This window comes from Rattus rattus, chromosome 7 (genome assembly GCF_011064425.1).
Source record: "Rattus rattus isolate New Zealand chromosome 7, Rrattus_CSIRO_v1, whole genome shotgun sequence".
Lineage (NCBI taxonomy): Eukaryota > Metazoa > Chordata > Mammalia > Rodentia > Muridae > Rattus > Rattus rattus.
The window spans coordinates 24,777,968-24,901,372 of NC_046160.1; the positions used below are offsets into that span (position 1 = coordinate 24,777,968).

The following is a 123,405-nucleotide window of genomic DNA, read 5'->3' on the forward strand; positions in this document are numbered from 1 at the left end:
TGTTAACTCAAAGGTGTAGCTCAGTGGGAAGTGTGTGTTTAGTGTAGATGGTGCTTTTGGTTTGATGTCCAGCAACACCCATGCCCTCCAAAATAGTAGTGCTGATTGACTAATGCAGTTAACCAAACCCTTAAGCTAACGGATTGCATCAGTGTGGTGTTGGGGGACCTGTAGGACCAATGCACAGGAAGCAGCCTGTCTCTGAAGGCTGCAAGTCAGAATTTTGCTTTTCATTCTCACGTAGACCCTGGTCTGCCTAGTACTCCGAGAACCCAGAAAATGGCCTGATTCACTCTCCTCTAACTGCACATCTTGCTGACATGTTCCAAGTGTCTCAGTTCTCACAGGGCCCATAGAGGTAAGTCCAGGGGACAGGAATGTAACCCCAAATCAGCCAGTCAGCAGGCTCTATTGCTATCCGTGTGTGTGTGTGTGTGTGTGTGTGTGTGTGTGTGTGTGTGTGTGTGGTGTATGATTGTGTGTGTTTATGTGTGCATGGTGCACATAAGTATGGATGGGCACATGTATGTTGAAGCTAGAGGACATTGCCAGGCACCCTCTTGATCACTTTCTTCTGTGAGACGGGGTTTCTCATTGAACCTGGAGCTCCCTGATGAGTCTGCACTGGCAAGCCAGCAAGGTTCTGGGGTTCTCCTGTCTCCCCAGCACTAGGATTTCAGGCACCTACTACCATCCCTGGATTTATCTTTTTTAATGTGAGTGCTGGGGGTTGAACTCAACTTTTGTGGCAAATACGTTACCAATTGAGCCATGTCCTCAGCTCTGTTGCCTGCTTTAACAGATGAGAGAAACGGACTCAGGTTGATTCTCCCAAGGTTATACAGAAAGCCATTCAAACCAAAGGCTGCTCAGTTGTAGAATCCACACTCTGCGAGATCAGCCTGGTCTTCAGAGTGATTTCCAGGACAGCCAAGGCTACATAAAGAAGCTCTGCCTTGAAAAACAAAAGCAAAACGAAAGGATTCACACTTTGACTCTTTAGCTATGGACTCCTTAATTTTCAAGGTTATATTCTGATCTTTAAGAATACCTTAAGTTGGCTGGGGACGTGGCTCATGGTGTAAAGTGTTTAATGTTACGAACGTGAAGACCAGAGTTCAGATTGCCAGAACCCTTTGTCGTGGTTTGAATGGGAACGGCCCCCATGGGCTCATAGATTTGAGGGCTTACTCATCAGGAAGTGGTGCTACTTGAGAGAGATTAGGAGGTGTTACCTTGTTGGAGGAAGTGTGTCACAAAGGGGGACGGGCCTTTAAGACTTCAAAAGCTCAAGCCAGGCCCATGTCTGTTTTCCTGCTGCCTGCAGATCAGGATGTAGGTCTCAGTTCCTCCTCCAGCACTGACATAGTCTACTTGCTGGCATGTTCCCTGCCAATGCTGACAATGGACTAAGCCTCTGAGCCTTTCAGCCAGCCCCAATTAAATGTTGTCCTTTATAAGAGTTGCCATGGTCATAATACCTCTTCACAGCGGTAAAACAGTAGCTAAGACACCATGTGAAACCTGGGTGAGTAGCACAAGCATCGAATCTAAGCTACTGTTACAGTGAGATGAGAGGTAGAAACGAGGATCCCCAGAAGTTTGTGGGTCAGCTAGCCTGACAGCCCCAGACAGACCCTGCCCCAGGCTGTAGATGAGGACTGTGGGGTGAGGTTGTCTTCTGACCTGCACATGTGCATCATGGGTATGCACACGCCCACATTCCATGTGCATACACACAGACTACCTAAAGCAAATGCACCTGACTTGCGGACCACAGCCCACCAGCGGGATCGGTCTCCCGTGATCACAGGCTGCTTGTGGGTGATCCTCCCAGCTGCCTCCTGGTTTCATGAATGAATGGGGCAGCAGGACTGCCGCCTAGGACAGGTTCAAAGTTGAAAAATTTGATGAAGTGATATTTTTTTGGTACCATCAGGGTTGGGGTGCAGAATCACAGCAAACCCTTTGAAGCTGAGGACGGTCCGTGTTCTTGACTCATCCATTGATAACACTAGCTGTTCACCCAGGTGACTTTACTGGAGAAAGAACCTATATTAAAAAGGAAAAAGTAAAAACAAAAACACAAACACCCCCCCCACACACACACACACAAACAGCACTGGAACCAACAGCTTTTGTTTTTGTTTTTCAGCAATGGCCTAAATTCAGGTTCTTCATAGATGTAGAGCAATGACATGAACTGGTACTAAATAAAGGCATTTGGCTTCCCCATCACATGCCAATCACAGAAACCAGTTGTGTAGGAATAACTTTTATTCAAAGCTTCCAGGCTTATGGAGACAGGAAAGCTAGTCTCACCCCCCCCCCAGTGCAACGTTTAGGAGTAGTTATAGACCAAGGTGTGTGGGAAGATGATCCAATTAAACCCTGTTACCATGGTTACTCTCAGGCTGGAGGGGTTACCTGTAGTTAATTGAGAGCAGGTGACTTGGGAGTAGACTGCATGGGTTAAGCCTGGAGAAGCAAGTGACAGAGCGGAGAAGTCTTGGGTTAGTTAAGCACCAGAATGAAGCAGCCATTGTAGTAAACTTTTCCCCTCAGCTCAACACCATGTGTGGTGTACCCAAGCCAAGGGGAGTCACTGTGATGGCTTCAGTGACCGTGTTAAAATACAGATCACAAAACATCTGGATAGTTGTGTTTCTTCTGTTTGTAAATGAAATTTTGGACAAGCTCACAGGGTTTCTGATGCTTCCCAATTGTCTAGAGGATTACATTGTATAGGTTCTGTCCAAGCCAGCAACTGAGGCACGAGTCCTCTTAAGAATGGCCGTAAAGACTTTACTTCTTGGTGACTTTCATGTCCCCAGTGTATTCTTTTGTCACGAGAAGCCATAAAAGGGTTGTTTCCCTTCCCACCTCTATCCTCAAAACCGGCCTGGTGCTATGTGTTAGAAACACTAGCACTTTATAAGGAAGGAAGGAACACAAATGATCCCTAACCTGAACCTTCAGGAGCATGATGGAGACTATAGGAGGGCTTTGTCTTTGCCCTCTGTCTGTTTGTCTATTCTGTTTCAGTTTCCCCCCTTAATGTGGACTCCTTAATCCTCTAAATAAACCATGAGAAACCAAAAGCTGTTTAGAACAGTGGTTTTTAGGTTTTTATTTTTAAAGGTTGTCTATAGGACCTGTGTCATGCAGTGGCTCCAGGCTGTAATTAAATCTTTAATCTTGAGGAAACTTCAGACTGAATGGAAGAGGCTTTTAGCCACTTAGATGTTGTTGTTGTTGTTGTTTTTATTGTTGTTGTGGTAGTGGTTGTTGTTTTGGTTTTGTTTTGTTTTATTTGGAAAAGATAACATTGATCAGTGCTCTGTGGCCAGAATTTCAAATCCACTTAATGCAATTAGAATCCACAGACAGAGTAATACGGTAGTACAGAAGCAGGAAGAACGAAGCAGGAGGCTTGGCAGTGTCTTTTCTCCTGCTCATTAACCGTGGTCCTGAGCAGGTTGAAGGGAACTCCCTCCTTTACTGACAAGCTATCCAGTTCTATAGCACTAGAGGCTTATAATGCTGGGTCTGGTGCCACAAGCTGATAATTGCTCCACTCCAGAGATTACATCAGAGGATCTCAAGTTCAAGGCCTTGCTTGGACAATTTAGTGAGACCCTGTCTTAAAAAAAAAAAAAATCTGTGGCACAAGCCTTTAATCTCAGCACTCAGGAGGTAACAGTAGATCGACCTCTCTAAGTTTAAGGCTAGCCTGCTCTACAGAGTGAGTTTCAGGATAGCTAGAACCAAATACGGTAAGACACTGTCTCCAAAACCTTTTTAAAAAAATAGAAAAGATGATTTTAATAAAATAGTGAACTAGACTTCTCCGGCATTGTTGATTTTGGCCTTGTCTTCATTAAATAGAAACCCCAAACTCCTTAATGTAACTGTGACTACATCTGGTCCCACAGAGGCACATGGTGACCAGGCACCGAGCTTCCCAGGAGCCAGTACAGTGGACTGCGAGGTCAGGGCCGGGTTTCTGTAAATCCGGCGTTGTCTGGATTCCGTGTTCACGTTTCCCCCAGGACGGGAAAGTCTGCCAGCCTCAGCTTCTTGCTCCAGCTGTGACCATGATGGGTGGGAGATTAAGGTGCAGTCAGGACAGGATGCCCCTGCCCAGACTCTGCTCGTCCCCTTACCTGAACATGCAAGAGTTGGGACTGGTACTGACCTCCTGACCCAAAGAAGCATCTTCTGGTCCTTGTTTCCTGCCCTAGCCCCTCCATGGCTCTCCAGCCGTCTGTGAGGTTCATGCCCACTGGCCCCTTCTCAGTTGTTATTACTTTAAAGTCATATCAGATCAAGTGCATGCCAAGCTTTCTCTAGAACGGCACCTCTCATGCTCTTGCAAGCCTGCACATGTTATCCTCCAGGCCCCAGTAGTCACTGCATAGCGTCAGTCCTGAGAGAGTGGGAGGTGAGCATTTGAGACGCGGTCTCTCACTGACCCTGGAGCTCACTGTTTTGGTTGGCTGCTCAGTAGACCTTAGGGTTCCTCCTTGTCTCCATCCTCTCAGCACTGGGATTATAGGTGTACTCCACCACCCCACCTGGCTTTTCCATGGGTGCCGTGGACCCCAAGCTCTGTTTCTTAGGGTTCTTCTTCACCCTTATTCTCCCAGGGGATCAGTGGCTCACAGTCTCTTGTCCCAAGAGCACTGCATGGGGCATGGCCTGGTTCATCCTCGCTGTACAAGGGGCACATTTGGGAATTGGCTCCGTCTTACCCTTCCATAAGCACCTCCTTTGTGAAGCTTCTCTTGATCATGTGGTGGAATCCATGTTTTGTGGAGTTGAAGCCGTAGTGTCCTCGAGTACCTACCACACACCGAGAGCTTTCTCAGCCATGAAGCAGCTTTTCAGGTTAGAGATGCGACTCAGTCAGAGCGCTTGCCAGCCACAGGGACAGGATGTGTAGTATTAATTCCCAGCATGTGACCAAGACAGAAAAAGGAAGGGAGGAGGAAGAAAGGTGGGAGTGAAGACAGAGAGGCAGTTTGTTCCTTTTCTGGTGCTGTGGTAGAATACGCTGTGGAGACTGGGTGAGTTTATTTCTGCCTCCCCGAGAGAGACAGTCCATGCTGGTAGGGAGGGCATGGCAGGAGCATGAGGCTGGTGGGTCACATTTCTGTAGCACATAGGGAAGACGGAGAGATAACAAGTGTGGCCAGGCTCTCAGAGCTCAGAGCCAGTTCCCAGTGATGTATTTCCTCCAGATGTATTTCCACTTACCTACAGGTTCCATAGTCTTCCCAAACAGCACCAACTGGAGGCCAAGCGTTCAAACACAATGCCTGTGTGTGTGGTGGCCAGGGTGGGGAGTAGGAGGTGGATGGGCTCCCCGGGGTGTGGGGGAGGGAGATTTTTCATTTATGCCACAACAGTCAGGCAGGTAGGCAGGCGGGCTGGATCTCACTGGGCTCTTGGGATGTTTTGTCTCTATCCATGGCTATCTCATCCATAGATAAGAAGAGGGGTCTGTCCTCATTAGGCAAAGTACCCAGCCACTGTAGTTATCACATGATGGTCCTGCATACATGTGATCAGGTGACCTCAGTGTGATCTCATCTGGGTTAGGGTCTACACCAGATGACGTTAGTTATACCAGAGGTTCTCAAACTGTGGGATGCCACCCCTGGAAGGGACGTTGAATGACCTTTTCACAGGGGTCAGACGTAAGATACCCTGAACATCAGATGTTTACATTACAACTTATAACAGTAGCAAAATTATAGTTTTGAAGTAGCAACAGAAATAATTCTATGGTTGGGGTTATTATAACAGAAGAAACTATATTAAAGGGCCACAGCACTGGGACCACTGTTTTATAAGACAGATGTCATTAAGGTGAGAGATTGTGGCATGAGATCATCCTGGAGAAGGTAGGCCTTAAATCCAATGACAAACCTTTAGAAGAAAAGGAAAAAAGGCAGGGAGGAGACTCCCAGAAGAAAGAAGTCTAGGTAAAAACAGGGCTCAAAGCTTTCTATGCTTTGAACCCCAGTTTTTTTGAGTATTAGTAATGATACTCAAAAAGTTTCCCATTTTACAGCATCCCAACCTAGGGCTTTTTTGATTGTGGTCAGTGTGTAATGATTCAGTAAACAAGCACAGCCTGGAGCTTTGGGAGGGATGGGGGCTGGCCAAAGCCTGCATCTGCATCCAGGGCCTGGATGTCACAGCACCTTGCTGTCAGAGCCTGAAGGAGCCAGCCCTGCATTCTCTGGCCTCGACCTTAAACTTTCATCTTCCCTGTATTCTGAACACAGTGAGCTTAGTATCCCTTGATCGTGCTTGCTCATGCTCTCGATGCCCCACCCAACACAGCCACCTCCCTCTCCCCCCTTACTTGGCAAGTTAGTGGATTCTTTTTTTTTTTTTTTTTGAAACAGGATTTCTCTGTGTAGCCCAGGCTGTTCTGGAACTTGATTAATAGACCAGGCTGCCCTTGAACTCAGAGATCCGTCTGCCTCTGCCTCTGGGATGCTGGGACTAAAGGTGTGCACCTCCACTGCCTGGCAATTTAGTGGATTATTTTTAATACCTAGCTCGACGGCCACTCCCTGGGAAACTTCTTAGACTTAGCTTTGTTGCCTGGGCCTGCAGGAGACTTCCTGCTCAGCAGGGCTTCTCTGGTCCAGGACCTTCTTGTCAGAACATCATCTCGCATTTCTCTTGTGACTGCAGTGCGTGATGAGGGCCAGTGAGCACCTGGTGACTTACACCACAGTCCTGTTGCTGAGCCGTGAGATGCACTGTGGGGCCCTCAACAGTGCAATTCCCTGAGCCACGGCGATGAGAGGAGTTACAGAACACAGCTGGCTGTTTGTAAAAAGGAGCCCGAGAGGGATGAAATAACTGTGTGGGTGCCCTTAGCGCTCCGATACTGTGCTCATTAACCAGTCAGACTGTGTTAGCGTGTACTCAGCGAGGTTAGCCTGAGTATCTGCTGAGTGTATAAAGCCTCCTAAGGGACTTGGCTTCATCCTGGAGTCTTGTCCAGCCTTTGAGGAGTGCCAGAGCCACACTGTCTGTCAAAGCTCATTCAGGAGCCCTTCCTCCAGCTTCCCGATACACGCATCTCTCTACTGCACAGCCCAGAAGCTAAGTGTAAGTGGTGGAAGCCATTCACATTGGTCCCAGTTCTGTCGTCAGGGGTTAGTTTGGAAGTGAGCATCTGCCCTTACTCATAGGAAAGGTATGAGTGGATTCTCCTGGGCAGCTCCCAGGAAAGAACTCTACTCCTGAAAGGAAGGCACAGGAAGAAAGTAGTTCTCTTCTGCCAGATAATGTCCTATCATCATATGAAGCTCATGTTTCAGCAGTCAGCTTACAGCCCTGGGGAGCCATAGGCACTAACTGCTGAAGCCAGTTGTCTGAAGGTGGCAGGGGAGAAAACGCAAAGCACTTGGATTGTAGTTTTTAAATTATATTATTTTGTGTGCACATGTGGTGTGTGTATGTGCAGGTATGTGCATACTGGTGTGTGTATGTGCAGGTATGTGTGCGTGTGTGTGCATGTGAAGGTGTGTGTACCGGTGTGTATATGTGCAGATGTGTGCAGGTGTGTGTATGTACCGGTGTGTATATGTGCAGATGTGTGCAGGTGTGTGTATGTACAGGTGTGTGCATGTACAGGTGTGTGTGCAGATGTGTATATGTGCAGGTGTATGTACAGGTGTGCATGTGCAGGTGTGTGTATGTGCAGGTGTATTTACAGGTGTGTGTATGTTCAGGTATGTGTGCAGGTGTGTGTATATACAGGTGTGTGTGCAAGTGTGTGTGCAGGTGTGTGTGTAGGTGTGTGTGCAGGTGTGTGTGCAGGCATGTTTGTGCAGATGTGTGGCAGGTGTGTGTATGTACAGGTGTGTGGTGTGGAGGTCAGATCAGAGGACCACGTTCAGGAGTCAGTTTTCTTCCTCCCAGGGCTCAAACTCCTGGTGTTGTTTTCATGACAGGTGCCTTTACCTGCTGAGCCATCTTGGGAGCATACACATGGATTTTAAAGATATTTTTGGGGCTGTGGTGTGGCTCAGCAGTGGAGCGCATGCAAGGATTGATTGCTACTACTTAATATAAAAAACAAAAAACCCAAAGCTGCAGGAATGCTAGCCTCAGCCTCCCCCAGCTGTTTTACAGGTTACAGTTCTTCTCTCCTGTATAAATCGCTAACACTTCAGCGTGTGTCCATGTCTTCCTGTCTCCGTCGGCTTACTAAGTCCTTTTTCTGTAGCAGTTGCCCGCTGCACTCTGAGGAAAGGGGGAGGGGGTGTGGCATGTGAGTATGAATTTATAGCTAGCATTGAATTTTTCCTTCACACCATTCTCTCTGAAGTTATTTAAATGTGATTATTTTCAGTCGTAAGGCATATTTGAATTTAGACATGGCTTTTAAAAAGAGTGTAGCATTTCCCTCTCAGAGTTCCTTAATGGAAACTGTGAACAAGCTGCACAGCTGGGAGGGAGGCTATTCTCCGAAGAAAAACATGCACTTAGGGACTTCTGGAAACCTGCGCCCGACCTGTGCACCTGGGCAAGGGACAAAGAGGGGACACAGACCTGACTCTGGTCAGGGATGGGGTAGGGTGGCCCACTCACCTCCTGAAGATTGGAGCCAGTGGTTCCTGCTGGAAATACAAGCTTGACAAAAAGCAGACAGAGCGTGCCCAGCCAGTGGAAAAACCGACTGAACCTAACAGCTGCTAAAATTAGCTGAGGTTCCCTCTGCAAACGGATCTAACACTGGTGGGTGGTGTGGGGTCCAGGGTGGGGGCTGTGAATGAATGGAAGCACCACGTGGATCAGGGAGCCCTGCGCTGGGTGCTGGATCCCCAGCCAGGCTGTGAGTCAGAGCACCCCACACCCCATCGGCAGGAGCTGGCGGCCTGCAGAGCTCACAGCATCAGAGAGGAGCTGGTGAGAGACAAGATTCCTGCAGCCTGCTCTGGGCTCACTGCACTGGGGTGAAACCGAGTGGGATGGGGGAAAGGAATGCACTTAAAAATAAAACTCTCTCTCTCCCTCCCCCTCCTTCCCTCCTTCCTTCCCTTCTCCCCTCCCTCTCCTTCTCCCCCTCCCTCCTTCCCTCCCTCCTCCCTTCCCTTTCCCTCTCCCTCTCCCCTCCCTCTCTCTCCCTCTCCCTCTACCCTCCCCCTCCCTCCCTCCTTCCCTCCAACCCTTCCTACCACCTCACTCTCCCTCCCCTCTCCCTCTCCCCTCCCCTCTTCTCCCCTCCCCTCCCTCCCTCTTTTCTTTCCTTCCCTCCATCCCTTCCCTCTCCCTCCCTCTCCCCTCTCCCTCCCCCTTCCTCTCCCTTCTCCCCTCATTCCTCTCCCCTCTCCCCCCACTATCTCTGGCATGGCTGAGCATCCTTACATGACTCAGTGGGATGGAGAGAGAGATGGCAGGAGAGGCAGCATGTTCGTCTTGCAGCCCCTTGCCGTACACCGTCTTTTTCTTTGAAAAGCGAGTCACTTCAGAATCACAGAAGTTGCCCTCTGCAAACGCAGGGATATGGTCAACAAAACTCTTAACGCGTCCACATGAGTGTAAGCCTAGCCATTGCCTGCTGGGTGAAGCCTGGGAACTCAGAGGAAGGAATTCAGGGGCTCCTTAGTCACCTTTGGACTCCTGTCTTCCGGTGGGTGCCACCTTGCTTTCTCTCTAGAGTGTCTTCCATGGCCAAACCATCTTGTATCCCTAGCGAATGCTCTGATAGGATGCAGTGAGCAGGACAGGTCATTTGCTCAAAAGAATCTTTGAAAGCTCCAGTAAATACCTGAGACACTTAAGCTCGGCATTCAAGCCCACCTGTGGTGTGGCTCTTTGTATCATACTCCTGTGTCCAAGTATGTGTACAGGTCCATGTCTGTGTCCGAGTGTGCACACACGTATGTGCAGTATGGATGCTGGAAGACAGCCTTGGATGCTATCCCTCAGGTACCATCAGCACCCCCTTTGTTTAGAGATAAGGACTCTCAGTGGCTGGGAACTCACCAAGAATAGCTGGGTGGCCAGGGAGCCCCAGGTATCTGCCTATCTCTGCCTCCCCTGTATAAACTCGCACAACCACTCCTTCCGACCATTTCTATATCCCCAGGCAGGCTCTGCACTTCCAGACACGTGTCTGGTCACCCCACATGCTGTGCCTGGGTATAGAATTGAAGTCCAGAGAGAATGATAGTTATCAAAGCCTATGTAAATTTGGGCTGCAGTTGCCAATTCCATTTTCAACCTATGTAGAGTAGCCATGCCACCTGCCTGGTTCCTGGACAGACTTTCTGAATGGTTATGAATTGTGACTAGATCTCAGCAGTAATATGCAGTCACACACACACACACACACACACACACACACACACACACACACACACACACACACACAGAGCACTGGGTCAGCAATATGTAAATCAGGCTACCTTGAGCCCCCCAGGCCTCGCTTTGTTGTTGTTCTGCTGTCATTCAACTATCTGGGTCTCTGCTTTCTGACTGGGACACTTTCCCCGATCCAGGGTGGGAAGGATGCATGGATTTATGCACACAGGGTCGCTAAGGTAAAGGCCCCACCACCTGCCATTCCTGCCAAGTGCTCTGCTCTGGCTTTTCCCATGACCCACAGGTTCAGTACCATCTTGGCTCCTGTCTAAGCAGATTAGACGGCATGAGTCCTTCATTCCTTCAGCAATGGCTGAGGATACTGAGCAGGTCTAAGTACCTAAAGAATAGATACATGGGCAGGAGATGGCTGCAAGACTTTGGGTGAGTGCAGAATCCAGCCTCAGTTTCTTCATCCAGAAAGTGGGTGTGGTCGTTGCACTTTCCACCTACAATTGCGGTGAAGGTTATGTGAGGTGAAAAGCCTGAGACCTTACCAAGGAACTGCATGGATACCGAAGCCTTTACCGTGTAGTCTGTGGTCAGAATGAAAACCGTAAACACTGGAGGAAGGGATACAGTCTGAACTATGCTTCAGGGAAACGACTCATAGCATCTAATAGGAACTTTAGAATGGATGGCATGTGTATATTGTAAGATAATACGATATATTAGATTTGGATCACATGATTCAACCTAGGCAGTCAACAGTGGCTGTCTCACAGTGGAGGGGCTGAGAAGATGGCGGCTGCTCAGTTCATGGACTAGATGTCTCTGCAGGCCTGATTTGGCTTTGAAGACCTGGAGAACTGCTGAGAGCCACTGGTCTTTAGTTAACATTAGAAGGCTGGAGAAGCTGGGTTCTGAGACGGCAACCGCAGCAGCAGAGTAGGTGAAGCTGCCAACAGAGTGCAGGCAAGGGGACGATGGCCCTGGTTGTGTCAGGGGCAGAACGCTGCTGGCTTTGAGAGCCTTCAAACAAATTCTTGAAGTCATCTGCACTGTCTGCCTGAGGAAAGATGGCCAACACCTTAAAAGAAGTGCGATCCTGCCACGAAGCAGTTCTTTCTCTACTTGGATGAGTCCAGTGCCTTGGGAAAGAAGTTCGTCATTCAAGACATTGATGACACACACATGCCTTTGTCATTGTGGAACTGGTTAATGTCCTCCAGGAGCAAGTAGGGGAACTGATGGACCAGAATGCCTCTTCTCTTACCCAGAAGCGAGAGCTCTAGGGTTAAGCACTTGGCAACCCCAACCAGACACGAGAGAGAGGCCTGCTTAGCGTCTCCTGGGGTTTAGACTTGTTACGAGCATTTGGTGGGAAAGGCTGCTGCAGGGTCATTCGCTCAGATGTAAGCTCCCAACTGATTTTGTTGGACCATTAAAAAAATCTTTGTAAAGAAGAAAAGAGAGAGAGGGAGAGAGAGAGAGAGAGAGAGAGAGAGAGAGAGAGAGAGAGAGAGCGAGAGAGAGCAGGCGCTCGCTGCAGAGAACATGGTTCTGCTCTCTGGTACCTGTGTGGTGGTTTGCAGCCATTCTCAACTCTTGTTCCAGGACACCCAACACCTCTTCTGGCCTCCCTGGCCACCAGGCATTTGTACACATTGTGCACATACATACGTGCAGGCAAAAGCGAAGGCAAACAGGCACGAAGCGAAGCTTCCTTCCGTACCCATTTATCTGAGCTGCCACCAGAAGGTGCCACCTACGTTAGGGTGACTCTTTCCACTCTATGGAACTTGGTGGAGAAAACTCCTCCCAGGAGTACCCTCCAGCTTGCCTTTTAGTTGCTTCCAGATCCAGTCAGGTTGACAACCAAGGCTTAACCGTCACAGAGGAGACTTACGGTCTCAGGTGTCCACTGAGCTCTCTGTGACCTCTCCCAACCAACGTTTGTAGACTGAGGTATGTGTCATCTGGGTACAGAGTAAGGGCACCTGGAAGGGGACATAAGGGAGAGCTATCAGGTGCATCCCATTCACAGTCTTCTCCTGTCCCGACCGTTTTACAGGGTCTTCCCTCTCAAGGGATGCCTTGCTGTGCTCAGATTTAACAGGCTAGCCCCCAGACTTACAGCACAGAATTGAGACATTTGGGGAAGATTTAAAATAGAACATTGTGTGTGTGTGTGCTTGAAGTGTGTGGTCATATGTGCCTTGACATGAATGTGGAAGTCAGAGGACAACTTTGTGGAGTCTTTTCTCTCCTTCTGCCTTTATGTGAGTCCAGGGAATCGAACCCACGTCACCAGGTTTGTGTGGCAAGCTCCTTTACCCACTGAGTCATTTCCCGAGCCCTGGGGAAGATTTTAATGGGAAGAATTAAGATGAGTCTTAGCTCAAATCTGTACCAACCGGATGTCATAGTATGAGCCAACCATACTAGACAGAATAGTGTCCAACCCCAGTGTTGTTATTACCCTGCTCTCCAGGGACTGTGATGATGTTGTTTTACATGGCAAAGGGGGTCTGTGAATGTGGTTAGGTTAAGGAACCTCAGAACCTTGAAAAATGTCAGGGTCCAGTGTATCTACCTGGAACCTTTGATCTGCCTGTTTGTTTTCTTTGAGGCAAGGTCTTGTGTAGTTTGGGCTGGCCTTAATCTAGATAAATAGTTGGGGTTGGCCTTAAATATCCTGTTCCCCTGCCTCTACTTCCAACCCTGAGAATGCTGAGGTCACAGGCGTGTGATAACAAACTCAGGGCCACTGAAACTGAGGAGACCCTCTGCTGCTGTGTCTGCAGAGACCAGGCTACTGACGGCATGTGAGGACTCCCCGGAGCCAGGGAAGGCAAGGGAGTCCCGCGTGCCTCCACAAGGGAAGGCAGCCCCAACACAGCTTAGCACTGGCTCAGGGAGGTCCGTGTGGCCTCTGATCTCCAGGAATGGTCAGGAAAGAGTCCCCGCTCAGGCACTAGGTCTGTGTGGTGTGTGAGGCAGTCATGGAAAATGAATACAGTGCCCAGGTGCTGATGAGGCCAAACACAGGGGACTTGCCACCATTTTCCACCTTGGAGAGCTCACCCAGTGAGGGAGACAGACAAGCGGACTCCTTGCCACCGCCACCGTGGGGCTCCTAAGGGGCCACATTGACTGGGGAGTCATCTCTGCCTGGGGACCAGAGAGACACGGAGCAGGTAAGCTAGGGTGTGTCTGTAGGATAGGTAGCAGGTGTTATTTGTGTTGTCGTTGTTGTTTTTATTTGCTTTAGGAGAAAGGGGGAAAGGGAAATCTAGGCTGAGCAGACAGTATGTGCAAAGACACAAAGGAAGGAGGAATATGATGTATTTCTGCGAAGACAGTCGCCGTGGAGCCAAGGACTGAGGAGGGGCTGTGTGCGTGTGCCCACCCATCCTCGAATGTCCTGGGGGAGAGGAGGAGGTGGGCAAGCTGGGCTCTCTGCAGAGAGGAGGATCTTCCTGGAGGTGTGAGTTCCGGTCACCAGACGCTCCCACCTGGCTCTCTCCTTGGAATCTTGTTTTGTGCTTCAGAAATGGACATGAAGGGACTGGGGATTGATTCAGACAGTAAAATACCAGCCACAGGAGCTAGGACCTGGATTCAGAGCTCCAGAAGTCATTTAGAAAGCCAAGCGTGGCAGTGCACCCCTGCAGTTCCTGTGTTCTCTGTGTGCCTGTATGTGTATGCCTGGTGAGAGATCCTGCCTCGGAAAATAAAGATGGAAGGGGATGGAGGTCACCTGATGCTGACCTCTGACCTCTGCGTGCATAGCATACGCTGTCTTCGGGCTATGATGAAACACCATGAACCAAGGCTTACAGAAGAAACTGTGTAACTGGGGGCTTCCTTACAGCTTCAGGGGGTTAGTCTATGATCATCATGGTGGCAGGCAGGCGGGGCAGTAGATGGGAACTTATATCATGATCAGCAGGCAGCAGAGAAAGAATGCAAAACTGAGTCTGGTGTGAGCTTTTGAAGACTCGAAGCCAACCCCCTGTGGCATACCTCCTCCAACGAGGCCACACCTCCTAGTCATTCCTAAACAGACTACCCACTGGGAACCAAATATTCAAATATGTGAATCTATAGGGGCCATTCTTATTAAACCACCAACACACACACACACACACACACACACACACACCACATAAATATGCACATAAACAGAATTTTTTAAAAAGTGGATATGTTTGTGCCTTGTAGTCCACAATGAATCCTTGATGACTTCAGAATAAAAATAGTGATTCGAGGCTGGTGAGCTGGCTCAGCCATGAGAGCGCTTGGCCCTCGCAGAGGACCCAGGTTTGATTCCCAGCACCACAAGGCAACTCACAACCAGCTAACTGTTCCAGAGGATCTGATGCCATCCTCTGGTGCCAGGCATGCACATGGTGTACAGACGTGCAGATAAACACTCAGATGCAAAAAAATAAAAGGAATAAATGACTCAACTTCCCTTCAAGATAAAAGAAAAACAAAACTACTTTCATTGTAAGCATTTCCTAAGAAGAAAATATCATGCAAACTTTGTGGGGTTTGCCTTCTTCTAGAACGCCCCAGTATGTCCTCGGGTATTTACATTGGGATTGAAAAGGGAGCTGACATAGCTTAACTTTTCTCCCGTCTCTCTGTGAGTGTATCCATGTGTGACTATGTGCAGTGTGTACATATGTACATGGAGGTCAGAGGTCGACATCCAGTGCCCTCCTCTATTGCTCTCCATTTTATCTATTGAGACAGCAGCTCTCATTGAACGTGGAGGTCCTCGATTGGCTAGACTGGCCCACAAGCTTTAGGATCCCCTTGTCCTCTCTCCCCTCTCAGGAATAGAGTCCTCAGCACATGCTGCCTTGACTGGCTTTTATATGGTGGCTGGAGATCCAAGCCAGGTCCTTATCCTTACACATTCAGCTATTGTGTGTGCACGTGTGCACACGAGCTCTCGCACAGGCAGGCGTGGCTGGTTCACTGTCAAGCTCCAGGGATCCACCTGCCTTCTGCCTCCCACCTCACCATCCCTGGCCCCTGCAAGATTTTATTTAACAAGGCATTGTTGAGTATCAGGGCTGTCGATCCATGTATAAAAGAGAAATCACGATCTTATTCCTGGGCTCAGAGTCTTGGAGTGGGGTGATAACCATTCTAATTCTAACAGACTCCAGCATGTGTTAAAATACAGGTGTGAAGAATGCAATTGGATCCTGCCTGGGTTCCCTGTGGCTGTCATAACAAGTTAGCACAAACAGGGTGGCACCAGACTAGAATTTTTTTGCCTCATATCTCTGGCGGCTAGCAGTTTGAAATCTGGGTTCCAGCAGAACTGTTACTTTCTAGGAGTCTTGATCAAGTTTGTTTTCTCTGCCAGTTAAGGAATCAAAAGGCAGGGAAACTGGAGGGCACCAGGTACTAACAGAAAACTCTCTGACCTCTTACACAGGAGCAGACAGACTCAGCAGTTAAGACACAGGTTTATCGGGGCGAGCACACACATTCAGCAGACTCCCAGGGGAGAGACCCCTGTGAAGCAGGGGGTGTGGGGAGGGGTGGCTCAGGAAGCCGGAAAATCCAGTCTCTTCTCAAGGGCTGGATTTTTAAAGCGTCTGAAGAGTTTTTCTCCCCTGATTTAGGGTTGGTCAGTTTGAAGAGAGGTGGATGGTTGATTGGCCCACAACTATTGTGCAATAGGCCCTGATCTGAAGGCCTGGAACTTACTGAGCCAGTCCATCAGCAGGGAGCCTCCTGATGGGAGGAAAATCTCCAAGGCCTGGGTTGTTGTTGTTGTTTTTTTTTGTTTGTTTGTTTTTTTTGTTTTTTGTTTTTTGTTTTTTGTTTTGTTTTTTTGTTTTTTTTTTTTTGGTGCTAGGCTTTTATCTCAGGTCAGGAGGGAAGAAGCTGGCCATCTAGGAAGTTCACCACTTTTATTACCTATCCATGCCTTCTCCCTGTCTGTCTGCCTTCCGGGGAGTCTGTCTAACTCCTAGCTTCTCAGAATCTTGTCCTTGCTGGCGGCCTGGGAGAAAATGCCTTCTTGCCTGCTCTAGAGTCTGGTGGCTCTGAGAGTCTCTGACTTGTAGCCATATCCCACCAATCTTGACCTTTGTCCCACACCCTCCTCCTTTGTAAGGACATCGTCACTACTTTGGAGCCTTTGCCAGTGATCCAGCGTGATCTTATATTAGACCTTTTACTTAATTACACCCGAAAAGATCCTTTCCCCAAGGTGGTTCAACCATGTGTTCCTGGGGTTTGGATGTGGGCATATTTAAGGGGCACCATTCAAACCACTACAGATTTCAAAGGAAAGTGACTAAGGGTACATTGAAGGTGACGTGAGCGTTCCATACGACCCTATAATAACTGGGGAGAAAGCTTGGAAGCGTGGAGACCTTAATTCACCCCCTAGAACCCACATCAAACACACACCCCCTCCTCCCCTCCCCCCCGCCCCCACCCCTTAGGCATTTACTCTCTCAGCTACAGGGAGGTGGAGGAGGAGGATCCCTGTGACCAGGAGGCTGGTCAGCCTAGCCCTCCTGAGGAGCCTCTGGCCAGTGAGAAATCCCGTCTCAAAAAACAAAGAGATCCTACTGTGGTGGCTCTGATCCCAGACCACAGGAGGCAGAGGCAGGCGGATCTCCATGTGTTCAAGACCAGCCTGCTCTCTACATAGTGTGTCCCAGCCCAGCCAGAGCTACACAGAGAGACCCTGACTCAGAAAACAAAAGCAAACACAACCCCCAAACTAACGCAACGAAACAAAAAGCAAATGTGGAGGGTGATGTCTTAGGAACAACACACAAACTTGACCTCCACCCTCCACACACATGAATGTCAAAATACAGAGAGATTTTAGAGGACTGAGGGAGGTGGGTGGTGCTGTCCCTGGAGAGAAGGGTCAGCCTTCTCCCTCTCTAAGTGGGACCTGCTGTAGACTTGGGAGGATCATCTTTGCTAGGATGTACAGCATGGGGCGGGAAGAGAGATGAAGTTCCGGTTCAAGGATGGTTCTTGGTTCCCGAAATGAGGCAGAATAGCTCTGTGTGTGTGTGTGTGTGTGTGTGTGTGTGTGTGTGTGTGTGTGTGTGAACTTGATTTTAGATTTTTTAAAGAATATTATGTGTATGGGTATTTTGCCTGCACGTATGTCTCTGCTCCACTGGTGTGTGTGCCTGCTGCCCGTAGAGGTCAGAAGAGGTCACAGAATCCCCTGGAACTGGAGTTGCAGATAGTTGTGAGCAGCCTTGTTGGTGCTGGGAATCAAACCTGGGTCCTCTGGAAGAGCAGCCCTTTTTTTGTTTTGTTTTGTTTTTAACCTCTGAGCCCTTTCTCCTGGCTGGATATTTAGATTCTTGTCACCCTCAGGAGATGCTTGGGACAGCCCTTCTTTACTGTCCCTGTCTGACCCGCCTCAGCTCTTAGCTTGGCCTTGGGAGAGGTGGCTTTCTACCCACAGAGGACTTCTAGGGTGACCCTTCGTCCGTTCTCAGCCAGGCTGTTCCCAGCCCCCTTTGCTGCCCTAGACTCCTCCTCTGCTCTCCCTTTCTCCCAGAAGGCCTGAGGAGCCTTGTTAGTCTGCACTTCTATGGAGGCTCTTCCCACGGGCCCTGGCTGGAGCGCTCTGGAAACGGTGACATTCCCACAGAGGCCACAGGATGACTCAGCATTCACAGTGGTTCGAGCTCCTGGGCCTGTTTCTTCCTCTCTGAAGTTCACCTCTCTGGTCTCCATTTGGGCTGAAGAATGGTGTTTGCTGTCTCTTTTGGCTCTCGCATCAGGAAGTCTCCAGCCCTCTTGGCTATCAGTGAGAAGCCAGGTCTTAGACCTCAGATACATGGGGACAAGGGAGCCTAACTGGGGAAGCTTTGCCAGAGCCTTTCTCCACTGTGGGGTCTGGAATAAATTACCTCACGTCTCTGAGTAGGGTTTCCATACCTGTAAAACAGGGTCCTTAGCAGTTCCACCCCACGTAGAGGGGAGAACACATACGCCTTCATACATGCTCACTCCCATATAACTCATCCTTAGTGACTTACATGCTCACCTCCTGGCCCACACAGTCCTGTGCTCACACACAGTCTCTCCCTGTCACACACATCCTCTCAGCCATGGTCTCTCCCTCTCACACATGCTCTCTCTCATGCTCACATATACCCTCACACATGCACACTTACATGCTCTCTAACACACATCAGACATACACCTGTTCACACACCTTAACTCATATGCGTGCTCACATGTACTCATCTGCAAACGCACACACACACACACACACACACACACACACACACACACACACACACACAGACACTCTTCTATTCATACATGGAAACACATGCTCGCTTTTCTTTCATTCTTCCACATCCAAGTGCCCCCGTGTATCCATAGTGGCCCAAGAATCAACACAGAAGCTAAAGTAACAAGACACAGAGGGGCACAGAGTGACAAGTGCGAACACACGCACCACAGGCTGCTGCCAGGGAGAAATGGCAGATGAATCAAGAGCCAGAAAGAGGACACAGTCTGATGGCGGCCTAGTCCAGCCTTGCACAGGGCAGAGATGCTCACCGTCTAGCTGAGAGGTGGATGGGCTCCCACTGACATGCTCTGTGAAGGTTTGTCAGCCACTCTGCCCCCTCCCCGCCCCCGTACCCTGTCATAGTCTTGTTGTGTTGCCCAGGCTGGCCTCAGTCTCCTGGGTTCAAGCTCTTCTTCCGCCTTGACCTCCATGAAGAGAGGCCATGAGCTACCAAGCATGGCTTGCCGGCAGACTCATTTTACATTTTCCTGTCTGTAGTGATCCCGTCTGGGGATTGATGGCTGCTTTTATGTCAACTTGACACAAACTAGAGTCATTTTGGAAGAGGGGACCTCAATGGAGAGATTACTGTTGTGGGTGGGCCCAGCTCGCCGTGGTGGCTCCAACCCTGGACAGGCGGCCACAGTAGGATGAGAAGGGAGGCTGAGCAAACCAAGTTGGCGAGCATGGGTCCTGCACGGCCCTCCGCAGCAGCCGCTGCCTCCAGGTCCCGGCCCTGTTTGAGTTCCCAGACTGACTTCCCTCAGCAGCAGAGTGAGCTAAACCCCACCAGAAGCTCCATTGCTTTGGTCTTGCTATTTTATCACAGCAATAGAAACCCTAACCAAGACACAGACTTCGCACCACAGGAACACTAATGCATGGGAGGCAGAGACGCTTTTAGATATCTTTTTGTTTTAAAGGTATACAGTCTCATTTTTTATTGTATTTTTTTTATTTACATTTCAAATGTTATCCCCTTTCCTGGTTTCCCATCCATAAACCCCCATCCCATCCCCGTCCCCTGCTTCTATGAGGGTGATCCCTCACCCAACCACCTCCCTTCCCCCCTCCCCACCCTGACATTCCCCTACACCGGGGTCCAGCCTTGGCAGGACCAAGGGCTTCTCCTCCCATTGGTGCCCATCAAGGCCATCCTCTGCTGCATATGCAGCTGGAGACATGTGCCTGTCCATGTGGACTCTTTGGATGGTGGTTTAGTCCCTGGAAGCTCTGGTTGGTTGGTATTGTTGTTCTACCTATAGGATGGCGAACCCCGTCAGCTCCTTCAATCCTTTCTCTAACTCCTCCAATGGGGATCCCGTTCTCAGTTCAATGGTTGGCTGCTAGCATTCGCCTCTGTATTTGACATGCTCTGGCAGAGCCTCTCAGGAGACGGCTATTTCAGGCTCCTGTCAGCATGCACTTCTTGGCATCCCCAATAGTAAATGGTTTTGGTGGCTGTATGTATATAGGCTGGATCCACAGGTGGGGCAGGCTCAGATTGGCCATTCCTTCAGTCTCTGCTCCAAACTTTGTCTCCATATCCCCTCCTATGAATAGTTTTGCTCCCCCTTCTAAGAAGGACTGAAGCATCTGCACTTTGGTCATCCTTCTTGAGCTTCATGTGGTCTGTGGATTGTATCTTGGGTAATCTGAGCTTTTGGGCTAATATCCACTTATCAGTGAGTGCACACTATGTGTGTTTTTCCTGTGATTGGGTTACCTCACTCAGGATATTTTCTAGTTCCATCCATTTGCCTATGAATTTCATGAAGTCATTGTTTTTAATAGCTGAGTGATATTCATGGTGTAAATGTACCACTTTTTCTGGAAAGAACCCAGATGTCCTTCAACAGAGGAATGGATATAGATATTGTTAGCTAATGTAAAAGGGTAAGTGCTTCTCTCCTCCAGGTAGCAGGACACAAACCCGGGGGCTGCTGGCAGCTAAGCAGGGGTATGAGCCCTGCAGAGGACACTCTAGAGTCAGGCCCACCTCCTCCCTACCCAGTGCTCTGCACTTGCCAGGAGCCTGCTTGGGCTCTTTCAGATCCTGCCCAGGCCTCACTACTCAGCCTCATGCAAGCCTGGAAGAACTAGGAATGACCCCCCCGACCACACGTGCACACGCGCACGCGCGCGCACACACACACACACACACACACACACACACACACACACACACACACACACACACACACACGCAAACCCCTGTCCCCCTGAAATGGCTTCTCTAATTAAACCACCTGGCAGGCTCTGGCTGCCTGCTTTCAGGGCCCTCCTGGTGCCTGGTCCCAGAGGGATTCATGATCTTCTCCCCTCCCTCCACCTCCTGCCCAAGGGATACCAGAGTTCTGCTCTGGCCTATTGTTTGCTGCATTCAGAAGCCACCAGGTCCCCTGGGGGAGTGGGGCAACCTACTCTTGTTTATCCAATAACAATTAATTCTCAGTAATCATGCTGGTCCTGAACCAGGCAAACAAAATTCAGCAGAAACTACTCTATAGGCTGGGATGGTGTGGGGGTTGGGACTTCCTCCTGGCTTGAGCCCACACCCACAGTTCTGGTTTTCCTGTGGCTATGTGTGAGGGACAAGCCATCTAGGCATTTAAAAGTCAGGCTGACAGCCTTCGATGATGGGATTTAAGCCTGCCTGCCTGGTCCTGACCAGAAGACAGTGGACCCCACAAGCCCATCCTGGTCACTTGGCCTAGCGGTAGTGGGAATAGAACCCAGGGCCTCCCTCACATACCACATGCAGGATGAGCACTGTATCCACCCCCTCCTTGAGGGCAGTTACTATTTTATTGAAACAGCATCTCATGTTGCCCATGCTGGCCTCAAACTTGATTTGTAGCTGGGGACAACTTTGGGTTTCTGGTCCTCTGCCTCTGGAGCGCTGGGATTATAGGCGTGGGTCACCCTACCTGGTTTATACCATGCTGGGAATTGAACCTAGAGCCTCATGCATGCCGAGCACACATTCTACCCACTGAACTACATCCCCAGACCCGAGAGTGATTAGTCCTGAATGTCCTTTGACCTGAATGCTTGAGGTACCAGAGAAGAAGGCCAGGTGACTGCCTTGGGGGCAGCTGGTGCCTTTATATGTGGCACAGTCTCTTCCAGGGACTCAGCCATTCACTCTGCCACAGTGCCTAGCTATGCTAATGCAGGGACCCTGGAAGGCACTGTGGCTCACACAGGTGAGCTCCTGATCTCCTTCAGGGTGGGCTGGGGCAGTGAGCAGCTCCTCTGAGTTGGAATATTCACCCCATGCATTTAACTGCCAGGGAAGCCTCAGCTGACCTCCTGTAGTCTTCCAGGACCCACAGGAAAGAACACAGCCCTGACTGGGAATTTGGAGCAGGACTGGACTGTGCTGCAGGTTTTCCTGTTGTTAGGCATTGACCACGTGGCTCCAGGCACCATGCCCTGAGGCCCGATCTGATCCTCCATTGCGAACCTGATGGACCCTTGTCCAATTGTAAAGTAACTGGCAACTGTGAATGGTAGATACCTGAGGGTCTGTCGTGTTGGTAGACGTGGTGCCTGGCAGAGCTGGCCGCAGCCAGAGGACAAGGCCAGCGCTATGTCTTCCCTAATGTCTGCCTTGCTCTTAGAACATGCCAGGTAACGGGTTCCTGTAGCAATGGTAAGGTGCCCTGGGGGATTCTGGAAGGACAATGAGTGGACAGCAAGGGAGAGGTCAGCAGCGTCTCTATGTGGCCCCATTTCCTTCACAAGACTGGGCTGCGGGCTGGAGAGATGGCTCAGTGGTTAAGAGCACTGGCTGCTCTTGCAGAGGACTCGGGTTTGGCTCCTAGCACCCATGTGGTGGCTCACATCTGTCCCTAAGTCCTGTCCCCAGGGACCCAAATGCCTTCTTTTGGTTTCTTTGAGCACTGGTAATGCACACAGTACACAGGGGCAGAACACTCAGACACAGGAAATATAAACCTTTAAATATAAATATAAATATAAATCTTTAAACAGAACAGGGTGGGAAGTGGGGGCTGGGACGTAGGTAGTTTCAGAAGGCCTATGGAGGAACTCAGGGCAGGATCCAGGCATGTGGCCTGGCCTTGGCACGTGAAGGACTAGTGAGGACCCCAAGGGTTGGGGAGACTCAGAGATGTAATATGAGTGCCCTTGTGTCAAAATAAAACCTGTGAGTTGTGATAGTGTACACCTTTAATCCAAGAATTTAGGAGGCAGAGGCAGGCAAGTCTCTAAGTTTGAGGCTGGCCTGGTCTATGAAAGGAGTTCCAGGACAGCCAGAGCTACACGGAGAAATCATCTCAAAAAAAACTAAACTAACTAAACAAACAAACAAACAAACCCTACATGATATTTATGAATCCTTAAAATGTTTTCTTTTTAAAGATCTATTTATGTAATGTATGTAAGTACACTGTCACTGTCCTCATACACACCAGAAGAGGGCATCGGATCCCATTACAGATGGTTGTGAGCCACCATGTGGTTTCTGGAATTCGAACTCAGGACCTCTGGAAGAGCAGTCAGTGCTCTTAACCTCTGACTTGCCTATATGTATGTGCAGTGTGTGTGTGTGTGTGTGTGTGTGTGTGTGTGTGTGTGTGTGTGTGTGTGTGTATACACTTCTGGAGGGTCTGATGCTCTCAGAGACCAGGAAGGCCAGGAGAGAGCGCCAGAGCCCCTAGAAATAAAGTTACAGATTGTGAACCACCCAATGTGGGTGCTGGGAACCAAACATGGATCCTTTGCAAGAACAGCAAGTACCTTAACCACTGTAGTCAACTTGACCTTATACAAGGACTGTCCTCTACCACGGAGCTACATCCCGAGCAGTTCAGGCAGACCTCATCTAATGGTTTCCTTCCATGACACAAGGTCTCATGCGGCTATGGTGACCTTGAACTTTGTACTAGGATCACAGCATTTAATAGCCTGTGGACTGAATCCCAGGCCCTGGTGTGAATGCTGGTCAGAAACTCTATGAATTCATAGCCTAGCAGCTGTTTTTTCCCTCTCTTTCTCTTCTTCTCTTTTAATCAATCCATTCCTTTGTTAAAAGTAAAAGCCATGCCCTATACCGTCATGCAACAAGCTGAAATAAATTTCTGGACCCCAAACAACTTAAAACGATGGGACTGCGCTGTATTCAGATTACCCTCCTTCTCTATTTGAGTTATTATGCTCTGCCTTGCTAATCAAAGCCATAGGGAATGTGGACTGAGGCACGTGGGACGGGTGTGGGGAGGGTGCAGGGTCGGGGAAGATGATCTTTTCACATGGACACCTGTACACACAGCAGTGGCAGACCGACTCTCTGACGGACTATTCCCTGGATGTTGTGAATGTACGACTGAAGTTCTAAACAGACACGTATCCATGACCGACAGGGCATCTCTAATCAGCCCCCTCCCCCAGCCCCCATGGCTGTCCTTTCCTCATCTTGAGCTGCCTCCCAAAGTGATCCCTTGATGCTGAGGGCTCTTCCCAGTCTCCTGGGTACATTTTCTTCCGAAAACGACTTTTACTCCTAACAAGGTGTTCTGTCAAAATTGATACCACGGCTTAGGAGACTGATAGATTCAAAAGGAACATTTGCGTCTTTAAGGAAGAATCCAAACACATCTCAATTGGTAGGATGGAGATCTTCGCGAAGCAAGGCCTCTTTCGGGCCCACGTGCCAGGTACCAAGCAAGCTACTCCAGGCCTCTTTTGTCACCAGGTTAGGCTGTATATTCCCTTGAGGAGAGATCAAGCCCCACGCTTGACGTCTGGGCTGCCAGGGTGGGCGGAGACACTGAGATGGGGCGCGCCCATTCGGGGAGCGGTCCCCAAACCTCAGCCAGGGCCTCTCCTTTCCCCGGAAGGAAACCAGGGTAGAAGGGCGGCTGGGGTGCCCCAGCACGCCTCACCTGCAGGGAGGATACGTCCCGGGCTTTGATCTTCTGTAACACGGCCTGTTCGAGGCAAAGCGTGGAGTCGCCTCGTTCTTTTCTGTCTGCCACCTACTCGGCGTTTCCACGCAGCTATCTCCGGGCGCTGGCAAGTGGGGGGACACCGGGGACAGCGAGGGGCCCCTCCACCCGGCGTCCAGGAGGCGGCGACAAGGCGGGGAGGGGCCGCCCGCCTCCTGGGGCCTGCGGCGCGCGTGAATCAGTGTGCAGAGCGCGGCGCACGGACTCGGCTGGCTCGCCCTGCGTGCGGGGAGAGGATGCTGGCAGGCTGCCCCGGCCTGGGCCCGCCATCCGCAGCGTGAGCCACCGCCGTCCTCTGCGACCACGGATGCTGAACCACAGCCCCGCGCCTCTACCGGCCCGACCCGGGGCCTGACCGCAAGGGGACCCGCGCACAGGCTCGGGGCGGAGGAGCTGGCGCGGCGGCACTGCGGGAAGCAGCCTGCGGCTCGCTGAAGCCCGCTTGGCCCGGCTCCGCAGCCCTGGTCCGGAGCGCGCGGCTCCCGAGTTCCCGCACAGGTCAGCGCCAAACCAGGATCCAGGGCCGGGCTTCCACGAGGCTGCAGAGCCCGAGGTTGGGAAGGGGTTGGATTCTCCCAGGGGTGGGTGGGGGAAAGGAAGTAAACAGAAGGGAGATGAGGGAATCCCCAGGACCGCCCCGGCTCCTTCCAGGCACGTTTTATTTTCAGCTTGGAGGCACTGGGCCTGGAGGGAATTTAGGTGAGGAAGTCAGGGATAGAGCAGGGCATGTGAGGGATGGAGAGATGGCTAGGCCCCTCCAGAAACCCGACGCAGGAAACCGGGTGTCTGGTGTGGACCGGACTGAGTGTGTGTGGGCGTGCTTGGGAGGCTATGGTGTTGGAGGCTTGTATAGCATGGAGCTGTGTGAGGGGTAGGGTGGGTGGCGAGGAAGGAGGCGCTTCTACTTAGCCATGTCCTTTTAAGTTGCAGATGATCGGTGCCACCTGTGTCCTGGGAACCCACTAAACATTCCAGCTCCAGTTGGACGCCCTTCACCCACAACCAAGGGGAGCCTCCCCGCCTTCCCAGGCCTTAACGAAGCCCTGGTGAAGTGGCTTGACCTGGACTTCTCCCTCCCTCATTAGAAGCAGCCACCAGCCAACATGCCGAGGAACCAGGGCTTCTCGGATCCCGAGTACTCGGCAGAGTACTCAGCTGAGTACTCAGTCAGCTTGCCCTCTGACCCCGACCGCGGGGTCGGCCGGACCCATGAAATTTCTGTGCGGAACTCTGGGTCCTGCCTGTGCCTGCCTCGCTTTATGCGGCTGACCTTCGTGCCTGAGTCCTTGGAGAACCTCTACCAGACCTACTTTAAAAGGCAGCGCCATGAGACACTGCTGGTGCTGGTGGTCTTTGCGGCCCTCTTTGACTGCTACGTGGTAGTGATGTGCGCGGTGGTCTTTTCCAGCGACAAGCTGGCGCCCCTCATGGTGGCAGGCGTCGGTCTGGTGTTGGACATCATCCTTTTCGTGCTCTGCAAAAAGGGGCTGCTCCCGGATCGAGTGAGCCGCAAAGTGGTACCCTACCTGCTGTGGCTGCTCATCACAGCCCAGATCTTCTCCTACCTGGGCCTGAACTTTTCGCGTGCCCACGCAGCCAGTGACACTGTGGGTTGGCAGGCCTTCTTTGTCTTCTCCTTCTTCATAACGCTGCCACTCAGCCTCAGCCCCATCGTGATCATCTCCGTGGTCTCCTGTGTTGTGCACACGCTTGTCTTGGGGGTCACGGTGGCCCAGCAGCAGCAAGATGAGCTAGAAGGGATGCAGCTGCTGAGGGAGGTGAGTCCCACCCTCCTCCCTATCTATCGCGTGGTCTCACCCAACTGGGATTGCTTTTAAGCCAGGAGTCGAACATGTCCTGAGTGGCCTTGGGGTCCCAGTTGCCAGTTCAGAAGGACCACCTCTCAACCCCTGGGAGTGTACACCCCGATGCTTATCCTAGAGAAAGGGAACAGAACACTGGGCCTCGGGGCCACTCAGCCACCTGTGCCTAGTTGGAGTAGGCGACAGCACCTTGGAGTCTTGGTGTGGAAGAAGTCTTGTCCAGCCATTCCGTCAATGGCTCAGGTCAAGAGACAGATTGTGGCAAATTCTGATCACTAGCTGTCTTTGCTTAACTCCAGATGGTATTTGACTTGTGGGAGCTCAGTGCTCTCAGTCAAATGGAGATCCTGTCTGCCCTGAATCCAGAAATGGCTGTTATCAAGATCCGAAGGAACAGGGAGGAAAGCTTGTTAGGTTATGTGAAGAGACGTAAGGAGGGAAGACAGGATTATCAGATACCCTGCTTCTTCCTTAGAGCTCAGAGTGTCACCAGCAGATAGGCGATGTAAGGGGGGGTGGTCTCCCATAGAAGGCAGGAAGTGGGGACACAGCCAGGACAGTTGTCATAGCCATTGTGGTGTGGAGCGTGGTGCTGCGTCCTAGTGAGCTGTTTCTACTGAAGGAATGGAAAATTGAGACTCGGATTTACTGATTTGTGCTACGAGAGACAGCCAGGCTGTGATTCTGGCCGGAGTCTATCCATCCGGCCATCCCGTGAAGGGCTCCCGGAGTCATGATTCAATGTATTCCGTATCTTACGGCATGCTCCCGTTTTCCACACATGACCGGAGAACCGGGAAGTGGTCAGCGACAGCCGTCAGGTTTCTTCCCTCTGCTTCCAGAGTTCTTTCCCCCACTTCTCACTGCTGTCCTTCTGTCTTACCGAAGCCATTGTCGTTTTCTGCTTGGAATTGGGGCATAGCCTAGAGCGACCCCATCGATACCTCTGATGAGAGAACTTGTGGGGGCTATCCCATTGCCTCCCAGCTGTTTAGAGGAAAATATGGCTTCTGCTGCGTTTTTAAACTTTTTTTTTCCCAGGCCTTGGTACAACCTTCTTTCTATTTTCCCATTCTGGGTCAGGTAGGAACCTATTTCACAGATTCTTTTTTTTTTTTTTTTAAATTGATTTCTTATTTTGAAGCAGGGTTTCATGTAGCTCAAACTGGTCCAGCTGTAGCTGAGAATGGCTTTGAACACCTGATCCTTCTTGCTTCTACCTGCCATGTGTTAGGGTTACAGATGTGGGCTACCAAGCTCAGTTAAATTTCACAGAAGTTTTCTGCATGGTTCAGCACCAGTCTAGAACCTGTGGGATTATTTTTAAGGGGTTTTTTGTTGTTGTTGTTTTATTTTTGCTGTTTTGTTTTTTGAGACAATATTTCTCTGTGTAGCTCTGGCTGTCCTTGAACTCACATCGATCCAACTGCCTCTGCCTCCCCAGGGCTGGGATTAGTGTGCATCAGCACCACCCAGCTTTTGGCTTTTGTTTTCCTGGGTGCTTGGTGTTCTCTTGTAAACATCTGTTGCTGCTGTCCTGGATCCTTGGGTTGGTGGCTTCAGCTTATGTCTCTGCTTGTGGACAGTTTTCTTGGGATGTCCATGGTCATCACTATTGGGGATTGGTCAGGACGGGTAGGTCTGGCAGCATTTGGGGCTTGAGGACATAATTCTGAACCGTTACCTTCCAATAAACAAGTACTTCTTCCTTTTTCTTCTTGCCAGGGTCCCTGGCCTCGAGTACCTCTCCCCAGTGTGTTGTTCATTGAGGAGCAAATCAGAAACAAATCCCTCCCCCACTTCTGACCACACCTGGACTTGTTTGCTATCAAGAGACTTTGGGGGTCCATAAAGCCTCTTCTAGTGAAATTGAGCAGTCCTTCCCTAAGTCTGGGCCTGCCCAGAGTGCTGAGATGGGGCATGGCGGGGCCTTGTCATGGTAGAGATTCTAGGTTTATGGGGAGCAGACTTGACTGACTGTAGATAGTGTCCTCAGCAAACCAGTGACCAGATCATACAGGGAGCTGCCTCCTGGTTGTGGTCCAGGAAGGTTTGCCTGGAAGTCATTTGGTTGGTTGATGGAGGGACCTGATTCTTGATTCAGCTCTGTGTGGTAGAGGGTAAGGCTGGTGTGGTATCAACCTGAAGAGGTGACTGGCTAGGGGCCAGGATAGACCTGAAATTCATTCAGGCAGAAGCCACTGCCAGCCCGTGGAAACTGGCCAGCACTTGAGCCATGTCTGGTATATTCCACTCTTCTGCCAGATTCTCTACTTATGCCTTCTCAGCAAAGGCCTGGGATAGCATCAAGTCCAGAGCCCTCAGGTCATAGGGAAGGAATCACAGATAAGCAGCTGCTGACCATTGGCTGCAGAAATGAGTAGAGAGTCCAGGCGTGTGACTCACTGCTATGGCGGTGGGAATTTGTCTCCTTAGCCTGAAAATGGAATCCTGGCTTCTCTTTCTTGTCTCCCGGAGACAAGTACTCTCTCTGCCTGTCTGTGGTCATCACCCACATCTCAGTAGAAGGCATAGCTTGTAGAGTTTCTGGGTCTCTGTTAATCAAGCAGATGGGAACACTGTCATCTCATCTGAGGCCCCTTGCTCTGAGGTTTCAGTTGATACTTCAGGCCCACGTCACTCCGGGCCTCATCTTCTCCACTCAGCAAGAAACTTCATTTGGAGGCTGCTCTAGGAAAGGATCCAGATCAAATATAGCCACATGGCAGGTACCTGCAGATCAGTTTTGAACCCGAGATTGCTGGTCTTAAAAGAGACCAGGACTGCAAAGAAATAAGAGCCCTAATTGGAAATAGGAAAAAAGGTAAAAGTAGTAACTTAAGAGTAAAAATATTAAAGGCTGGGGGTATAATTCAGTGGTAGAATGCTTGCCTAGCGAGCTCTGGGCTCTCTTGAGTCCCCAGCCTTGCAATAAAAATAATACATATATACATGTTTATAAGATAAAAGTGTGTACTAAGAGTTTTTGCATCCCACGGGAACATGGTCTTGACATGAAATCGTGCCTAGAACTTGGCTTTGGGAATAGAAGGGAAAGAGGGGCCTCACAAGGTTAAATTGGGAGCCTGAGATAGGAAGCTGGAGGCCAAGCGTTTACAGTCCATGTTCCAGAAGTTTCTGAGTCACTCGTTTGGGACCAAAGTGACTTTAATTTTTTTTATTTTTAGCGACTTGTTTATTTTTATTTTATGTGCATTGGTGTTTTGCCTGCAGATGTGTCCATGTGAGGGTGCAGGATGTAGAGTTTCAAGCAGTTGTGAGCTAACATGTAGGGACTGGGAATTGAACACAGGGCCTTTGGAAGAGCTTAACCATTGAGCTATCTCTCCAGTCTCCCCTCCAGTCCCAAAATGTGACTTTTCCAAAGGTGCCTAGTTTCCCAGGTCCGCTCAATAAAGTCTCCCTTCACTTACGGCTTAAGTACATTTCATCTCTGAGTAGATGAGGTTCATACAGCGTTGCCGTGGGGACAGATACCAAGGACCCATCTCCCTTGGGCGTGAAGAAAAGCGTCATTCTTTCACCTTGGTGCTTGCTTCTCCAGCCTGTGGGATGGGAACCCCCTTGAGGATGAGGGGGGCAGGTGTCCAGGCCCTCCATCAGGCAAACTCCCAGGAGTCTCCTCAGACCCCCACCCGGGCCCAGCTTCCTTCTTTAATTCCTGCCCGTGTGTTTCTTTCCTTGCCTTTTGGGTCTGGCCAGGTCTCTCTCCTGGGTATTAGAGGTAGGCTCGGTTTCATAGCGAAGTCCGCCTGTAGTTCTGGGTGAGTTTCGTGGTTTTGGTTGCCTCTGTGAGTAGTATCAAGGAAGCATTTCCGGTGCCACAGTCTCCTTGCAGGTCCCACACACCCGTGTCTGCACACGGCTCTGTGGGGGAAGGACTAAAGGTAGCCGTGGTGTTTGTGGCAATCTGACATCTTGTCTTTGGCTCTCCTCAAGGGGCCAGAGAATGGGGTTCTAGTGAGGGGGCCAGGTGGTGTTGGGGCTTTGTAGATCTGTCGTGAGAGAATTTTACAGAGTCAAAAGTAGAGCCTCGCGGCCTTTGGGTCTGGGACAAAGAGGGTAAGACATGGGATTCTCAGGCTACGGTCAGAGGATCCTAGGCCTAGGGCTGCCTGGGGAGGAGGGATGAGTCGGGAGGAGCCGCAAGCTTCCTTATCCGGGTTCTGACATCCATACCTCTTCTAGCACAGCCTGTCCCTGACTGTCGTGACGACCCTTAAGGTGGGGTGAGGGAGCCAAGTAGGCAGGACCCAGAGCAGTAGCTCGTGGTTGGGATGAAGGGAGTGAGGCAGGGTGGAGGGTAGAAGACAGCAAATATGGCGGTGAGTATCCTCTGACCCAGACCTGCTCTAGAGACCCTTTACATACTCCCAGGCCTCTGCTGTGTGTCATTAAGGAGTGAGTCTGTGGTGAAGGAGGACCTAGGAATCCCTGATGAATAGTTTGTAGACTGACTTCACAGCGGGGAAGGCTATTTGGGGATGAGTGGCCTGCTGAGGCCTTTATTTGCAAGGTGAGCCACGGACTTGATCCTTCCATACTTACAAATGAGACAGCAAATCATTCACTTAGGGAGGGCTTGGCTCTGGGGGTCCTGGAGAGTTTGAGCGAGGAGGATGTGAGAGAGAATACGGCCTCCATAGACAGCCCTGTCCACAGCCAGAGCCAGTGTGTGTCCTCCATATCCCCTTGTGTTCTGAGGGCGAGGGCACGGAGACTTTAAAAAGGTCAGAGGAGGCAGGTAGGGCCGGATTGCCGGAGAGTCACCCGTAAGTGGAATGGAGGGTTTTAGAACCAGGCATCTGGGCCTCCTGCCCACTGCTTTGATCACCCAAATGCCTTTGTTGAGCATTGTCAAAGAACAGTGCCCAAGAGATGGGCGGCCCTGTGGTAGAAAGCATGCTGGCCCTGGGAAGTGAAGCCTGTACCGGGAGGTTCTGTGTGAAGCCATGGCCAGATGTTAGTGAGGAATGAAGAGGGATCAGAGCGAAGGATGGGAAGGTCAGCGAGGGGTGGGAAGGTCGGGAGGCAAGGCGGCCCCGAGGGGTCTGGGCTCAGGCCGGATGTGGGAGAGATGCTGGAGACAGATGCAGAAGGAGGTCCACTCAACCCGGGCTCTGCCACTGTCCCAGAATGAAAAAGTGGCAGCTGTCCCTCTTTGATGAACTTACTGAGGAGATGGGAGCAAGGGGCTGTGGGGCCATGGAATCCATCTGCATTGGCATAGTTGGAGGATAATGAATTCCCGAGCACATAAATGGTTCATAGACCACCCCCCACCCCACCCCCGCCCAGTCCCTTCTGCCTGCTCACATTTCCCTGTGGTCTTTCCCGATCCTTATCTCTGTGTAAACAGAGCTTTCCTACTGCATCATGAGGGTTCACGGGCAGTTTAGGGCCCACCGTTCACATTCTATTGACATTTTGTGGTTAGCATTGGCGTTCCTTTGCTTGTGATTTTTTTTTTTAAGATCAGCATTTTGTAGACAAACAGGTTTTTTTTTTTTTTTTGGGGGGGGGGGATCAGGGCTGGGCCAGCTGTGGGGACTGAGGCTGCTTTGTATGAACACACGTGTGCACACATGCACCCATACTCTCTCTCCAGAGCTTGGTAAATTCTCCATGAGAATCGCTAGGCTCCTCAGCTTCTTATTCTCCAGTCTCCCATCCAAGTACTAAGCCAGGCCTTGACCCTGCTTAGCTGTCAAGATGAAAAGAGATTGGGTGTTCAAGGCCGTGTGGACTTTGCGGTTTGCGTGTAACAACAGAGCTCACCCAGATGGTCCATCCTAAGATAATCGCTCAGTCACTTCCCACCTGTCTCCTCACCACCCATGCATTCCTGGTCCCATGCTTTTTCTTTTTCTTTCTTTCTTTTTTTTTTTTCTTTCTTTTTCAGAGCTGGGGACCGAACCCAGGGCCTTGCACTTGCTAGGCAAGCGCTCTACCACTGAGCTAAATCCCCAAGCCCCAGATGTGCATGCTTTAACAGGGTCAGGGTGAGACCCCGCCTATGTACGCAAGATGGCCACGTGGCCTCAATGCATGAGTATCCTATGCTGGTCTCAGTGCAAAGCTATCAGGATACCAACAACTGTCAGCCCTTGACCACTGATGTCTGTGCTGGTCAGACTACCTCATTCTCTTCACTGTGGTAAAAAGACATCGGGAGCATTTGATTCCTCAGAAATAAACATGTTTGGATGAGCAGTTCACTTCGGGCTTTCTAAGAACCTCACTAATGTGGGATGGCCCACTCCTACACAGCCTGCCTGAGGATGGAGTCTCCTGTGTAGTGTGTCTCAGTCACCCATTGTGGTCCGGCCTCTGAAACCTTTGGGGCTTCCGTGAGTAAGAGTTTGCCGTCTCTTCCCGACCTCAGCGTTGGCTCTGTTCTGATGGCAGATTTTCTGATTTATGTGGCTCTGTCTGGGGTTGCTTCCTCTGACTGCTGGGCCTGTTTCATTCAGGAGTCTGCGTTTGGCTGATGGCTCCCATGGCAGGCTCTTAGAGTGCTTTGCTCTGTGTCTGGTCTCCCCCTACCTCTGTCGTGTCTCCATGTGGATCCCAGGGCTCCCAGGACCACGGGAGAGTGGATGCTCCCGGGTTTTAATGACTGTAGTCTCAGTAATATTGGTCAGAGCGATAGAAGATTGACTCAGGTGCAAGGGGAAATTGATTTTACTCCTTGATTTGCGCGTGACATAGCAGTACGAGGCAGGGTTGTACTGGGAGCAGCTGTTACCTGAGGCTGTCCCAAGCTAGGAGGCACATGAATCTGCTAGGGAGGAGGGGCTCCGTTTTATTTTATTTTATTTTATTTAATTTTATTTATTTCGCATTTAATTTTTATTTTGTTAATTGTTTTCATCGTGCATATGCATGTGCATGATGTGTTTGTATGTGTGAGTGTGGGCACACGTGTACATACGATGGTTCATGTGTCAAAGTGGAAGTCGGTTCTCTTTGCTGTATATTTTGGGGATTGAACTCAGGTCCTCTGGCTTGAGTGGCAAACACTTTTGCCTGCTGAGCCATCTTGCCTGCCCGAGGCTCAGTTTTGAGGCTGTGGGATACAGGATGTTCAGTGGCCATGGGGTGCTTGAGAAAGCGGACTGTGGTCCAGAACAGGGCCACAGTTTTCATTAAGCGCTTGAGTCTCAACTGGGAGTGACGATGCAGACCTGGGATCCTGGCTCCTGGAGACTGAGGAGAAGGGTTTCAAGTTTGCGGCCAGCCTGAGCCTCACAGGGAGCTGTCAACACCTCCCTCCCCACTAAGATTCTCCATGAGATCCTCTGTGTGGTAGCTTAGGTTTTTGAAAAGTTTAAAAAACACACTTTAAGGCCGAGTAGTGGGAGCACAGGCCTTCTATCCCAGCACCTGGGAGGCAGAGGCAGACGGATCTCGTTGAGTTCAAGACCGGCCTGGTCTACAGATTGAGTTCCAGGACAGCCAGGGTTCTGTAGAGACCCTGTCTCGAAAAACAAAAAAAGCAGAAAAGAACTACTTTATTCTTGACCTGAAGATGCCTTGCAAACCCTTCTGCTTGGGCCCTGCTCTGCCTTCAATGCATCAGAAGAATCCCCCCCACCCCCGATTTTAAAAAAATGTTTTTTGAGACACTGCTCGTGGGCCCAGCTTAGCTTCATGGCGGGGTTGGCCTTGAATGTCTCATTTCCAGTCCCCTCCTCCTGACACTGGGGTTCTAGGTCGGTGCTACCATGCCCAGATTTCTTACCCTTTCAAACAGAAGCTAGCTCTTATTTCCAGGACACTGGGCAGTCCGTTCAGGGCTGTCCCTACACCCCCTAACGCCAGTCACATTCTGGGCAGCCTTCTGAGACTCCTGTTCGTCTCCATTTTGTCTCTGTGGGCTGTCACTTGTTAGGTGGACAAATGGCTGTGTGGAATGCTTCTCCACCTCACTGGGACTTTGAGGAAGTACTGTGTTGGCTTGAGAGTGATTGTATGTATGTGTGTGTGTATGTGTGTGTGTGTATATATGTATGTGTGTATATATGTATGTGTGTATGTATGTATGTGTATGTATGTATGTGTGTATGTGTGTGTGTGTGTGTGTGTGTGTGTGTATGTGTGTGTGTGTGTATGTGTGTGTATGTGTTTTTTTTTTGTGTGTGTGTTATGTATGTGTGTGTGTGTGTGTGTATGTGTGTCATGTTTGTGTGTATGTTTTTTTTTTATATTTATGTGGTGTATGCATGTGTATATATGGTGTGTGGGTATGTCTGTGTGTGTAGTATGTGGGGATATGAGGCTGTGTATGTATGTTTGTATGTGTGTGTGTGTAATGTGTGTGTGTGTATGTGTATGTATGTATGTTTTTTTGAGGCACACGTGTGCCTGGACACCATGCCTGCTTCTGCCTCCTGACCCATACTCCCAGCAAGAGTGATTTTTGTTAAAAGCAAAATTTAACTCTCTTTTCAAGATTTCTTTATTTTAAGCATCTTTGAGGTTTTTTTGTTGCCCACACGCGTGTATGTGCACCACATGTGTGCCTGGTGCCTTTGTGGCCAGAAGAGGGTGTAAGATCCCCTAGAATAGGTGTTATAGGTGGTTGTGAGCCACACTTGGGTGCTGAAAACCGAACTCTCCGAGTAACAAACACTATCTCTCCAGCCCCACTTTTTAACATATCCTCCACCGCTTGCCCCTAAACACCTTTCCAGGCCCAAGGGGAAAACATCAGCCAAGGAGGGAATTTAGGAGCCTAGAGATGAGTCATTAACTTTCCACTGGCCTAGTTTTCATTTGGTCCTCAGGCACAAGTGATTTGCATAAGATCTCTCAGAAGATCCAGCGAGCAGAGTTGGAGCAGTGACCATCTCCCCTCCCTTGTTCCTCCAGTCCAGGGAGAAATTTCCATTCCTTTCACTGCTTAACAAATCCTTTGTCAGAGCAGCAAGCATTCATTGTTCAGGGTGGGATGTGCACAGTGAGTGATCTCAAGGCCCATGCTCACAGATCCCACAGACTGGGGAACAGATCCTGTCTGCAGGAGAGTACCTGTCTGCAGAAACCCAGGAAAACGCTCCTGAGCTGCTTTTGAGTTTGGGTCCTGAGGGATCCATAGGAGTTTCCCAGGTAGAGCAATGGAAACAGGGTCATAAGAGGTTCACGATTGCTTGGGTCTGGTGAGAATCACCTTGTTCCACAAACACGACTGGGTGGTGGGAGCTAGAGGGACAGGTGCAGAACCAGGTAGTGGAAGGACTTTAGTCTTTGTCTGTCTGTCTGTCTCACTATCTTTCTGTCTCTTATATCACTGAGATGCAGCCACGGCCCTGTTTTTTTGTTTTTGTTTTATTTTATTTATTTATTTATTTATTTATTTATTTATTTATTTATTTATTTATTTTGTGGTACTGGGTCTCACTATGTAGCCTTGGCTATCCTGGAACTCTGTAGACCAGGTTGGCTCCACCTGCCTCTGACTCCCAAGCGCTGGGTTTAAAGGTCCGCACCACCGCTGCTGAGAATAACTTCGCACTTCTCCTGCTCCTACCTCCCAAGGGCTGGGATTCCTGGCATGTACCACCGTGCTTGGTTAACATGGTGCTGGGGCTTCCTCCACAGGAGGCAAACGCTTTACCAACCAAGCTACACCCCCAGCTAAGCAAGGGCTTTATGATGATGGAATTGTACCAAAGGAACTCAAGCAAGAGGCAGACAGGATCAGGTTTGCACGCATGTAGATTGTGCTGGTAGACGCGAGGGGACTCAAGGCAGCACAGGAGCCTGTTGGAGCAACCCAAGGAGGATGCCTACCAAGATGGAGGCCAGGAGGGATGGAGTGGATGAACTTTGTGTATGGGTCTATGGGACATCCATTCAGATCAGTCCTGTATCTATGTCCTCTGTATGCCATATACTGAGTCCTCGAGATCTGGAGCTTAGAGGAAACCTTCAGACATGGAGAACTGCAGCCACCAAATATTTAAGAAGACCTTAAAGGGTGCAGAGCTGCTCAGGAGAAAGAGGGCTTAAGACGATGTGCTGGGAAGAAGCCATTGTGTAGCGCCCTCGGTGACAAACTGTCCATGGCCCGTCTCTATGCCTGCTGGGGTCTGCATGGCACAGGTGGCCTGTGGCCACATTTCTGTCTGATAGCATTTTGTACCCTGACAGACAAGGACAGGAGTGAACCTTGATGCCTGGAGGAGGCAGGGGCTGACGTACACGTGCACACTTTATAAACTACAGAGCCTTACATGGCTGCCTGCTTTCCCTCCCTCTTCCCGCCCCCCTCCTTCCCTCCCTGTCCCTTTCCCTCCCTCCCCCCTCCCTTCTCTTCCTTCTCTTCCCTCTTGATCCTAGCCCAAGCTGGACTCCAACTCATCAGCCTCCTGCCTCCAACACTTAAGGGCTGAGATTACAGGCTTCTGTCACCGTGCCTGGCTAAGTTATTTCTCTATTCCGTCTGGTCCTGATAGCCACCTCTCACCTTTGATCTATAAATGAGTCAGGCCAAGTTTATTCATTCTTTTTCCAATCACCATTTCTCCTCCGGGAGAATTATCAAAAGTGTCTTGAGCCTTAATCCCCTGTATAATGTAGCAGAATATGACCATAGGGCCTGTGTTTATTCATTGATTTTTATTAATCGTCCCTATCTTTCCCCTTATGATTGTTATTTATATATTCCAGCTGCAGCCTGCTGCTTCTCTCCTGTCCCCTCCTGGCCCTTTTCTGTCTTGATGCCTTTTTCTCCCTTGGGTCATGTTTTTAGCTTTTTTTTCTTTTCTCCTCCTGATTCCCGAGGAAGACGCTTTAATGAGAAACAGCTCCTCCCCATTCTCAACACTTCCTGGAAACGGAGGAGTAAGGGGCACCTTTGAGAAGGACCCACCCTCACCCCCCTTACCTCTGTAGATTGGACTTGAACATCAAGGTTTCTGTTTGTGGTTTGTTGTTGACATGTCTCTTCAAGATTGGCTCTCGAGATACACAGCTGAATCAGATTGCGCAGTGCCTGTGGCGGCCACTGCTGGCAACATCGCGGCTGGCTCTAGGTGGGCCCCTGGCACATCCTTCAGGCCTGACTTTTACCCGTGAGGGCCATGCCAAGTTCTTACGTGACTGGCAGCCTGGCTGGGTAACTTCTAGTCTTTTTTCCATTCCTATAACAAAACGCCCAAGATCTGGTAATTTATGAAGAACAGTGGTATTAATAACTCATGAGTCTAGAGACTGGGAAGTTTAAGAACATGGCGTCTAGTCAACTTCCAGTGAGGAACTTGTGTGCCTTCAACTGCTGCCAGGAAGCCAGGACTGGGGAGGAAAAATAACCTGAGTTATCCATAATCTGCTCTCGAGAGAACCAACCCAGTCACATGAGAAAGACATTGATTTCTTAAGGACCCGGATAACTTTTAAAGACCATATGCTGTGGTAAACACCACAGTTAAAAGCAGTGTGGGGAGGAAAGGGTTTATTTCTTCTTGAAGATTACAGTTCATCATTGGGGGACTTCAGGGCAGGAACCTGAAGGCAGGAAAAGGTCACAAGGGAATGCTGCTTACTGGCTTGGGCCCCATGGCTTACTCAGCTGGTTTTCTTATACAAACCAGGACCACCTGCCCAGCACTGGCACCACCCACAGGAATGCTGGTCCTTCACCCATCAATCATTAACCAAGGAAGCGCTTCCCAGACTTGCCTACAGGCCAGTCTGATGGAGGTGTCTTCTCAATTGAAGTTCTCTCTTCCCTAACGACCCTGGCTTGTATCAAGTTGACAAAACAAACAAATAAACAAACAAAATATCATATGTCAACATGAATTTTGAAGGAAACTATATTCAAAATATAGCACCTGCAAACCTGATCATGGTAGGGGAACCTTCTTCGAAGGCAGTAGTGTGGAGGCAGGTTTAATACCTCCGTGTGTGTCCCTATGTGCCTTGCAAGTCTTTCTCAGTCCCCAACTGTGGTATTGGATCCTCAGTCCCTTCTAAGAAATAGCCACATGTTCTTTTTCTAGATACTTTGTCTACTTTGTTGTATTTGAGACCAGGTCTCTCACTAGCCCAGGTTGGCCTTGAAGTTGCCACCTAGCCAAGGATGACCTCGAGTTCATGATCTCCTTCTCCTATTTCCCAAGTGCCGAGATTACAGACTTACAACACCATACCTTGTTAATGTAATCTTTATTCTCCTGTAGAGTTGTCGTCTTGGAGGCTTTTTGCCTCTGTCTGTCACCCTAAGCCTAGTCCTGGAAGCTTCTAGCCTCCATACAATCTAATCTGGGCCTAGACTGTTTTCAGCCTCTGAGACTTAGTGCTGAATCAGCTCACCCTTTCTAGTTCCTTTTGAGCTGTAGCTGGCTGGTTCAACTCAGATGTTCTGGCTCCAACTCCTCTCCAAGCTGACTGATTCAGTCCGGCTTCTTTCTTTTGGCTGCTCCTGAATTGCTCTGCTTGGCCTCATACTAACTCTGGCAATATAATCTTCTGGCTTCTTCTCATTCTCTGGCTTATTCTGTCTTCACCTGTGTCTAGCTTGTTCTGTCCCTCTCTGCAGCCTCTCTCTACAACTGTCCCAGTAAAACGTCCACCACCTCCTCCTCTTTCTGCCCTGCTCTTAAGTAACTTTCCTTTTCTCTCTCCTCTTGTGAGAGTTGGGCGTATCTTAGTCTGTCAATTCTTTCTCTGATTCACGACTTTGTCTGCCACTCAATTAGACATCACTTTCAAACATGGTGCATCCTTCTACAGAGTAACTTTACCTTCATTATTTGGGATTAAAGGTGAAAACCAAGGGTGTGTCTGTGTTCCAGCCAGACGGATTAAAGTTGTGTGCTAAGGGCTGAGCCACACACCGACTAGAAAAAGATTGTTTTTGCTTGTTTGATTGTATTGCTTTGTTTTTTTCTCAGTACACGACACAATCCCAGGATTCACAGTGCGATCAAATGTCCTGCAGCAATACCTGCCTCCGAATGGTCTTTGAGTTTATGATTCCCACATCCGTGTAACAGGCCAGACATGGTCTTCAACATGGCTGTGGGGAGGGGAACACTGGATTGCTGGGGTCTTGTTGGCTTCCAGCCTAGCTCTAGGTTCAGTTAGAGATTCCACATCAAGGGACTATGTGGTTTGTGATAGAGTAGGACACCTGGTGTCCTCTGGCCTCTATGTGCACAGGTGTGTGTGCCTGAATACACACCTGTGCATTCACCCCACACACCTGTGCATTCACCCCACACACCTGTGCATTCACCCCACACACCTGTGCATTCACCCCACACACCTGTGCATTCACCCCACACCCTGTGCATTCACCCCACACACCTGTGCATTCACCCCACACACCTGTGCATTCACCCCACCCCTGTGCACTCACCTGTGCATTCACCCCACACACCTGTCCATTCACCCTGTGCACACACCCTGTGCATTCACCCCACACACCTGTGCATTTACACCTGTGCACACACAGAATCATAAACAAAACAGAAGAATAGCAACAACACCCAACACCCTCAGAATGGGCATCTTTACAGTTGTTGAACACTCCCAGTAGTAATTAGGAAAACTCAAACTCTAGTTGGAGCGATTGTGGTTTTGTTGGCTAGGCATGGCCTCTGGTGATTGCCTCTAACAGTCAGCTCAGATGTGAGCATAGGAAGCAAAAGGCAGCACATTGAGGCGGCCACTGGTTTGTTTTCTTTTTCTCCATAAAAAGGAGGCTCTTGCAGAGCTGCCCAGGAGGACAAAGGGCGGTGCACTTCTGATGCAGCCACCCCCCACGCTTTGCTATCGGTGTTCTCCCACTTTTTTCTTTTTTACCTATTTTAGAGCAGTGGAGTTGGAGGAGGCATAGAGAAGGTCTCTGGTTTGTTGTGGAGGAAGGCCAAGAAAACCCTTCTGTTAACTCTCTTGTTTCCTTGGTGTAAAATAGAAGTGGTCTGGCTGTGAATGGGACATCATTAGACAGGTAGGCAGGGGACATTCCCATGAGTTCTCATGGCCTTGCTGTGTTTCCCTGTGCTTGACCATCTGTCCTCTTCCCTGGGGATTTCTATGACAACCTCTAAAGCTTATCACTGAGCATAGGTGAGGAGAGGATCTCGAGGCTCACTGTTCAATTTGGAAACAGTCCCTGTACTCCTTCTGTGGTCTTCGCTTCTGTGTTTGCTCTAACGATGCTAAATGACTCTGGAATCACACTTAGTATGTAGACCAGGCTGGCCTCGAACTCAGAGATCCACCTACCTCTGCCTCTCCAGTGCTGCCCCTACGGTGCGTCTATCAGTTTTCCAGTCCCCTCTGGGAGGTGCTTGCCCTTGTCCATGGCATTTTATAGCCAAAAAAAAAAAAAAAAAAAAAAAGTGGAGGTGGGCAGTGATGGGGAACACTGCCCGGGGAAGCATGGTGTGTCTGCTCTCAAGGCCAAGTTTTCTAGATTCCAATGCCCAAAAGGATTCTTTCTGGAGGATGCACAACTTCTGAATGTGAAATTTTGAATTATTGTGGCAGACTGTGCATGTCGGAGCATGTAGCACCACATTTTAAAAAAGGCAATAGCAAGATAAGCACAGGCGGCATGGGTGGTGTCAAGGTGGTGTGGTAAGTGCTGTGGGAACTTTGTGGAGCTTGTGTTGGGGGAGTTGGCTGCCTGGGCTATGGTGGGATTCTTGTGGCCCTGGCAGAATTCTGTCTATGACTTTAACTGGGAATATAGACATATAACTTCTCATAGCTGTCAACACCTGTCACAGTGTATTTGTGTACATACACACATACACATATGTACATACACACACAAACACACACATGCACACACACATACAGATACAAACACACATACACATGCACACATACAGATACAAACACACATACACATACAGACACATACATGCACACACGCATACAGATACACATATATACACATAAATACACAAACACACATACACATACATGCACACACGCATATACACAAACATACACACATACATACATACATACACACATATACACAAATGAGTATGTGTGTAGAAGCCAGAGTTAACATCAAGATGTCTTCTGAATTACTTTTTATATTAGATAGGGTCTCTCACTGAACCCAGTACTCACCAGTTTAACTAGAGTGGCTGGTCAACAAGACCCTGGAACTCTCTTGGTTCCTTGATGTAAAAGAAAAGTGGTCTGGCCACTTTTGTGTCCAACAAACCCTGTGTCTGCAGTGCTGGGTTACAGCTTGTGCTCCCATAGTTAGCTTCTCCCGCTCTTCTTTCCAGCCCTGAGTGTACCTGGATAGGTGCTGATGGCTGCGGGATGCTATGTTCCCAATCAAAAACGTACAGAGAACTCTGCCATCACCATGCATGTACTACTGTGCCCTTGCATGCTCGGAATCTGAATTAGGTCCTCACTGTAACACTTAATTCACTGAGAGAGTTATAGCAGGAAGGTAATTCTTTCTTTCTTTCTTTTTTTTTTTTTTGTACAAGATTTTAACTAATTTCTGTCTGGAAAATATGTTGCATAATGTGGAATTTTCTATTTGGGCTATCGTGTGTGAATGAAAAGCTTTCAGGTTTGGGAGCATTTTGGAGTTCAGATTTTTTTGATTAGGGAAATTCAGTCCTGTGCTATAGAGCTTTCTGTGTGGCTTCTTGTGTATCTAGCACGTGTGACCTGTAATTTCTGATTTCATAAAGTTAAGTCATTTCCGGCTGGAGAATTGTTTCAGTTGTTTGAGAACACTTGCTTTTTGCAAAAGACCTGACTTCAATTCCCGGCACCCGTGTGGCAGCTCTCCACTGGCTGTAACCGCAGTTCCAGGAGCTCTGGAGCCCTCCTCTGGCCTCTCTTCCTCGGAGCTCCCATTCCTGTCCTAGAGGAGCCACAGGAGGTGGCGTGTATGTGGCCCTTGTTTATACCCCATGTTGAATTCGGCCATCTTGCTCTACTGAGGTTTCATCAGCCCAGCCCACCTTGCATCATAGAGCACTTAGGTGTTACCGTGGCGCTTTACACCTTGTGTGGCCCCTACCAGACCTGGGAGCACCTGCTGTTAGACATGCCTTTCCCACTTGCTCTAAAAGTCTGTCCTGCCTGTCAGGACTCGGCTACTTAGAGTCATCGATTCTAGAGCAATAGGTTTAAGATGAGGGTGCTTCCCATGATGGCAGGCTTTAAGAAAGGAATGTTTATCTGTGGAGAAGGTTCCATCAGCAGAAGCTTGGCTTTTCCTCCTAAGATGTTGTGCTTGCTGCATGAGGTAGAGAAACTGGGAGAGACCTCTCAGGGACCGAGTCCTCCTCAGGCCTGTGCCCCTCTGAGGAGCCTCCATTCCTGTTGCTTCCCTGTCCCCATCTTCCTGTGGGGACAGTAAAGGTCAGGATAATTGGTGCCTGACACATCCCCTTTCCAGATCCCCACTTCTGTTAGAGAGATGCTGTAGCTGATGTTAAATTTAGAACATGTAATTTCATTTGTATGTCTTGTGATGGACATTGGCTTTTCTATTCCCTTAAGGATCTTTTTCCTCTGCCAAACTCATGTGCTGTTGGACGCAGGCTTGCACAAGCTCTGGGCTGCTGGGAACATAGAGAGCTGGCGTCCCCGTCTACAGGAGAATCACTGCCTCCTATGATGACTTCTTTAAAGTTTATTGTGGCTGGGGACGCAGCTCAGTTAGAAGAGTGTTTGCCTAGCATGCACGAGGTCATGAGTTCAATTCCCAGCACCACAGAAGCCACACGTGGTAGTGTATGCCTGTAATCCCAGTACTCAGGGGTGGAGGCAGAAGTTCAGGGTTATCTTCAGGTATACAGTGAGTCAGAGTCTAGCCTGGACTATACGAGACCTTGCCTCTAAAAGAACAGTTTACTATTGTCTGCACACTGGCTTGGTACAGTGAAATCACTCCCTAAATAATTGGTTAAATGTCAGATAGGTTGACCTCCATGAAACCATCTATATCCAGTTGCTTTCAATTTGTCAAAAATGCAGACTTATTTTATGCGGTTCAGTTTGGTATAGGGGAAACATGGAAATCCTGGAAAATACTATATCATATTTCACATAGATTTTATATAACCATAATATTATCCTTTAAGGTTAGCTACTGTTAGCTACTGGACCCCCGTTAGTAATGGGAATACTTATTTTCTCCTATTTTATGTACACACTCATAGTGAGAAACCAATTTAACCTAGGCAAGGGCATAAAGAAAAACAACGAAATTCCTCCTTCCCTCCCAAGTCTGGAGAAGGGATCCTGGCCTGCCACGACCTCAGCGTCCCCAGGGACGAGACACAGTTTTAGTACTGAGTGAACAAGAGCAAAGTTTACTCTGCCACCAAGAGCAGCTCTCCCAGGCTAAAGCCCTGGCCTACAGTGGACACCGCAGTGCGGAGGACTGCAGAGCATCCCCTCCCAGCAGCGGTACCCAGACACCTGCTGTCACATGACCACACTCTCTCTGCCTCCTCCCTGGACAGATTCCTCCTAACCCTCCCCTGTCCTAGCAGTCACACTTGCCCTCCCCACTCCTCTACCCGCACCTCGCACCCCTCCATCCGCACCCCTCCACAGCCTGCCTCCCCCCTAGCACTACTATCCTGTCTCCACATCGACTCTCACATAAGAGCCACAGGACTCTCGGGCATAGGACCTGACAGCATACACAGGGTTTCCCACCTCCCCTTTGAGTCCTGAACCTGCTCCCAGGCCGGCGACCCACCAAACAGGCTGGCACCTTGCAGTAATCATTAGCTCCCTAGCTGGTGAAGAGCTGGGTAGATTGGACTGGGAATCAGGGCTTCTGACACCATCACGTCCACGGTCCTGCTCTCTAGAGGGCTCAGTGGTCTATCTCAGACCCTGCTCTCACACTTCCCCAGGCCAGGGCTCCAGGCAGCCGAGGCAGTAGACGCAAGATCCCCTCTGGCAGCCGCAGCACCCCCGCCCCTCTCATTGCAAATATTCTCAGACGAAATGCAGTTTAGTCCACGTCAGTGGACCTCTGTCTGTGGAGTTAGGAGTCATAAATAAGCATGCAGTGGTAATGCTGAGGCTGGAACTGGCACTTGGGTGAGGTTTCTGGTTTACCAGAACTTTACTCACTGGCATTATGCGGTCTTTACCACAACCTCTGAGACCTGACACAGTCAACACTGTCAAAGTTCTGGCCATTGTCACTCTGCCCATGATCACAGCACTGGTAACAGCAGATCTAGCTTTGGAGTCAGATGGTCTAGCCTCAGGTTACTCGGGCTGTCCCATATTCTTCTACCCTTCACCGTGAAGGTGGGGCATAAGCTCAGAAAGGTCAAATGGGTTATCCCGGACTCTGGCCCCCATGGAGGGGCAGAGTGTGCAGTCAGCTCCCATCCCCTGACAAAACAGCTGAGAAACATTAAAAACAAAACAAAACAAAACAAAAAAAACCAAAAACATTCTGGCCAGGTGTGGTGGTGCACACCTTTAATCCCAGCCCTCGGGAAGCAGAGGCAGGCAGAGCTCTGAGTTTGAGACCAGCCTGGTCTACAGAGTGAGTTCCAGGGCAACCAGAGTTACACAGAGAAACCTGTCTTGGAAAACAAAAACCAAATAATTTTGAGGCCAATTCTGCCACCATGCCTGCTCTGTCACAGTGGGCAGTGGCCTTATTCTGTGGGCTAGAATTAATTCTTCCTTCCCCATTTTGGTTCTTGTCAGGGGTTTAGTTAAAACAAAGACAACAACAACAACAACAAAATAACCAATAAACTCTGTCTCAAATAAAAGGTAGGGACTGGGAAGATGGCTCAGCGTTCACATGCAAACATGGCTATGACAGCGTGTGAGTGTAACCCCAATGCTGTGGGGGTGGAGACAAGAAGGTCCTCTGAGGTCACTGGCCAGCCAGTCTAGCGTTAATGGCAAGCCTCCGGTTCAACGAGAGCCTCTGTCCCCTGTTTGCACACACATGGCCATGCACACCCACACACATACAGGAAAACAAAACAAAACAACGACACGGCCTGATCTAGTTTATCAAAAAGTGACGAAACTAAAAGAATGGGTGAGTCCGTAATTGTGTTTGGAGATTTCCGCACTCCTCAGTTACTGACGGAACAAACTGAAATTAGTGTCTGTCTGTTACGCACATGGAACACTTGAGTGAACTGAAGTCAGCTGGACTGACAGCACAGTCCTAGAAGCTTCTGCCTAACAACTGCCACACACAGGGTTTCTGACGTGCTCTCGGCGTGTATGTGTGCACTAAAGCATCGTGTCCTATCTACTTATACATTTAAAAACAATACAGTTAGGGCTAGAGAGACGGCCCAGTGGTTAAGAGCACCGGCTGCACTTCCAGAGGCCCTGGGTTCAATTCCCAGCACCCACATGGAGGTGCACAACTGTCTGTAGCTCCAGTTCCAGGGGATTCAACACTCTTTTACAGCTTCTGAGAGTACTGCACACTTGTGGTGCGCAGACATACGCGCAGGCAAAACACCCATACACATAATAAAAATAAATCTTTTGAAAGATCCATAACATTAAAAAAATACAATTCTATAAATGATGTCTCAGGACAAGATGTGGGCGAGGTACCATGCATAGATGTGGAGGGAACACACAAGCACTTCAGTCCTTGTCACTCATTTGCATATAATATTCGAGCTGCCCCCGTGACAGTGAATTCTGCTGAACCCATGATGTCTGGGATAGCGCAAGACACGGAACAAACCCCCAAATAAATATCCTCATCTGTGGCTAGGCAGGGTGTGCATAGTCCCTCGAGGCTGTCCTTCTCAACGTACTAGGATGTCTTTAAATGCAAAGAGGTGGGGGAGTCCTCAAACACACACAGGCAAAGAATTCCCTCTTCTCTCTCTGGTTGCCTCCCTGAACTAGCCAGCCACTCGGTGCTGAAGTTGATGGCCCCCAAGGAAAGGGAAGATGGGACAAATCCTGCATCTTGGCTTTCTTTCCTTCCTCACCGGTTAGTGAGCAGGAGGTACAGGCGTTACTAGACCGTGTATGTTTCAGAGTGAAGAGCACGTTAATGCCGTAGAGCGTCCCCGCCACTGTGCTGAGAATGAAGGGTGTGTTCAATGCATCATTGCCGTGGTCCCAAGCATGAATCACATGCTCTCAACCGGCATCGATGATTCAAGGACAGATGTCAAACTTCTGCTAACTAAAAATGTTAAGTAGTGAACCCACCCTGGCATGTCCAAGGATCATGGAAGAGAAGGCAAAAGTTTTAATTTATTTTAATTTTTGTATATGTATGTGGTTTTTTGTTTTGTTGTTTTTTGTTCTTTAGAGACAGGGTTTCTCTGTGTAGACCTGGCTTTCCTGGAATTTGCTCTGAAGACCAGGCTGGCTTCAAACTTGGAGATCTGCTGCCTCCCAAGTGCTGGGATTAAAGGTGTGCACCACCACCACCTAGCCTCACGTGTGTGTATTTTTTAAATCAAGTTTAAAGGTAAATGATTAGGTGGGTTGGAGAGATGGCTCAGTGATTAAGAGCACTGACTGCTCTTCCAGAGGTCCTGAGTTCAATTCCCAGCAACACTGGCAGCTCACAACTGTCTGTAATTCCCTCTAGTTCTAGAGGATCTGACACCCTAACACAAACACACACACACACACACACAGACAGACACACACACATGCAAAACACCCATGCACATAAACAAATAAATAAAAATTTAAAAAGGAAGGCATGTGATTAATATAAAAGACCCAAGTTTATTTTTATGTGCTAACAAAATCTAATGGAGATTTTTAAAAATCCACCTTAAGAAACATCCCAAACTATACTTAAAAGCTATAGGTGGCAGGATGTGTGTAAGAATTCTATAGAAAGTCCCTTGGAAGCTAGGCGCCTTGTTCTCCCTGAAGTTGGAGTTGTATGTGGTTGTAAACTACCCAGCATGGGTCCTCTGCAAGAGCAGTGTATGCTTTTAGCCATGGAGCCATATCTTAATTTTATTTTAACATCTGTATGTATCTGTACATGTATGGAGGTCAGAGGACTGCCAAGTGTCTGTTCTTCCTTCCCACCATGTGGATTCTTCTAGAAATCAAACTCAGGTGTCAGGCTGTTAGCAATCGGGCTAACACTAAGCTATCACACCAACAACCTTAAAAAAAAACGATTAATTTATTTTACATTACTCCTATTTTATATTAATCCTATCAAAATAATCCCTACCAAAAGGATTTATACTCAAATAGGTAAAATTATACATGTATGTTGACTTATCGTCACATAAAAAAAATCTTTAGAACTTCCTTGTTTTTCCCCAATTCTAGGGTTTCTAACTACAAAGCCAATTTTGAGTGTGTGGTTTTATTTCTGAGTTTAGATCTGCATGATTTAAGTAGATCTCTCAGTTTATAGATCACCACTGATTGTTGCATCTGTCTGTCTGTCTACCAGCTATCGATCGTCATTTGAATTTTATTAATTTGCATAGTGAAGGGAACACCAGCCTGTTGTGATCCATTAGGAACTCACTGACTTCATACATGTTTCCTCCCCAGCTTTGGAACTGATAAAACAGTTCCCAGAATTCCACTGTTCACTGCAGTCCTGCACATCACTGGGACCCTCATTTGGAAAAGCCCAACTTTGTCATCCTTCATCCACGATACTTAAATTCAGAACAGATTCTGTTTTCCTCATTTTGACTTTAAGCAGCTCTACTTCTGCTTAATCCTCCATCAGCTCTGCTTTCTAAAAAAGGAGTAGATCCGTCACTGACATGGGTGGGTGGGTGGCAGTAAATGACAGATGATTGGCTTGGCAGTGTGGGTGAGGTCACCTTGAGTTTCCTGGTCTCATAAAACAGAACAGAGAGCAACAGGTGGATTATTGTGTGCCCAGGCTTTGTCCCAGCATCCTAGCAGGCTCCCCTCCATTGCCAGCCCCATGCAGCATGTGTAGGGAGGTGAGGTGTGGGCAGTGAAACGGTGACATTTTTGGCATACCTGATGGGCTCAATGTGGAGGTTGTGGAGGGAGAAGTTTGCTGGGAGCGGTTTAAGGTGCTCAACTCTGAATCCTGGAGATTCCACCTGGTTGTGGGAGAGGGTGAAGGATCTTCCCAATATGAGATTTCCACAGTGGAGTCTCTATCTTGACGGGTTTTCAGACTGATGTTGGTCAGGGGTCCAGACAAGTGGAACTGTGGGGAATTTCAAATAACACTCATGTTTCTTCATTGTTTCTTCACAAGAGGACTTCAGATTCATTCCAGAAAGACAGGGAGGGAGAGCTGAGGAAGAGGAAAGAAAGGAAGCTGGTCTTGAAATACCCACTCTTCTGCACAAGATGGCCCCTGTGATGTTTCTGCTCTTGGCCCGTTTCATTTCCAGAGAGTATGATGAACATAGTTCGGGTTCAGACCTACCTTCCTCACACCCATTTTCGTTGAGCGCGGATCTCTACATAATAAAATGTAGAGCCAGGGGAGAGAGTGCTTGCTTAGAGCTGGGGGCGTGGCTGGGAAGGCTCTGTAGATAGGCAGCATTTAGCTACACCGTGAGGGAAGGGGAGAGCTGTGGCCAGCTTGGGGAGCTGCATGTCTCGTATTGGGGTGAGATGTGGTTTTGTTTGTTGAGTGAAAAATGAGGACAGAGAGAGAGGAGGGAAAGAGGGAGGGAGGAGGGAGGAAGGGGGAGAGAGAGAGAGAGAGAGAGAGAGAGAGAGAGAGAGAGGAGGAAGGGAAGGGGAGGGGAGGGGAGAGGAGAGGAGAGGAGAGGAGAGGAGAGAAGAGAGAGAGAAGAGAAGAGAAGAGAAGAGAAGAGAAGAGAAGAGAAGAGAAGAGAAGAGAAAGGAGGGGGTAGGGCTAAGAGAGGAGCCACAGACCAAGAGGTCAATAGAAGAACCAGGAGCAAAGAGAGTGCATGGGAAAAATGGTTGAAGTTATATAGGAGAAAAAAGAAGCCTGAGGGGTGGGCTGGAGAGGTTTAGGGTGGGTGGTGTGTGTGTGTGTAGGGGGTGGAGCATGCTTGTGAACCTGAGCACTAGGATGACACTAACAGGTGCCTGTAAGTAGAGATTGACCTTGATATGCTAATAGGCATCCCAGGCATTGGTTAATGAAGGAGCCACAGGTCCCTTTTGCCACAGTTCAGTAGGAACTATCTTCTTAAGTGCCTGAGAGAGTGGTGGCTTTTGTCTAAATGCCAGACTTTGGCAACAGGAATTTCTTGAGACCTAACAGTTGCCTGATGTCTAATAACCATGGGGACAGCAAGCCCCTCCCTCTTCTCCTCCTGCCTCTGTGTATTGTACTGAGTGGCTGTGGTGTCAGATGTTTACCCAGTACTGGGTTGTCAGTGAGGATGGTGTAGATTTCCCCTGCTTATACTGTCAAGGACAGATACCCATTCAACTAGAAGACAAACACTTCAACATTTAAAGATAGTAATACACCCGTGGGTTTTATGGAACAGAATGCAGCCTCCAAGTGTATTACAAAGTGAGATGAAAGGTTACCTCCCCAGAGATTGTGGTGGAAAAGTTTGAGAGATCTTGAATATGGATGTTAACACGTAGAGATCAAGGGTCCTGGCAGGGAGTAGGGCACATGAGGCAAGAGCTTGGCTCAGGTAGACAATCTACATGGAGGAAGTAAGATGTGTAGGGAAAAACTATAAAGCCCAAAGTCTGTAGACCTAGCAGGCCAGAGCTAAGACTGAGAACTTTTCGACAATGGGCAACTTTGGGGTGCTTTAGCTGGGGGTGGTGTCTTAGTGTTCTATTGCTGTGAAGAGACACCATGACCACAGCAAGTCTTACAAAGAAAGAATTTAATTGGGGCTGGCTTACAGTTTCAGAGGTTTAGTCCATTATCACCATGGCCAGGAGCATGGTGGCATACAGGTAGATGTGGTGCTGGAGAGGTGACTGAGAGTTCTACATCTGGATTTGCAGGCAGCTGGAAGAAAGAAGACACTGGACCAGGGTGGGGTTTTGAAATCTCAATGCCTATCCCCCTAGTGACACACTTCCTCCAAGGCCACACCTCCTAATCCTTCCCATGCAATGCCATTCCCTGATGACAAAGCATTCAAATATATGAGCCTGTGTGGATCATTCTTATTTAAACCACCACAGCTGATACTTGGAAAATGGCAAATGTGGAAGGTTAATATGAAATCAGGGGTAGATCGGCAGGACCAGAGAGGAGCCAGAAAGACTAGAGATCTCCAAGCCTTATGGGAGAGAAAGGTTTGGGGTACATGTTGACTGGAGGAGTAACAACGAGACCTGAAGGCACTGACCTGGGAATACCAGGGGTTATGACTGGCGTAGTCACTGCAAGTACAGTACAGTGCACAGCCCCAATGAAGCAGGGGTGCGAACTGTACCAATTATGGAGGTCAGCTAAGGTTTACTGAGGCTTGGTTGTGTTGGACGCCTTGCCTTGTCAGATGGGGCAGTCAGTCAGAAGAGTTGTGTTTTCATTCCTCAGTTGACAAAAACATGGGGCCTCAACTTGACCCTGGTGAGGACACTTGGGTGTTCACTTTGGTGTAAGTAATGTTTCCTACCCCTGGATGCACCTTTGAGTTTCTGGGTGGCTTTTTAACAATACAATGTCTGGACTTTTGATCTCACTGTTTTGGGATGTTGCCTGGCCATAGTGTCCCGCATGATGCTAACATGTAGCTAAGCTGGGATCTGCTGAGGAAGGGCAAGGGGGGTACATACAGGTGGCTCCAGCTCGAGACGGGGCTGGCTGGAGGATGGGGTTAAGACAGATGATACGTATCTTTGTCGTGTGACTGAGGTGGTACATCGACAAGACTGGTCTGTGATCAAGCAAGGAGAAGATGACTGGGGATGGGGATTTAGCTCAGTGGTAGAGCGTTTGCCTAGCAAGCGCAAGGCCCTGGGTTCGGTCCCCAGCTCCAAAAAAAAAAACAAAACAAAAAAAAAAACAAAACAACAAAAAAAAAAAAAAAAAAAAAAAAAAAAAAAAAAAAAAAAAAAAAGAAGATGACTTAACATCTGGGTTTAAAACTGGGAACAGAATTACATGCAAGAGACAGCATGGACTGATGGAATATCTCACTGGACAGCTTTGTGCGAAGAAGGAGGCAGAGAAGAAATAGTGGGAGGAGGAACCTTAACGTGAGGTAGAGGCCAATCGTGTCATTGTTGACAAATGACAGCTAATGAATGGACATGGGACAGGCCGAAGCATCCATTCCAAGGCTTTTGTTTAAAGTACCAGGAAGGTTGGACGGCTGTTGCTTTGTTGCGGGATGTGTTACTCCGCCTTGTAGTGGTGCAGGGATAGCAGTCACCAGGGAGAGGCAATAATGCAGGCATGAGGGAGAGCCCCTCCTTTTGTTTCCTTGAATTTTTATGGCACTCTCCCTCCATATAGCCTGATGTTGAACTTGAAATCCTGCTGACCCTGCCTCTCAAGTGCTGGGGTTACACGTGTGCACCACCATGACTGGCTCTGGAACTTTTTTTCTTAACCAGGTCCCCTCAGGGTGGTGATAGGTTTGCCCCAGAAACTGACCTAGAAAAACAGCAGTTGGTGTAGCACTGGCCTTGTATGTACAAGGCTCTGGGGTCGCTCTCCAGGATCACACAGAAGCCAGTGTGGTGGTGTATACCTGTAACCATGCCACTCAGGAGAAAGAGAGGTAGGAGGATAAAGAAGGGTAACCTGCATAGTGAGTTTGAAGCCAGGCTGGGTTGCACGAAAGTCAGTCAAAAGGCCAAAGGAAAGAAAAGGAAAAGAGAAATAGGAACTGGGGATTGAGTCAGAAGTGGGAACTAGAAAACATATGCACAGATGTCCTCAGGAACACTGTGAGAGGCTCTAGGGGAGGGGCTGCCGAGCCCCAGTGGAGGAACTGGGAATGAATCAAGTCCCAAGGAGGAAAGCATGGTCGGGAGGGGTAGATACTTCTGCTCTGTGCAGCTGAGTGGGCAGAATGTGTCACCGCCAAGACCTGAGTCTTCTGAGGTGGGCACTTCAGATTCCCAGAGGGGTTTTTCCCCTAAGGATTTGGATACAAGGGGAGGGGGCTTCTGGGTCTGTGGAGTCATGGACTGACTTCCTCCAAATATGACATGCTATGTTCATCTGATGATGGTATTTCTGGAGTTTGGACGTGTTCTTTTGTCTCTAGACTACTTTCCTCTTTCTCCTGGGAGGCCAGCAAGCTCCAAGGTCTACTTGTCTTTTCCCCAGTACTAGGATTAGCAGCATCCCCGTGCCTGGCATTTTTACTTGGATTCTAGGGATTGAACTAAAGTCCTCGGGCTTTATTAGCAAGCCTTTTCTCAGTTACTTATCCCTCCAGCCCCTGGGACATAGTTTCCAGGTTCCTTCTCATGAGTGTGAGGGGATCTGTGTTAGAAATACAGTATGACTCCTAAAAGTATTTTGTTACTACTTCATGACTGTATTTTTGCTACTGTTATGATATGCTACCACCAAGGGGTCTCCATCCTCAGGTTGAGAACCCCCGGCTTGGAACTGCACTAGACCGTGAAGAACCCTGTTATTCAGATTACTCTCTACATGGTTTACCCTTTTGTCTTTCTTTCATTTGTTATTGCCAATAGGCAATCAGGTAGCGATCAGACAGGATTTCTTACAACCCAGAATCCATACGTGAAGATTTATTGCACAGCTGATGTTTTCGCTGTGTGTGAAGTACACACCTTTGAGTGCCTAGCGCAGCTTCTCCTCCCCGGTCGTTTGCTGACTTACTCTGACTCTCCTCTGAATCGATCTCTCTCCTGTTTACTGCAGCATCTTTACCCTCCGGAGATTCAAGCCCCCTGAGGTCTTTCATCTTTAGGACCCTGCATGGGGCCCGCCACCCACTGGAAAAGCTCAATAGGTTTAAATTGGCCACTTTTAAAAGAAAGGCCTGAAGCCAAACATGATTAAAGCATTTTAAAATAGACTCTGTAAGTGGGGTTGCGATTATTTGGTTTGGAGACAGAGACCAAGGTGACTAAAATAATAAGGTTCCATCAATAAAAAAAGGACAGAAAGTGCTGTGGCCAGCTGTTTCCATTTCTTTGCTGAAGCAACGAGAGCAAGGGCAGCTTTTGATTGGCTTTGTGCTTCCTAGTCATCTGGGCTAATAGATCTTTTTGAGAATCTGATAAAAGAAATGGACTTGTGTGCTACAAAATGGCAACTTTCTCCCTAGTTTCAGGAACTCACTAAAAACCCTAAAACTTAGTCTATATTTGAGTGACCTACCCCTGGGTTAGTGTAAGTAGTTCAACATCAGTGCTTTATATCTGCAGGAGAGCAAGGAGGTAGACCAGATGACCTTCTCTGGTTTACTTATCAGGACTGGGCCCTTCTTTGTGAGTGCAGTTATCAAGCTTCTAATCTTGTTACTCTGCAAGTTTCTCTAGTATTCTGATCTTAATTCATGAATGAACACGTGAACGAATTCTGTTTTGGGGAACAGGGAAGCATGTTGGAGCTAGTCTTGGCCTTGATATAATACCAACAAGTTCCATTCCTTGTAGGGCAAAGATAAAGTGTGCTAGTTTTTGACAAAGCCAAACTCACAGATTTATCCAGTGTAGACGCTGATAGGCAGGAGGGCCGGGGCAAGTGGGGTTCAAATTAGTGCCACAGAGTCCTGCAGTTGTCTATCTTATAGGAGACTAAACAGAACCCATTGTGGCTATGGTAAGAGAACCTGTGGGACCAGCCAGGTCAAAGACAGAAGAGCCTGAAGGTCGTGGCCTCCATGTTTTGAGTCTCTGGGGAGAAGTCCTCACGTCAGAGCCTCAGAGTGGTACCCCTGGGAGTTGGGTAGGCTGCTCTGGCAGTACTGCAGGCCACGAGGGAGCTTGTACAAATGTCAAGTCAGATGGCTGCCTCATCTAGAAACCCTTTTAGTTTTTGAAGAGACATTAAGTATCTTTCTCTAGAGGCATGTACAAGATCATAACACAGGAAGCTTCTGGAAGTCCCTTTGGCAGGAACTTAGGAAGTACCAAGATGGGGAGGGTAAGCACACGTGAATATTGTATTCAGGATGGCTATACTTAAAGGAGACCCTAGGATACTCTTGGCACTGCAGTCTGGGGGGTTGCTCGAGGCCACATGTAGTCACGTCTCTGTCTATAGATTTTATGTCTCCTCTGGATGCCTGTCCTGAACTCTTGGGGAACTCTAGCCCTCACCCAGTCTGGGGGACCCCCTCCTCTTAGCAGAGGATACTGAAATATAGGGAAGAAACCTGGGCTCATAGAGAAAGACCAGGTTCCACTTTCAACATGGCCAAGATGCCATGGTTTCAGAAAGCCTGTCTCTCTGGTTTCTGGTCAGTTCTTTCACCAAGTGAGCATGGAAGATGTCATGGTCCCCCCCATGGTGCTGGGGCTTGTATAAAAAGGGAGATGAGGCGTGTGGAAGCTCTCAAGTATTCCTTCCTCGTTCAGATCTATGTAGCCACTGTCTCCTTTCTGGAAGCAAAGATTTGGAAATGTCCTAAGAATGCATTTTATGCTGAGCCCTATGGGAGGTGGAGCCGATATTATCTCTCTGAGACCTGCTTATTTTATTTTTATTGCTTAATTGGTGAATTTATTTAGAGACAGGGTTTCTCTGTCTAGCCCTGGCTGTCCAGGAACTCCCTCCGTAGGCCAGACTGGCCTTGAACTCCATGACTCCCCCTCCTCTGCCTCCCAGGTGCCGGGTCTAACGTCATGCGCCATCATGTCCAGCTTGAAACTGTTTAGACTGGTCTTCAAGGCCGTGGTGAGGATGAGGAGGCAGGTGTCAGACAGGTGAAGTCATTGCTCCAGCCTTCGAAGCCCACCAGCTCAAGGCCAAGGTCCATCTCCTCCTACCACGCATTGTCCGCCAGTAGCCCTAGGCAACTTTCCAGTTATTCTGGGCACTAGGGGCAAATCAGATTCACCACCAAAGCACCCCCACCCTCAAGAAGCAGACAGATGAATAAGGGAGAAAGGACGAAAGAAGCAAGGAGCAGTGGTTTTGCCTTTAATCCCAGCCACTGGGAGGCGGAGGCAGGGGATCTCTGTGAGTTTGAGGTCAGCCTGGTCTACATGATGAGCTCCAAGAGAGCCAGAACTACATAATGGGGCCCTGTCTGGAAAAAACAAACAAGCATATAAAAATGGAAGGAAAGAAGAAAAGGAGGGAGGGAGGAAGGAAGGCGGGGTTGTTGTGCCACTTGGCGTGGTAGGCCTCTAGGAAGAGGGAACATTTGAGTAAAATCCTGACTGACAGAAGCCACTATGGGTGTCTCCAGAGGTCTGAAGCAAGGCTTCCCTGAGCTGGGAACTCCACACTGGCACATGGCATAGCCACAGGCTCTGGGCATGCTGTCTTGGGTTAGAGGAGATTGGCTGCCTTGTGAGTTACCGTCTCCTTCTCTCCCTTATGTCCTGCAGCTGCTTAGAGACTTTTTTTTTCCAAAACATCCAAGTATGTCTTAATGAAGAGAGGCTCAGAGCTGCCTAACCCCAGCAACAGAACATTATCAGTCTCCAGGGTGACCCACACCAACACTGGTACCAGAAGTGCTCTGGAATCTTCAGGCTGCAGTGAGCTATAAGGCAAGACTGGCTTTAGGCAAGAGAACCAGCAGACCACCTTCTGGGGGCAGCTTCTATTTTAAAGCCCTCTTTGAGCTCCCGGTTCCCCAGGGACTGTTAGAAATGTTCAAGACATCTTGATGCATAGACTTTAAAAGGAAAGAGTCCCCGAGGGACTTACTTCTCTCATGCCTGCCTGCTGTAAACACTTCCTCAGCTGCGTGGGCTGAAGCTCTGCTCTGGGTCCTTACCTACTCGGAAGACTTGTTCATGTATTCATTGTTTTTATTTTGGCTTAATTTAAAAAGATATTTCTTTGTTGAATGTATGTGTGTATGTATATGTGTGTTATATGTGTGTGTATGTGTGTGGAGCAAGTGCCTTTACCTAAATTAACTTGCTGCCCTCTTACCCTTCTTCTTCTTCTTCTTCTTCTTCTTCTTCTTCTTCTTCTTCTTCTTCTTCTTCTTCTTCTTCTTCTTCTTCTTCTTCTTCTTCTTCTTCTTCTTCTCCTCCTCCTCCTCCTCCTCCTCCTCCTCCTCCTCCTCCTCCTCCTCTTCCTTTCCTCCTCCTCCTCCTCCTCCTCCTCCTCCTCCCTCCTCCTCCTCCTCCTCCTCCTCCTCCTCCTCCTCCTCCTCCTCCTCCTTGAGATAGCCTCTCATGTAGCCCAGGCTGGCCTTGAACTCTCTTATGTAGTCAAGATTGATGCTGAACTCCAGATCTTCTGCCTCTATCTCCAGAGTGCTAGGACTATAGGCTGTGCTGTGCAACCGCTCCTGGTTATTCATTGCTTTTCAAATGATTTTATTTATTTGATTGTTTTAAGAGGAAATCTGGGCTGAAGAGATGGTTCAGTGGTTAAGCACACCTGCTGCTCTTCCAGAGGACTTGGGTTGAATTCGCACATGCACCCACATAGAAACTCAAAACTGTAACTCCAGTTCCGGGGGTTCAAACACCTTCATGCAGGCAAAACACCAATGCACATAAAATAAAAGTGAATAAATCAAAAAAAAGAAATTTCCATAGGCTATTTTTAGAATTAAGAAAACTGTTTTTTTGGGGTGGGGTGGAGCGGGGAGTGGCTTTGTGTTCCTATGCTAATTAGGGATGGAAGCCAGAGTCTGAGGTGCGCCAGGCAAGTACGCCATACTGTTATATCCCAGCCCAAGAAAACTTTGTAGTGTATAGAGACCCAAGGATCTGGCAGCTATAACATGGCAAACTTTTGCCACACAGAACAGTCTACAGGGAACCCCTATGGTGAGAAATTTCAGGAGCACTTGAGTGTGTCTCAGCCGATGCTCTTAGGAGAACATCCTTAGATGGCGGTCTGGCCATGTGATATGTGATGACTCCATGTGCTGCTGCTCCAGAACCACACCAAGCAGGGAGAGGCTTGGTGCCAGCACCTCCTGGCTCTGGCTGGCTGCCTCTGTAGCTGCCTTGGTGGGGCAGCATCTCATGGCTCTGACCTCATTTACCTGAAGAAAGCTTGAGGCTTTATTGTGTGGGAAGATCAGGCTCCTGTGTTCTATCTCCTCTCTCTCTCTCTCTCTCTCTCTCTCTCTCTCTCTCTCTCTCTCCCCCCCTCTCTCTCTCTCTCTCTCTCTCCTCCCTCTTTCTCTCTCCCATTCTCTGTCTCTCTCTCCTCTATTTGATAGGGTATTGTGCTATAGCTCAGGCTGGCCTCAAACTATCTATCCCCCTGCCTCAGCCTCTCGAGTGCTGGGATTACAGGACTGTACCATAATGCCTGGCCTCCCATCTTTCTCTAATAGCCCCGCCTCCATGGTGATGTCATCACCACCTCCATGGTGTAAGTTGTGCACACACAGCTATGTAGATGATGGTCAGCATCTCTGTGTGTGTTCTCCGCGCCTGGTTTCTGCATGGCTCGTCACCCACCTGCTCTGCTGTCTTAGCTCTCTTCCTCTCTTTCTCGGGATGAGGGCTGGGGAAGCCTGGAATGCTAATGAGGCTCAAACAGTGGAAGCTGTGTCTGGGGTGGCAGGTTGATGATAATTTCTGTGCTGTTTGCCTGGTACATCTTAGGATGGTGTCACCTGCATGGGTCTGTCCCATTCAACAACTGTCAGCTTCCAGATCACCTGGTGGGGCATGGGGTCAGATTGGACCTCGGGGACACGGTAAGGAATAGGACAGTTGTACCTGAAATAGGGAAGGTGATATAGGGCAGGCATGGCTGCCTCCCAGCTCTACAGAAGGTTCTGTGGAGTACATGGGGGGCCTGAGCAGAGCTGAGCAGGTGGATGGGGTGTGGCTCGAGAGAGCTGGAGGCTGAGAAGGAGAAGGATGCAGGCTGGCTGCTCTAGAGGGAGGAGAGCAAATTCTGAGAAGGAAACGCCCAGACTCGTGACTCCTAAGGCCTCATCCGAGAAAACCATTTGTCACAGTTACCCGATCCATTTTGGATCCTCACTGGGGTTCAGGTTTTCCCCAAAGGCTGCGTGCCCCTCCCCAAAGGTTGTACCCCTCTAAGGCTGCACCCCCCAACCCTGCCCCAAGTCTCTCCAAGTACAATGAGAGGCAGTGCTGACAGAGGTCATCTAGAGCAGGGCCCACTTCTCACTGTCACGCTCTTGCTTAAGGCCATACCTGCCTGGCTTTCTCCCACCTGACAGTGGTCCCTAGGGGACAGGGACACATGACAGTCACCCGTCCTTCAGGCCAGCCTAGGGCTGGCTCACTGCCAGAGTGGAAGCTTCTGTCCCCAAGCACATTTTGAGGGACAGATCTATCTTCCCTAAGATGACACTCTTACATTGTAAATATGAAAGAGAAACCCCCATGTTTCACCTCTTGGGAGACAATGACTCCTGCTGTGTTTGGAGTCAATGGGATATCTGCAGACATATATCTTTGTTTGGGCTTAAAATGTATGTAGCCTGTGAGTGGGGGCCCAGTAAAGAAATCACCAAGATGGCTGCTCTGAGATTTGGAGAGGTGGGGTATTGTGGATAAGAGGAAGAACATCAAGAGGGATCTAGAAGAGTCCACATCAGAGAGAAAAAGAAGCAGAGTGGGCATGGCCAGGGATGTCTTTGAGAGAAGCAAGATAATAACAAGAGCATAGTTGGGGGTCAGGGGAGCCTTGCTGTTATACAGAGGATGAAAGGTCCTGGGCGGGCCAGTGACCTACAGCTTCCCGGGAGCTGGCACTGTGGAGGAGGAGTTGGGGAGGTGAGGAGGGCCAGAAGGCTGCCTCGGACTATGAAATGCACAATAAGTGTGCATAGGGACTAGAGAGGCCAGCCTGGGCTTTGATGTGCAACTGTAGGTATGTGCCAAGGGAAGTAGCCCTTTCTGGCCGGCAAACCGATTCCCATGTTTCTGAGAAATGCTGGCTGTTGACTTTTAGCAATCCTATAGTCCAGCTTGAACTGAGCAGGGACCCTCATTTCCAGACATATGCACTGCCTTTTGGAATTTGGGAAATTGGAGTTTTCCTTTGGACCGGACACAACCCACACTCCTGTGCTTTAAGGTTGATATCTTTGTGACAGTTTTAGTTTAAAACATGCCCAGTGTCCTTTATGGGGAAGATGGGTTGTACATGTAAGTGGGCTTGAGTGCTTCGGTGTAGTTTGAAACCCAGAGTAAGCCTTGACTGTGCGAGGGGATGGGGTGTTTGACTTAGGGTCATTGCTTGGTTGTGCTGCTTTCTGTGTGCAAGGGGGTGCAGTAAAGAGACTGTTGACGTGACCGCTCCAGGAGATGGGTCATGACTTTTATTGTAGATATAAGAGAAAGCAGAGAGAGAAAGAAGCAGAGTAAACATGGCCAGGGCTAGGAAAATGGGAGAGCAACAGGAAAGAATAGTAGAGAAAGCAAGAGAATTGAACTCATGGGCTGGAGAGATGGCTCAGCCATTAAAGGCTTGGCTCACCAACAAAAATATGAGACTAGAAGGCATGTGCACACATGCATGTGGATACAGAGAGAGAGAGAGAGGGGAGAGAGGGAGGAGAGGAGAAGGAGGAGGAAGGAGGAGGAGGAGGAGTAAGTGGATAGGAACAGGTAGAGTATGGTGAGACTAAGTGCAGAGAATCGTGAGACTATCTGAGTTATAAGAAGGATGGGTAGCTGTGGGGAGGAAGCCCGTGAGCTAGAGAGCGTTTAGGGTAGGGGGAATGAGAAGACTAGGATGCTAGCATGGGCTGTGATGCAATGTGTAACAGGTACTTGTGATACTGAGGGAGCCTGGAGGCCAGCATGGGCTTTGATATGCTGACAGGTGCCACTGGTATATGTTAATGGGGAGCCATATGTCCCTTCAGCTGGCTATTTCTAAGGGAAATGACTCCTTTTGGTGGATGGGAACCAGTTTCACAAGTCCCTGGGGAATGCTGGCTTTTCTCTAACCTCCAGAAAGTGCACAGTGTAGCCTGAACTCATTTCTGGATGTGTGGACTGCCTTTTAGAGTTTGGGGAATTGGACTTTCACTCCCCATAAAATCAGAGCAATGCCCTAGCAGTGACTGGAAGAGAGGAAGCTGAGAAAGTGTGTCCTGTGTCTAGGAGTAGATGTACCATTGACATGATGGGAGACACTGAGGCCTGCTGCCCTTCTTGGCTTCCTCACTCAGTGCACTTCCGGGGTCTCTGAGGGATCATGCAGTGGTGTGCTGGGAGACCCCTTACCCTCAGGGCTCTACGCGTGTGCACTTGGACCTTCCTTCCCTGTGGCCAGCTCCTGCTTCCCTGGATTGTTGGAGGTTTCCTTGGCTTGGCAGCATTGGTCTGCTGGATTTATGCCCTGATTGGCCTCTGTGAGACCTTGGTGGAACCTCCCAGCACCCATCACTTCTGTCAGAGGCTGCCAAGCTCCTTTGAGGCTCTGCAACCATTATTCCAGCAAGGGAGGGTGTGGGAATGGATTAGAACCTTGGACTGTGGGAAGCGAAAAGGACTGGAAGCTTAAGAAACTCAAACCCTGGCCTCCTGCTGGAATTACTAAGAGAGAGGTGAATTCATGGGGGCAGGGGGTTCTGCCACGCACAGGCCCTGCACACCTACTTCCTTACAGAGAGCTTTTTGGAGCCAGTGGGCATCAAATGCTGGTTGGGAAAAGGATGAGGGGGCTGTGACTGGGCTCTCGAGGACAGAAACATTGTGACAACCTGAGAACCATCCACCTCTCCTGCTCTTTGGAGTCCTTCCTGGGCTTCATGGACCAAACCTTCCCCAGTCTCAACTTCCGCCTTCAGAAATAAGACCAATGAAGACACCGGGGGGATCAAGGCTGGGGATCAAATAGCTTCAGGGACCACTGTGTAGTGAGGATTAGGTATAAACTCGGGGTCCTCCTGAGTTCTTGTCTCTACTGTGTACACTTTATTTTAGAACTAGGCAGACCACAGATGCATGGTCCCGTGAAGAGCGTCATCAGGTGTGAGCCTGCATCTATATTCCTTGAGTTAAAGTGTTACTGGTGATAGTTTAGTTTTCTTGGGCCACCCCCCTAGAGGGTAACCATGTCTTTCCTGTTTGTCCTTCTGAGATGGTCAGGCAGGGAGGCAGGGCCTGCCCATGTTGGGGGGTGGGGACGGGGACAGGATGATTCGAGGGCTTTAGCTCTAGTTCAGGCTAGGTATAGTCAGGGAGAAATGTACAAATACCTTCTCCAGAGTCAGACCTGTGGTTGTAGGGCATCCTTCCCTACCTGGAGCCCTCTGTTTGGGGACACTGGGGTTCACAGTGGAGACCTAGCTGTATGGGTCCTAGTTGGACACTCCCTCCATGTGCAGTGTCTTGTTTTACAAGCCTCTCAGAGCCTCAGCCCTGGTGGCTGCTATAGAGGAAGCATAGGATAACAGCCTGACCTGCCGGTTTGTGGCTCCGTGAGCTTGGGCGTCGTGGGCAGAGTCAGTGGCCATTTGGCCCTGCAGGAGGATGGCCCCTGGGCTGCTGGAGACTCTTGGGCAGCTTGCTCAACTGACTCTGAGACCCAGCAGGGCCCATCTGAATGACTGGCTTCAGTTCACCTCAGAGCATTTGAGACGCGCAGGCAGATGTAGCCCACCAAGTCTGGCCACTTAGACGGCAGGGCCTGTCAGGAAAGCAGGCAGTACAGGGATGGTACTGAAGATCTTGACCCCAGATAATGGCAGCTGGGACTGCCTCGGCCCAGCAGTAACACAGATCTTAGACGGTGACCCAGCCGCCCAGGAACTTAGGAATCTACTCAGTGTCTTCTGAGCAGTGCAGACACACATTCCATCCCCTGAATCATCGTTATTCAGCAGCCCCGTGGTGGAGGTTCCCGTGGACTCAACGCTGCCTCAGCCTGTGCCCCGCCCCGCCCCCTTACCCCAAAGCTCTGTAGGGTGTGGTGGTGAGTCCTTAAGGTGCTGGGGACCAGCTCTGATTAAGTGAAAAACAGCTCATAGAGGGTGTGGCATAACCAGGAGAGTACTCATCCCCTTATCTGTCCTCTAAAGCGTGCATTTAAAATCCCAGTGCTGACTTCGCCATAATTTCCTCTGACCCCAGACTCTGCTGTGTATGCCATGGGCTGACCTTCTCTTCCTGTGGGGCCAGAAATTAAATTCCTAATTTCCTCTTCATCCTGCTTTCAACTCCAATCTTGGCCTGGGGTGGGGGGTGGGAGGTGGAGGGGAGATAGACGCACCTACCATCTCTAGGTGGTGACTGTCCCCCCTTCCCTGCAGGACCTGAGGAACAGGGCAGGGGAGCAAGGATAGCTTCAAGAAGGTGTGGAGAGGGGCTGGAGAAAGAGTTCACTGGGTGAGAGCACTGACTACTCTTGGAGACCTGAGTTTAGTCCCCAGCACACACATGGTGGCTCACAACTGTCTATAACTTTAGTCCCAGGGGATCTGATGCCCTCTTCTGACATCCTTAGATACCAGGCATGCACATGGTACACAGACATATATGTAGGCAAAACACTCTTAAACATAAAATGGAAAAAAAAAAAAAAACTAAAGAGGGAAAGAGAGAGACATGACGTGGAGCTGGTTCCAGAGAAATAGTTAGAGCTAGACCAGGAAGCAGCTTTGCATGAGAAAGCCCACTCAGGCCAGTGGACTTGCAGACCAACAGGGAATAAATCCTTGACCCAGCCATTCCAGGTACTGACCAAAGCTCAGAGCCAATAAGCTCCTGTAACACCGGGAGCCATGTGTGATGGGGACATTCAGGTCCTTATCCAAGGCTTCCTCCAGCAGGAAACTGTTGGGTCTGCAAATCCAGCACCCTTTAGGCATGCCTGGGACCAGGTCGGCAGACAGAGCAGCCTCCTGACAGCCATACTCTCCCACCGGTGCTAGACTTGTGGGCAGTGGGCTGGTGCGGACAGCACCTACCAAGCTGGGGTTCATACACACTGATTAAACAGCTGAGTAGCCAAGAGTTGCTCCGCCTCTCAGGGAGGCGACCGGTCGTTGTATGATGCAGGAGAGGAACAGCCATTTCTCACCAGACCTTGTCAGCTTGCATCCAAGTCTTGTGGCCTGTACACCCTCCTGGCCCGGAGCCATGTCTTGTTGATTGTGATTTACAGGGAAGGCTCCACTCAGGGGCCCCTAACGTTGATCCTTGGAGCTGGATGACTCCTAGTTGACCCTGCCAGCCCCACCTCCATGTCCCTATTTTCCTGAAGATACACGGTCATCAGCCCTGTTTTCTCTCTTCCTTGGCACGCAGATCCTGGCTAACGTCTTCCTCTACCTGTGCGCCATCATCGTGGGCATCATGTCCTACTACATGGCAGACCGTAAGCACCGCAAGGCCTTCCTGGAGGCCCGCCAGTCGCTGGAGGTGAAGATGAACCTGGAGGAGCAGAGCCAGCAGCAGGTGAGACTCGGGGCTTGGCGGGCCCTGGGAGAAGGGGGTCTTGGGCCTGGGTTTGTGCTAAGGGAAGGAGTATGTAAGGAGAGCCTGCTGCTGATGCTGTGGGCTTGTGCAGGGCAAGAGCCCATGCCGCCCATAGCCCCTCCCACTACCTCCGTCTAAGTCAGTTAGGAAGTAGCAGCAGCAGCCCGGTCCTTGAGGCTCTCCTGTTTACCTTTCTCCATCTGGAGAAGAGCTCGCTTGTCCCTGCTCTCTGTTTACTGGCTGTGCTCCAGCCTAATCCACACAGAATGGTTTCCCCCAACCCCCCCACTCCCACGTGACTCAGCCTTTTAAATGAGTTCCGGTCTGAATTCATCTTGCTTTTTTTTTTTTTTTTTTTTTTTTAAAGATTTATTTATTTCATGTATGTGAGTACACTGTAGCTGTCTTCAGACACACCAGAAGAGGGCATCAGATCTCATTACAGATGGTTGCGAGCCACCATGTGGTTGCTGGGATTTGAACTCAGGACCTCTGGAAGAGCAGTCAGTGCTCTTAACCTCTGAGCCATCTCTCCAGCCCCCTCATCTTGCTTTTTAAAGGTCTCTAGAAATGACACCCACCAATGTCCTGTAGGTCTACCTCCATTCCCTGAAACTGAGGCTAGTCCTCATGTTATGCTGGTGGTGGGTGTGGGTTGGGTGGGGTGAATGGGTGCTATAGGTTTCCAGAAGCTTCTAGGCTCTGCCGCAAAGGCTGATGGGCCTTTAGCTTGGGGATCATTTAAATGAGCTCCCGCTGTTGGCCTCATCTACGCTCTCTAGACCAGCGGTTCTCAACCTGTGGGTTATGACCGCATATCAGATAACCTGCATATCAGATATTTAGGTTATGATTCACAACAGTGGCAAAATCAGTTATGAAGTCACAGTGAAATAATTTTATGGCTGGCGGTCACCACAACACGAGAAACCGTATTGAAAGGTGTCAGCATCAGGAATGTTGAGAGCCGCTGATGTAGACAGTGGTATTTGAAGACACAGGTAGTCACTTGGCTGATGAGACCCAGTTCCGTCTGCCCTGGGGTGTGTGCCCTCTGTATACCAGGGAGATCTGGAAGTTTCCAGCGTTTCGAGAAAGCAGGATTTATAGGAGGATTTCCCTTGCCCCTGTGGTCACAAAGACCCCTGATGTGCGGCCCGTGGTATTCTTGGTGACCTACTGGATGTATTTATAAAATTCGCCGTTATGGCTTTATAAAGGCGCTGTGCGTCTAGTCTCTTATGCCATGGTGGCATTCCAGAGTCACCGCTGAGGTAGCGCAGGAGGGAGTTCTTTATCCCTCAGAGCCTCACTTCCCTCACTGAGAGCACAGGTGCAGCGTTTGCCTTGCAGGGTTTTCGGGGTGGGGGGGGGTCACTCACCTGTGAGCTTGGGAATGGCCACCGCACCTTTAAGTTCTTATCCCCAGGGCCACATGCTGCCTCTGGGCAGGGTCAGTGCAGAAAGCCTGGAGATTGGTCTTTCTGGTGCCCTAGAAATCTGGGACACTGTGGAACAGCCTGCAGGTACTGGCACTCCCCTCTGCTGCCTACCTACCCGTACCAGCAAGGTGGACCTCGGGGGCCCCCAGCAAGCAAGCTGCAGGTGAGGCAGACAGGAGTGGTGGTGGGGGGTCCTCTGCGTTCACTGAGCACACAGTATGTATCTGTGCGTGCCCACTACGAGGGATGAGTTTAACCAGGCTGTATCCTGAGTGTGGCCTTAGCCTCTTTTTATTCATTTTTATTTTACATCTATGTGTGTTTTGCCGGCATGTGTATCTGTGTGCTCTGTGCATGCAGTACCCACAGAGGCACTCTCCTAAAGGGTAGTGGATTTCCTGGAACTGGAGTTACAGATGCTGTGAGCCCCCCTGTGGGCGCTGAGAGTAACTTGGGTCTTCTGCAAGAGCTCTTAACCATGAAGCCATCTCTTCAGCTCCGTTCCTTAGCCTCCTGAGGCCTCCGTTTCTCTCCTTGCAAAGCTCCCCCTGAGAGATTGTTTTAAGGGTAGTGGGTGCTCTGGTGAACCCTGCAGGAGGGCTTAGTGCCCTTTCAACAGGAGGGGTATGACTACGCCCCCTGTTGGGGTTTTGGTGCACTCCCGTTTCCTCAGGAGTTCATGACTCTGCTTATAGTAGGAAGGGGCTTGCCAATCTCATATCCATATTGTTGGCTTGCCAGACCCCGCTCCCCCACTGCTGCCTGGAGGAGTCTGTGTGTGCTGTGCATAGTGCAGACATTCGGAGTTCTTCAGGGGAGCTCCAAGTACCCGGGACAATGGGAAAATTCGACTTTTGTCACAGAAACAGGTGGTTCAGAGTTTGTTGGGTTTTGATACCTTTTGAAGACCTCCACCCACCGAAACTTGTTCATTTTGTCTAAATTTTCAAAATGTTGACACAATGCTCATGATATTTTCTTTCTTTTGATGGCCTATCATCTGTGAAATTTTCACTGATTTAAAAAAAATTATTTATTTATTATATATAATTTTACACTGCAGCTGTCTTCAGACACACCAGAAGAGGGCATCAGATCTCACTACAGATGGTTGTGAGCCACCATGTGGTTGCTGGGATTTGAAATCAGGACCTCTGGAAGAGCAGTCAGTGCTCTTAACTGCTGAGCCATCTCTCCAGCCCTGCACTGATTGTTTTGATCACTGGTAATTTGTACCTCCATTTTTTCAGTTTTTTTCTTCATCTGCCTTGCTAAGCAATAGACTCAGGATTAGTCTCACCGCTGAGATACCTTATATTATATTTTTCTGCTGTCTTTGTACATTTCTTGCCTTTCACTCATTCATTTATTCTTTTTAACAACTTTATCATTTTCTCCTTGTTGTTTCTTTGATTTACTTCATGTCCTCCTTGCCTTCTATGTATGTAACCTACATGAATAACCTTTGACATGTTTTGCTAAAATGTGCTTTTAAATTTTTTCTTTGTTTTGTGAGACAGGGATGTTCTACATAGCCCTGGCTGTCTTAGAACTCACTATGTAGGCCAGGCTGGCCTCGAACTCACAGAGATCTGCCTGCCTCTGCCTCCTGAGTGCTGGGATTAAGCCACCACACTAGGTCCTAAAATCATACGCATCTAATGTGGTCATATGCATCTAACGTGATACGTTTTCCTAACCACACTGCTTTAGCTTATCCTGTGTTCTTTAAAAGAGTTTTTATGGATATGTGAGTGCTTGCATGTATGTATGTGCAGCGTACAAGTGTCTGGGGCCTGAGGAGGCCAAGAGAGGCTGCAGATCCTCTAGAACTGAAGTTACAGGCGGTTGTGAGCTGTGGGATGTGGGTGCTGGGAGCCAGACTTTGGTCCTCTGCAAAGAGCAGCAAGTACTCCTAACCACTGAGCCGGTTGCTTTAGTCCCCCGACAGTATCTGTCCTTGTTTTGTTCTGTTCTGTCATGTAGCCCAGGCTGGCCTCAAGCTCACCATGTAGCCAAGGGTGGTCTTGAGTTCTTGTTCCTTCTCCCTCTGCCTCCCTAATGCTGAGATGGTGGGTGTGACGTCACTCCCGGCCTACATCTATTTGTTGCATTTCCATGCGTGTTTATCGGAATATATCTGATTCATGAGTTCACAATTTCTGAACATCTAGGAATTTGTTTAAAATTATGCTTTTGTTATTTTTAGCTTAACTCAGAAAAACATCCCTGGGTTTTATTTTGCTACACCAAAGAATAATGTGTATTTTCCAGAATGAGTCCAATGTCTTTGGCACAAATAGAACTTGTGCTCACATTAAATCAGTGGTTACAAGGAAGACTTTTTAGCAACAGCTTAATTTCAGTTAACGATTTCCTACTCTGCACTTTCTGGCTGTTGTTATGCTGTGTTTTAATTCAACATGCGTGTAAAGATGGACAACACATTATCATGATTTTCTTACATAGTCAGTATTTACTAGCCACGCCCACTTTCTTCTCTAACCCCTCTCTATTCCTCTGAGCCTGGAACTTCAGTTTTTGTTAGACTATCTGTACAGGAAGCCCCTGGGAATAACTGTCCACACCCCTGCACCTCAACCCTATGCCTCATTCCTGTACCTCACCCCTGCACCTCACCTGTGCCTCACCCCTGCAGCTCACCCCTGTGTCTCACCTCTTTGCCTCACCTCTGTGCCTCACCCCTGCACCTCACCTCTATGCCTCACCCCTGCACCTCAACCCTGTGCCACACCTCTGTGCCTCAACCCTGTGCCACACCTCTGTGCCTCACCTGTGCCTCTCCCCTGTGCCACACCTCTGTGCCTCACCTCTGTGCCTCACCTCTGTGCCTCACCTCTGTGTCTCACCCCTGTGCCTCACCCCTGTGCTTCACCTGTGCCACACCCCTGCACCTCACCCCTGCATCTCTTCTTTGATGTCAGTTGCAAGCAACTCTGCAGCTCTCACACTTGTACCGGGGATCTGGTTAGGTCCCCATGCTCGTACACAGCAAGGGTGTTAGTCATAGGTCCTGATTTTCTGTTGTTGTTTTTTTAATTAAAAATTTTTACTAATTATTTTATTTTATGCTTTTATGTGTATGCATGTTTTGCCTGTTTGCCCCTTTTGTGCATGCCTGGTGCCCAGGGGGGCCAGAAGAGGTTGCCACATCCCCCGAAACTTAAGAGTTACCGATGGTTGTGAGCTGCCACGTAGGCACTGGGAACTGAGCCTGCGTCCTCTTACCTAGCCACACAGCCATCCTTCTAGCATTCTTTTCTCTTTTTAAATACAGAGTCAACTCAGGCTGGCCTAGAGCTAGTGACAACCCTGCCTCAGCCCCCTGGACACTGAGATCACAGGAGTGTGCCACCATGCCTGGCTTCCCCACTGCCACAACTCTCTTCCGTTTCCTGTCTACGCCTCAGGCAGAGAGTACTTGTGCTGACCCGGTTTCACTTTCTGATCTTTTCTTTCACTGCTTTGCCATCCAATCCTTGCCAGTCCTTCTGCCCATGTCTTAATACAGGATTTTGTAGCGTGTCACCTGACATGACAGGGACAACAGTATTTATAATTCCTTTAAGGAATGTTACTCAAAGATACATTGATGTGCAAATTCTTTTGGTTTATATTCTTTTTTTTTTTTTTTCGGAGCTGGGGACTGAACCCAGGGCCTTGCGCTTGCTAGGCAAGCGCTCTACCACTGAGCTATATCCCCAACCCTTGGTTTATATTCTTAAAAGAATAATAGCAAAATGATACGGACATTGTGAGAGTGTGGTGGAGACAGTGATTCTGTCGGCATCTCTGGATTAGGTCCCCGCAGCCACGTAGACAGTCAGACTTCAAAGTTTACAGATAAAGTTAACCTTCTCTCTCAATTCAGACAGCTTTCAGGTCAAAAAAAATTTTTTTAAGACTTATTTATTTTATGTATGTGAGTACACTGTAGCTGTCCTCAGACACACCAGGAGAGGGCATCGGATCCCATTACAGATGGTTGTGAGCCACCATGTGGTTGCTGGGATTTGAACCCAGGACCTTCCTCTCAAAGAGCACTCAGCGCTCTTCACTGCTGAGCCATCTCTCCAGCCTCCAGACCAAAATTTTGATGGTTTGAAGTATTATGTGTGAGTTTTTAAATTTTTTTGTGAAATAGGATTGCTCATAGCCCAGGGTAGACTTGACCTTGAAATGTAGCCAAGGATGACCTTGAACTTGTGGTCCTCCTGTCTTTGCCTCCTAAGTGCAGGGGTTGAGGTGTGCTCTAACATACTCCATTGGTCCTGGTCCTTCATGAAGATATTTTCCTCAGCATCACTCCCTTTTAATACCACCCAAGTCCCTGGCTGTCCACGGAAGCCTCTGTTGTTGACTTCCTTTGGGACCTGGCTGGGAATTTGTTTAGTGCCCATGTGTTTTTGCTCAGTCCTGGGATTTCAGCTCTGGTCTTCCTTCACTCCCTCTTCTTTTTTTTTTTTTTTTTTTTTTTTTTTTTTTTTTTTTTTTTGAGCTGGGGATCGAACCCAGGGCCTTGCGCTTCCTAGGTAAGCGCTCTACCGCTGAGCTAAATCCCCAGCCCTTCACTCCCTCTTCTACACCGCCAGCCGCACATGGGGAAGAGACCCCGTGCCATTCGAGTCCTTGCTTTTGATTTTCCTCTAAAAAGTTCATATCATGTCTTGTGTAAGAGCTAGATTTTTTTTTATTTAATTAATGTGTGTGTGTGTGTGTGTGTGTGTGTGTTGTGTGTGCATGCCTGTGCACATGCATGTGGAGGCCAGAGTTTCTCTGCCTTGTTCCTTTGAGACACCATCCCCATTAAACCTCCTGTTCCTTGTTTGGCTTAGGCCGGCTAGCCTGTGAACTCCCAGCATCCCCCACCCTACGTGCCCCTGTGGTGGGTTACCGGCATTCATGGCCACATCTGGCTTTTATGAGTGTTGCTGGGTCTTCAGACTCTGGTCCCTAAGCTTTTGCATCAAGCATCCTGCCTCACTGAGCCGTCTCCACCAACCTCTGGGTTTTCTTTTCCAGCCTTAATAAAAAGTGGCACTCATAGTCAAAACCACAGGTAAATTTACTCAGGGCAGCTCATTAACCACAGGATCCATGGCTGCATTCAGGGAGGGGCGCGGCGAGCACAGGAACAGTGTCCGCAGTGTACTCTGCATGGGCATTCTTGTATGAGAGCCAACTTCAGTAGGAGCCCAGCGTTGACACACAGAAGGACCTCTGCACACTACAGCACCTGGTCTCTTGTCCTGAAGAAGAATTATGTGTAAAAGTAGACTGACTGGCCACCGGGGCATGACCTCACTTGCGGGTAACTCACTCTGACCTCTATTTAAACTTTCAAGCTTGGCTTCAGCGGCAGAAGCATTTGCTGCTCTCTCAGAGGATCGGAGCCTGGTTCTCAGCACTCACATCAAGTGGCCCACCACTTCCCATAACTCCAGATCCAAGACAGCAGATGCCCTCTGCTGGCCTCTGCAGACACATGGGCACACACACAAATGGATCCTTCAGAAACCTTGACTTCAGGTCTCTGGTTAAATAGAGCATTCTGTATCTCAGAGCACTTATGCTAAGATCTCTCAGCCATAGTGTCTGGAATAGAGAGGGCCTACATTTCTCTTGATTTTGGGCTGTCTTCTGGGTTTTTTGTTGTTTTTTTTTTTTTAAACTAAATGCCAGATACTGTGTACGGAAGGTTGACTGTGAATGGCCTTACCTTCCCCAGCAGACTCTGTGGTTGGAACAGATCACTCAGGTCCGGCCGGTGTGGTGGAGAGGATGACTTAAAGTTCTTAACGTTAGAGAGTACTGCGTCTGCTCTTAGGAGGCGGGTCCTCCTCTTCAGGGGAGGGGCTTGAGCTCCTTAGCTGTCGGATGCTGTGGACAGTCTTCTGTCTGTACCTCATTTTTGGTTCTTGCGTCTGCACACGCTCAGGAGGAACAGAGTCCCGGAAGTCGGCCTCGTGTTAAGCTCCCAGCCTTCAGCGCCTCAGACCTGTTGCTCTGTCTAGAGTCTTAGCACGCCACGTCTCATCTCACCGTTGCCTGGTTCCTCGGGGGAAAGATGGCGGAGCGTATTAGGTTCACCTAAATAAGTTTCTTTTTTTCTTTAAGCGCCTCATATCTTAACAATTGTGATGTTTCTTATTGCTTCTAGAGAGGTAGAATTTATGTGTGTGCAGTGTCTCTGTGCTGTGTGTGTGTGTGTGTGTGTGTGTGTGTGTGTGTGTGTGTGTGTGTGTGTGTGTGAGCCCAGAGAACAAGCTCCCTTTAAAAAAAAAAAAAAAAAAGACAGGATCTCTCATTAGCCCAGAACTTGAAATTCGGGTAGGCTGGGTAGGCTGTTCTAGACTGGGCTAGGCTGGTTGGTCAGGAAGCCTCCGGGATTTGCCTGTCTCTGCTGCCTCAGTGTGGGGCTTACAAGCATGGACCACCATGTGCGGCTTTTTCATGTAGGCTTTGGGTCTAGAACTCAGATCGCAAGATGAGCCAGCTTTTCAGCCCTCCTAGCCGTTTTTAAGAACAGTGCGGCACCAAGTCCTTTTACAGTGTTAAGCAGTAGATCATCCCAAACAGCAAGGAGTCCTGCCCGTTAACACGGACCCCTCGTCCCCCAGCCTCTGGCGGCATCGGTGAAGCCACCTTCTGTAGGTATCTCGTAAGCAGAAGCACAGTACCCACCCTCTTACATCCGGCTTGCTTTGTTTATTAGCATAATGTCTTCAGGGTTCCTCTGTGCACAGCATGTGCAGAATTCCTCCTCTCCCGGGTGGCATTCTACTGTTGTAGACCACAGTTTACCCGCCAGGACCTTCGAGCGGCGTTTCTGTCGAGCATCGCCTTGTTTATCCTTCAGTCTGTTGTGAATGATGTCACTGCGAACACTGATGCTCGAGCGTCTAGTCCAGTCTTTACTTTGCCCCTCTTGGCTATGAAGCCAGCAGTGGAATTGCCGGGTCATACAGTACCACTGTGTTTCACTTCCTGAGGCACCAGCCTTGTACATTTTCAATGTTGATAAACATTGCCAAATCGTCTCATACACAGGTTCAAACAATTTATCTTCCTTTCAGGGATGAGTGAGAGTGTGCTTAGACACTTACGTTTCCCTCGCTTATCTAGAAAATACTTCTTTGCTCTTGGAACCCCCAATGCCCTAGACACTGTTCTTGTTCATGGAGTCGGCAGACCCAGGTTCTTGCACACCCCACCCCTGTGTGTCTCTTCATCTTGTGACTGACACCAGAGCCCGTACCACAGGGGATCAGCCTCACCCCCTAACCCTATGCCAGTGGCCTCAGATCTGAATTAAGTGCTTGCACCAGCTTTCTTGGGACACTAGGCTTTCCCTGTGACTTTGGGGCTATGCCTCTTTGTCTCCAGTTTAATCTTCTGAAAAAACAGAATTAAAGACAAAATCATCATCGTGGATGATTTGGGAAGCACATGGAGTAAGAAGGTAGAAGTGAGCTTAAAAACTGTGAAGTCCTTTGATGCTGTTAACTATGAGGACATGTTTCAGCCCCTGGGGACACACCAGCTGAAGGAGGGTTGAGGAGGAAGGTGGCAGCTGGTTGAGAGAGTACCTCTCTCCTCTGTTCCAGTCAGGACAGTGGTCACTCCCTCTCTGGGCATCAGGGCTGACTGTACACAGGAGCCTCGGCCAGGGCGACTTGGGATTCGAGAGCAGGTCTCCATGTGCTTTCCTCTGTCCGAGCCCCTGGTACGGATGGAAATGAGATGACAGACAGGGACACTCAGGACAAAAGGCTTTAAGGAATCACTTGAAGTCCCTGCCACACTAAATATCATCTGTGTGGTCCTTGCATAAATGTCAGAACACCCTCGGTGCCAGCTCTGAAGCCGGATGAGGTCCTTTGAGAAGGCAGCACTGAGGCCCAGGTCTCACACTGTGGTGTCAACATGTATCAGGTGCTTTCTGAACTGCTTTTGCGGCAGCCCTGCCCCCGTGAGGCTTCGTGAAGCCCTCAGCCAGTCTCCTCTTGCCCTCATCTTCCTCCTCTGTCACCGCAGGGACCCTGTCCAGGTGACTCTGGGCACAGTCCCTTTTCTACCATCTCCATGGAGGTGTCTGGCTTCTTGCTTGGGATGAAGGTGAACAGAGTTATGGCTGCCAGGAAGGGGTGAGGTGGTCCACTCCTTTCACACACAGACACCCCTCCCACATTTTCACAAGGGAGGCACCCATCTGGTGACAGATGGGTGGAGACAAAGTAAGTAAGAAAGGTTGGGAACAAAGTGGTTTGGCCCCACTGCCGGACTTGACTTCCCTGAAGAGCAGAGCTGTGTCTGGCTTAACTCCAAAGCCTAATTAATGTGTCTTTCTGAGCATGACTCTGCCATGAAAAGAGATTCAGGCCAGACTTCACGGGTGGTCAGGTACCTGGATGGAGTAGAGCTATCTGAGTGGACTTGGGGTCTCTCCAGTCTCCTCTCAGCTCCATGGGTATGTTAGTGTGGATCCAGTGGACCAGAGGGAAGAACTTTCATTATTTGTTGTGATTCCCATGTGATCTTACTTTGAGGATTAGTTTGGGACCTTGAGAGTTGCCAAGCACCCCAACTGGCAACAGAGGCACCCAGAACATCACACCTGTTGCCAGGCACAGACTTCAGAATCGTGAGGTACCTGAATCACCCCCAGAAGCATTTCCCAGGCAGCGAAAGTGAGGAATGAGGTGCATAGAGAGGTGGCGGGGAGGTGGCCAGCCTAGGCTTACACTTCCTCAGGGCACACCCTACCCTAATCTCAGCCCCCACCCTCCAGCACTTCGGAAGCTGCATTCAGGCTCCGGTGGGAGATGCTGGGTGTACAGGGTTATAAGAGAGCTGTCCACTGTCAGCCCCGGGAATCATGGCTTAGGGGACACTACTTCTGTGGTGCCCACACAGGTGAAGAGCTGCCGTATCCTGCTTCTTAGCCTGTCTCTGTCTGGGTCATGATCCTTCACCTGAGGTCCGGAGCTTTTGTGAGCCAGGACTTTACCTGTGTTTGCCACAGGATTGGGTTTCTCTCCGGGAGCTGAGAACTTGGAATGCACTGCCCCATAGGCTCCATGTCTGATTGTCCCTGTCCTTGTCCTTTGCTCAGGCCTGCTTTACTGCCTACCTCAAGTCCTTTGGCTGCTAGGACATGGTGCAGAGTCCCCTTAACCTGAGCCTTGTTCTCTTTGGAGGGCCGTGGGGAAGGGGAGAATCAGGTTTCTAGTACCAACCCCAAAGTTGTCCTGGCAACAGTGAGGTGGGGGTGATGGGCCTGCTTCTGGTTGCTGTGGTCAGAGAGCAGGGCACCTCCCCGACCCACAGGGGCGTGGTATCTTCCTCTAGGCACTGGACTTCAGTGTTCCTAGTGTTGAAAGTGGGTGGATCTCCTGATAGGGCCACAGATGCCCCTTCTCCAGCATTAATTTGGAAATACACTTCCATTTTAGCCTTGAACACTCTTGAATATAGTTAATATTTTTAGCTTTCGTTGTAGCTTTGAAATCCCTTGATGTGAGAAAAGTCGGAAGGTGCCTTCCTTATTTTGTATGGTAAATAATGGGTTTCTCTGTTGCTTCCAGTTTCCACCATTTGGACTTTATAGAATGTTCTTCATGCCAGTAATTGAGAACTTAGCAAGGCATGTCCCTGTTTCAGGCAGTTTGGGCAAGGGGGCTTCTGGTGAGGGTAGGAGGGCTCTGCTGTGCTGTGCTGTCTCCAGGCATCAGTGATAAATGAGGTTGGCACTTTTAAGCCCCTCCCCCAACTGAGCCCCACCTCCCAAGCCCTTCCTACCCTAAAGACTTCCTTCTGAGCCTCTGCTGGTCGAGCAGGTCTCCAGTCCTGACCACCACTGCTGGCAACGTCCTCAGCAGCTGTGCACCCGTGGTCTGTGGCCAGGGCTTGGAGCATCTCCTAAGTGGCTGAGGGACTGCCACTGCGGCTAGTAATCCAGGTAGCCTATTAAATGCCTAATTAATAATTAAGAGATGTCTACATCCTCTACAGCAACCTGGGTTTTTTACTATTGGTGACTAATCTCACCCTGTGGCCCAGGCTAGCCTTGAACTCATGGCACTCCTGCCTCAGCCTTCCAATACGGGCATTACAGGTGTGAATGAGCCACCATGCTGGGCTTCAGAGTGAGACCTCGAGCTGAACCATTTGGCACTTGGCCCTGAGAAGTTTCTTATGTGCTCTGAGCCCCAGCCTGTCTGTGGAGCGGGAATAGAGAATAGCATGGTTAGGAAGTCCATGAGAGGCCTGGGGAGATGGCTCAGTGGTTGAGAGCACACATTGCCTTTGCGCATGACCTGCGTTCATGGTCCCGGTACCCATGTCAGGGGCCCCACAACTACCTATAACTCCAACCCCAGGGCATCCAATGCCTTCTTCTGGTCTCTGCGGGCTCCTGCATGCACATACATATACTAGCAGGCAGGCAAGCAGGCAGGCACGCACACGCACACATACAGGAAGCATACATTCAGGTCACAGGTGCCCAGGGCCACCTTCCAGGAGGACATGGTCCTGAGCGTAATAGATTCTGTGAGGGTGGCTGGCAGAATGGGTATGAGCTACAGAGTAGGGAAAGGAACTTACCAGGAACCACGGTAGAAGGGAGTTGGCATTAGTAGCTTGAGCCAGGGAAAGCTTTCTTGAGGTAGAGTGGAGTGAAGACCTGAAGGTGGCGAGCGGCAAGCCATGCAGGGGGAGGCAGCATGGGAAAGGACCTGGGGGTGTCCCCAGGACACGAGGAACACAGTCCTGAAGGAGATGGGAATGGGGTGTGCCCACAGGACAGGACCACAGTACAATGGGACAGGAGAGGGAAGAGAGGCAGAGTGGTCCTGTGAGCCTCAGCCTGGAGCCTGCAGTCCTGGCGAGAGCCTTGGCTTTGCGCTAAAGAGGGCTAGGACTAGCCATCCCAGGGCATTGGAGTTTAAACAGGTAAGGGTAGCTGTTGGTGGGGAAGATATAGCCAAGGAAGCAGGGAGATCAGTGGGACGTGGTGACCCAGATCAGGAAGACAATGGTAGAAGCTAAATGCAAGGAGGACATAGATGCATCCTGAAGGCAGAGATGGCCAGCTTTACAGCTAGGTGGACCAGAGAGTGGAAAGAATTGAGGACGGAGAGGAGGTTGTTAGGTTATGGGTAGGCTATGGTTAAGTTTGAGGTGCTTCTGGATATCATAATGGAGGGGTAAACGTCCCACACAGACACTTTCAGGGAATAGAGGTTGTTCTGTGAATTAACTACACAACTGGTAGGTTTGAGGGCTGAGACCCACATTTGTGGCCTTTTACATGGGCCCCGCTGGGCTAAGTGGGTAAGATAGGGCCTCCTAATATGCTGGTGGGCTCAGCAAAAGCTGTTGAGCATGCAGCTCCTGGCAAGCCTTCGATTGCTTCTACTAGGGTCTTATGAGAGTCAGGTTTCTCCTGAAAGGCCCCCCCTCCAGCCTTCACTCTGGTCCAGAGTCACTGGGGCTTACCAGAAGCTAGCCAGAAGGGTACAGCCTTTGCCTCCCCATTCCAGTCAGGAGTTCTGTCGTGTTCTGGTCTGCCTGGTGTAGGACATGGCATGATAAAGGGTGCCTAAGGATTAAGGACCTCCAATCGGAATGGGGTTGGACATGGGATAAACACAGTCCAAGAAAGAAGAGCTCAGAGTGTAAAATAAAGGCAAAGGGTCCAGGAAAAGCAGAGGGATGAGGGACTCAGCAGACCACTGTGGAAATACTCAGTATTTGGAACTGGTCTTAAAGCATAATGAGTCTTAGGGCTGGAGAGATGGCTCAGCAGTTAGGAGCACCTTCTGGAGAAGGCCTGAGTTCCATCCCGGAGCCTATTATTAGTAACTGCAGTTCCAATCTGACGTCCTCTTCTGGCTTTCATGGGCACTGCACACATGTGGTACACATTCATACATGCAGGCAACACACTCACACATAGTACATAGTGAACATTTATAAAACACATGATTCTCTCTGAGCTTTTCAAAAAGAAGAAGAAGGGAGCTGGTGAACAGGTGCTGGCAGAAAGTAGTTGATCTGGGTCAGAGCAGTGGTGTGTGGGGATAGGGCATGTGCTTGCTCTGTGTGTCTGCAGTAGGTGTGCATACACATGTGTTTATTTCCATGTTTGTGTGTGCACAAATGTGTATGCATATGCATGTGTTGTCTCTGTGTATTTGTGTGCCTATGCATGCATGTGTATAAATGTGCGTATGTATGCATGTTTGTCTATGTGTATTTATGTGCCTATGCATGTGTTTATATGTGTGTACATGAGTATATGTATATGTATGTGTGTCTGCACATATGGTGTGTGTGTGTGTGTGTGTGTGTGTGTGTGTGTGTGTGTGTGTGTGTGTGTGTTTCTGGGTCAGTGACAGAGCAGGTGATGTGAGCTGCCAGGTCAGACTCTGGAAGCACTGTCCCCAACCACGCACAGATGTCACCAGCACATCCCCGTGAGCACAGGGCTCAGGCTAGACTTAGTTTCCACATTGTCTTAAAGCTATCTGTCTACTACAGAAGCCACTAGCCATATGTAACCGTTTAAGCTGTGATTGACTTCAACTAAAAGTCAGTTCTCCTAGTTGGATTGTTAAACACGAGGGTCTTCTGTAGCCTTGGGTGACTCAACCTTGCCTGGTTTAGGTGATGCTGAGGGCTGAGCCCAGAGCTTTATGCATGTTAGGCAAGTACTCTCCCACCTAAGCCATGTCCCCAGCCCCAGTTTCTCAGTTGTATCGGTCAATATCTGTGTGCTCAGTAGCTGCACATGGCTAGTGGCTACCATATTGGCCAGCACAGATTCAGAGCGTTTCGGTGACTCAGGAAGTTTGCTAGAGCTCTTCTAGAACATGACAGCTTGTCTCCTGGGCCATGTCTCCTCCTCGATGGCTCATTAACTCACTAAGCCTCTGAGGAACACCTACTCCATGCCAGATTGGCTCGGCAAGGATGGCAGGTGCCACACAACTTTGGACGCCGTGGGCTGTCTCCTCAGAGTGCAGTCATCTTGGCCCATGCGCTTTCCTGGTCTCTAGACACCACTTGGGAGCCCAAGCCCGTGACAGGAAGTGGGGCATGGTCAACAATGAAGAGAGCTCTGAGGTCCTGGTCCTTCCCGACCTGATGCTTATCTTCCTGCACCTGCACAGACGAGGGCGACTTAGTCACTGAATGTCTGAGTCTGGGACTAGATCATGCAAGGACAATAGCCTTCAGTTTCCAGATTTTCCACACTGGTCCTCTCCTTGGGGGGAGCTGAGATATTTGGACTTGACCTCACTTCCTGCCTCCCAGAGCCTCCTCTGCCCAGAGGGTTAGACCAGAATGGGCGCTTGGAGGTCTTCCAAATGGCCTAGAAGCTCCAGGAATCTGGGTATTTGGATAAATTGGAAACAGGACCAGGATGTTTTTGGCTAAGTAGTTGCAGGCTTGCTTACAGTGGCAAGTATGTGGGTGGGTAGGTGTATGTTACACAGCACAAGAGGGAGACTTTACCATCTCACAGACACTGTATACTCAACATCCATGCCACCAGGGTCTACACCCCCAGCCCCCATCCCCACTCACACACACACACACACGCATATACACACTCGAACCCACTCACCCATACACTCACACATACACTGACACACACGTTCTCACACACTCACACTCTCTTACACATATACACATTCACATACACAGTATCTCACAATACTCTCTTACACACACAATACACACTTTCTCTTACACACACACTCATACACTAACACACATACACACACAATACGCACACTTACACACATACATGCACACTCACACACTCTCACAATACTCTCTTACTCACATGCATACATACTTTCACACACACTCACACACAGACTCATTCACACTCATATACTCACACACATACTCTCACACATACACACTCACATACTCACACCTGTATACACACTCTCACTCTCTCACACACACACACTTACACACTTTCTCTCACACGCAGTCATACTCACCCATACTCTTATACATACGTCCTCTCTCACACACGCATTCTCTCTCTCACACACTCACACACAGTTCCCCCACCACCTCCTACTCGTGGATTCCTTTGCTGTCAGTGTCTCCTCTCTTGCAAGGCTGTTGCAGACACTTAGCCTCTCACCAGCAGAGTTCATTTATCCAAATCCCTCCTGGCTTCCTTGCTGTAATTAACTCCTGAACGCCTCATCAGAGTGTCAACTCTAACAACCGAGGGCCCCTGGGACAATGCTGGCCTCCTTCCTCCATCTCAGTCCCGAGCCAGCACTCTGAGTCACTGCTGACAAGGACCTGACTGGTTCCTCCTGAGCTGGGTGGGGGCCATGTTGACAGACTTCGCCTCTGCATAGCCGTGTACTGTTTACACATGTGACCCTGGCCCGGGTTAGGAGGCAAGGATCCTGCCTAGGGTACTGTGGCCTTTTCTCTGAGGTACAGGCCTCGCCACCTCCACCCCGTCAGCCCCGTACTTCGAGGTGTGTTTGCACACTGCCTAAGACAAGCCTGGGGGTGCTTCTCCCCCAAACCTGAGGGCTTTTTGCTTTTACCCTGAAGGCCTCCCAGAGTTCAAGTCTTTCTCTCTGCAGACTTTGTCCTTTTTCCCATACAGTTTCAGGCCTTTGACTTGTCCGTACCTGTAGCCATTAGGGCAGAGCTGACCTGCTCTCTTTTCAGAGAGAGTGGTACAGTCTCAGTGCCCCAGACCTTGCTCTCTGGCTCTTAGGCTTTGGTTAGTCCACCACCCTTGGGCCAGCCTCCTACCTCCAGCTTAACACCCACAATCCTTCTTACCAGGCTTCAGGAATCCCACCCCCGAGGCTAACACATTCTTTGTACTGTGACAAAAAATACTCTCCTTTCTCAGAAGGCATCTGCTCCTTTATCAGCCTTCGCCCAAGGCTCCCAACGTGAGTCCTCTCCACACAGCACCTTTGCTCAGACGTGAGGGGGCTCTGTGATCCCTGCAAATCCCTCACCTGACTTTCCAGCTGCCTCTCAGCCCCCGGAGATGCCCTGCTCAAGCTCCCTAACTTCCTGCTCACTTCCTGAGGGAAGCCTGAGTGTGCTATCCTCCTGCAGCAGGAGGTGTGTGTGCGGGGTGGGGGATGTTGGGGGAAGTTAGGGAGAGGAGAGACTGTCTAAAAGTACAGGCACAAGGGGCACATTTCAGTGGCCACGCATGCAGTGAAGTCCTTCAGATCTACCAGCATGGCAGATGTCAGCCCCCCCCCTTATTATTGTGGCTCTTCTGTTCCTCCCCAGTTGGTTTGGGGACTTAGATGGGTAATATAACATTCATGCTCACTTTACGGCACCCTGTCCATTTCACCAGATCACCATGGGTAAAATCTATATTAACCACAGTCCTTGTGACATAACTAACTTTTCTGTGACTCTTGAAAAGTTTTCTCTCTGAAAGGTTTCATACTTTGAACAGTGGAAAGAGCTTACAAGGGGTCCCATTGTATCGTTGAAAGGCTAAACCCAGAAGTGCTTGCCCAAGGTGAGAGGCCTTGGTAGCCTGATCCCTTGAAGCATGACCCCCGACCTGCTGTGCCCCCCCCATCCCTCTGCCTGCCTATCTTCCTGAGATCATGTCTCATGTAACCCAGACTGACCTCAGACTGGCCTTGTACTCCTGACCATCCTGTTTCTGCCTTTCTAGTGCTGGGATTACAGGCTTTTATGGAGAGGGGGTTGGGGAGGTGCAGGGAGGAAACTAATGGCCTCCACAGACAAGGGATTTCTGAGACTTTTTGTGGTTTAGCCTCCAGAGTCACCCTCATCTTGTAGTCATGCTGAGACTTGAGGGTCCAGACCCAGCTAGGGAGGAGGCAGTGTTTAAAGGGGGGTCAGGATGTGACCAGGGACGTACAACTCTTCCCAGGGCTGGAGTGATCTCTGGTATCCTCGAGGTCCTAAGGGGGCCCAAAAGGGTTTTGCTGTGTCCCCAGAGCTCTGAGGCAGCGGAAGAGGAGTGGCGTCAGGTAGCTGGGGTTGTAGCTCACAGGCTAGCAAGATCAACTCGGGGCTCGACCTTCCTAAACCTGAGTTCTGTGTATGTGCTTACACACGGAACACACTGCCCCCACTCTGAGCCTCTGTCACTTAGCACATGTATGCACATTGGTGGTGCGGACACATGTGCACATGTCGAAGGTGGTGGAGTGTCAGGAGAGTTGCGGCGAACAGAGGGACCCTTGTTTGTATATTTTCATTACCCCACCTGCTTGAGAGACCCCACGAAGCCTGGCTGAGGGACAGAAAGGTGTTCTGCTGATACTACGCTATCCAAAGGAGCACAGCCCAGAACTCTGTGACCACCCTGGAAGCTGAGAGGAAGATGGGGCCACACCTTGTTGAGGTCCCAACTCCCTCAGCCATACTTCGCAGTGACACAGGACAGCTAGGATATACCAAGTACGTCCTGGGGGCCGGGCATTGTTCTGAGTGCTTCCAGCTAATGAGCCACTTAGTCCCGACTCACCACCTAGGAAACCAGGCACCAGGGATTTTGGGTGACTTGTGTGATATCACACTGGGAATATAGAGTTACATTCTTCACCCTGCCTGCTCCCACCCCTGTGGGTTTTGGTTGACAAGAGCAATTACATGTTTCCCACTCCAGGTAGGCCGGTGCCTTGAGATGTTCAGTCTAAAGCCCTACACCCACCCCCACCCCTGCCTCCTCTCCACCGCTTTCCGAATTCCCAGCTTCTGCTACTCAGGACTCCAGCTTTCTTTGGGCTGCCCTTGAGGCTAACAGGGCCCTGGCTCTGGCTGTTTGTTTGTTTACTATCAGAGTTCTCTGACTTCACCTCACTGGCAGGGGCTTGGGGACGCCAAGGGCCAGGGTCACCGAGTCTTACTTGCTCTGCTAGGCTGCAGGTCCCTGGGGCACTCTGCTGCTTCTTGGGCTCCGGTGGAGCTAGGGCAGGGCGCACTGGGGTTATTTATGTGGCTTCTCATTCCCATGCTGTAATGATGCCATCTCGAGGTTCTTAACACTGGACAAGGGCAAGCAGTAAGATTTGTGTACGAAGCACTTCGGGCTAGAGCTGGGCACCAGCCATCCTGGAACTAGGTGACTCATGAGACTCAGGCAGTGGTGACCGAGCTCCTGACACCCCCAGCTTCTCAGTAGCTGAGCTCGAGGTGTCCTCTGGCTTGGTCACAAGGATTCTGTCACCCAGGGTGCTCAACCTATAGCTTTATCACATCGCTACTCTTTTCTGCAGCCCCGCCCCCTTCTCTCCTTGCCAAGGGTTCTCTTGCCCTTTGACCTTCACAGTTTCCATCCTGTTAAACCTTCACCAACCACCATCATCCCTTTCTTCCCCCTGCGGATGATGGAGACCACATTTTTGCTTTCTTCTAATTCCTGCCCTGCACCCCTGGGGGGTCCTGTGTCCTCCTCCCCCAGCCGTACCTCATTACGATACTGTCTGCTGTAGCTCCTTCTTTCCCTTCCACCCAATCTGACCCATGTGCTACCGTGATTTCCAGAGCTTCTGGTGTGGCCTCTAGGCCTCTCCTCAGCGCTGACTGCAGGGTGTTCCCTCATGAAGGCCCTGTGGGCCTCCACAGCCTAGGCACGTGTATGGCCACGCTCCCGACTTTCCCTCACATCTGGTTTTCCTCCACGGTTCCATATTTTGAGCACTGGCGCCATCCCCTCAGATGTCCAAGCCACAGATTTTTTTTTTTTCTGGAAAGAGTTAGAGTGCAAATATTTCTGGCTTCGCCAGCCATATGGTCTTTGTCATAACTGCTCAATGCTTGTTGGCGTGTGAAAACAGTCAGAAACAATGTGTAAACAAGCGGGCCCGGCTGGGTGCCAATAAAACTTTATGAAAGCAGACAGCAAACACGTTTGGCCCAGAGGCCAGCATGCCGACTCTTGATCTCCACCTAGTTAGGACTTGAACAGCATTTCTGTTTCTACTGTCACCAAGATACTTTCAGGCCTTTGAGCCGTAGAGGACTTTCCTTGAGTGTCTGCCTTGGATACGTGGCTCGCTCTCTCAGAAAGGCCTTTGTTTACCTACCTTTGAGACTCCGCGCTGGCTCACGTGGTGGGTTTGACCCCTTCCCCACGTGGTACTCTCCTCCCTACTTTGGTGGTCTCCACCGTCTCCCTGCTCAGCAAGCTGCCTCCATTTTCACAAGGGAGGTCCACAGTGTTGCACTGCACTGCAATTCTGACCTGTGTCCTTAGGAGGCGCTAGGCTTATGTAGAATTCTTGCCGGCTCTGGGATTCCCGTATGTATGTGTCATAGGACTTCAGTCAGGTTGAGTCTGAATTGGTGATTGCTCTGTGAAGGTGCTGTGGGAGGCATGAGAAGTACTCAGCAGTGAGGGACAGGTATCGTGGAGAACATGAGAGGGGCCACACTTCTCATAGAAAGAGGAGCAAGTTGGGCCAATGGCTGTCAGTTGATATGCAGGCTGCCGTGTCCGGGGAAGGAACCACCCAGCCTGGCCTTTGTCTGCTGCCATACGGGCACTGGAGCCTCGGTGCAAAGCTGTGTAGTTCCTGACTGACATCCCTCACCAGGATCAGGGGTTTCTTTCCTGAAGTGTCTGAACTTGGCTTATAGGAGGAGTGCGCCATTTCCCGCCAACCCTGTGCTTCTCCTCACAGGAAAACCTTATGCTTTCCATCCTGCCAAAGCATGTGGCTGACGAGATGTTGAAGGACATGAAGAAAGATGAGAGTCAGAAGGACCAGCAGCAGTTCAACACCATGTACATGTACCGCCATGAGAATGTCAGGTGTGATGGCGGAGGGACCCTGGGCCCTGACAGCAGGATGGCCAGGGAGGCACACTGCTCCATGGGATCTATTGAGTAATGGGGGGCCTGGTTTTCCCAAGGACTAGAGGCAAGGCCACCCCACAATGTGCACCTCGGTTCCCCTGAACCACTGGGAGGAGTCATTGCAGTAGACGGCAGGGTGCAAATGTGCATCACCTGCCTGGGCTTACCGGCAGCTGAATAAATATCACCCAGAGAAGGGCTCCTGGCAGCCACCTAGCCCTCTGAGGCTAAGGGTGGGAGGGAGTCAGAAGGGGTGGGGTAGTGGTCAGTAGGCAGGACCTTTGCAGAAGATAAGCTTCAGAGTCCAAGCCGTGTCAGGACCTCACTGCGTCAGGGTTGGGTAAGACTGTTCCCTGTTGACGCGATTGGTGGCGAGCTGCTGCCTGGAGTCTCACTGCCTATGCCCTCTCCTCCTGCAGCATCCTGTTTGCAGATATTGTGGGCTTTACCCAGCTGTCCTCTGCTTGCAGTGCCCAGGAGCTCGTGAAACTACTCAACGAGCTCTTTGCCCGCTTTGACAAGCTGGCGGCCGTAAGTCCCAAACGTGCCCACTCCTGCTACTGTGGTCCGCAACCCTCTGCCCTGTCTCTGGCTCCCAAGCTTTCCCTACCTGGCCTTCCTCCACCTGCTGTGCCTTTCCTCCATGGCCAGGGGCCAGGAGCATTGCCCACGCTCTGCCCTTTCAGAAATACCACCAGCTGAGGATCAAGATCCTAGGCGACTGTTACTACTGCATCTGCGGCCTGCCTGACTACCGGGAGGACCATGCCGTGTGCTCTATCCTGATGGGGCTTGCCATGGTAGAGGCCATCTCGTAAGTGGGTCCCTCTGGGGGGGGGGTGGACTGGCCAAATGTCTAGCACCATGGCTGATCTACTTGAGGCACGGAATGAGGTTCAGTTCTGGTCCTGAAATCCAGATGTGGCTTCCTCACAGCTAAGGGAAACAACAAAACTCCTCAGTCTCAGGTCTGGCTAGGGGAAGGGAAGCCCATGAGCTGGAGGTTTAGGGTGGGGTGGGGTGAGAGGGCCAGGATGCCAGCATGGATTCTGTAACAGAAATTCACAATGCTGAGAGAACATGGAAGCCAGCACGCACTTTAGCTGTGTCCACAGCGTGTAGAACACACCAGACACACACTCAGTGAAGCATTAACTTTATGAATGAACGAGGGATGGAAGAAATAGGAGGTTCTCTTGCGGAACCGTGTTCCCCATGCTTGTCCTCACTGAACCTGGGCCCTGGCCTCCATTAACCCCAGTGCAAGCCACTTAGCTCAGGCAGAAAGCCAGAGGGGACATGCTAGGTCCTCTCAGTCTGGAGGAGGATTCCGCCTGTGAGGGTAAAGGCTGCGGGGCACCTCACAATGCCATGCCTGACCCAGCACCACCACTCTGTGCCTGGCAGGTACGTGCGGGAGAAGACCAAGACCGGAGTGGACATGCGTGTGGGGGTGCACACAGGCACTGTGCTAGGTGGCGTCCTGGGCCAGAAGCGCTGGCAGTATGATGTATGGTCTACCGATGTCACTGTGGCAAACAAGATGGAGGCTGGTGGCATCCCAGGGTGAGTACTCGTTCCAAGGGGGTAGATATAAGGGCCAAGGGAGTGGGGATCATCTCATCCACTCTCAGGGCTGTGGCCCTAATGAGGGACAAGGGGGTCCAAAAATCTCATTCCTCCCATGTTGTAGCTTTATTCTTGTTCCTATATTTAACACTGCCCAAAAACAACCTGTGGAAGAAAGGATTTATTTGGCTTATACTTCCAGTTTATCATTAAAGGGGAAGTCAGAGAAGGAACAGAGGCAGAAACCATGGAAGTTTACTAGCTCAATCTCTTCCTCCCTGGCAGCTAGTTTTCTTGTACAATTCAGAGCCTAGGAATGGTGCCGCCCACAGTGGGCTGGAAGTTGGCATCTGCCATGTCTCTGTAAAAGGAGACAGGTTTCGGATGCTGTAGGAGGTAGACAGAGATTCATGGAAGCTGGCTTCCAAGCCCAGGCCCTTGGATCATTAGTCAAGATAATTTCTTTCAGACATGGTTATAGGTCAATATGATCTGGGCAGTTCCTCAGTTAAAATTCCTTATTCCCGGGTGACTCTAGGTGGTGTGGAGTTGACCAAAAAACAAACAAAACTTAAGCAGCACACCTGCATACCCAGCTGTCTGGGAGACTGCCCTCAGGTGCCTGTCTCTGGGCAGGATGCAGGAGGCCTGGCCTACCTTTCCTGCCTTTGGGGCCTTATTAGAGGCAGTTCCTGTTCTCTCCTTAGTGACTCTGAGGCTTCTAGTCCCCTTGGTATGAGGGGAGACAAGGTAGAGAGAATCTAATTCTTGATGTCAGCACTCAGAGCTGATATTCAAATTTGGTATCTCATTTGATACCTAAAGGATTTATTTCTATTATTTTCACATATGTGTAGGCATATGTATCTGTATGTGGGTGTGCATGCATGTTGTGTGGTACCTGCAGAGACCAGAGGCATCGGATCCTCTGGAGTTGAAGTTATAGATAGTTGTGAACTGCCAGATGCCGGTACTGGGAACCAAACCCAGGTCCTCTGGAAGAGTAGAAAGTGCTCTTAACCACTGAGCCATCTCTTTAGCCACTCATCTGATACTCTTAAAAATCAGGAAGGAAAATTTCGTTTCTGTTCTAAGAATTCGACAGCCTCTGGGACGGAAGCTCAGAGCACTGGGCACCACATTGACCATACAATTAGCCAACTGCAGGTCTGCTCCCCTGGTCCCTACCGCACATGCTCTGGAGTCATTCATCCCAGCAGCAGTGCTTGTGTGCCACCGTCTGTCTCTGGGGCAGGCAAGGGCTACCTCCAGAGCATGCGCAGAGCCTCTCTCTGTGCTGCAGGCGCGTGCACATTTCCCAGAGCACCATGGACTGCCTGAAAGGGGAGTTCGATGTCGAACCTGGTGATGGGGGCAGTCGCTGCGACTACCTAGATGAGAAGGGCATCGAAACCTACCTCATCATTGCCTCCAAGCCAGAGGTGAAGAAGACAGCTCAAAATGGCCTCAACGGCTCGGTGAGTCCTCTGTCCAACTCTAAGCGCAGCGAGGAGGAAAGAAGGGGATTTAGAAAAGAGCAGTTAGGTGCGGTGTGGTGGCGAGCTCCTGAAAGTCTAGCACACGGGAGGCTGAGGCAGGACGCCAAAGCCTGCCTAGGCCACACAGCAAGTTCAGGAACTTCTTAGGGTTATATAAGCAAGTTCAAGGCCAGCCTGGGCTGTGTAGCAGCATCCTGTGACAAAAAATACATTACGTTAATAGAGCGGTCGTAGAAGGCTGGCTGGTGGTTGACACAACAAGAAGAGAACAGCATGAGAAATGCTTGAGTCCCATGCACTCAGTCTGGCGGTAGCTTCTTTCTGAAACCAGGTCTGGGGGACAACGGTGTCATGTGTGGCAAGCTGGAGTTCACATGACTAGTATGTCCTGAGACAGCAGCCAGAAGGGAGAGGCCACCACAAGTCTGGAAGTGGCTAAAGCTACAGTAGTGTTATGTGCACCAAGGGAGGGAGATGCAGTGAGCAGGGGCTGCAGTGGGGAGCCAGAGCCAAGGAAGGGTTTCCAGCGGAAATGAGAAGGAACAGAACAAACGCAGTCCAGCCGTCCCCTGCCCCGGGCCTGGTCCCTGCACAGTGTCTGCCACAACCCCCCCCTGCTTACTCTGCTCCAGTAATGCTGGCCTCTTGGCTGTCACTTGCATCCTCAGGGCACAGCCTACTGCTAGCTGTTCATTTTCCCTGTAATTCCCTTTCCTTTTTGATGTCCCTTCACATCTGTTCTGAAGTGCTGTCTTCACAGAGACACCCTCCTCCGATGACCCTCTTTATGACCGGATTCCCCCCAGCAACCCCCACGCCCTCTTTCTCCATCCCATTTTCTCATGACTGCCTTTTCTTCCTTTACCTATTTTGCTATTGTCTGCCCTTCCTCTTGAGAATGTGGGTTAGGAGAAGTCAGGGCTCAACAGACACTTAGGAACTGGGCGAGCAAACTGTTTCCCTTGACAGAGTCTGGCTCGGGCCACCAAGGGCAAACACTGACCTGAGGTTTGCAGCGGTTACTCACTTGACAAGGCCCCCACCCAAGAGACCTCAGGGCACTGCGTGGAGTCGGTGTCTTAGCAATAGGAGTTGGAGCAACTGGGTCCTCTCTCTGTTTCAAAAACTATTCCTAGTAGCAGTAGCTACTAGAAATGACAGGATTTAAAACATGGACATTATAGAGGACAAACTGATGAAATTTCTATGTCAGCAAGACTTCCATAAATGTAGAAGGAAGTTTCTAGAACAACAGTAGAACAGTCACAGGCTGGGGCAGTGAGGAGGTTATGGTTCACGGCCCTGAGGAGCACTCTTTTCTGTGGCAGGCCCTGCCAAACGGAGCACCGGCATCCAAGCCCAGCTCCCCTGCCCTTATTGAGACCAAGGAGCCCAATGGGAGTGCCCATGCCAGCGGCTCCACGTCAGAGGAGGCCGAAGAACAGGAGGCCCAGGTGGGTGTGGAGTCCGCAGGGATGGGGACGTGGGGACGGATAGGCTGCTGCAGCGGGGGCCCAGGCTGTGAGGATGCAGTTACAGGGGAGAAGGGAGGATAAGGTCCCCAGAGGCACTCCCCTGAAGCGTCTTCTCGCTGGGGTGGCCCAGGCGTGTAGGCTCATGCTCTGTGAGGATTCCAGGATGGGAGCTTATTTGGGAGTGAGAGTTTGTATCAAGGCACGCCCTTCTCATAAACCCATGAGTTTTATGCATCGAAGACCTGGAAGTAAGGGCTGCCATGTTGCCCCAAAGGATGAGGAGACAACCCAGAACTTCCCTTTACTAAGAAACTTGTTGAATGTGCTCACTGATGAAGGCGACATCTGCCTTAAAGTCCCTGTGGCTGGAAGCTGGCATCTGCCATGTCTCTGTGAAAGGAGACAGGTTTCGGATGCTGTAGGAGGTAGACAGAGATTCATGGAAGCTGGCTTTTCTTTGCGCATCCATCCGGCTGCTTCTCTTGAGAATAATTTTCTTGGGGCTGGAGAGATGGCTCAGTGGTTTTGAGCACTGACTGCTCTTCCATTGGACGTGGGTTCAAATCCCAGCACCCACAGGACAGCTCACACCTGTCCGTAGCTCCAGTTCAGAAGCTTCTGACACCTCACACAGACATACATGCAGGCAAAACACCAATGCACATAAAATAAAAGCAAAGAGATTTTTGTTTTTGATAGGAAGTGGACTCATAAACTATGTAGCTTGGCTCGGACGTAGCTCTAGAGGCCCGTGAGTCTTCAGCCCTACCCGTTAGTGGGTGTCGTACACATCTAGCTCACACTCCATGAAAGAGGCTCCTGGTGCCAGAGTAGGCCACCCACAGTGTGTTACGGGAGGAAAAAATGGCCTGGGACCAAGCAGCCAGCCAGAAGGCTGAGCCTCAAACCAGGAATCTCAGCTCTGCCTTCAAATGCCCTTCAGACTTGCACAGCCTTGATGGGTCTGAGCAGTCGCCCCTTGGGCTGATGGCTGTAGGACTTCCGTTTTGGACCTGCTACTTCTCTTTCTGATGGGGCGTAAAGTGGTGGTGGATGCCCGCTCTGCCAGCCCTTTCTCATTAGACCACTAGCGACTGATAATCTTGAGCCCTGGGACTGGGATTACAGGATCCCAAGGTCATCGCATGTAAGGCTTCCTGTGAGAAGAGGGGCGACAGGCCCATCCGAGACCGGTTCCCCAAGGCACCTGCATCAGTGGACAGCTCCCATAGAGCTTCCCAGGGAGACAGTGGCCGGGTGGAACCAGGGAAAGGGTTTGGTCCTCAGGAGTGTGATCCTTCCTTCCCCCCCTCCACTAGTCTTCCCCACACCCGACCCCACCTGTCCCATCTGCCCCACTGACTCTGCCTCCCTGGCTTACAGGCTGACAACCCCTCGTTCCCCAACCCCCGCCGCAGGCTGCGCCTCCAGGACCTGGCAGACCGTGTGGTGGACGCCTCTGAGGACGAGCACGAACTGAACCAGCTTCTTAACGAGGCCCTGCTGGAGCGGGAGTCCGCCCAGGTGTAAGTGGCTCCTGCTGAGGCCCCAGCTGCCAACCCTCACTGGCCCTTACTCAGTGCAGGGAACAGTATCCGTCCCAGCAATCATGGTAGGCGTGTCATGTGGGTCACAGGGCTTGTTTCCGTGGCAGGGTAAAGAAGAGAAACACGTTCCTCCTAACGATGAGGTTCATGGACCCAGAGATGGAAACACGATACTCCGTGGAGAAGGAGAAGCAGAGTGGGGCTGCCTTCAGCTGTTCCTGTGTGGTCCTTTTCTGCACGGCCATGGTGGAGATACTTATCGACCCCTGGTGAGGAGGTACAGGGTGGGGCTGACAGGCCAGGAGAAGGGGGATCAGGGAATGGGCGGCAGCAGTGTAAGGGGCAGGGGCCTCTGGCCTTGTTTGGGTTCCTGGTTGCTTTCCCTGACCCCCACCTGGATTCCACGGCAACGTCAACCCCGGAACGAGATCTCAGCCGGGGCAGGAAGGCTGGTGACAGGCCCATCCAAGAGGATGGAGACATGGTTAGATGGCTGCTACAGAGGTTCTAGGGAGAAGAGTAGGGATGTCACCAAATCTTTAGTCAGAGTCATGTTGACTCTTGGCTCATCTTTGTAAATCTAGATTCTAGGCTCTAGACACAAACTGACGTCAGTGGCATTTCCTCTGGGGTAAGACACGGTATTCCAGAGTCAGCTCAGGTGTGGAAGTCCTACCTGAAGGTTAATTATCACCTTCCTGGCCTCAAGGGACAAGTGGGCATCCCCCCGATGCACGAGTCTTCCATGCACAGATCCTGGAGCCCTGCTTGGGTTAGCTGGTACCCTTGGTACCTGGCTGCCATCTGAGGTTCTGTAGGCAGGACAGTGGCAGGTCCCCGAAGGCACCATGAGTGCCCGCTTGTTCATCTGCCAAGTAAGGACACCCGCCCTGCATGACTCTCAAGACTGTTGTGAAATTAGAGCCGTTCAGTTTATAAACGCTGAGTTGGGTCTGGGGACGTAGCAGTTCTTGTGAAGCTTATCTCATGGGGAATGGGGCGGTGATGGGGGAAGGCATGAACAGGTAAACAGGAAAGTCTGTGTGTGGTGGTGATGAATGTGGGTAAAGAGAAGAAGGGTAAAAGGGGGTCTGGCAGGTTCGTAGGCTTCTGTAGGATGGTCAGAGCAGGGCTTGCCGACAAGGTGGTATTTTACAGTACTGAAGGGCTGGGAGTGAGTCTAGGGATGCTCGTCTCAGGCAGGCATGGAGGCCGCAGTGGGCCAAGCCTTTCAAGGCATAGTGAGGGGACAGTGCTGGGAGCTGGGGTGGTATGGACAGTGACAGGAGTCAGGGTAGGGAGCCGGGCACAGTTCATGCTTTTGGGTGCAGAGGCTGGCAGAAAGATTCAAGGTGGGTACAGATTTGAGAAGGGAACCCTCTGAGTGCGTCAGAACAGGTTAGCGTGCAGGAGTGGAAGCTGAGGCCAGGCAGGGTTACAGAAGGTGAGGATGAGGGGCTGCACTCGAGTTTTATTGATGGCTGGATGGCTGGATTTTGAAGACCGTGATGGCACGAGTCACTGGCTGGTTTGCTATGGGGTATGAAAGGGCAGAGTCAAGGACATCCCCAGAGCCTCTTCATTTGAGCAAAGGGCATTAGCCACGTAGAGAATACAGGAGAGGGAGCCTTAGAGCAGGAGAGGTCCAGAGTGAGCTGCCCGTGTGGCGCTGCCCATGAGGCAGCTGAGTTAGTCTGGGGCTCAGGGCGAGGCTGAGCGCCACCCACACAGTGCACGCTCAGGAGCGTGAGGCTCACTGAGATCACGAAGGGGGAGTGAGTGGGAAGGGAAGCCCTTAAGGCCTGTATGTGGTGACAAAACCAGACACCAAAAAGATCCCCTAAACCAAGTGAGATGTAAGAGGTGACCCCGAGTTTGATACTAGATTGGCAACCTAAGCTTCTGGGGTCCCTTGGCAACAGTATTCTCCGTGGAGGGATGAGATATGAGGAGGATCTGGAGCAGACGGATTTCCCAGAGCGGAGGGAAGAAGTGGATGTGGAAAACCTCATTCCGTGTGCAGTGTTCGGTCAGAGGTCACACTTCCCCAGCTCTCGGCACTTCAGAGTTCTGCTCTGTACTGTTCTCACCCCAGCTACAGGGCTGCTGCTCGTTCCTAAGAACCCTTTCCCAGGCTATTACTGGGCTATTTTCAGGGCATCTGTGACCCTCCTCACCTCTGGAAAAGTCCCAGCGGACACTTAGCAGCTCGAGGGTGGCATTCCCAGGCCCTTTGTTGGCATTCCTCTCTGCCAGGGCCTGCCATTCTTGTTCTGCTAAGACAATAACAGCAGTTCCCTGGTGTCAAAGAGAAGCTGCCAGTCATAAGCTTATGCTCAGCTGACCGCTGTACTACCCAGTCCCCTTCTCTCTGCCATAGGTTGATGACAAACTACGTGACCTTCGTGGTTGGAGAGGTTCTGCTCTTGATCCTGACCATCTGTTCGATGGCTGCCATCTTCCCCAGGGTAAGAGGCACTCCCCAGTTGAGCCTGGAACCTTCTAGTCCCTAGAGTAGTACTCTGTGTAAATGATAGGAGTTGGGCTTCTGGTCAAGTCCTAATAGACTTGTCTGTGGGGGTCATTTAGGCATCCATCCATCCATCCATCCATCCATCCATCCATCCATCCATCCTCCTCCTCCATTCATCCCTTATGTGACGTGGTATCTTGTGGACCATGACTAAACATATATAAGTCAATAAAGCACAATCCAACTGGAAGATGGGTTGACTTCAACTGTGTGAAAGACCTTAGAAGTCAGCTTGAGAGTTCTGTGAGCACTCGTGTGCCAGGAAGTTTTTGATCAGAACGACAAGGGGAAAGCAGCCTTAGAAAATCAGTCTAACAGCGTCTAACAGGCCACTTGCCAGGTGACCTGGTGTACTGATGCAGAAAAGGAAGAGGGAGGCAGCTAGGCAGATGGCCATCCCTGAACGCTGCTCCTTGCCCTGGCCTCACTTCTGGGGGCTGCCCACATATTCTGGATGTGTCTGCCTAACCAGGAGCTATGACCTGAAGGCCTAGGGCTATACTGCCTCAAGGACTGTCAGTTTTGGGGGCCCATAGGCAAAGCATGGCCTTTTAGGTTTCTAGAACCAGAGCATGGGAACAGCCATGAGCAGTCGTACCTTCAAGACATACAGGTGGAAACTCAACCCCCTTGAAATCACTTTTGTTTATTCCCCTAGGCATTTCCTAAGAAGCTCGTGGCCTTCTCATCTTGGATTGACCGGACCCGCTGGGCCAGGAATACCTGGGCCATGTTAGCCATCTTCATTCTGGTTATGGCCAATGTTGTGGACATGGTGAGCTTTTGCTTCCTCGCTGAAGGGGGGCTAAACCCAGGGGAGAGGGGCTGTACTCTGTCAGCTTGCTAGTCCATTCCTCTGTCAGCATACATTTCAGGCAGATGAATCTGACACAGGACATCCCAGTGAGGTGGAGAGGGTCTTCAGAAAACTTCCAAGGCAGACTGAGTTCTTCGTAGCCCCTTCCCTCCCACCATCCAGTGTCCCCAGTCCTCGGCTAGGTGCACCAACATCTGTGGTTTCACCTGAAGGGATTAAAGTTCAGAAAGGTTTGTTTGTTTGCTTTAGGTCACATAGTAACAGTGAAAAATTGAAGCAGTTTTAGAAGCTGGGAGATAACTCAATTGGTAACCAGCTTGGGACCCAAGTTTCATCCCCAGAATGCATGTGGAAAAGGCCTGGTGTGGTGGTGTATGCTTATAGTCTCGGTGATGGGAGGCAAGACACTAGGGTCTGGGATCACTGGCCAGCCAACTTACTTATTGACTTGTACTGGGCCAGTGGGAGACCTCGTCTCAAAAACAGAAAAGGAAAAACAAAAAGCAGAGGCCCCTGATGGAATGACACAGGACTGTTCTAGCTTCCAAAAGTACATGCATCTTGTATGTGTATACGCACACACCTGAGCTGTCTCCCTCAGTCACAGGTGTACGATACAAGCACTCATGAGCTGTGTTCCTGGAAGCATAGCCAGTGTCGGGATCCACTGGGCTGAGGTGGGCCCGTTTTATCAGGGAGCCCCCCACATTCCTAGGTGGCTGAGCAGGAACACAGCCTCACAGAGCCTAGATCTCTGGGGAGGCCATCTTCTGTTCTGCTCAGTTTGTGGAGAGCTAGGGTTCCAAGAGAGGGCAGCCGGATGCTCTGTGAGGGACAGGGGACAGGAAAGGTCACTGTTCCCACCAGTCGATACATTCTGTTCTAATTTGGGCATACTGAATGTACTCTCCTAAGTCCTCTTAAGAATGTTGTATAACATTCTTGTAATTTAACAACTTAAGCCTAGAGCCTTACTTTGGAAGCACTAGAAGCGGGAAGCTGCAGGGCTGTAACTGGACAGCTACCTGGTCAAGAAGTGAGAGCTCCAGAGTGCAGGACGTCTGTGGGCTGCATGGCGTCCACCATGTAGAATGACGCCCATGATCCCATGAGACATACGAAGTTGATATCCAGGTCCGAGGACCTGGGACGGGTGCACAGGGATCCCGAACATCCTGGCATTGCATGCCAAGTCCTTACCCAAAGCGAGGCGAGCTGCAGGCTATCTACAAAGGCTTAGTTAGCTCGAGGACACGCTTTCTGTTGATGGTGAACAGTATTAGTGCAACCAATGAACAGACTCCACAAGGTAAGGGTGCCTTGTTGGCAGAATAGCTGTCACCCCAGAGATTCTGAATGGCCACACAGCCTCTCTTGCAGTGAGTGTGATGGGAAAAGCATGTTGGACCAGGAGCCAGGAGCTCTGGTTCCAGGGTCTCCTATCACCACTTGCTAACCGTCGGAGGGATTTCTGTAGAGTAGGAGCAGTGACACGGCTCTTGGCAGCAGTCACTAATGTGTAAGCTCACTCTCTGCTAACTTCCCGTCTCTCTGAGGCACCGTGGAGAGAGCTAGCTGATCGTCGTGGTGGCCGAGAAACCCCTCTGACCTTTTACCCCTCTGCTCCCCATTGTCCTGGCCTCCAGCTGAGCTGTCTCCAGTACTACATGGGACCTTACAACGTGACAACCGGGATGGAGCTGGACGGTGGCTGTATGGAGAACCCCAAGTACTACAACTATGTTGCTGTGCTGTCCCTCATCGCCACCATCATGCTGGTGCAGGTCAGCCACATGGTGAAGCTGACGCTCATGCTGCTCGTCACAGGCGCCGTGACCGCCATCAACCTGTATGCCTGGTGTCCTGTCTTTGATGAATACGACCACAAACGCTTTCAGGAAAAGGAGTAAGATGACGCCTGACTGAGGGTGTGCATGGCCTCTTTCCTCTCACGTGCCCCACCCCATCCCTGACTCAGGTTCATTAGAGAAGTAAGGAGTCATGAAAATTCAGGGCTTCTCACAGACACGCACAGCTTGTTGGGAGTGGTCCTTTCCATCTCACCGAGTAGATGTGGGACACCTCAGTGTCTGGCTGGGGTATCAGCCTCTTATGTCCAGCTATGGCCTGAATGTGCTATTATCTTCTCAACAGCTCTCCTATGGTGGCCTTAGAGAAGATGCAGGTCCTTTCCACCCCTGGGCTCAATGGCACTGACAGGTAAGAGTCACTGCACTTCCCCCTTGTCTGCTCCATAGCCCTGGCCAGAGACAGCAACTGTAACACGGTTGCCGGTGTATCAGTTAAAGCAGTTGTGCATTTCTATGGGTTAGCTAGGCAGAGGCTATGCTCCGTGTGGACCTGGCCATCTGGGTTCCTCTTACATCAGAGACAGAGGAGCGGAGAGCAGAAATGTGTGTGCAGAAGAGAGGGCACAGAGGCTGGAGCTGAAAAGACTCAAGTGGGTGGCAGCTGCAGTTAGCAGGCCAGCGGGATACACACAGGCAGGGAGACGAAGAAAGAGGGCTAAGTTGGAATGAAGGTGGTTAGCCCTCCCCTCAGGAGTCCACCTAGATCAGCTTTCCTGGGCTGTCTTCCCCAAGAATATTCCCTAATGTTTGCATACTAAAGTTTCAGATCAGACCCTGAGGTGAGGTTTTTGTTTTTTGAAGACAGTACTAGTAGAGGAAGAGTAGGAGAGTTGAATGTGCCCTTCATAAAATAAGTCTAAATGGCTAGACAGTGGTGGTGCACATCTTTAATTCCAGCACTCGAGAGGTGAATCTCTGTGAGTTCAAGGCTGGCCTGGACTAGAGAGTGAATTTCAGGGGGAAAAAAGTCTTAAATGGATACCAGTGAAGGGCATTTAGACAAGCAAAACAAAACCCAAACACAATTAAAGCCTTAAGAAACCATCACTATACCCCTACCAATTTGGCAAAATTTTCAAGCTGTTATTAAGTTCAATGTAACCTCATACACTCTTGGTGGTGGAATACATTGTTATCACCATTTGGATTTGGTTAGGAATAGACCTGGGTGGGGGAGGGGGGTTGGAGACACACTCATTTGGTAGAAAGCTTGCTTTAGCATGGACAAAGTCTTGGGTTCCCAACACTGCATAAACTAGAAATGGTGGTGTGTACCTACAATGGAAGCAGGAGGTCAATAGTTCAAGGCCAGCCTGAGACACATGAGATCCTATCTCAAACAAAAAAATCTAAAACCCATAGCCCAGAAACTCCACTTCTATACACATCTTAGAAAATTACATACATAAATACAATACATACATACATACATACATACTCACTCCAAGGTAGTTGTGCAAGAATATCTCTAGTATTGTCATCCATAATACAAAGCCCAAATGACACCAGCATAACAGATACAATTGCCTCTTCATGCAGCAGAGTATACAGTGATGACCAAAGTTAGAAAGACACCATAGCAAGACTGTAGCCTGGTCCCACCGCTGGGGAGTCTCTTTCTTCTTCAAAATCAGGATAGCTACAGCTTGGATGTGTCGGGTGCTGCAGCTGAGTCTGAGGAGCAGCCCAATGTGAACGGCCTGCAGCCGGGGAAGTCGGGGCTGCTGCTGATTCCAACTCCAGTAGCCCAGTCACATGCCTCGGAGGGGAGGGCCACCTGGACTGAGGAACTGATGCCAGGGCGGGGGCGGGGGAGCTTCTGAAGGGATAGCTAACAGCACAGCCCTGCTGGAGGGTGGCAAAGGCACACTTCATGCTCTTGTCTATCCAGCAGGCTGCCCCTGGTGCCTTCCAAGTACTCGATGACTGTGATGATGTTCGTCATGATGCTGAGCTTTTACTACTTCTCACGCCACGTGAGTGCCACACCCGCTTCCATGCTAAGGGCCTCCTAGCCAGCAATCTTAGAACTCAGAAGCACAGACACCTTCGAAAAGCAGCTCCTTCACCTGACACGACAGTGGGATGCACAGCTCTGCTGTGTCCTGGGTTCTTCTTCTGCCCTCCTCCGGGATGGGCAGTGTTCCCTAGGCAGGGCTCAAGGCCTCTGCACTCACCCTGGCATGGGCGGTCACTGCCGCACTAGCATTGGAGCCAGAGAGAAAGGGAAAGGCCCTAATGAAGTTCTGTTCAGTAAAGATGAAGTAACCATACAAGGACAGTTAGCTTGGATGCCCCCAAGTGGTTTGCCAGGAAAGTACAGCCTCCCCAAGGCACTTCACAGATGGATCTGCTAGAGATGGGAATGCCTCTTGGTTCTGGCAGAGCCTTCTCTGTCCCCCTACCCCCGGCCCCTGACCCCGGCCCTGCAACTAAGTTCAAAGGCCTCTTGGAGCTCCACTGTATCAAGAGAACCAGGTCCTCAGTACAAATGTGGGATGACATTTTGATTAGGTGACTCCTCTCAGCTCACCTGTCATTTAGCGATCTCCTTCCAGTGTCAGCACACGATACTCAAAACCCCGTTCCAGATCTTTCTATTGGATGGCTTTCGAGCACTCATCTCACCTAACCTGTGCCTGTAGGTGGAGAAACTGGCCCGGACACTGTTCTTGTGGAAGATTGAGGTCCATGACCAGAAAGAACGTGTGTACGAGATGCGCCGATGGAACGAGGCCTTGGTCACCAACATGTTGCCAGAGCATGTTGCACGCCATTTCCTGGGCTCCAAGAAGAGAGATGAGGTAAGAGGATGTCAGGTGGAGCTTATGCTTTCTGCCAAGGAGCACCCGCCATCAAAGGCCTTTTATAACTGGGGTTCAAGTCCAAGTATGGCTGGACCTAACCAGAAACATCAACAAGAGGTAGTCTCAGGGTGTCTTCTACAGAGCCTTGCTGAACCAGAGTGCCCCTTCTCAAACCAAGGTGGTTGGCCATTCCACTGGCCTTCCCCGGAGGCTTCTGTCGCTGGGATGAAGCACCATGACCATAAGCAACTTACTTACACTTCCAGGCAAACAGTCCATCACTGAGGGAAGGCAGGAAGGAACAAATGCAGAGGCCATGGAGGATGCTCCTCATTCTAATCATTCAAAGTTGGGTTCAATAGTTGAGTGAACACATCATGTGTGAGGACAACAGAAGACCCCTTAGTACACCATCCTACCAGGCAGCCATCCCTCGAGAGCTTGGGCCCTGCTCTGCGGGTGGTGTATGTATGTGTATGCATGTGTTCACATAGAGGCTGGAGGATGACACACTAGTGCTTTCCTTTACTGCTTGTCCCCAGTATGTGGAGGGAGTGTCTCTGCAGAACCCAGGGCTGCTAGTCTGACTAGCCGGCTGGCCTCCACCTCAGTGCGCTCAACTCTGGCCCTTATGTTTGTGCAGCAGTGCTGTACCCCAGCCCGGTCCTGCCTCTTTTTAGGAGCTGTACAGCCAGTCTTACGACGAGATTGGAGTCATGTTTGCCTCCTTGCCCAACTTTGCCGACTTCTACACTGAGGAGAGCATCAATAATGGTGGCATCGAGTGTCTACGCTTCCTCAATGAGATCATCTCTGATTTTGACTCTGTGAGTGTCCTCCAATCCGAGCTAGCTCCTTTTATATCACATCCCAAGACAAGTTCTCCACATTTCCCACATGAGTCTTTGACACTAACTGAGCTTCTGCAGACATCCAGAACCCATGAGTCCGAAGGCTAAGGCAGGGTCCTGGGATGGCCCTGGAAAAGTTCGTGTGATTAAGGATCATCTCTCTTACCTCTGACTGGATACTTTTCCTTAGGACTTGGCCACCTAAGGAGACTTAACTTAGTGTTAAGTTATGGTAACTGAGGCTGAGTTTTATGTGCCAAGGTAGCATGGGATGAACAAAGTCACTACAGGAGAGTGTCCCTTAGATGCATTGTTGACCTTGTAAACAGGCAAATTTGATAACAAACTCACTCCTCTTCCTTAGTTCTACTAATTCTGTCCGCAGCTCCTGGACAATCCCAAATTCCGGGTCATCACCAAAATCAAAACCATCGGCAGCACCTATATGGCAGCTTCTGGAGTCACACCAGATGTCAACACCAATGGCTTTACAAGCTCCAGCAAGGTAATTCTGTAACTGACAAAGTAACCCAGTAGCTAGAGAGGCAGCTCTGACCAGAAGAGTAAGAGATGGGCAGCCGTAGCCCATGGGAAACGAGAATCAGATGAAAAGATGATTCTTGTGGGAAGGGCTCATCCCCACAGTGCCACCAGCAGCACCAATGGGCCATGCCCCCAAGGGTTTAGGAACTGTATCAGTTCTGAAGCAGTGGAAACTCCTGGCTGCTGCTGACTGGCCTTTTCACTGAGCTTGGGTAGACCTGTGGAACCTGTTGTGCAATTCCCTGATGGAGATTCACAAGCAAGCATGGATCTCAAACAATCATCTAGTTTTCCTTTACACCGACACTTTCTCAATTAAGGCTATGTAAACCAAGATGAAGGTGCTCACCAAATGCTTACAACCCTGAGGGACCAAGCAAGGACCAGACTCAAACAGAGCAACGAGAGCTCTGCCTTGTGATCAGTCACGTGGCACACAGGTGGCAACTGAGACAGGGCCTCCTTCCCGCCTGCTGGGCCGTCTTTGCCCTAGACAGATGTGTGACTTCTGTCGGCAGTGGTGACATGCTGGCCCTGAAGAGAGAACCCATACTGTCGCAGCTATGCCTTGTTGTTATTCTGACAGTGTTACCGTGCTTCCTTCCGCACAGGAGGAAAAGTCAGACAAGGAGCGCTGGCAGCACCTGGCTGACCTGGCAGACTTTGCACTAGCCATGAAGGACACGCTCACAAACATCAACAACCAGTCATTCAACAACTTCATGCTGCGCATAGGTAACGGCACTGCCATCGCTGGGGCGCTCGGCAGAACAGAGGCTTAAAAGGCAGATGGTAGGGGAGCCAGATGACCTTTAGTTCTGCTCCCTTTGAGGTGACCGCATGTAGAAATCTACAGTGATGAAAGAGTATAAAGACAGACCCATCCCTACTGTTCCCAATGGCGGTTCAGACTCCCTTCTGCATCTGATTCTCCCAAGGTTTATGCCAGCTACACATATGAGGAGTGGCCTCACCACTTCTGGGCAAATTTATAGGAGTTTGAAGTATCAGGAAGGTTACATTGAAGCTGGCCACTACAGTCCTGAGAAACAGCTGTGCAGGAATGTTTAACAAGGAACACAGCCTTGTGGTGGGGGTCAGATGATCGTCTGTGAAAGAGAAATTGGTAGCTTCTGCAAGCTAACACAAGCTTGGCTTGTGGCCGTGCTCCACACTCTCTACCCTAGGCATGAACAAAGGAGGAGTTCTGGCTGGAGTCATTGGAGCCCGGAAGCCACACTATGACATCTGGGGCAACACGGTCAATGTGGCCAGCAGGATGGAATCCACAGGGGTCATGGGCAATATCCAGGTATGTGCAGCACCAGAACAGAGCATGTGTTTGAATGCAGGGAGTGCAACAGAAGCAGAAGCCTGGGTGCTTTGCCATATATTACAGCCCCTGTGGCCCATATATATGTGGGCCTCAGGTCAGTGTTGGCAGTAGGTAACACGTATTGAGGCCTCTAGAGCTTTAACTGGAGGGAGAAAAGGCTTTGGTCCATTCGAAACCTTGGTAGTCTGTTGCTTGAGTGGCCGTCTGTGGTTCTCACCCATGCGGGGCTGGGAGGAAGTACTTCACACTCTATCTATGTAGACTACTATTGAAGCAGCAGCACCTGGAGCCATCAGCCCTAACTGACGAAAAAGCCTTCTTTCCTACCATCCTGGCTTTCTCTAACTTTGTCTCTGTTCTCCATGTGCAGGTGGTAGAAGAGACACAGGTCATCCTTCGCGAGTATGGCTTCCGCTTTGTGAGGCGAGGACCCATCTTTGTGAAGGGCAAAGGGGAGCTTCTGACCTTTTTCTTAAAGGGGCGGGACAGGCCAGCTGCCTTCCCCAATGGCTCCTCTGTTACACTGCCCCACCAAGTGGTGGACAACCCCTGAACAGCCCTGGCTCCTCAGCGGTCCACACTGGAAGGGAGACATTTTGGAAGCAGAGAAAAGCTTTGGGAAAGGGCAAACGACCGAGTCCCGGGGTTCCCAACTGTTGAAGTGCACATTCCCATAGACTTTAGGTTTCAGATTTCCTCCAGCCTTCCTGTGTGGCTGTGAGCTCTGAGCGTGGCTATTCCTACTCCTCAGTGTGCCTGTAGCTTCCCCAAAGCAGGGGTCTAGGCATAGTACTGGAGCAGCCTTTCCAGAGCCTTTGTTCCAGCTCAGCCCTTCACCCCGAGAGAGGCCACAGCCACTGTGAGCAGGATGCCAGCACATGTGGGATGAAGCTGCCTGTGCTGCAGGGTGGGGGCACAGGCTGGGCTCAGGGCCGAGAAGGCTCTGCGCCTGGCTGCGCCCTCCTGTCTAGTTAGGTCAATGGCCCTTACCCCGATGTTCCTGATAATCTTGAAAGGTTCTTCTGGAACCCCCGTGTCACCTTAGTCACGAGAGCAGAAAGTGCAATATTTCCTTTCACTTGGTTGGGAAGGGGGGTTATTTCTGAAAGAAAAAAAATATATAAACAGATCTTCTACATTTATATTTTTAACCTGTTCAAAAAACAACTTTCCAATATTGCCTTGTCTTCTGAGCTCTTGCTACAGTCGCCTTTGCTACTGCTTTAACAGAGAATCTGCAGGTGTTGATAAAGAACAGGACTGTTTTATTAAAAGCTTTACTCAACTTGATGGGACTGTTGTGGCATTTCTGTTACTGTGACACAGACTTCCCACCCCAAACCTCTGTCAGGGGGACCCATGCTGGCTTACCATCCACGCATTCTTCAGGGAGTTTGCTGGAGCTCCCTCACATGGAGATTTCTAGGGAGCAGCTAATTTAGAGTGAAGCCCAAAAGCGGGGCCTGTGGAATAGCCATCCTATTTGGGACTAGCAGAGGAAGGGAAGGAATTGTAACGGCAGAATGTGACTAGCAGACAGGCCTAACGATGTCAAGAAGCCCTAAGCTGAGGAACAGTACATGTTGCACCCCACAGCCCCATGGTTGAAGAGCAAAGGCATTTTAAAGTGTCTAGGAAGTGGGAAGATCACAGCCATGCCTGGAGCATGCAGGAGGGAGACATGACGGGGAGGGTCCCCTGATCGATGTGCACATTTCCAACAGTGCGTCCTGAAAGTGACTTCATGCATTCCGTTCTCTGCCCAATTGTTATAGGAAATAATACTAAGTATACAGAAACCCCAAGTATGAAAATACTGCCTCTCACCAAAGAGTGGCCTAGAACATGCTGCTCCAAACCCTAGACTAAAAAGTTCTTCCCCTTCTTAACTATAAGCCCTGCCAGAGATTGATGGCTCCCACAAAGGTAGAGATGCTTATGAAATGTCTTCAGCTACCCCCATTTTAGCTGATTTTCAGCAAGAATATATATACATACGGTCAAATCAACACTGGTACTTATAGGAGGAAGAGACACTCTGGAGCACTGTACCGAGTGAATGGGCAATCATGGAGGACCGTCTGAATCGCCCAGTGCCTACAGACGTGGACTTGCCTATGTCTACACACAGGCTCCTGGTCATTCCCAGGACATAGGTATCTGTTCTCACAGTGGTACCCACGCAAGCTCTCCCAACAGCTTTTGCTGACAGGTCCTGACTGCAGGCAGCACAAGTGTGCTCACTTCAGATGGTCCCAAACAGAGACAGTTTTTCAGGAGACCAGGTTCAAATGCAGCATTTCTGTCTCTTTGGAAAACGAAGCAAACGCCTGGTGCAGGGTCTTGGTACGGAAGAGCATTTCATGGGATGCTCTGTGCTCTTCCCAATGAGGGGACGATGCTTCCACACCTAAAGGAAGAGAGTCTGTCAAGCCTGTTAATCCAACCAGAGGAGGGAGTCAGCACTCAGACCGCCACTCTTCTGGACCCACGTGACTTTTTATTTTTTGTCTATAGCTCTAGAGAGGATGCCTCACCAGGGTTATTCAGAGAACAGGAACTTAGAAAAATATAGACAGAGACGGACAGTTTAAAACCTGTGGGTGTGCAACTTGTGGCATCGTCAGAATACTGCCCCCCACCCCCACTACTGCCCATGTCAGACTATTATGGTACCTCTAGGCAAGAGGACACCAAAGTGTCCTGGCCAGCCCTGCCACCTAGAGAATATACCCTAGAGTACTCAGTGTATGCTAACCCCATCCCAGAGGACCCCAGCACTCGGCCTCAGTGTTCTGTCTTGGGGTGGGGAGCACGTGCCCGTGAAATTTAATTGTAAATAATGAGAGCATTCTGGCCGATCTGGGAAAGGAAAGGGATAGGGAAAACTAAGATTATGATACTTAACATCTACAAAGAGGAAAACCTGTAGAAACTGTAGAAATTGGTAAATTTCTAGTATGTGAACAGAGGGCTCCCAGTGGTCTACTTGATCTTATCCCACATACTCCACTCCAATTGCTTGAACCAGACAGAACATGTAAACTTTTCAGTGAGGCTTCGTTCCGCATACCTGCTGGCCTTGTCACAGTGACTCCCGTGGGAAGAGCTGCTGTGAGGTCCTCATACAGCAACCTGGCACTAAAGGAGAAGGCCTGGGTCCCCTGTTCCACTTTATAGGTGAATGACAGCAAGTTGCACAGGGCGCTTCTCTGCAAAGGTCCCGTGAGGAAAGCGCAGAAGTCACTCTACCGGGGGAAGGGTGGAGAGGGCGATTACTGCTCCAGAGGCACCCTGAGGTTTGGGGTGAACCCTCTAGCCTGACCCCACACAATACTTTGTCTCCTGAGACAAAAGGGCCATCAAGAGTCTGGCAGGAAGCACTTCTAGGGGATGGTCAAGGAACAGGTGCAGGGAGATAGCATTTCTGCCAAGTTTCACTGAGATTATCGTGTGGAAAGACACTCTGTTTAACTGATGCCTGGATAGAGGTGGAGCTGCTTAGCTACAGAGTCGTTTATTTTCTTTGTATTTACTTTTAGGGTTTCCTCCCTAAGAAGGCAACCAGAGTTCAGGAGTCCTACCAGTCCTCTGTGGTACTGGACACCTATACTTATGTTCGGCACAGCACTGCACACGGAGCATCAGAGTTCAGAATCCGTGCTGCATTAACAGCATGGAACTGTCCATGCTGTGACAAAAGTGTGAGGATCCCCATTAGGACGGTGACCCTAGAACAGGATCTGCTCTTCAGCATCACTGAGAGCTGCGGAAGGGTGGGAAAGGAAGAGAGGGAAACCACTTCTAGGTAAGAAACAAGTACTAGGAAGCGAGTGGACAAGCCGGGTATGGTGACACAGGCCCATAACTACCCATGATGCCACTGCAGAAGACTGCTCTGGAGTCTGAGAGTGGCTGCGACGTCACAGTAAGTTCCAGGCCAGCATGGGCTACAGAGTGAACACCTATTTCAAACCAGTCAGTCAGCCAGCCAGCCAGCCAGCCAGCCAACCAACCAACCAACCAACCAACCAACCAACCAGAGTAAAGAAGGGTAATGGACACACTCTGCCTCAGCATTAGGAAACGTCAGGGTTGGGGCCATAGCCCAGTGGCAGAGTGCTTTCCCAGCATGCACAGGGCCTTCAGTCTCCAACCTTGCCAAAAACAAATAGGTTAAAAATAAAACCAGCCATGTTGGCAAACACTTGTAATCCCAGCATCTGGGAGGTAGAGACAGGTATACTGGCCCAAGTTCAAGACCACACTGGGCCACATATACAGCTAGAATTAAAGAACTCTGTCTCAAAAATAAATGTGCTTTTTTCTTTAAGAAAGCATGCTCCTTTGTCTTCCTTTGAAGTCTGTCATGGGCAATAAAATTAGACACAAAAATTCCTACCCAAATACCTCAAGTTGGTCTGCCTGGTACTTCCTTCCCACGTAGGCATTTAGGTACTCCGAGAGACTAAACAGGAAGCGCTGAACGTCAGTCTGTAGATATGCTGTGGCTATCTTTTCCAGAGGGATGAAGGCTGGGATGGAATGGTGATGAATCCGGAGTGGTTTCTCTATGGCGAGGTCCACAAAGTAGGAATCTAGTAGGTTCCCCTCAAAGGCGGTGCTGATGTACACACAGACTCTACGGTTGGTCAACTTCCCGCTGAGCCCTAGGCAAACAGTAAGCAACACCTCTCAGATGTCAGACAGAGGTCATGGGCTGCCGTCTGGGCATTCTGGTAACCTTGCACAAGGCTTAGTATACAGACAGTATGCACAAATACTGCTCAAGTGGGCGATACCATACGTTCCTCCTGACTGGTTCACGGGAGCCTAAACTGTTAAAAATACGGATGAATGGGGGAAGTAAGAAGATACCCCAGATATCAAATTAAGAAAAAATTAGAAATTTTTACTCTATGTATTCTTTATTCCCTGAGTTACAGTTTTTGTGAGCCCCCAGTTTTCCCCACAGTTCTCTGTGGCATAGTTGAAGAACAAATTACTACTTATGATGAAACAGAGATCTGAAGTTCAAACTCTAACCACGACTATAACTCAGGCAAGCATTAAAGTTCTAGCAGAGGGTCTAGCAAATGATTGTGAGGAGAAATGGTTCTAGCAAGCCACCAACCACCCATCCTTTACTGCCTAAAGGGGCAGAGCTTACAGGCAGACAGGCCTACAAACCAGCACGTCAGTTTGTGTATGTATGGTGGTGTGCAAGTAAGTTCTGAGGAACTGAGTCCAGCACTGATTAACAGAGCTAGCTGACCAACTCATGACCAATCAGATGAGAACAATGTCCTACCTGTAAATCGATATGCCTGCAGAATGGCTTTCAGGTTTCTCCACTGCTTTTCCAGAACTTCCTGTTCACTAAGCATGGTTTTGCTTGAGTCTTCTTTGGCAGAAGATTCTTTAACCTACAAGATACATAGCAAATATGTGGTTACAACAGGGGTACCACAGTCTCTGCCACCATCTGATTGAGTAACAGTAAAGGCAATTTATTCTGTAAGGCATCAGAAACTGGTGTTTCCGTGACTGAAACCTCACAGGGTGCTGACATGTACAGCAGAGAGAGGATGTGGGCCATGCTGTGAGGAATCGCAAGCAGAACCGCTAGCTAATAAACCAGGATTCGATGGCACCGGAGAAGACCGAAGAGAAACAAGAAAAGGTGAGAACGAAGTCTAGGAGGAGCACAGGGTGGACCAGACAGACGGCTGTGGTAAATCCGGAAAGGCTGTTCTCAGCCAGACTGTAGGGTTTTGTGAGCCAGGACCCCCAAGACTTGAACTTGCAGTTACAGCCCAACAGACACTACCAGGCTACCTTTTCTTCAGAGAATAAGTCTGAGCTGGATGGACTACCCAAATGAAATAAGTAAACAGAAAACCACCTGAAGGTATTTTTAAAATCCAAACAGAACTGAGAAGAAAAAGAAAGAAAAGCTTTTGAAGAAGTTTGTTTTCCTGAAGTTCTCCCCTCCCTCAGAGCACTTGCTGATCTGCACTCCAAGGCCTACTTTTAAGGGGACCACTGCTACCACAGTAGCCAAGATCCCACAAGAAAGGAAGCCCACATCTGCATACAGTCTGGCACATGCCAAGTCCAGAACTGCACGTGTGTGGCTGGGTTTAAGAAATGACATAAAAAGAAACTGCTCATGGTTATAGACCTGTCCCCAACACTTCCAAACTTGTGACTGGAGAAGGGCTGCACCCTAGACCACCCAGGCAGCCATGTGCTAGCTGCCTGCGGGGGTGGGGGTGGGGAACAAAACTGAAGTCTCTGGAGGAAGACAGCACAGCTCAGAACCCTGCTAACCGTTTTCTCAAGCTCATCACTGACTAAGAAAAACATTACCAAGCATACGATCCAATTAACTTTTTCTTTTCAATTGGACAAAAGCTAGAGCAGTGGTTCTCAACTTGTGGGCTGAGACCACTTTGGAGCTGAACAACCCTTAGGGGTTGCCTAAGACCATCAGAAGCACAGATATTTATATTATGATTCATGACAGTAGCAAGATTACAGCTATGCAGCAGCAACAAAAATAATGTTACAGTTGGGAGTCAGCACTGCATGAGGACCTGTATTAAAGGGTGGCAGCATTAGGAAGGGTGAGAACCATTGCTCTAGAGGCATCTGAAAGGGGAGCCTCAGTTGAGAAAATGTCCCCATCAGATTGACTGGAGGCAAGTCTGTGGGGAAACTTCTTGATTAATGACTGATGTGAGAGGGCCTAGCCATTGTGGGTGGTACCTAGCCTACGGTCATGATGGCTCACAATAGAAACTAACACACATACCAAAAGGAGAGACAAGCCATCCATGGTGGCACACACCTTTAATCCCAGCACTCAGGAGGCAGAGGCAGGCAGATCTCTGGGAGTTTGAGGCCAGCCCAGCCTACATAGTGTGTGTTCCAGGACAGCCAGGGCTATATCACAAGACCCTGTCTCAGAAAAGATATCCTATCATGGAAGGAAGAAGGCTCACAGATTCCTATACCTCCCTAAGGGCTGTTAACAATGAGAGAACACTTCCTCCACGGACATAGCCACTGGCAAGGTGCTGATATTCCTGTCCTGTAAGCAAACCCTTATCATGCCTTATAAGCAACCCAATGAAAATCACTGGGTCACTACCTTATAAAACAAAACAAAAAACCGTGAAAGGAGAAGGGGGACAAATTGGGACAAAGGATGGAGCAGGGAAGGTAATAGGAGTAACATTACATATGTATATGAAGATGTAATGAGATCCTTTATATATAATAATTGGAAACATAAAAAAAGAAACAATTATTAAGAAAAGGTGATTAGCCAGGTGGTTGGTGGTGGAACTTGCCTTTAGTCCCAGCATTCGAGGCAGAGGCAGGTGGATCTCTGAGTTTGAGACCAGAGAAGAGTTCCAGGACAGCCAGGGCTACCCAGAGAAACCCTATCTTTGAAACAAACAAACAAAAGAAAAAAGAAAAGGTGAGGTAGACATCTAGGCTCAGGTGTAGGCCACGCCTGTCAGAACAGGTAAGAGGTCCACCTTAGAACGCTTCCACATCCTCTATTCAGATTCCAAAGACCCCAAACCAACCCTTCCCGCCTTCCCACTACCAAGTCCCCATTCCTCTATGGGCAGATAACTGCCGCTCAGGTGAGCCCTGTCAGTGGAGAGGTGCAGGATATGCCGTCAGAACAGAGAAGCTCTGCTGAACCAAAGACCACGTTAACTGCCAGGAAGTCCCGCTTCCAACTCTGATGTTCTACCAGAGGTTATGTCGGTCACTCTACAAGTTGGAAAAAAAGAAATGAACAATTTTCTTGATAGATACCACTTACCAAAGTTAAATCAAGATCACTAAACAATATAAACAGACCTATAACCCTATCATTAACAGTCTCCCAACCAAGAAAACCAAACCAAACCAAAACAAAACAAAACAAAACAAAAAAATCCCCAAGGTTAGATGGTTTTAGGACAGAATTCTACCAGACTTTCAAAGAAGACCTAATACCAATACTTCTCAAATTATTCCACAAAATAGAAACAGAAGGAATATTGCCACATTCATTTTATGAGGCCAGTTATTCTGAAACTCAAACCACACAAAGACTCTAAGAAAATTACAGACCAATTTCCCTCATGAACATTGATGCAAAAATATTCAATAAGGGGGCTGGAGAGATGGCTCAGTGGTTAAGAGCACCGACTGCTCTTCCAGAGGTCCTGAGTTCAAATCCCAGCAACCACATGGTGGCTCACAACCATCTGTAATGGAATCCGATGCCCTCTTCTGGTGTGTCAGAAGACAGCTACAGTGTATTTATATACAAAATAAATAAATAAATCTTTACAAGAATGTCTTTCCTTTAAAAAAAAAAATATTCAATAAAATACTTGCAAGCCAAATCCAACAACACATCAAAGAGATCATCCACTATGATCAAGCAGGCTTCATCCCAAAGATGCAGGCATGGTTCGATATGTCAATGTAAACAACCTGAAATCATCTCATAGATGCTGAAAAAGCTTCTGACATCCACACCCCTTCCTGACAGCAGTCTTGGCGAGACAAGGGACACCAGGGACAAACGTAAGCACGATAAAGGCAGCATGCAGCAAGCCCATAGCCAACATTAGAGTAAATGGAGGGCAGCTCAAAGCAGTTCCACTAAAATCAGGACCAAGACAGGGTTCTTCACTCTCCATCATCTATTCAATACAGTGCTTGAAATCTAGCTAGAGGAGATCAAGGGGATACAAATTGGGACAGAAGAAGTCAAAATATTGTTATTTGCAGATGATATGGTAGTATACACAAGTGATACGCCCAAATCCTACCAGTTAGCAACACCTTCAGTGAAGTGGCTGGATACAAGATTAGCTCAAAAAGAAAAAAAAAATCAGTAGCCCTACTACAAACAACAAATGGGCTGAGAAAGAAATCAGGGAAACAATACCCTTCACAATAGCCACAAATAACATAAAATATATTGGGAGGATGAAGGGAGAGAGTACTGGGAGAGACAACTGGAACTGGGGGGCATTTTGGGTTCAAGGTAGAAACTTACTGCAATGGAAATTTCCAGTGATCTCTGAAGGTGACCCTAGTGAAGAATCCTAGCAACAGGAGATACAGAACCGGAATCGGACATGTCCTGTAACCAGGCCCTGTCCACTGGGACACCAACCCAGTCTTAAAACCTTCTACCTACAATTTATCCTGCTTGCAAGATGTGCTGGGGTAAAGGTGGCACAGAAATTGTGGGAGCAGCCAACCATTGACTGGCCCAGCTTGAGGCCCATGCTGTAAAAGGGAGCCCACACTTGACACTATCTAGAGGTCCAGGAACCAAAGTCTGGATGCCCAGAGACCTAGGATAGAACCAACCAACCAAACCTCAATGAAATGACCCCTAATGATACTCTGCTGTACTCGAAGATCAGAAGCTAGCATAATCCTCGTCAGAGAGGCTTCATCCAGCAACAGACAGGAGGAGATGCAGAGACCCACAGCCAAACATGCTCTGAAGGGGAGGAAGTACTCTGGGAGGTAGAAGGGCCAAGGACACAAGAACATTGCCCACAGAGTCAACTAAGTGGGACCCACAGATACTGAAGCAGATACCATGGAGCCTGTGTGGGTTTGACCTAGGCCTTGTGCATACTTGTTACAGTTCTGTAGCTTCATGCTCTTGTGGGACTCCTAACAGTGGGCGTGGGAGGTATCTCTGACTCCATTGCCCGCTCTTGGAACCCTTTTCCTCCTACTGAGCTGTCTCCAGCTTTAATATGAGGGTTTGTGCCTAGTCTTACTGCAAGTCGATATTCTGTGTTTGCTTGATATCCCTGGGAGGTCTGCCCTTTTCTGAAGGGAAATGGAGGAGTGGATCTAGGGAAGAGGGGAGGTGTGGAGAGGGGAAGAGGGAGGAGAGGACAGAGGGGAAAGTGCAGTGGGGTATAATATGAGAGAAGAATAAGTTTTAAAAAAAGAAATGAAAAGGTAGTTAAATGAAACAGGCATGTTTTTCTATTCATTAAAACAAGCATCAATGCAAAACTTAAGATTAGAAAATCAGTATAGATATGTTACAGGAAAACGAGAACAAACTAACTAAAAAACCCAGTATTCATGGGAATCCCAGAAACATAGTAAAGAATGCCACTTACATACATTACTTGAAATGATAATGGTCACATTTTTAATAAAAGAAAACCTTCAAGTACTAAAATAAAGAACACCGCACCTGACCACATTATGGCATAAATCTGTCACATACCAAAGACAGAGAACATTAAACTGTGGAAAAGCAAGCAAGCAAATTCAAACAAGAATATCACTTAATAAGACTAATGCCTAATTATGAAAATATGGGCCTAGAGATAACAGATAACATCCTTAAAGTATGAATGAAAATGACATTCAAACTGATCTCTAGACTCCAAATATAAGATGGAAAGAATCTTTTTTTCTTTCTTTCTTTCCTTCCTTCCTTTTCTTTTTGAGACAGGGTCTATTATGTAGCCCTGGCTGTCCTGGAACTCACTATGTAAATCAGGCTGGCCTCAAACTCAGAGATCCACTTTCCTCTGCCTCAAGAGTGCTGAGATTAAAGATGTGCGCCATATCCAGCCTTCAAATGTAGATCTGTACAACAAAACACTCAACTAGGAAAAACATCTAAAAGACAGAATAAAACACTTGAGGGGTAACCTATCGCTTGTATTGTTATAGCCCAGGCTGAACCTGAACTCTGGATCGGTCCTCCTTAACCTTCCCCAAGTGTTGGCATTCTAAGGCCTGTGCCGCCACGGTCGACAGGATCTTTTCTTTTGTTAAGTGAGGTTTAAAGCTCGCACCATGCCCATGTTTCACATCGCCATGCACATCACAGACTAAATACCTGGCCCTCAAAAAATAAGGTCACTGTTTAACAGACCAACAGAACCAAACAATCCAGAAACGGCCAACTACCATTCGATGAGACAACACACACACAGAAATCTATTCTAGAAAGACTATCTCTGAAAGACTACGAAGTGTTAAATTGTACAGAATACCACCATCGTGGTGTTAGATGAGGATTTATGAAACAAGAACACAGAGCTAAGTTTCAAAATGATCTCCATGTACAGAAATGGAAGGTGAGCCAGTCTAAAGGGAAGAACTCAAACCCGAAATATGTAAAGAAAAACTCTTAACTGATGACCTCTCTCTCTCTCTCTCTCTCTCTCTCAAAGGCCTTGAACAAATACTTGAAATTCTCTATCTCTCTCTCTCAAAGGCCTTGAACAAATACTTGAAATTCTCAAGATTCTAACACATAGCCCTGAAGGGAGATTGATTTTAGGATCCACTCTGGATACCCAGATCTACTGATGCTCAAGTCCCTTGCCAAAATGGCCAGAGACTTGCATATAACCTCCACTTCTTGTACACTTCAAATTCTCTCTGGATTACCAGTAACACTTAATAAAATTGTGTAAATACCATGCAACAATTACAAAAAACAGCAGACACTTCACTGTTTACGAGGATGACAAGAAGAAAGTCAAACACAAATGAAGCCCACAGTAAGAACTATTTCAGTCCTACCATAATGAGAAACTTAAAACCGACGACGCCAAGCACTGGTGAAGTTGCAGGACAATGGGAACCGCTCACTAGCTACTGCTGGGGACATAAAACGGGCACCCGCACTTTACTTATGTCCATGTCCTAGAAGAACGTAACAGCAGTAACCCTCATAATGAATCCAAAGTGAAATAACCCAAACCACCCACACAGCTGTCACGGAACAGGTCAATTGTAAAGGTCATGAAACAGAACTGTGGAGCAGAGACAGTGGCGTGAATGTGTCTGCACAGACTGTACCTCTCAGCACAATAAGCCAGACACAAGGGTTCACGCTATACAGCGGTATGGAGTTCAGGGTATGGTGACACTCTTGAGGCTGAGACAGCAGGAAGACCAGCTGTTTGGTCTATGCCAGCTTGGGTTAGATTGAGTTCGAGCCTGGCTAAGTAGCAAGATTTAAAACAATGCTCAGAAACAGATAAAGACCATTCTTGGTGACAGAGGCTGGATCCGTGGCTACACTGAAGGGCATGCTTGGGTTAGGGATTTAGCTCAGCGGTAGAGCGCTTGCCTAGCGAGCGCAAGGCCCTGGGTTCGGTCCCCAGCTCCGAAAAAAAAAAAAAAAAAAAAAGAAAAGAAGGGCATGCTTACCAGGAGGCAAAAGGACAACCCTGGTAATAGCCTGCCTTTTTCATTTGCTTGTATTCCCTTAAGACATTCATTAGCTTCTTCACATTACATATTTTACTTCACTAAAAAGCAAATTAAAGAAAAGAGGAAGAGTGGGAAGGAAGGGAAGGAGAAGGCAGGAAGGCTAGCCCTATGGGTGACGATGGCATCATGGGAGTGGTTACTGACTGCCTTTGGGCAGGGAAAAGATGTAACATTTTGTAACATGTTCTTGGCCCTGAAGAATTTAGTGAAAAAAATGGAAATATTAAGAGATCCCAAACTCCCAAACAACTGTCATTCTCCTCAGATCCAAGCCATCTGGTAAGTACTTACCACTTGTGTTGATAATGTTTAATGCATAGCAGAAGAGACTCTAGGTACAAAGACAACTGAAAGGAACATTTGACCGATCTGCTGACTGGACCTCAGCTTCATTTGGGAACCAGAACGAAGGACTGGCCAATGTGCGCTATGAAATTTTGAGACTGGGTAATGGAACACTGGCACCAATGGTAAAATTATAAACAGCTCAGATCTGCTGAGGTCGAGGAACCAGGCTCAGGTGTCTATGAGGGGACTGTTACAAAGAACACGCCCGCCTCCTCATCCACCTGACAATTAGTAGTTGATTGTTTCTCTGTATAAGCCCTGGCTCTCCTCGACTTGCTCTATAGACCAGGCTGGCCTCGAACTCACAGAGATCCGTCTGCCTCTGCCTCTCGAGTGCTGGGATCAAAGGTGTACACAACCACCGTGTGGCTAGTACTTGATACTCTTAGCAACATCTTTACAGGTCTGATTATTTGATGAGTCAAAGACTTGAAATCAATTTGGTCTGATCTCAAGGCAAGCACATGATCCAGGTTTACCGACCCTAAGATTCCCAGATTGTGGCTGATCTCCCCGACCCGGTAGAGCCAACCTGGCCTTTCTACTCACTCTCGCTCGCCACTGCTTCACTTCCACCCTCAGCCTATCTCGCTGTTGCTGCAGTTCTCGAATCTTGGTTCTAAGAGAACTTTCCTTTTCACGAACTGTTGGTTCTTCAGACTTTCTATTCGATTTGTTCATTTGAGCCTCTAGTCTTTCCAGGTGAGCTAAAACACCTAAAGAAAGTGAAAACAAACAAACAAACAGACAAATAAACACCCTTCATAATCAGACAAAGGTTTAACTTTGGCAAAAAGCGTGCTCCAAAAAGGAGCAGTTTGCTGTGCTAAATGCTGACCAAAAGCAGCAAGTCAGGGAGGAGAGGACCTATTTCATCTCGCAGGTTACAGTCTGCCATGAAGAGGAGTTGGGGCACAGGCGTAAAGCAGGAGCTAAAGCAGATGGCTGAGGAACACTGCTTGCTGCTGGCTTGCTCAGTTTGTATTTTATCCACCCCAGGACCACCTGCCTGGGATGGTTCTACCCACAATGGGTTAGGTGCTCCTCCATTAATTAGCAGTCAAGAAAATGCCCTAAAGGAACTGCCCGTCAACCAATCTATGAGTGAATTCCTCAACAGCTGAGGGTCCTTCTTCATTGACCCATCAAACTGACAACCAGAAACAGTCGTCACCATAGATAACCCATACAAATAGGCCAAATTAATAATTAATTAATGTGCTTATTTATTTATTAAGATGGTCTTTCCTACATGTCTGGCCCAAAACTCACTGTATAGGTCAGGTGTCCTTGAACTCACAGAGATCCATCTGCTTCTGCCCAGAATGCTGGGATTAAAGGCACTGACACAACTAGTTCTGCCATAAATTTATGAAACCATAGGCCTGAACAACCAAACCAGAGCTGATCAACCTCCCTGCTGAATGCTGGTGTGGAAACACGCCTGATTAGTGCACTCACTTGAGGAGAACAAGACTCCTGATCTGCCCATTGCTTGCTTTGTAGGCAACTGCATCTCATCTAAGCCTGCTTATCACAGAAGCACAAGTCTAGAGTGGAAAAGCACGATTCTCCATGCTCTCCCACAGCCCAGATGGACTTTCCCTGGAGAAGAACAATGCTTCACCTCATATAACCAGGTTCCTTAAGCAGATCGAGTATTTACTTTGCAGGGTTCACAAGAATAGACATACACAGAAATCTGTTCTTCATTTGTCTTGGGACAGCCCAGACCTGGCTCATTCATCACCCGGCCAAGGCTAGACATCAAATTATTAGTATATATCTCCTTTAAAAAAAAAAAACAAAAACAAAAACAAAAGCTTGGGGCTGGAGAGATGGCTCGGTGGTTAAGAGCACTGACTGCTCTTCCAGAGGTCATGAGTTCAATTCCCAGCAACCGCATGGTGGCTCACAACCATCTGTAATGGGACCTGATGCCCTCTTCTGGCGTGTCTGAAGACAGATAGCGTGTACTCATACATAAATCAATAAAAAATGTTTAAAAACACAAACTTCCGTAAGGTCAAGAGATTCCCACAGTAGGCATCACCATGGTATTTCACTTGGGTCTCTCACGGTTTCCGACTCCTGACCTATTTCCTTAAGAGCTTTAGACGCAGTTATCACGTCTCTCTGCTGTTTCCAGTTCCTCTCCACGTTCACACAATAAATGGCGGTAATTAACAAGCAGAAAGAGAAGACCCACATGATCATAACTAAATGTTTCAATCTTTTGGATTGAAGAGATGACAAGGGAACTGAAGAATAATTGATCTGTGGAAGTCTGATAACTATTCAAAACCTTTCACTGATCACTTAGCTTTACCCTGGTGTGATGACACACAGAAGAGAGAGGCAGAGGAGCATGGTGAGTTCCAGGCAAACTGGGGATTACATAGTAATTTAGTTCTAGAGTTGTGGGTTACACCTGATTGCAGCATTTTTTTTTTAACAAGTCATCAATCTTTTAGTTTTTTAGTAACAATTTCAACCCACATGTTGTTTATTACCTCACTTTTTTTTAAAGGAGAAAGTGAGGCAGAATTGTAATGTGTCTAAAACAGAATATTTATAAAGGCAGAGCCCTGAATAAAATCCATATCTTATCACCAAAGTTACAGCCCTACAGTGGCCCTTCCTTTGTAATAGTCTGGAAAGAGAGATCTTACTGTGGTACGGGAAAGGCCAACCCTTTAATACCTCCTTTACACTCTGTGCCTGGACACAAAGTATTTGCAGATTCCATCTTCTCTTAGGGTTCTCAAGTGCTTTTTCTCAAGTGGACGGACAGGGCAGGTTTAACATGGACCCGAACGATCTTAACTGTAAACAGGAAAAGAAACGCGAATCATCAATCTATTGCCACTATTGCCTGACAGTCCCCAAACAAGCAAAGTGTCCCCGCTGTTCTCCTTTGCCTGGTACTGGTCAGCCTTGTCCACGCCTACTTCACCGCCGTGGCCACTACGGTCCAGCCGGGCTTCCTCAAATACCCAAAGAAGCTGTACATTAATGCTAATCGGTCTACCACTGGGTCTTGATTTCTCATCAACGCTTCCCCACTCAAGATCCAAGATCCAGTTCTAAGAATTCCCGCCGAGCGCAACTTCAAAAACGCAACTTGCTGATCCCAGCGTGCTTTGCGCTTCCGCCGTACAAAAACATGGTGGCGCCCACAGCTCCACACTAATCCCAGCATGCAACGCAAAATGCGTCCGGCCATTCTGATGATCAGGAAGATGGCAGGCTCTGGGGTGGAGCCACAGATCCTTGTACAGTACTTAGTATTACGAAAGGATCTATCTCAAGCTCCTTTTTCCTGGCCCACGGGCGCATTGGTAGCGCAGGCTTGTCACGCCGCCACAGCAGCCTTGCACCTTCATCGAGACCATCCGCACACAGAAGCTTATCTCCGGGAGCTGGGGCGCATGCGTAAGGTGGTTCTCGAGGTGAGGCGTAGGGGAGTATCCGGAGGGACGCTAAGGGGATGGGGTGCCGAAGCCGGAAGTAGATCTGCTCTTGGGCATAATCCTTAACTTCCGGAAACACATGCGGCGTGATTGTAGGAGGGACCTTTTAAGAGTTTGGGGAATGGTCTGCGGCTTGAGCTGCTCTGTAGCGAACCTTCCCTGGGCAGAGCATGACTGTGAAGAGTGGACGTAGACCCCGCTGTCACAGGGTTCACCAGAAACTGGTTGTTCCAGTGTCCCTTAGATCCCTGGGAGGGCGAAGCTGGGGGAAGCGTGGCCCTTTATGCCTGTACACCAATCTGCCTTTTAAAGACGAGCCTAAAATTACTACTGCCTTAATAAGTATGGTTAGTAAGAAATAGAGGCCGTTTATTTAAAAGGAGAAACACTCAGGAAAGCAGGAAAAGGCATACATTTTTCAGAAGCTCTGGAGTCTCATAACTGTCATCTACATAGTACCAGTTTCTCTAGAGAGAGATTGTTAGGTAGAAAAACACTGTCAAGGGAGTGAGAATGGAAGAACAATGGCCAAAGGGACTGTTGTGACAACCTACATGTTTACATCTGAGGGGTGCTTTCTCGTCTAGATGATACATACCCATTGGATTAACTTTTTTTTTTTAAGATTACTTAAATTATGTGTGGGCATGTGTGTCTGTGGGGTATATGAGCATGAGTGCAGGTGTCTTTGGAAGACAGAAGAGGATGTAGGATCTGCAGCTGTAGTTATGGGCAGTGTGAACAACTCAGTGTGGGTACTGGAAACCAAACTCTGGTCTTCTGAAAGAGCAGTATCCCCCAGACACTAAGCCATCCCTTTGGCTCCTGGACTAACTCTTAAGGGTTAGGACCATAGGACATTCTTTACCAGAAAGCCTTCTGGATCTCCTAGAATTTCAAAAAGTTGTGATTTTATCCAGGTCAAGATCCTCTTGGCCTTAGATCCTATTCTGCTAACCAAAAACCATATAATAGGGTAGATTAAAAAGGGTTGGTGAGATGGCTCATTGGATAAAGGCATATGCCACCAAGCCGGACAACCTGAGTTCTATCCCTGGACTCACTTGAAGGGAACAAAACAAAACAAAACAAAACAAATCTTACAAGTTATCCTCAGGTTGAATGCATAATACAACGTTCTAGTTTGCTTTTTGTTGCTGAGATAAATACCATGGCCAAAAAAATCAACTTGAGAAGGAAAGGTTTATTACACCTTACAGGTTACATCCATCATCTAGACAAGCTAAAGCAGGAATTCAAGGCAGGATCTTGAAGCAGAAACCACTGAGGGACACTGTTTAGTGGCTCCCCTGACTCTCTCAGCTACCTTTCTTATACTGTTAAGATCCACTTGTGTTGTGGTTTGCCCTGGAGTTATCTGTATTTTGATGCTAATTCCACTGCCCCAAGGACAGCTGCCTAGTCTTGTACTCAGGAATCAGGTGACTTCACCAGAACCTTCTCCCCATTGAATTTGTAAAATATAGGTGAGGGGCAGGTACAGGATAGAAGGAGGCCTGTCATTGGAGGAGAAGGAAGGATGGGCGGGAGAGAAGTTTGAAGGAAGAGGAGGCGACTGGAATGGAAAGGAGGAGAGGAGAAGGAGAGAGAGAAGCCGAGGCAGGACAATATGGTGGGTGACGTTAAGATTCTATGCTGTACCTTTACAGGTTGTTACAATTTTTTTTGTTGTTGTTAAAAATGTTTTTAAGGGATGGATGGTACTGGGCTTTGTATGTTTAGGTGGGCAATTATATCTTACCAATTGGGTCAAAGATTATCGTGTTGTGTGTTCTTTTATGTGACGATTTGAGTATAGCAAACTGTGTGGCAGCTGGAGACACTGGGCCACCGAGGAGTTGGGGTGTGTTTCCACCAAGATATCTAGCAGATATCTTGGGGCACCATGGTGCCGAACCTAGTGAGGTAAAAGACAGTGATACCTTTTTTATTTTTTATATTTTTACAACAACACACTTGCCTAGGGATGGTACCACCCACAGTGGACTGAGCCCTCTTGCATCAAGTAGTTGAGAGATGTGTCCTGCATCAACTTAGGCTTGGGCCTGAGGTGATGAGAGAGGGAGAAGGAAATATGTGTAACTTTAGAAATCATTCCAGTGGTCAGCTGGGTCACGGATGGCTGAAGGATGAGGGTGAGCTGCAGAAGGCACCAGCCATAAGGAAACTAGATACTATACACCAGAATTCAATACGAAAAAGAAAATTGCATTTGATTAACGGGCTATCAAGCCTCCTCCTCGGTCCCTTCCTAGCCACTTCGGTAAGATCCCAAAGAAAGGAAATAGCAAACCAGTGGACACAGCTGTTGCCCTACACTCTTTGGTGGAGCCACAGCTCCAGTTTCAGAGCCCTCCCACCCTCTTGTGATCCTCTGACACTTCCTAATTGGGTGGTTCAGTCTGTGTTGTGTGTTCTGCAACTCGTAGGCTGCTGATGAGACCACCTTGAAGGAGCTGGCTGAGACCCTGCAGCAGAAGAACGTTGACCACATGCTGTGGGTGGAGCAGCCAGAGAATATTGCCACTTGCATTGCCCTGAGGCCATACCCCAAGGAAGAAGTCAGCCAGTATTTGAAGAAGTTCCGATTGTTCAAGTGACTGATGTTCTGGTAGAAGAGAATGTCAGCTGGGTTTGGGGAGCCAAATGGCCTACATCCTGATGCATTATGGATTCCTTTCAATGTTCATGTACTCTTCCCTTCTAATTATGGTGGTTTCTTGAGAACCAGCACAAATTGAAATTAAAGCCCTCATTAGTAAGCACCTGCTACTATCATCATTATCATCATCGACACCAAGTTCAAGTGAGGAGAGTTGATAAGCACCAGTAGTATCTGTGGGTCATTGCTGAAGCACAATATATATATATATATATATATATATATATATATTGGTTAGGAATAATGGACTTCACTCAGGTTTAAAATGTTGCCTTTGGGTTCCTTACCTCCCCTGCCCCTTCCCTGCTCCCCATTTCCCTCTCCTTTCCTTGCTGCCCTGTCACTAGCCTCTCATCTCTCGCTCAATAGTAGAATGCTTCTAGTCTTCCCCTTTCTCCTGAACTTAACTTCATTTAACTTATCACCTTCACAAAGTCTTACCAGCCAAGAATTATTCCCTTCCCTAAACAGTAAACAGAGCTTTTCTATGCCTCCCTTGTTCTTTAATGATGACATAGAGACCTGGCGTTTTTATTAAAAAGCTTCTTGCACTATGGCTGGGCAGGGGCTCACATCTATTCTAACCCAACTACGCTGGTCTGACCTACCACCCCACCACCTTAGTCTCACCCTGGCTGCTCCATCTGACCTCCCATGGTGACCCTCTCTGGTGGAGTCTCTGGTGAATCCACCTCTCTCTGGTCCCCATCAGAGACCCTGTCACTGGGATCAGAAGCCCCCCTCCTCCTCTCCTGCCCTGCTATTGGCTGATTGGCTCCTTATTAACCAATCAGAGATGATGGAAAATAATTTTTACACACCATCGAAGACAGGAGATGCTTGACAATGCCGATGTTGGGACTGCAACCTGATCCTCTGGCACAGAAATCAGCATGTGATTACACAGTGTACAAAACCATCCCATAACCATTTATATGGAGTAATTTTTTTCAGTAGAAAGAATTATATGAAACATGAAAGCTAGGAGTTGTGGCTTATGGACTTGAGAAATGGCCCTGCACCTGGGAAGCTGAGGCAGGGGGGATGTCTTGAGTTCAAAGCTGATCTTGTTGTTGAGCAAGGTCCTGTCTCAAAAATAAATAAATAAATAAATAAATAAATAGGAATAGGCTAAAAATATTAAGATGAGTATATTGATCAACTCCTTATTCCTATAATGAAACACATGTGATAATTAACTTACAAAGAGAACATATGTGGCGAAGCCTGCCTCTTGCCTCATAGCCCGGAAACAGAAAGAGAACACGGAAGAGAGTGGTGCCCCAGAATTCTTTCAAGGGCATGTTCTCGGCTACCCAACGACTTCCCTCTAGGTCCTGTCTCCTAAAGGCTGCTCTGTCTTCTATTAGGGTCACTGTAGGAGCAAACACTTAACATTTGGGCCTCTGAGGCACATTTACCTGAGTGGGTAGAGAGCTCCGGAAGAATCTGTGTAGTGCTGAGGGCAGCGCCAGGCCAGGGAGCCAAAGGAAGCTCGGGGCAAGAGAGCAACAAGAACAGCACAGGATTTCAGCAAATAACTGAAAAGGCTTTAGCAGTTGGGAGTGCACTGCAGACTCAGTGAAAGCAGTTTAGAGCCTGAGGGTGAAAATCAGATTCTAGTTTGAGACAAGAATGGGAGGGGAGTGCTGGAGATCACTTCGGGAAATTCAGAGGGAAGAAGGGAAGGTAATAGTTGAAGGGGAAGCTGGAAAGTTAAATTCTAGGTTATGTTAATGGCTTTTAAATAAGTGTGTGTTGTAGTTTTCCTCTCCCAAATAATTGAGGCTGGACTATTATATTTATTTAACCAGCTTTAAGGGCACAACAACTGAGCAGTATTACTCCATTTTAATCCTCTAAAATAATATGGCTATCTCCCAGCCAAAATCCCTGAGATACTTTATTTTATTGCTTTCTCTGCTTCAGCTGTTTTTCCCATGTCTCCTGGACTCTCCCCATGGCTAATCCCCACTTCCCCTGTCTATCTTGCCCCCTCCCCTGACTATGAGGGAAATCCTGCCCTATTCTCTCCCCTGCTCATTGGCTGATCGGCTTTTATTGACAAATCAGAAAATAAATGGGGAGCAATACTTACAGGACATTGAGTCGGGAGATACATAGATAAGGATTGCAACTAGATAGGCGGGCACAGAAATCAGCATCTGAATTACACAGTGCACAATAACATTGTGCCTACAAGGACCCACTGGAAAACAGTTTTAAAAGTTTGAGCAAGATAATGGGTAAGGAAACACAACCAGCTCCAGAGACTATAGCACCACCTTCTGGCCTCCATGGGCACAGCAAACACACGGTGCACAGACATATGCCGGCAAATACTTACATATATATTAATATATATATATTATATGTGATGAATTAAAACACTTTTTAATTATTTATTTTGTATGTATGGGTATTTTCTGCATGCATGTCTGTGCACCAAGTGTGTGCCTTGTACCCACAGAGGCCAGAAGGGAGCTTTTGATCCCCTGGGATTACAGGCAGATGTGAGCTACCTATCATGTGGATACTGGGAATCAAACCCAGGTTCTCTGGAAGAGAGCAGCCAGTGCTTTGGACCACTGAGCCATCTCTCCAACCCCCTTCTTCTTTTTCTTATCTCATTGCATTGGCTAGGACCTCTCGTCCTACAGCAGTGGTGCTAACAGGAGTCCATTGGTTGCTATCGATTTAACAATAATGTTTTTAGATTTTTTTTAACTGAATCAAATTATAGGGTTTGTTTTTTTTTTGGATTCCTTTTCTAAAATTAAATTAACATAAAAAGATTTTAAAAAATAAAATATCTTTTTATACCTATGGAGGCAACTATATGACCTTTCTCTACTGTCGCTGTGGTGAGTTACACTGCTAGACTCCAAATATCAACTAGTCTTTATTCTTGGAGTAAACTCCCCGGAAGGGGATGGCATAGTTGCAAAACCTGGCTTGGAGTCATTTTACAGTCTCCTTAAAGACTGTTGCCGATGACTTCCTGCCTGTATCTTCAACCCCAGTTTCTCTCCAAAGTTTCAGGCCCATGCTTATCCCGCTGTTGATCTGAGTTCACTTGGATGCCTGATAGGAATCTTAAACATATGACAGGAAGCGAAGTAAATATGTGTTTCTTCCCCGCCTCTGTGAGGGCCATTCCATCCTTCCAGTTGCCCAGGCCCAACACCGGGGAATCACTTTTGTTCTCCCCCTTCCCCACTCTTCCTCTTACCCTGCATCTGAGACGCCAGCAGATTGCTGCCTGTGGCTGAGGACCGCGTCCAGGACCTCATCAGGGCCCGTTCAGTTAATCACCTCTTGCTGCTGCAGCACCTCCCCAGCAGGTCTCCTTGCTTCTGCATTTGCTTTCTTTGCAACTGTTTTCAACACAAAAGTTCCTTAGTACTGACTCTGTTCGGGTTTCTATAGCAACTTCGGGATTAAAGGGGTTATTTCAGTTTAAAGTTCCACATCATAGTCCGTTTTGGAAGGAAGTCAGGGCAGGACCCTGGAGGCAGGA

At 49.2% G+C, this 123,405-nt stretch overlaps 3 protein-coding genes across 10 annotated transcripts; 2 read left to right on the forward strand and 1 right to left on the reverse strand.

Annotated features, from left to right (window-relative positions):
• Window positions 1–24,285: 24,285 nt before the first annotated feature.
• Window positions 24,286–102,371, forward strand: Adcy3 (adenylate cyclase 3). Of its 4 annotated transcripts, none has more exons than XM_032909075.1 (22): window positions 24,286–25,134; window positions 25,561–26,414; window positions 63,729–63,878; window positions 84,058–84,188; window positions 84,653–84,764; window positions 84,920–85,047; window positions 85,641–85,799; window positions 87,106–87,280; window positions 88,630–88,755; window positions 90,160–90,302; window positions 90,431–90,592; window positions 92,704–92,791; window positions 93,515–93,631; window positions 95,320–95,579; window positions 95,828–95,893; window positions 97,436–97,520; window positions 98,190–98,348; window positions 99,032–99,178; window positions 99,588–99,707; window positions 100,357–100,480; window positions 100,933–101,057; window positions 101,452–102,371. In XM_032909075.1, the coding sequence occupies exons 2-22, from the start codon at window positions 25,740–25,742 to the stop codon at window positions 101,632–101,634; spliced, it is 3,435 nt and encodes a 1,144-aa protein (XP_032764966.1). In that variant the 5' UTR covers window positions 24,286–25,134; window positions 25,561–25,739; the 3' UTR covers window positions 101,635–102,371. The 4 variants fall into 4 exon arrangements, with proteins under 4 accessions (XP_032764966.1, XP_032764968.1, XP_032764967.1 ...); XM_032909077.1 differs by having other exon boundaries at window positions 25,567–26,414; window positions 101,452–101,758; XM_032909076.1 differs by having other exon boundaries at window positions 25,118–25,189; window positions 101,452–101,758.
• Cenpo (centromere protein O) lies at window positions 102,326–117,001 on the reverse strand. Of its 5 annotated transcripts, none has more exons than XM_032909084.1 (7): window positions 116,651–117,001; window positions 116,433–116,555; window positions 114,279–114,445; window positions 106,393–106,507; window positions 105,492–105,751; window positions 104,155–104,329; window positions 102,326–103,491 (listed from the first exon to the last, which is right to left on the reverse strand). In XM_032909084.1, the coding sequence occupies exons 2-7, from the start codon at window positions 116,476–116,478 to the stop codon at window positions 103,355–103,357; spliced, it is 900 nt and encodes a 299-aa protein (XP_032764975.1). In that variant the 5' UTR covers window positions 116,479–116,555; window positions 116,651–117,001; the 3' UTR covers window positions 102,326–103,354. The 5 variants fall into 5 exon arrangements, with proteins under 5 accessions (XP_032764975.1, XP_032764973.1, XP_032764972.1 ...); XM_032909082.1 differs by having other exon boundaries at window positions 114,213–114,445; XM_032909081.1 differs by lacking the exon at window positions 102,326–103,491 and having other exon boundaries at window positions 103,585–104,329; window positions 114,213–114,445; window positions 116,761–117,001.
• Window positions 116,906–119,988, forward strand: Ptrhd1 (peptidyl-tRNA hydrolase domain containing 1). Its single transcript, XM_032909085.1, has 2 exons — window positions 116,906–117,181; window positions 119,653–119,988. The coding sequence occupies exons 1-2, from the start codon at window positions 116,930–116,932 to the stop codon at window positions 119,821–119,823; spliced, it is 423 nt and encodes a 140-aa protein (XP_032764976.1). The 5' UTR covers window positions 116,906–116,929; the 3' UTR covers window positions 119,824–119,988.
• The last annotated feature ends 3,417 nt before the right edge of the window (window positions 119,989–123,405 follow it).

Bases quoted from the DNA above. Each gene is read 5' to 3' on its own strand.
- Adcy3 (XM_032909075.1), top strand. From the start codon at position 25,740: ATGCCGAGGAACCAGGGCTTCTCGGATCCCGAGTACTCGGCAGAGTAC. The intron at 26,415-63,728 runs GTGAGTCCCACC...CTTGGCACGCAG, and splicing joins GGATGCAGCTGCTGAGGGAG to ATCCTGGCTAACGTCTTCCT. The intron at 99,708-100,356 runs GTAATTCTGTAA...CCTTCCGCACAG, and splicing joins GCTTTACAAGCTCCAGCAAG to GAGGAAAAGTCAGACAAGGA.
- Cenpo (XM_032909081.1), bottom strand. From the start codon at position 116,478: ATGGAATCTGCAAATACTTTGTGTCCAGGCACAGAGTGTAAAGGAG. The intron at 114,446-116,432 runs GTATTAAAGGGT...CACTTTCTTTAG, and splicing joins AGGCACAGAGTGTAAAGGAG to GTGTTTTAGCTCACCTGGAA. The intron at 105,752-106,392 runs GTAGGACATTGT...CTGTTTGCCTAG, and splicing joins GCAGGCATATCGATTTACAG to GGCTCAGCGGGAAGTTGACC.
- Ptrhd1 (XM_032909085.1), top strand. From the start codon at position 116,930: ATGCAACGCAAAATGCGTCCGGCCATTCTGATGATCAGGAAGATGGCA. The intron at 117,182-119,652 runs GTGAGGCGTAGG...TGCAACTCGTAG, and splicing joins TGCGTAAGGTGGTTCTCGAG to GCTGCTGATGAGACCACCTT.